This window comes from Oncorhynchus mykiss, chromosome 17, assembly GCF_057628025.1.
Source record: "Oncorhynchus mykiss isolate SJ-2025 chromosome 17, ASM5762802v1, whole genome shotgun sequence".
Taxonomy (NCBI): Eukaryota; Metazoa; Chordata; class Actinopteri; order Salmoniformes; family Salmonidae; genus Oncorhynchus; species Oncorhynchus mykiss.
Genome location: NC_143038.1, coordinates 15,752,520 through 15,896,698, shown reverse-complemented (window position 1 = coordinate 15,896,698; position 144,179 = coordinate 15,752,520). Strand labels below are relative to the sequence as shown.

The 144,179-nt window shown below is 42.5% G+C and overlaps 4 protein-coding genes across 14 annotated transcripts; 3 read left to right on the top strand and 1 right to left on the bottom strand.

Annotated features, from left to right (window-relative positions):
- Positions 1-5,214: 5,214 nt before the first annotated feature.
- Positions 5,215-22,758, top strand: tpcn3 (two pore segment channel 3). Its single transcript, XM_021568259.3, has 19 exons — positions 5,215-5,764; positions 6,625-6,707; positions 7,011-7,125; positions 7,594-7,722; positions 8,925-9,041; positions 9,196-9,314; positions 12,898-12,999; positions 14,421-14,547; positions 14,803-15,007; positions 15,310-15,454; positions 16,982-17,167; positions 17,675-17,739; positions 18,909-18,996; positions 19,239-19,308; positions 20,015-20,234; positions 20,579-20,669; positions 20,956-21,069; positions 21,482-21,594; positions 21,987-22,758. The coding sequence occupies exons 1-19, from the start codon at positions 5,642-5,644 to the stop codon at positions 22,124-22,126; spliced, it is 2,352 nt and encodes a 783-aa protein (XP_021423934.3). The 5' UTR covers positions 5,215-5,641; the 3' UTR covers positions 22,127-22,758.
- A 17,484-nt stretch (positions 22,759-40,242) lies between these two features.
- On the top strand, positions 40,243-87,163 carry ttbk1a (tau tubulin kinase 1a). Of its 4 annotated transcripts, none has more exons than XM_090204912.1 (16): positions 40,273-40,455; positions 45,401-45,559; positions 46,244-46,391; positions 48,910-48,983; positions 51,345-51,485; positions 52,087-52,191; positions 58,392-58,457; positions 59,158-59,250; positions 59,738-59,863; positions 60,274-60,428; positions 62,589-62,799; positions 63,210-63,391; positions 63,746-64,080; positions 64,862-65,025; positions 83,855-85,344; positions 85,670-87,163. In XM_090204912.1, exons 2-16 carry the CDS (start codon positions 45,452-45,454, stop codon positions 86,100-86,102), a joined length of 3,831 nt encoding a protein of 1,276 aa, XP_090061038.1. In that variant the 5' UTR covers positions 40,273-40,455; positions 45,401-45,451; the 3' UTR covers positions 86,103-87,163. The 4 variants fall into 4 exon arrangements, with proteins under 4 accessions (XP_090061041.1, XP_090061038.1, XP_090061040.1 ...); XM_090204914.1 differs by lacking the exon at positions 40,273-40,455 and adding an exon at positions 41,089-41,727; XM_090204915.1 differs by lacking the exons at positions 83,855-85,344; positions 85,670-87,163 and adding an exon at positions 73,473-75,351 and having other exon boundaries at positions 40,243-40,455.
- A 4,947-nt stretch (positions 87,164-92,110) lies between these two features.
- On the top strand, positions 92,111-107,280 carry slc22a7a (solute carrier family 22 member 7a). Its single transcript, XM_021568252.3, has 10 exons — positions 92,111-92,595; positions 96,422-96,525; positions 97,057-97,211; positions 97,760-97,928; positions 99,714-99,837; positions 101,847-101,956; positions 102,455-102,669; positions 104,439-104,547; positions 104,836-105,042; positions 105,253-107,280. Exons 1-10 carry the CDS (start codon positions 92,221-92,223, stop codon positions 105,326-105,328), a joined length of 1,644 nt encoding a protein of 547 aa, XP_021423927.2. The 5' UTR covers positions 92,111-92,220; the 3' UTR covers positions 105,329-107,280.
- A 13,406-nt stretch (positions 107,281-120,686) lies between these two features.
- LOC110493778 (uncharacterized) lies at positions 120,687-141,617 on the bottom strand. 8 transcript variants are annotated; one of them, XM_090204900.1, is made up of 16 exons: positions 141,475-141,617; positions 141,055-141,141; positions 136,925-137,247; positions 136,102-136,206; positions 135,846-135,961; positions 129,324-129,603; positions 128,282-128,563; positions 127,353-127,430; positions 124,014-124,237; positions 123,870-123,928; positions 123,560-123,774; positions 123,145-123,401; positions 122,540-122,674; positions 122,288-122,435; positions 122,044-122,070; positions 120,687-121,805 (listed from the first exon to the last, which is right to left on the bottom strand). In XM_090204900.1, coding segments are annotated over exons 2-16 (2,562 nt in total). In that variant the 5' UTR covers positions 141,057-141,141; positions 141,475-141,617; the 3' UTR covers positions 120,687-121,494. The 8 variants fall into 8 exon arrangements, with proteins under 8 accessions (XP_090061026.1, XP_090061028.1, XP_090061027.1 ...); XM_090204902.1 differs by having other exon boundaries at positions 128,282-128,560; XM_090204901.1 differs by having other exon boundaries at positions 141,055-141,138; positions 141,475-141,598.
- Positions 141,618-144,179: the final 2,562 nt, after the last annotated feature.

The window sequence follows — 144,179 nt, the reverse complement described above, 5'->3', positions numbered from 1 at the left end:
GTCCTAGTCGGTGTCCTGTGTGAATTTAAGTGTGCTCTCTCTAATTCTCTCTCTCTCTTTCTTTCTCTCTCTCGGAGGACCTGAGCCCTAGGACCATGCCTCAGGACTACCTGACATGATGACTCCTTGCTGTCCCCAGTCCACCTGGCCGTGCTGCTGCTCCAGTTTCAACTGTTCTGCCTTATTATTATTGGACCATGCTGGTCATTTATGAACATTTGAACATCTTGGCCATGTTCTGTTATAATCTCCACCCGGCACAGCCAGAAGAGGACTGGCCACCCCACATAACCTAGAGAGGAACCAGGCTTCGGCCTCTCTAGGGAGTTTTTCCTAGCCACCGTGCTTCTACACCTGCATTGCTTGCTGTTTGGGGTTTTAGGCTGGGTTTCTGTACAGCACTTTGAGATATCAGCTGATGTACGAAGGGCTATATAAATAAATTTGATTTAGTGGGCATTGCAAAAGGCTCTTTTGTAGCTCTAGACTCGCCTGATCTCCCCCACACAACTCACTCTAGCTATAACATATTTAAAATAACCTTCCAAGTTGTTGACCATATGAAGAGAGTACAGCATTAGATAAATAGGCTTGTTCAGGCTGTTGTTTACAGGCTTGTTGTGTAGGTGCAAGTTAAGACTAAACTTGCCAGTTCCTTTGTCATGTATCAACCACAGGAGTTTGGTGACACCTTCATTCGGGAGAACACGCTCTAGGTAATGACTGGAGTGGAATAAGTGGATGCTTTCCAGGTGTTTGATGCCATTCTATTTGCTCCATTCTGGCCATTATTATGGGCCGTCCTCCCCTCACAAGCCTCCTGTGGTATCAACCTGGCAATATGCTAAACCTATTGTGCAGAATGCTAGGGAATCGGACCATGTCTAGGTCTCCCTTTTCATTTGTTGTTTAGGCATTTTAACGTTTTTTTGTTTGTTTTTAAATTGTAGTTTGCAGATAGTCTAGTTTTGTGAGAGACGATAAACAATAACCATACAGACAGTGACTCTAACATTCCAACTATGGAGACAAACAATGACTTTTTGATGACTCAATACAACATTATATGCCGATGCACTCGTTCAACAAATTAAAAATTAGATTTGCTTTAAGTTATATTCAAAAGGGCTGATATGTTGCTTCAATCACAATTCCTACATTAAAGGGAATATGTTTAAGGAAAGAGTGTAAGCTAATTGGGCAACTATATAGTGATTTGAAGTTCATTCTCTTAGCCCACTGGGCACACCAGGTAATTTCAACATGGTAATGTGGGTAATATTTGGTGGAGACGTTGATCAATGAGTTTAACCTTTATTCACCCACTCTAAAAGACAGCCAGAAGATTGTTGAATTCCCAATGTGTTTCACTAGGCTTTCAACCATATAAAAGCACAACCAAATTCCAATGGAAAAACGGTCTGATTTTTGGTTTAGTTGTCATCTAAAATGTGTTATCACTGCACTTTCAACCATTGTGCTTTAAAAGTTCAAATGGGAATACAATGTCAGATATTTTGTATTTATACAACTTACATTTTATCACTGTGCTTCCTTCATCTATATAATAGTACAACCAAATGACCTGGATTGCAGTTGAGATTATATTAAAAGTACATAGTCCAAGTGAGCAATGTTGTTCGGGATTCTGCACAGATTATTACAGCAATTGTGAAGATCTCCACAGACCTGTGACATTTGCATGCTATCTTGAGCATGCAAACTTTCTATGATTACATTAGAAAACATTTATAATTTTCTTACCTCATGATGCCATCTATTTTGTGAAGTGCACCAGTCCCTCCTGTAGTAAAGCATGCCCACAACATGAGGCTGCCGCCCTCGTGCTTCACGGTTGGGATGGTGTTCTTCGGGTTGCAAGCATCCCCCTTTTTTATCCAAACATAATGGTCATTATGGCCAAACAGTTCTATTTGTTTCATCAGACCAGAAGACATTTCTCCAAAAAGTACGATCTTTGTCTCTATGTGCAGTTGCAAACCGTAGTCTGGCGTTTTTATGGCGGTTTTGGAGCAGTGGCTTCTTCCTTGCTGAGCGGCCTTTCAGGTTGTCGATATAGGACTCGTTTCCTCCAGCATTTTCACAAGGTCCTTTGATGTTGTTTTGGAATTGATTTGCACCTTTCTCACCATCTCGAGGAGATAGAACACGTCTCCTTCCTGAGCGGTATGACAGCTGTGTGGTCCCATGGTGTTTATACTTGAACACCATTGTTTGTACAGATGAACGTGGTACCTTCAGGCATTTGGAAATTGCTCCAAAGACTGAACCAGACTTGTGGAGGTCTACAAAAAAAATTCTGAGGTCTTAGCTTATTTCTTTTGATTTTTCCATGATGTCAAGCAAAGAGCCACTGAGTTTGAAGGTAGGCCTTGAAATACATCCACAGGTACACCTCCAATTGACTGAAATTACATGAATTAGTCTATCAGAAGCTTCTAAAGCCATGACATCAATTTCTGCATTTTTCCAAGCTGTTTAAAGGCACAGTTAACTTCTGACACACTGGAATTATAAGTGAAATAATCTCTAAACAATTGTTGAAAAAATTCTGTGTCATGCACAAAGTAGATGTCCTAAACAACAAACAATAGTTTTGGCAAGTCAACAAGAAATTTGTGAAGTGGTTGAAAAACGAGTTTTAATGACTCCAACCTAAGTGTATGTAAACTTCCAACTTCAACTGTAGCGAACAGTACGCTTTAACTTGAAATTACTTGCTGACAAAATTAGAAACTTTTAATATATGAATGTAGCTAGCTAGTCTATTTTACCCGTATACATGGATCGACACTTCTCCCTCTGTCACAGATGCAATCCTGAGACTTGTGTTTTATACAATAGCCTTGTGTGTTCTCTTCGACTCCCTCTGCAGATTTTCAATCAAACGCCAGAATTTACGCCATTTCCTTAGCTATCATACTTGTTAGGGTTGCGTCAATTCGAATCTGGTATCAGGATAAATATGACATTGAGTCACCGATTATGTATTTTTTATTAGCTAAGCAATAAGTGGTAAATGCAATTTTCGTATATACGGGCTCTCAGTCACACCTCGCAGGGCAAACAGAGAACTGACTTGTTCCTGACAAAGATATTATAATATTCTCTGACAGAGGTAGTTCCTGCTTCCGAGCCGGCCTGTCACAGAGTATAGACTGGGCGTGGTTTAGACTCACCCAGCCTTTCGTTGATTGTTGGTGCACGAGCTGGTACCAGCCCCCGGGCACTCCAGCGGTCAGTCGTTGTAGTTATGTAGAATATACAGTTATCAGGCACCTGGCTCCTGTTATCTAACAAAATACTGTTTGTTCTCGCAACACTACGTTCTGAATGTGCCTCCCCCAACTCATTGCACAGTTCCTGTCATGTTATTCTGTATTTTTCCATCATGAGAAAGGCCCATGGTCCTGAAACTGTTAACAATGTCTCAAGTCAGCTATGTTGCATAACACATTCATCCACACAAGCCAACAGGAAATAATATTCCATCACATATGGTAAGGGCTATAGTGTATAACACAGAACCTCACATATTCTAATTCCACGGGGCATTCCAATGATTTCAAAACTCGGTCCTCCAGAAAGTGGAGATAACACTTTTGCAGTTCTACTAGGTGAGATCTTTAAAAAAAACACCATTAGAAAGGATTACCTATACATACTGACCAGCTCATGTTATAGACAGAAGCGTGCTACATGGCAGACCAATCCGAACTCAACTCTCGGGTTGTCCGGCCCGTTCATTATCTCAGCCAATCATGGCTAGTGGAAAGATTCCTGACATTTTCTGTGGCTAAACAGACTAGGCTCATAATTTAACAATTGTAGACCATCTGTAAATACAAATTTTTAAGTTTTTAATAAGGCACATGAAAGATCACATGTTCTAGAAGGATTTTTTGTCGTGACAGGTGACATACACATAGTTTCCTGAAATTAGTCACATTTGGTTCAGACCAAAAATATTGGGAATGTCGAAATCAAGCTGGCAACACTGCACCTGGGGGTGATACTTTCACAAAAGTAGTGAACTGGGCCTTTAATAGTCCTGTATTAGCAGTCCGATATGTGCCAGTGTGGGCAAAAAAATCCCATATTTAGCAAATATTCAGACACCTCTATCGACAAATTGTTTAAAAAGCGACTAGCGACAAATCTAGCGACTTTTTCTGGTGTTATTGGAGACTCTGACGTGAAAGCACATATCGTTCTTACTCTTCTCAACGAGCAGCGAGTGTTGCCGTGGGCCCCATCCCAAAGCACTCACAGGTGGCCCAGTCCTCACGCAGCAGTCCCTCCCAGCTTTGCAGTCAGAACAGGAGATGTTCACCCCTCCACGTCCAGACTGCAAATGAATCGCACATACGGGAAGCCGCCGCTGGCTGATCCCGCCCTGGCTTACATAAAAACATATTTTTAATAAATAACCTGAATTAGGGCCAGACTAGTTACCATAATTTTCTCACATTGGTATTTTTTTTTTTACATTGTCTCTTTTTGGTCCCTTTAGATTGTTAATGTAGATTGTATAAAAACAAACGTAAAAAATGTTATGGTTAAAAATGTGTTTTACTGTGATTTGTTGTAGGCTCCTAAGTGGACCATAAGGTTAAAAACCTAACCAAATTAAGAAAACGACAAAAAAAAAAAAACGAAGTAACTCTGCCAGAGTGTCTCTTTTGCCGGTCCCAAGAATCTACAGAAGTTAATTTGTAGTTCTAAACATATTTAGGGTGTTTTTTACTCACTTTTTGTCTCTCCCAAGACGTTATTCCTCTCTCTACAGCATCCATCACAATTACATGCACATGGCCAATTATGCAAATTAGGCAATTATGTAATTTAGTGACTTATAGGACAGCCAATAGCTACTTTCCTTACTGAGGAGTTGGCAACAATGCCCAGGTGCTTCTGCAGCTATGACTAACATACACCGTTCAAAGGCACTTAAATTATTTGTCTTGTCAATTCACCCTTTGAATGGCACACATCCACACGCCAGTACCTCAAGGCTTAAAAATCCTTATTTAACCTCTCTCCTCCCCGTCATCTTCACTAATTGAAGTGGATTTAACAGGTGCCATCAATAAGGGATCATAGCTTTCACCTGGATTCATCTGGTCAGTCTGTCATAGAAAGAGCAGGTGTTCCTAATGTTTTGTACACTGTGTATAGCATCATGTTTTCTCTAATACGAGTGCTGTACGAACCTTAAGTTCTCACATCACAAGAGTTCTCACATTCTGGCAACTCTACTTATGCCATAACGTTTCCTTCCAGCGCGTTCGTCTCTCCTCCGCTATTTCCGCTAAACTTGTCACATGACAGATAAAAAATCCTGGCATAAGCGTTCACTTCACAATCTTTCTGTTATCATTCAAAAAAGACAGTAGACTATTCCATCCTCCGATTACGACTGGAGGTTAAAATGTTAACATGCCTTCAATTCGACAAGAATGTGTGATATTTGAGGAACGTGCAAGAAAACAGGACTTATAACCATTTTGGTGGGGACGACTTCCAACTCAATCACGGGATATCCTGCTAACTTAACGGGAGCGAATAGTTTATCTAGGCCTACGAAAGAGGAGAAAAGTACATTTTCAAGGGAAATGTAATGCTAAAAACAATGTCTGAACCAGATAAAAAGGAAATCACTCCAGAAGAGGCGCCGGAAAATGGAAAGGGGATAAGAAACAGTGGAAATACATCTGAAACTGGGAACAGAAAAACAAAGGGTGTAAGTGATATTTTGTAGGATATTGCTGACGTATCACCTATCCGTGCTCCGTTACATTTCCAAGTCGATACATTATATTGTATTTTCTTTCTGTCATTGTCTCATCACATGACCTCATACTTAAGTTGTTTGCGTTCGTGCAGAGTACGGTATGTGCATAGTTTTATAAAGTTGCTCTGGGCTACTGTAGGCTGTATTTAAAAAAATAAATAAAAATAAAAAAATCATGATAATAATGCATGAAATAGTCATGCACCAACTTTAGGCTCTCTTACTGGCGTGGCAATAATGCGTTTTGTCACAGCCAACACACCACGCGTGTTTTCCTTTAACGTTTGTATTATACATGTCATCAACATGTTTGTTTGCCTATATTGGGCGGAGCCTTTTCCCCTTGAAATTAGAATTTTGGTTCATTACACACTAACGTTACTTAATTATCTTCAGTTGATTGTGTTGCCTTGACACTTATCAGCCTATGTACATAATACATAGTCAATGTCCCTATTTGCTCTAATGCTTTACTGATATCAAGGATCCCATGGATTCATATGATCATATATTGTACCAATTGCATGACTTGACCAGTTGGGATCACACACTTCATTTTTCATCCAGCGCCTCTATTTTTCAAGCGTCTTCGAGTGGTCGTGCTGATTTGGAATCACAGTTTAACTTTTTTACATGGACAGGTGGGTGCTGATCCTAGATCAGCATTCCTACCTTGAGACACTTTATACATATAATAAACCTATAGACACTACTGTGTTGTATTATCTAGATATGGCTATGATATACCAAAGGTTTTATTTGCGTAGAGTATTCACCGGCTGCTTTTATTGTCTGTGGGGGCTTTCCAGGATTTTGACCTTGCAGCAGTGTACGTGTCAGACGCCCAGTATAACAGGAACATCTTTTTTGACACAACACCTCAAGCTATAAGGTAGGTAGAGATGGTTATGTTTAAGGATGTTAGGTTATAGTTGCCAGAGCATTCAACTGGTTGAATATATCGAAATAGACAGAGCATGTATTAGAATAAATACAAATAGATAGAATCTTGTCACTTGTAGCTTAAGGATAGCATTAGCGGTAGTCCTGCTATCATAGGCCATATTTGTGTGTGTGTGTGTGTGTGAGGAACAGACGAAAAAAAGAAGACAACCCTCTCTCTGACTATCTATGTTTCAAGATATTAGATAATTCCGTTGAAATATGGATTCTGGTTGTTGCTTTTCTTCCACAGATTGTACCTGCTCTATAACCATTGGGGGTTCCAGATCCTTGTGTATGCCTTCATCCTAGTGGACCTGGCTTTGGCCATCTTTGAAGACCCAGCAGTTGTCCCTCTGCCAATATGGGTAGATATCCACAATGATATTCCTCTCAACTTGGTGTAATTCTCAGTCTTTTAAAATGCCAATGTTTTGGGCCAGAGATAATGAAACATTCCAAGCAGTATGCAGGAATTATTGTCTCTTGAAATCGTTACTAATAACCCTGTTTCTTTAGGCTTGTTGTATTGCTCTTTTCATGTTTTAAATATATCCACAGTTGTATTATGTGTAGCACTGTGTGTGACCTCTGTTTTGTGATGAGAGTACCAGGGTCGTGTTTATTAGGCCTAGGGCACATTGCAGAAATGTTCTGAAACTGAAATGTTCTCATTGGACAAGGTCACGTAGCCCCTCCTGTTTCAAAGCATTTTTTCCCTTGTTTGCACCAAATGAACACCCGGTCAAACTGGGTTGAATTGCTAACAATTGGTTGTACATATGCAATCTTTTACTGAATTGATAGCAGGCACACATTGTTTTTGTCTCCCTCAGGTTACCTCAGTGATCGAGCTTGTCTGTCTGGCAGCCTTCACTGCTCGGCTCGTGCACTACGCCAAAGTCATTCCCCGGGAAAGGTTTTGGAAAGACCCCAAGAACATCTGCATCTTTGCCATCATTTTGGTAGGCGCAACTCAAATAATGGAATTATTTTTAGGTGCAGGAATAAAGCACAGGGGAACAGCAATATTCCGCAGACCTCCTATTTCTTATCTGTATTATTTTTCAGCCCAGTCCTGGTGTACTCAAGTTTAGAGTGCGTATTACCCTCATGTTCTTTAGTGGAATACAATATAGTACAATACAACTTTATTTGTCCAACTACTACATTGGAAATGCCTTGTCTGCTCTGCTCTCTCCTACCTCTCCTCACAAGACATGAACACTAGGGTCATTGTGATCCAGTGCTTTTGATTCAGTGTGCATATCTCTGTGTAGGTACAGGTACCTGGAATAATACATTTTAATTTATTAGAATTATTTTTATCCGGCGACAGCTTATACATATTCTGTATATATGAACAATACTGGAATCAAACCCAAAAGCAAGGTATTGCTAACATTTATTAGTCTCGGTCGTTGAAAGAAATCGCTTACTACTTTGGCCAAGGAGGAGTTGGGAAACCTACCCAGTGACTGTCAGTGTAGCAGCATTTGAAGGAACTGTATGACAAGTTGAGAATGTGCTGAGAAGGGCTTTGCACATTGTTGTGAAACAACCTTTAGCCTGAAGTTTCCCTGTGTCAGGGATTCTCAACTCCTAGTTACTTCCTAGTGTTAACGCTATGACTCAGTTTGATTCAGAATAAACAAATGACTCATTTTGAATGCAATGTTGGACACCGCTAACTCCTGTATTGACCATGTATGCAAACATGTATTGATAGAGATAGATATAGGTGGTAAAACATATTTCAATGTAAATTGCATGACTGGGGTGGTGTTGACTCTTGATTGAGCAGTGTGTGGAAAAGTGGAGCCCAATTTTGGAATTGGTCTAGCTTCAAGCCGTCATGCTGCTTGAAGCTAGACCCAATTCCAACTTCCAACGCTGGGCTCCAATTTAGGAAGTTTGAGAATTGCTCTGAAATAATCCAAAATGCTGAATTGCAAATCAACCACTAGCCATTACACTCACCCGCTTCAGGATTGGTTAGATGGAAACAATATGGCTACAATACAATTGCCACACTAAATCTATACAATTTACTTTGGTCTCCAGGAGTCATTAGAAGTAGATTTGGAATTTAGCATACAACTTTGAATAACTACTCCCATTACAATGAAAGAAACGGGGTAATACTTGACATTATTCTCCTCCTCAGCTCTCTCTTGTTGACATGATCATTTATGGGGCGTTGAAAGCCAGTGGTTTCTACGCTGTCCGCTGGTCGCGGGTACTGAGGCCCCTCCTACTGGTCAATATCACTGAGGGAAGACAGGTAAAGTCTGTCTCTCTGTCACACACATCATCTTCCCCCTGATTCAGAGGGGTTGGGTTAAATGCGGAAGACACATTTCGGTTTAATGCATTCAGTTGTACAACTGACTAGGTATACCCTTTCTGTCACTCACATTCTCTCTTCCTTCCTCTAGCTCCGGAGAGCGTTCCGAAGCATCCGGAACGCACTGCCTCAGATCCTCTATGTCTTCCTGCTCTTCATGTTCAGTGTGCTCATGTTCTCACTCATGGCCCTCAAACTCTTTGGAAAAAGGTAAGTCAGGATCAGGAATTGTAGTCAAATGGGCATGTCTGCCAGCATTGTAAAATCTCGGACAGGGGTGACCATTTTGTCTGCAGAGGCCTGGTCTGAATGCAGGCCTTTATTCCAGCCAAGCATTAACCCTGGGATGCATAGTAAACATGGCGCCCCAAGAATGCATATGCCGGGTCAAAATGACCCGATATTGTAATATCTGTGTTTGATACACATGGGTCTAAAATATGATACATTTTGTGGAACATAATTGTTTTGAGTGATCATTTGGGTCTTTTTATTATTTTAGATGTTTTTAACTGCTCTTCAACAGTTTGATACACATTCCAATGATAACATATTATGAAATTCCATAACGGCTATTGAAAATATGAACATATTGTTCTTACAATCGTTCTTACAATCAAAGTTTCACATTCAACCTTTTAATGTGAAGAACAAAATAAAACCACCTTAAGCACGTTTTGTAATATTTCAAAACATTTATTTGAAAATTCAAAGTTCATCAATATTAATGACAACACTAACAGTTGTGAATTTAGAAAACATTGAACACTAAAAGGAACAAAGTTTGCGTGTGTGATGCTTTCTTATGCTGTCTTAGTCCATGCATTTGTTACAAACAACAAGCATGTGACTATGCTCTTTGCAGACAGGTGTGTTGCACTGAGAACACCAGCAGCTGACTTTTCTATCCTTTGCGCTTGGGCAGAGCTGGCACCTCTTCTGGACCTGGCTGCTCTGAGTGGTGGTGGCCTGGCTCTCTTTCATCACCCCACAGCTTTCCATTTCCTCAGATCATCTGTGGAGATGGGAGAACCTTCCAGAAGGACAACCATCTCTGCAGCATTCCACCAATCAGGCATTTTATGGTAGTGGCCAGACGGAAGCCACTCCTCAGTAAAAGGCACATGACAGCCCGCTTGGAGTTTGCCAAATTGGCACCTAAACAAGATTCTCTGGTCTGATGAAACCAATATTGGACGGAATGCCAAGCGTCGCGTCTGGAGGAAAACTGCTCATCCACTGTGACGCAATTGCTGGGGATGAACCTTCCTCTACAGTTTGCTAGGAAAAGGTCCCCACATACCGGAAGGCTGCCAGGTGGTCCGTTGCCTCTCTGACCACTCTGGTCCTCTTGTCATCAAGCCTCCGGTAGCGACGGATATCCTCATATCTTCCGACCGACATGGTGGCCTTATACATTGGATTCGGCAGTGGATCCAAAAATAGCTCCTTTGTTGAGACATCCCACCTGTTCTCCATGCCGGAAAGGAGGGTTAAACCAATAAAGGCCTTTAGTTCTTCTTTGTCGACTTCTCTCCACTCTGTCCCTTTTGCTGTCGCTCTTCTCCGTCCTTCTAAATTTGTACACTTTAGGACCTCCAATGATGTTGTCACTAATAAACAACTCCCAGGCATACTTTGGTGACACAACTGTTGACCCCGGCACAGGCCCTGGGCAGCTCCTCAGGATGTTATGCCTTTAGTGTGTGTGGAGAGAGAGGGGGGGGGGGGGGGTTCACTCCAGTAAGACCCCTTTTTACTCACTCTCCTCAGAGGAGTCCTGCCCATCTGTAGAATCTTCTAGGACAGCTGGACTACCGGGTGCATCCACAATTCCAATTTTGCCCACAGGCACATAGTCTTTGACATCTGAATTGGATACCTCTGATTCTGAGCCAGAGGCACAAATGGCTTCCTCATCCAGCATCTGTAAAACCATTTTGATTGTACAGTTGAAGTCAGAAGTCTACATGCACTTAGGTTGGAGTCATTAACTCATTTTTCAACCACTTCACAAATGTGTTGTTAACAAACTATAGTTTTGGCAAGTTGGTTAGGACATCTACTTTTTCCAACATTTGTTTACAGACAGATTATTTCACTTATAATTCACTGTATCACAATTTCAGTGGGTCAGAAGTTTACATACACTAAGTTTATTGTGTCTTTAAACAGTTTGGAAAATTCCAGAAAATTATGTCATGGCTTTAGAAGCTTCTAGTAGGCTAATTGACATCATTTGAGTCAATTGGAGGTGAACCTGTGGATGCATTTCAAGGCCTACCTTCAAACTCCGTGCCTCTTTGCTTGTCATCATGGGAAAATCAAAAGAAATAAGCCAAGACCTCAAAAATTGTAGACCTCCACAAGTCTTGTTCGTCCTTGGGAGCAATTTCCAAACGCCTGACGGTACCACATTCATCTGTACAAACAATAGTACGCAAGTATAAACACCGTGCGACCACACAGCTGTCATACCGCTCAGAAAGGAGACACGTTCTGTCTCCTAGAGATGATCGTGCTTTGGTGCGAAAAGTGCAAATCAATCCCAGAACAACAGCAAAGGACCTTGTGAAGATGCTGGAGGAAACGGGTACAAAAGTATCTATATCCACAGTAAAACGAGTCCTATATCGACATAACCTGAAAGGCCGCTCAGCAAGGAAGAAGCCACTGCTCCAAGACCGCCATTAAAAAAGCCTGACTACAGTTTGCAACTGCACATGGTGACAAAGATCGTACTTTTTTGAGAAATGTCCTCTGGTCTGATGAAACAAAAATAGAACTGTTTGGCCATAATGACCATCGTTATCTTTGGAGGAAAAAGGGGCAGGATTGCAAGTCGAAGAACACCATCCCAACCGTGAAGCACGGGGATGGCAGCATCATGTTGTGGGGGTGCTTTGCTGCAGGAGAGACTTGTGAACTTCACAAAATAGATGGCATCATGAGGTGGGAAAATTATGTGCATATATTGACGCAACATCTTTAGACATCAGTCAGGATTAAAGCTTGGTCGCAAATAAGTCTTCTGATTGAATGTCAGGAATTGTGAAAAACTGAGTTTAAATGTATTTTGCTAAGGTGTATGTAAACTTCCGACTTCAACTGTATGTCTGTCAACTTTCTTATGATCCTCCTTATGAAACTGTTTTTACTCAATGAGTTAAAAAGGAGAAATGAAAACAGTGATTAATGAACATTAAACACAAGATATTTAATAAATGTTATTAATTACTTAGTTTTTATTGTTGTAACAAATAAAAGTCAGTTTGACGAGTGCAATGCAGTGGATTCCATAGGAAATGCATACGGATCATATTTGACCCACATATGGGGTTGGGAAGCAAAAACTCCTTACTTAAAAAAATAAGAAACTAAAAAACAGAGCTAGGGTTAACAAGTTTGATTCAACTCCTATTCTATCAAGCCTTTTATTAGTTGAATCAGGCGGCTGGCAAGCAAAGAAGTACTACCAAATGCGTAGCATTTCATAAAGTTGCACTGAAAACTACCGTAGTTTCCTCTAGAGAGCAGGTCTAGAATCAGCTTTTATATCCCAATTCCCAAACCTAATCTTAACCATTAGAATGAAAAGCAGTGCTCTGAGGGGCTATGTCATCCTACACCGTCCTTGTGTGGTTAGTAGAGGACATCCATCCATACTTCCAGTTTGCAAAGAGGGAGGGGGCTAGGATCAAGTTGCCCTTAGACACTCATCCAAAGTAATTTAAAGTTGTTTTTGTTGTTGGACATAATGCAAACCACATTTGTGCTGCTGCTTCCTCCATAGGGGCCTTAAAACAATAGAGGGACGCCCCTATTTCACCAACTATCTGGAGATTGTCTTTGATCTCTATGTCCTAGTCACGACTGCCAACAGTCCGGATATCATGTGAGTACCCAGGGTACATTATTCAACCTTATTCCTTATGAGTTTTATTATGAATTTATTTTTGTTATGAAGTCTAGTAAGATTTGAATTCTTCTTTTTAAAGCTAGAATCTTTAATTGAAAAAATAACAAAGCTGGCACCCCACCTCTGTTTTGGTAAAATGCTTAGAGGTGAGCTTGGAGAAATGTAACCACTGCCAAATTCATAGACAGAGCTAAACAATGTAAACAATCTTATATTTTGGATTCTGATGGAGTATGACAGTTGGACTGAACTCATCAGGCATTTATCAGTTATTCTTTAAGAATCAATGGGTATTTATCATTAATTTATAAGTCAGAAAATGAATGTAGCATTTAAAGATTCTAGCTTTAACTATATGACTTTTGATTTGTAGTGCAACTTTAAGTGCAAAGTTGCCTTTTGGCATGCCCCTTTCTATATACACAGTGTATTAGGTACACCCATATAGTACTGGGTCGGATCCCACTTTGCCTCCAGAACAGACTGAATTCTTCGAGGCATGTAAATGTTGTTCAAGGGACCTAACGTGTACCAGGAAAACATTACCCCACCACCAGCCCATACCTTTGAAACCAAGCAGGATTGAGCCATGGACCCATGCTGCCTAGGACAAATCTTGACTCTGCCACCAACATGATGCAACAAGAACCTTGATTCGTTGGACCAGCCAATGTTTTTCCACTCAATTGTCCAGTGTTGTCGATCGCGTGCTCACTGGAGCCGCTTATTTTTGCTTTTAGTTGATAGGAATGGAACCTCGTGTTGTCTTCTGCTGCAATAGCCCATCCGTGTCAAAGACTGACGAGTTGTGCGTTCTCGAGATGCCGTTCTGCATACCACTGTTGTACTGCTCCGTTATTTACCTGTTGGTGGCTGGATGCACCATTCTCGGTAAACCTTAGACACTGTCGCTCGTGAAAAGCCCAGGAGGACGGACATTTCTGAGATACTGGAATCGTCGCAGATAGAACTGACGATTATACCACGTTCAAAGTCGCTCAAGTCACTCGTTCTGCCATTCTAATGTTCAATTGAACAGTAACTGAATGTCTCTGCCTATCTGCCTGCTTGATATAGCAAGCCACGGCCATGTGACTCCTTGATATAGCAAGCCACGGCCATGTGACTCCCTGTCTGTAGGAGCAAACCATTTCCGTGAAAGGGTGATGTACCTAATAAACCTACAACAATTTTGCTGGGAGTAGATTATACTTGCAATGATGGTGATACGAGTTGGGTTTTGCCTACTGAAGTTGAATACACTGGTTGTTAGTCGCTCTGGAGAGGAGCGTCTGCAAAATACCTAAACTAAAATAGCACAAGTAATTTAATTGTTTAATCTTTAATATATAGACACGTGGACAAATCTTTATTTTTGTCTTTATTTCCCTACGTAGGATGCCAGCGTACAACTTCAGCGTTTACTTTGCCGTGTTCTTCATCACCTATATCCTTATCAACACCTACATCTTCATGTCAGTGTTCCTGGCGGTCGTGTACAACAACTACAAAAAGTACCTGAAGGTAGAGTGGGCGGACAAGACAATGATATAAGCTATTTCTTTTCAAATGTAAGTAGCCTTGGCTTGTGTGAGATGGCATGGCTTGTGTGAGATGGCATGGCTCCTGCTCCTATCTCCTGGCTCTGTAGATTAAGGCAGCTTGGTGTCTTACCTAACCTTACCTAACCTCAACCATTTGTGGGGAAAATGCTAAACTGAGACAAGATCAGTGTCTACAGGCGACTTCATCCTACTCCTATCCTATGTACCCAATCAGGAAGAAGTACGGAAGCTCGTCAGGGCCAAGAGGCACAAGATGGTGCGTGCCTTCGGTGTGCTGCAGGAGAGGAAGGGAGAGGAGGAGCCTGTGGTAAGCCAGGCCTGTTGGAACCAGCTTGTGCGGTTGGTCCAGCCGGACATCAGCAACGCCCACAGGGAGCTGCTGTGGAGCGTCTCCGACGACAACAACAAAGGCTGCATAGGTGAGTGGTTGGAGTCTACTTCACACAGAGACCCACACAAAGCTGTGTTACATGCTGAGTAAATTGCAGATGGACCTGGATAGGTGTTTAATATATCAGCTAACATCCACATCATATGATGTAGCCATTTGAAGCCTGAATTCCCAGTCACTGACATGGTACACAACCATTGGTTCATGCAATGCAATGCCTGCAATGTAGTTACCCTGGAACGTGACCGTAGTGTTACCCAAGATGACCAATGCAGCACCTGCTTTGAGCTGAAGCCTTAATTAATTTAATCCTTTCATCCACCTGTGCAGGGAAAGTGGCATTTGTTCAGCTTGCGGACCTCCTGAACATCCAGGTGATCATGATGAAGTCACGGCCCCACCCCCTCAAGACATGGCTCCCCTCTCTCTATCTCTCCTCCCCCAGTCGTCTCGTCTGCCGCATGGTCCAGCACAAGTGAGTGCAGCCAATGAGTGTAGATGTTACTCAGCAGACGTACAGGGAAGAGGTTTGGGGGAGCGTGTGAAAGTATCTGAAAGTAGACAGTGCCTTCGGAAAGTATTGAGACCCCTTGACCTTTTCCACATTTTGTTAGGTTACAGCCTTACTCTAAAATGTATTCAATTGTTTTGTTTTCTTCAATCTACACATAACACCCCATAATGACAAGGCAAAGACAGGTTTTTAGAAATGTTTGCTAATTTATTAAATGTAAATAACATATCATATTTTACATAAGAATTCTGACCCTTTACTCAGTACTTTGTTGAAGCACCTTTGGCAGCAATTACAATCTTGAGTCTTCTTGGGTATGCCACTACAAGCATGGCACACCTGTATTTGGGGAGTTTCTCCCATTCTTCTCATGCTCTGTCAGGTTAGATGGGGAGCATAGCTGCACAGCTATTTTCAGGTCTCTCCAGAGATGTCCTGAGTTCATCAAGGATCTCACTACTTTGCTCTGTTAATCTTTGCTTCGATCCTGACTAGTCTCCCAGTCCCTGCCACTGAAAAACACCCCCACAGCATGATGCTGCCACCACCCTGCTTCACCGTAGGGATGATGCCAGGTTTCCTCCAGACGCATTCAGACCAAAGAGTTGAATTTTGGTTTCATCCGACCAGAGAATCTTGTTTCTCATGCTCTGAGAGTCTTTAGGTGCCTTTTGGAAAACTCCAAGCAGGCTGTCATGTGCTTTTTACGGAGGAGTGGCTTCCTTCTGGCCACTACCATAAAGGCCTGATAGGTGGCGTGCTGCAGATGGTTGTCCTTCTGGAAGGTTCTCCCATCTCCACAGAGGAACTCGAGAGCTCTGTCAGCGTGACCATCGGGTTCTTGGTCACTTACCTGACGAAGGCCCTTCTCCCCCGATTGCTCAGTTTGGCTGGGTGGCCAGCTCTAGGAAGTGTCTTGGTGGTATATAACTTCTTCCATTTTAAGAATGATGGAGGCCACTGTGTTTTTGAGGACCTTCAGTGCAGCAAACATTTTTGGGGCCCCTTCCCCAGATCTGTGCCTCGACACAATCCTGTCTCGGAGCTCTACGGACAATTTCCTTTGACTGTCAACTGTGGGACCTTTTATATAGACACAAGTGTGCTTTTCCAAATCTTGTCCAATCAATTAAATTTATCACAGGTGGACCAATCAAGTTGTAGGAACATCTCAAGGATGATGAATGGAAACAGGATGCACCTGAGCTCAATTTCGAGTCTCATAGCAAAGGGTCTGAATACTTACGTAAATAAGGTATTTCTGTTTTTAATAAATGTGCAAACATTTCTAAAAACCTATTTTTTTTTGCTTTGTCATTATGGGATATTGTGTGTAGATTGAGGATTTTTATGTATTTAATCCGTTAGAATACGGCTGTAACGTAACAAAATGGGAAAGTATTCAGACCCTTTGACATTCCACAAGGCACTGTATATCTTTGTTTCTTTCTGTGTGTGTGTGTGTGTGTGTGTGTGTGAGATATCCAGGGCATTCATGTACACCTATGACCTGATCATCCTGGTTAACGCTGTGTTCATCGGCCTGGATGAGGAGGACCCGTTGATAGCCAACGTAGAGTGGGCTTTCCTGGTTCTCTATCTCCTAGAGATCCTCCTCAAACTGTACAGCTTCGAGCCGCGCGCCTTCTTCTCCAGACACCAGTTCTGGAATTGGTGAGAAGCCCAAGCATTTTTGTCCGGTTACGCGGGCAGCGATTTAAGCCTAGTCCTGGACTAAAAAGCATGCTTACTGAAGAATCCCATTGAGCTTGCTTTTTAATCCAGGACAAAACTCAATCTTAACCTGGGAAACCAACCCCTTGTGTTGCCAGTAGTAGTATACATAGTATAATTTGTTGTTTTTCCTTCAAATACTTTGAGCATTTTGAGGGTCTGCACTTTTTTGACTTCCATTGTGTCAGGCAAGCTCAATCAAGAACGGCTGAAGTTGAAAGAAAAAAACCCAGTACTATTTCAACCCAGGTCTGCTCAATAGTAGAAGTTTTATGTTCCCCTTACGCCATGTAGATGCAGCGTCCCTAATTCTGTGACCAAGGCTTGCGTACTGAAGTGGTACTAGCTGATTAGGTATATGATGATTGAACTGCAATGAAAGGAGACCGTTTCTGCTTCGGTTTAAGTACTTCTGTAGTAACATCTTCCTCACCTCTATGCACACAGGTTTGACACCATCATTGTCATCACTGCCTTGATTGCTATGATCATCAATTCAGCACTGAAATTATGTAAGTAAAACCTAAATCTGTGTTAGGGAAGGGAAAAGGGATACCTAGTCAGGTCTTTGACATTTAACCCAAACCCTCTGAATCAGGGGAGGGGGGGGGGGGGGCTGCCTTAATTAACATCCATGTCATCGACGCCCAGTGCAGCAGTGTACTACTACATATTTTAAAGTTTGAAGATTCAAAACCAAAATGGGCCATGTTCCTGGACACAGACTAAACGTAGTCCTGGATTAGAATTCCATTCGATTCTCCATTTAGCATGCTTTTTATTCCAGGATTAGGCATAATCTGTGTCCGGGGAAACTGGCCCAATATGTCTTTAAATCTAGCACATTGTGTTATCGATGACTTCCACTCTTTACTCACAAACAGTACATTTATTATTTCTTTGTTATTTTCTTTATTAAGGGCTCAGCAGCAGTGTGCCTACATTTCCGATTGTAGACCACTATGGCATTTGAGAACTTTTACTGTTATTGTTTATATTAAGGCAAACACAATATCCAACTTAATTGTCAATTTTTGTCTGCGGTTTGCTGTTCCTCATGAGCCACCCTCTGATGGCGGCTCATTGTTAATGCTGGCTGCTGTTGACATTGAGCTAACATTGAGGTTTTACGTTATTTCAACGCTGTGCTGCCCCTGGGGAGCAGGAGTGGAAGGTCACCTATAGTAAGCCTCTCGTTTGTTTGTTGGAGTCATCCTATTGTTTCTGTTGCCCATAGCTCTTTGACCTTTTTCATGTATTATTTTAAACCTATTGAATGAGGGGTCATCGTTATGTTTCATTTTTGAAAATGAGCAAAAGTACAATGAAAGATAAAATGGTACTTTATTCATGTTTTTTTTATTTTATTGATGACTTCTGATAGACTCATCAATTAAATGATTGAAAAATCAGTATAGTATATAATGACATTGGTAGAGGGTGGCATACATTGGCGATGGATGAGGTTTTTCCTACTTTGAGGAGCTTGTTGAAAAGCGCTATAAATCAAACTGCTGCTTCCTATGTTGACTTGGGATGCTGTTTATTTTCTTTGTCTTTTCTTTATGCTGTCGATGGTGCCCTCTACTAACTTGCAGCGTAGAACACATGCATGTAAAAGAATTTAGCCCTCCGAGTCTGCCTGGCGTTCATGTTGTGATGCTCATGTGTTTTGTCCCAGCTGGAGGCTACACCAGCCGTCAGATCCTGGACATTGTGTTCATCCTGCGCATCCTGAGGCTCATACGAGTGGTGGACAACATCAAAAGGTTAGGAGGTCAAGGACTTCCATTTCCTGTATGAGCAGTGTGTGTTGTGTGTATGCTTCAAACTTAAGATGTGAAACATTATCAAACCGTTTCCCTTTACTACCAGAGCTAGTATCTGCAGTAGCTACTGTGACAAAATTATTTTGCAGAAAGAACTATAGAAGTCAGATATGGTTGATTTTGATATTCTCATTCATAGTCTTGGACGTGGAACTCTTCTTGATGTTCTTTTTCCCCCTCAGGTTCCGTGCCATCATCAACACCCTCATCAAGATTGGACCAACGATACTCACCTTCGGACAGCTCATTGTCGTAAGTTGTTAGTGTGCAGTTAAGTTAAATTACACCAATAAGTTATTGTGTTTATTAATGATATTTATGGACTCTAAGTGTGACTCTATTCCTGCATATTGAGCTTAAAGTGCCAATCAGGAGTTGAAACGATACCAAAGTGTACTCCCCTCCACTGTTTCACTAAAAGGCTGAGGGATGGGGCTGGAGAAATGTAACCACTCTCAAATTCATAGACAAAGCTATGGATGCAAGGACTGACCATCCATGAAATTGTAATTATAGTTGTAACCATGTTTTGAGCCTATATGGTGTTTTACATTTACTTTGTTTACAAACATTGGAGTAAAATAAGCTTGTATTTTGGGTTCAGTTGAACTAAGCTCATGAGATTGACGCTTGTAAGGGATATCCAATGATTTCATAGGTCAAGATGAATCAAATTCCCAATCTATCAGCTATGTATATCCAGCTATATGCCTCAACCCTAAATGAATGGAAAAGATAAGGACTACAATTGTGGCGCTTATCTCTTCTGTTCATTTTGGATTAGGCCACACAGCTGGATCTACAAATTAGATGGTCTTGGTCATTGACTCATATTTAAATGACACTGTATTATGATGGCTGAAAACATCAGACAATTGATTGGAGTGAAATATCCCTCTATGTAATCCTGTGTTGCAACTGATTGATTGACTGCATAGTTGTTCCATATATTTTTCAGGTGGTCTATTACATATTCGCCATGGTGGGAATGGAGCTGTTCAAAGGGAAAATACGCTTTTTCGAGGCCAACTCCACTGATCCGGATAAGGCATTCTGTGGAAACGCTCTGCTCAAAAACTCAGTGTTCGCCAAGCACAACTACTGCAAGAACAATTTTAACAACATTGTTTCCTCTTTTATCCTGTTACTGGAACTCACCGTGGTCAACCAGTGGCATGATATCCTTTTCAAAGCTTGGGAAAATACAGATATTAAGCTAAAACCAATACTTTTTATGTACTCGTGTGAAAATGTTGCTCCAAGATATAAATCTTGAATTTAAATGTACAGTAAGCAGTGGTCACTGATTAAAACTTTACAGTAGGTTAGTGTGTAGAGGGTTAAAAATGAGATGAAATTGCACTATAACCTATCCTTTTTCTTTAGTAAACAGTCTTCATAGCTTATTTTAGGATCCAGACAACTGGGTAATTTCTCAGTGTTTCTCAAAGTTGCCAGGCTAACTTGACCACTCAGTGAAGTATTGTTACTATTTTATTATTTTCTTTAATGTTGGTCCCACTGCTGTCCAGTGGTTTCACCGCGGTCACTCACATCTCAGCCAGGATGTTCTTTGTCCTCTTCCACATTGTAGTTGTCATCATCATTATCAAGTAAGAACAAGTCTCCTTTGAAATACTGAGAACCAAACAGACTTCTTAATGATACTCTATTGCTGAATTACAAATCCCCCCCAGGCAATACTGTAGATCTAAAAGGATTAGACAAGTTTAAGTAATATGGTAATAACTTCGCTTTGTCTTTTGATTGGCTTGGAGGAATGTCCGCCATATTGCTTATACCCATGTAATAGTTTCAGATCTGCAGGAGTGCCTATGACTTGGTATTTGATAACTCACTCTTTGAGAATTGAGTATCGCATGCTTTTTTTCCCCTCAGTATTTTCATTGCTTTCGTCCTGGAAGCCTTCTTCGTGGAGTACACCGTAGACCAAAGTAACTTACAATCTTCTCTGGAAAAGAAAATTGAGGAACTGGAATTGGGCGTCAAACAGTACGTGCCTGATAGTTTTGCAATTAAATAATTATAATTTTTTATGCCATGAGGTGGGCTCGATTTCATATTGAGTTAGAGGGGTGAAAGTGTAGCATGCATCATTTTCTGTAGCCATGAGTCATGTTCCAAGCTAAACCACATACAGTATTCATGATGCACTGCCTTAAAATAAAGGGTTTGCTAATTGCTTATTGGCCAGTAGGTGTGGCAGACTGGGGGATGTTCAGTGAGGTGAAATATTCAGTGTTCCAGATATAAATGTGATGAATTGATACGATTTCCTATTCAACATGACAATCATAGCTGCTCAGTCTATGCAAAACATTTCAGAACGTTCTGTAACGATGTATCCTCCTGAACAGCCATGTTTATCTTGATTTTTATTGTGCTTTCTCTTTGTGCCAATCAGAGAGAAACTGGATGGAAACTTGGTGGATGCCATGGAAACGAATGACAATGATATGGGCAACTCTGAGTCGACCAAGGAAAAACCTGCACTCATGTTCAAGATCGCCTGTAAAAGTAAGCTTTGAGGAGAATTCATTGCATTACTGTCTGAATCACCTGTATGGTGGTATGATACATTTTATACCTTGGAAATCTATTAACGTGTATGAAAATATATGCATATGGCAATTCATGCACTTTCAAATATTATGGCTGCTTATAATGTGTTGTGTATTCTGGATGTACTGAATTCACAATCATAGAATCACATTGAATCATCCTAGTTACACAGTATGTGATGAATTATGATTTACTACCCTGTAAAAGGTTATCAAAAACCATTTTTTTCAATAGGAAAATGTAAATCTGTGTTTTTGTTAGACAAGTTCAGGTAGTAGTCTACCTGAATAGGACTTTCCCTTTTAACCATCTGTACTGACCTCAGCTTTCTGCCTGCTTCCTCCCAGGATACAAAACCGTGGATGGTTTGTTACAGAGGATGTTTGAGGCGGACCTAGACCCAGAGGATTTTGCGGATGACGAAGATTTCGATCCCAATAACCCATCAAATCTGAACTTCCCAAATCCAAACTTTGATTCTGTATAGCCGTGGTCAGAAAGGGAATAAATACTCTAAATTAGCTTTCTGTTTTTGTACTGGAATGCCTTATATTATGTATCATCATCATCAAAAATATATATTTTATGAAATATTTCTAGGTTTATGTAAAACAAAATACACTTTAAACGGGTAACATTCCTCAATGTGATATTTAGCTAGGTATATTCTTTCATTTACTTATTTTTGTACATCTCTTGACAACACAATCCACATTCATCAAAAATGAGATTGTATTCTTGTTTGAGTATAGATTATCAAATGCTGTTTGATTTATCTCTATCATGAAGGGAAAACTGAAATGATATAAAATGGAATGTCTACTGAGGTCATTTGCTGCAGCATAAAAGGTTGTTTCTATTGGGAAATCTGACTCAAATACAGACTTTACTCATTTATTTTTACTTTATTTATATATATATGCACAGTTTCCCGGATACAGATCAGGCCTTCTACTGGACTTAAAAGCATGTTCAATACACAATCTCAATTGTTTAATCTGTGTCCAGGGAACCAGCCCTTGATGTTCAGTCACATCCAACCAACCTTCAATACAACCATTACTCTGTAGGCCTATGTACATCATTATTTCTCTATTAATAAAGCATACCAGCAAAGGGCTTTCTTGTGATGTATTATGTGCAGCCAAACTAACATTTCATGTAACCAAGCATTAATTTACCAGAGACTGGTTTGCTCTGACATCAGTACAGCCACTTTCTTCACTTTTTCAAGTAAGGTTTGGCCGTTTGGTGCATAGCCTACCCTACCGTACACCGTGCAGAGATTATTGCGATTGGAAACGGTTGGATAACTACAGTGCCTTCAGAAAGTATGCACACCCCTTAGCTTGTTCTACTTTTGTTGTGTTTACAGGCAATAAAAAGTCACTGGCCTACACACAATGCATTATGGGGTATTTTTACATTCATAAATGAAAAGCTGAAGTGTCTTGAGTCAAGTATTCAACCCCTTCGTAATTGCAAGCCTATTCAAGTTCAGGAGTAAAAATGTATTTAACATGTCACAAGTTGCATGGACTCCGTGTGCCGAGGTTTTCCAATGCCTCACAAAGAAGGGCACCTATTGGTAGCTGGGTAAACAAAATCTGACTGAATATCCCTTTGAGCATGGTGAAGTTATTAATTACACTGGCTGGTGTATCAATACACTCAGTTACTACAAAGATAGACGTCCTTCCTAACTCAGTTGCCGGAGAGGAAGGAAACCGCCAACAGTTAGAGTTTATTGGCTGTGATAGTAAACTGAATGGATCAACAACATTGTAGTTACTCCACAACACTAACCAAATTGGCAGAGTGAAAAGGAAGCCTGTACAGAAAATATTCCAAAACATGCATTTTGTTTGCAACAAGGCACTAAAGTAATACTGCAAAAAATGTGTCTAAGCAATTAACTTTTTGTCTTGCATATAAAGTATTATGTTTGAGGATAATCCAATACAACACATTACTGAGTAGCGCACTCCATATTTTCAAGCATAGTGGCGACTGCGTCATGTTATGGTTATGCTTGTAATCGTTAAGGACAGTTTTTTTCTTTTTTAGGATGAAACAGAATGGAGCTAAGCACAGGCAAAATCCTAGAGGAAAAAATGGTTCAGTCTGCTTTCCACCAGACAGTAGGAGATTAATTCACCTTTCAGCAGGACAATAACCTAAAACACAAGGCTAAATCTACCCTGGAGTTGCTTACCAAGAAGACCGTGTATGTTCCTGAGTGGCATATTTACAGTTTTCACTTAAATCTTCTTGAAAATCTATGGCAAGACCTGAAAATGGTTGTCTAGCAATGATCAACAATCAATTTGAAAGAGCTTGAAATATTTTGAAAAGAATAATGGGCAAGTGTTGTACATTACAAGTGTTGAAAGTTCTTCGAGACTTACCCAGAAAGACTCACAGCTGTAACCTGCTGAAAGCAGGGGGTTGAACACTTATCTAATCAAGCTCTATTAGAGTTTAATTATTCATAAATGTTTTTAATTTTTTTATTTTATGTTCTTACACTTTGATATTAGAGAGTATTTTGTGTAGGTCTTTTACAAAAACTATACAATACAATATACCATTTTAATCCCACTTTGTACCACAACAATGTGGAAAAATTCAAGGGGTGTGAATACTTTCTGGAGGCACTGAATGTGTGCACACTGTGCAATGTGAGTTGCCCATCCTTTATTAAAGCATATTGCTTATTATCAATGGTTCATGAGTTTAGCACATATGTTAGTATTTATCATAACACAAAATATAAGAATGTATTACTCCATTGTCGAGCTCGGACCCAACTTTGCTATTTTGTGATTCTTTTAGAGTTTAATTTTACTTTATTTTCACGAAAATGTATCCACTATCATTTCTTACAACTGACAATAATTTTTGAACATCAGATCAGCAGTTACTTACCCCAATTGCGGCTTCAACTTCGACTTTGACTCATCTGCCCTGGGCTCTTTCTGTAACTCCAACCCAATTTTCAGGGTATGCAAGCAGAAACGCTGGTGTTACGGAGGCAGGAGACGGGGAGGCCTGGCAAGATTAAAGCAAAGGGGAAGCCATTCACCTCTTCCCTCCATTCTATTTTCTACCAACCGGACTCTCATAACGGCAAAATCCTCTGCTTTTCTGAAACATGGCTTTCAGACAAGATATTCTTAAAGGCTATTCTCCATTAACAGGAGAGTAGAGTCAGGGAATCGAGAGGGGGAGGTGTTTCCCTTCTTATCTACAACAAATGGTTTGCTGACTCGAGCACAGTGGTAGTCTCGACCCATTGTTCACTCACCTTGGAATACCTGATGGTGAAATGCCTTATAATTCCCAAGGGAGTTTTCAGCTGTTATCGTGACATGTATACATTCCACCTCAAGACAAGAAATGTAACACGCTGGCACTTTAACGAACTATACGAGGTCATAAACAAGCAGGAAAACGTACATCCGGAGACTGCAATTTTACTTCCGCATCATTAAGACATGTGATACCCAACTTCCATCAACACGTCCATCAACACGTTGCATACCACCCCAACAGATCCATAGACTACACAATCCCGATTGCACTCCACACTGACCTCACCCACCTAGATAAAAGGAATACCTATGTTAGAATGCTGTTCATTGCCTACAGCTCAGTGTTCAACACCACTGTCCCGTCCTAGCTTAGGACCCTGGGACTGAACACCTCCATCTGCCTAGTACATCACTGAGGCTGAGCTCCCTGCCATCCATACAGCTTCTATCTCAAGGCCATCAGACTGTTAAACAGCCACCACTAACATTGAGTGGCTGCTGCCAACATACTGATTCAACTCCAGCCACTGTAATAATGGAAAAAATGATGTAAAATATGTATCACTAGCCACTTTAAACAATGCCACTTAATATGTTTACATACCCTACATTACTCATCTCATATGTATATACTGTACTCTATACTATCTACTGCATCTTGCCATCTTTATGTAATACATGTTGTCATGACGTTGGCCTGGAGGGTAGGTTTGTGACAGTCATAAATAACTCTCCTTTTTCCTCTCTCTACCCTACTGAGGTTACATTTGCAAAACCCTTGGTTAACATAGAGATTCTGGGAACATCAGTAGGTGGGGGGGAAATTAGCTATATTCTGGTAATCCGAACAATTGAACATATGCGGTGGTATGTCAGTTCGGTTGTCATCTGAGACATTCTCATCAATGATAAGATGACAAACTCTACAGTGGAAAGTCTACACATCAGAGTTATCGGATTCACATGGAATTGTTGTTCAATTTAAATGTTTGAATATGAAATTATTTGTGATGGGATGAAATGTGATTTTAGCTTCTAAAATGTGAGATGTGGGTTTTCATAAGATAGGGCTGCTCACTCAGTGGCCCGCCCACGTGAAGAGACAGAGGTTGTAAACTATGAAACACACCCCTTTTCTCCCTTCCTATATAATGCCTTGACGACAATAGAACTTCCTGTTCCGAGGATGTGAGGTCAAAGGTCCGATGTCAGAATGGTTCAGATGATAACTACAGAACGAAGCCAACATCAGCGTGAGCTTTGGTTGCGAATGGTATGAACTTTGAACTCTTATTCACTACAGAAGTGATACCTCCTAGCTGTTGAGTTAGCAACAGCAGCTGCAAACGCAGGTTAGGAAGGAACAGACAGAGTATCCCGGCTACCAAACAACAACGTTACTACAACGTACCCTATTGACCACCAGAGACATTCTTCAAAGGACTCGGTTTGGCAACACGGCCTTCCTTCTACCACCAACCTACTGAAGCGCAGCTCAGAGTAAATATTTATTGCATTTTCCTTTTCCAAATGGGCAGTAATTTAGAATGCATAAGTTACTGTATTTATGATAGCCCAGCTTCTTCCCTTTGTTCCTCAGTCTTCCCACTCCTTCACTCAACCCAGCCCCTTTTCTTTTGTGTAACAAGCTGTCATATCTGTTCCGCCCGCTAGGGACGTTTTCCTTTATGACGCAATTTGTAATCAAGTTATGATTAATTGTGTGTATGTGTAATTCTGTGTGATTAGTTAGGTACTTAGAAAATAAATAATTAAACCCAATTTTGTATTGCTGATTCATCTTGTAAAAATAAAAATAAAGATAAAAGAATTTACAACTTTCAGATGAGACTGAATTAGGACGATTGATATTGACTGCTATTGATGTAAAATATTACTAGGTCTTTAAGAGTTTATTCGGAAGATAACAGCTCTATAAATATTATTTCATGGTGCCCGACTCTCTAGTTAATTACATTTACATGATTAGCTCAATCAGGTGATATTAATTACGGATAAATTATTTTACAGAATAGCATGTCATATCAATTAATCCGGCATAGCCAAAGACACGACAATGTGTCACTTTAAACAATGCCACTTTTATATGTTTACATACCCTACATTACTCATCTCATATGTATATACTGTACTCGATACCATCTACTGCATCTTGCCTATGCCGTTCTGTACCATCACTCATTCATATATTTGTATGTACATATTCTTCATCCCTTTACATTTGTGTGTATAAGGTAGTTGTTGTGAAATTGTTAGGTTAGATTACTCGTGGTTATTACTGCATTGTCGGAACTAGAAGCACAAGCATTTCGCTACACTCGCATTGACATCTGCTAACCATGTGTATGTGACAAATAAAATTATATTTGATACGACAGTTTAGGCCTATTGAGTTGGTTGACAGGAAGGTTATCCTTCAACTGACCCTCTGTCAAGGAGAAAGAAAGGTACTCGGACACCTGACTGGCATTGACAATGGCCTCCACATGCTGCACAGCACCCTGCATCAGGCCTGGTCAGTGCAAGGCCACCTGGGTCAGCTCAGGACTCGACACAGCCTACTAAGATGAACCTGGACAACCAACCTTCCTCAGGATCATCTTGATTGCAGAGGGGTTTTGGGGGTCCGCACACAGAATGGAATCCCAGAGGACTTTGGCAGTTCCAGCATGGTGAGCAACTTTGACTTTGGAGCCAAGAAATAGAGTTGTTGATCAGGTTGTTCTCACCTGAGACCAGAGACTTTACCTGTAAGCCACTGTCACTATGGAGACTGAGGTTCTCCTCTGAGTTGTAAACTAAAGTAACCATGGTACCTAGATCCAGGAAAATTGATTGTCCCTCAAAAGAGACTAGAGGCTACCTGAAAAGTAGGGACCTATTTTGATTTTAAAGCTACTTGAATTTACACTATTTCTAAATAAAAAGGTGTGTTGACGTGTTGTTTGATTGAACTATTTTAATGCAGTAAAAGTGTGCTGATTGGTTAAAATTGCTAGCCCTTTTTGTATTGCAGTTATCGGACCGCTGTATGTGGTCATATTGCTATGATTTAACTGTCTTAATAGTGCCCTTGCAAAATATGTGGGAAAATGTTGTGATTGCCAAATTGAAAAATCCTGGAGGGACTGCATTAATACTCTGGGATTGGGAAGGTACTTTTCCTTCACTGTTTTTTTTAAATTAAGAACCTTTTTTTATATCTTGTCCAAAGAACCACGAGGTTATATATAGCACCCAAGATAACCTTTTTTGTAAGAGTGTAAGGTAATTTAGTCAAACTTGTGAGGCTCTCCATCCACTTCAGTTGCTCACAATCGCTCATAATAGGTCAACATATTTGCTGCTACTTTTCTCAATCCCATAAACTGTTTTCCATGAGACTAACTAGGAATCAAAAACGTTTGTTGTTATGCTAGCTTGTTCTGATTGTGAGTACAAATGGGTTTCTACTTAGGTTTGTTTGGTTGATTTTCATTAAATAAACTTCACTCTGAATTGTGTGCTTGTCTTTATTGCGAAGAATGTTCCCATGTTTTTTATAGAATTTTTTGTTGTTGTTGAATTTTTACCCCTTTTTCTCCCCAATTTCGTGGTGTCCAATTGTTGTAGTAGCTACTATCTTGTCTCATCGCTACAACTCCCGTACGGGCTCGGGAGAGACGAAGGTTGAAAGTCATGCGTCCTCCGATACACAACCCAACCTAGCCGCACTGCTTCTTAACACAGCGCGCATCCAACCCGGAAGCCAGCCGCACCAATGTGTTGGAGGAAACACTGTGCACCTGGCAACCTTGGTTAGCGTGCACTGCGCCCGGCCCGCCACAGGAGTCGCTGGTGCGCGATGAGACAAGGACATCCCTACCGACCAAGCCCTCCCTAACCCGGACGACGCTAGGCCAATTGTGCGTTGCCCCATGGACCTCCCGGTCGCGGCCGGTTACGACAGAGCCTGGGCGCGAACCCAGAGTCTCTGATGGCACAGCTGGCGCTGCATGTTCCCATGTTGACAAACTGGATCACTTTGTTCTCTTCGTCCAATGCAGTGGTACCTCACAAATAACTACACTGCATCTATGTGGAAACAGACACCAATTATTTTTTACAGCCCTGATACTACGAACATACATGGTAACTAAAGGTAAAGTACATAGAAACAACAGGAGAGATGACTTGAAGGTATTTTTGGGGGTATTTATATGGTAATAAATGATAAATTACCATGTATGTTCATTGGTGATTCTTAGGTATTACTTTAAAAGAGACTGCTGTGACTACGTATTTATATAAGTTATAAGTTGGTTCTTACTTGTACTTACTTTTGGGACTAAAATGTTTAACTATATAAATACCTTTTGTGACTATATGTTCCTTGGTGTTTCTTTTATATTAAATTGAAGTAGTGGCGTGACTAGGTATAGTTATTAACTGGTACTTAGTTGTACCTACCTTCTTACTTACTTGTACATATCTATATAATTACATGTTGTGACTTTGTATTTAATAATTAATGTAATACTAACTTCCTTGGTTCCTATTAAGTTTGTTTAAGACTAAATTGACACTGTGTAAAATGAAGGGTTACCAAAGTAGTTGATGTGGTTACTAAAACAGCTGTAACTCTAGATACATAGAAGTTATTTCTGTTCTGATTTCAGATTTAAATAACAGCGAAGTAGACTAACATTTCATATGCTTTATGTTGTTTTCTTGGGAAAGTGGACAAAACGGAAGTTGTTTCAGAAAGTTGAGAAGAAATGTAGTTGATGTGCTTACTAAAACAGCTGTACCTCATATATGAATACTAGAGAAATACAGGAAGATTTCATAGGCTCTAGTTTTTGTCTAACTTGTTGGAAAAGTGGTAATATATATATATATATAGAGAGAGAGAGAGAGAGAGAGAGAGAGAGAGAGAGAGAGAGAGAGAGAGAGAGAGAGAGAGAGAGAGAGAGAGAGAGAGAGAGAGAGAGAGAGAGAGAGAGAGAGAGAGAGAGAGAGAGAGAGAGAGAGAGAGAGAGAGAGAGAGAGAGAGAGAGAGAGAGAGAGAGATGTCGTGGCTACAAAAACAGCATTTTATGACGGCAATGTTGAGTACTCCTTTCTGATTGGCTACAATGGCACTCTAGAGTGGGCATTATTAACACCAGATATGCAGGACAGTTGGAAAATACCTCTTTGAAGTCGTTCCAGCAGTAAATGCCTTTTTACCGTTCCAAATCACTACACATTTATGAATGAAAACTATTTATGAATGAAAATATGTGACCTAGTAACAAGACCCAACATTCTATTCACTACTGACAGTGATACAAAGTTGCTACTTTATTACTATTATTAGCCTACACGATTGAGACAAAATAATTTTCCCATTTTTACTTTTGACCTTTTTGGCAAGCCTGGTAGCTATACTATCCATGACTGGTGGGAAGATAAAAATCCCATTATCAACTGAAAAGAAATCGCACAGCTGGCAGACACAGGGAAATTGCGGATGTGAAGCTAGCCAACATAGAAGTGGTACGTCACAAAAAAATATACCTTCAAAACTACAGAATGGGTTGTTAAAACATTGGATTGCTAAAGGAAAACAAGAAACATTAAGATTGCGAAAAATATGAGCCAGAAGAATTAAACATCCTCCGTGACTTCTACACTTCTTTCCACACAACAATGGGGCCGGAGTACTCAGTTGCTAGTTTGGTTGCAATAAGAGTAGGAGTACATAGCGTTAGTTGGTACATGAGCTAGACAAGAGGTGCATTTGGTACACTAAAGAGACAATGGGGTACGCTCCATTGGCAACATGCTAGCTAGATATAGCCAAGAGGCCGGGTTGTCAACCCGCTACACAGCAGTAAAGCTATTATCAAATACCGGTCTGGAGTCCAGACAGATAATAAGTATCACCAGGCACAGGTGCAAGAGTAGTCTGATAAATTACTGGGGCCCTTCAGTGTCAGCAATAAAGCGGTGGAGTCACTAGCCTCCTCTCCTCCGAGGTAGAAAGCCCACAAAACCCCACCGAAAGCAGTAGCAACAATGCAAAATGATGGAAATGGTGTCAGGCCCCATCGTCACAAGAGAGTGAGTCGTTCGATTTACCCGGCGACTTGCTATGCTGCCACTTCACCATTAATAGCAGTGTCCGACTTTATTTAAATAAGTAGCTGGAAAGACAGCTCACTCCAGAGAACCTAGCAAGCTGATTAATCCCTTACGTCACAACAATTAATTTAATTATTTGAATGTTTTTTAAACTTGTGTCTTGGTGTTTATTACATTTTTGCAAATATGTTTTATATTGATTACATTTATTTTGGAAGTGCATTGGAAACAATGCAATAACTTAAAATAAAAAATAAACCAGCACACTGCTTTTATTATACTGATACATTTAAATATATAGCTACGCCTACAAACCATAATTGCCGCTAGTGCTGTCAAATTGTCCCACATCTGCAATCAAGGGATAAACTACTATGACGAGGGAAGAACGTAAGCAAGCCTGCATAGCAATCAACAAAAATAACGAATGACTGGTGTGCCTCCATAGACAGAACAAAAAGAAAGAAGGACTAGGTTGTGTCTCTAGAAACTTAACCGATGGAAATAATGACCAGGTTTGGTGGGAGGATGATAAATTATGAATTTACTTTAAAAAATTCAAACATAAATAAAACGTAATTTCTATTGGTAAATGTGTGCTTTAGAATTGTTTTCGTTGGCAACCGTGGTATAACCGGCATTAATGATTCTGCTCTGTACATTATTTTGGAGCGTCATCGTGTATCCCTTACGTATGGTTTGATTGGTAGAATATATTTATGTTCCGATTTCAGATTAAAATAGAAGAGAAATAGACTAAGATTTCATATGCTGTATGTTTTTTTCCAAGTTCTTGGGAAAGTAGTAAAATAACGGCAGTTGCTTCAAAAAGATGAAAAGTAGTTGATTACTAAAACAGCTGTTCATCTTGATTGATATAAGTTATTTCTGTTCTGATTTCAGATTTGAATACCCGAGAAGTAGACACATATATCATATCCTTTAAGTGTTTGTCTAAGCTGTTGAGAAAGTAGTAAAAGTAGGTAATATGTGTTAAAAGTTACATTGTTTACAATGAATAGCATATTGGAAGTCATGGGCATTTTTAACAATGGGACCTTTAAAATTCTGAAGAAATCCCATCGAAGTAGACGGAGAAGGACCTAAAGAAGAACAAGTTGTATACAAGCACACTATTCCATACTGGTCTGCACTTTTCAGAGTTTGAATAGTGTTTCTAACTTAAACCTTGTATGAAAAATAGCGATTTAAAGTGGGACTAATAAGTCAGAAACAAGTTGCTCAATATTTAGTCTGACTGCTGAGCAAGTAACACTAATTAACTTAATAGGTCCTCAAAAAACCTGACAAATAAAAACCTGACAATTATGTCAAATCCACCACAAAAACATATGCAGTAACAATTGAATGAATTCCATTATACATTCTTAACATTCCTTCTGAAGATAAATTATTTAAAACATTTCTTGCATTCATTATTTATTAACTAAATGAGATAAACGAATAAATAGCTACTCAAAGTACCTATCACATGCTATTATCTTTTATTGGCAGTAAGAGACGCTGTTTGGCAACACAAAAATGGCTCACTGCCAGCAAGAATCTAAAATAAGCATGACATTGCTGACTTAAAATGAAAAGATAAACGGACAAGCACTAATGAATCACTGATATACAGTGGCAAGAAAAAGTATGTAAACCCTTTGGAATTACCTGTATTTTTGCATAAATTGGTAATCAAATTTTAGATGAAGATCAGATCAGTCACAACAAAAGACAAACATAGTGTGCTTAAACTAATAACACACACACATTATTGTATTTTTCTTGTCTATATTGAATACATCATTTAAACATTCACAGTGTAGGCTAGAATGTAGGCTAATGACTTCTCCAAAAGCTAATACGAGTCAGAGGTCAGCTAACCTGGAGTCCAATCAATGAGACGAGATTGGAGATGTTGGTTAGAGCTGCCTTGCTCTATAAAAAAACACTCACACAACACAGTGGTGCGTCAACCTAAGTAAGATAATAAACAAATCTCCATCAATATCCATCAATTTAAGCTAGAGATATCTGTTTTTTTTTGTGTTTGGATGCGTCTCAATCCAATGCATCCGCTGATTTGGCACTTCTGCATCTGCGGTGAAAGGTGGCAGAGCTATAGCGGTGTTTGTCAGACCATGGGTCTTCTCACGAAAACGTCTGTAGAGTCCGAACAGTTTGACCTACAAACTATTATGACCACTCTATGGAAAGGGGAGACGCAGTATGTATTTGTTCTCCATTTTGCTCTACGACCCTCACAAGTGTCAAGGGACCCATCTGAAGTTGGTACAGTTGATGTGCCAACTTCTGTTTGTAGCGTCCAAATCATTTGGCCTACAAACTATTGTGACCCCACTGTGGAGATAAGATACCTAGCTCAGAGTATTTTACTGAGAAATGCATACCTGACATGTACACAAAAGTGAGGAATGGGGAGAAAGAATTCCTTGCAAATGAGGAAGAGCTGAAATAAAATATCCCAGAAATGTCCCATATGCACAAAAAGCTTATTTCTCTCAAATGTTGTGCACAAATTTCTTTACATCCCTGTTAGAAAGAATTTCTCCTTTGCCAAGATAATCCATCCACCTGACAGGTGTGACATATCAAGAAGCTGATTAAACAGCATGATCATTACACAGGTGCACCTTGTGATGGGGACAATAAAGGCCACTCTAAAATGTGGAGTTTTGTCACACAACACAATGCCACTGATGTCTCAAGTTCTGGGGGAGCATGAAATTGGCATGCTGACTGCCGGGAATGTCCATCAGAGTTGTTGCTATAGAATTGAATGTTAATTTCTCCACCATAAGCCTCCTCCAATGTCGTTTTAGATTTGGCAGTACATCCAACCAGCTTCACAACCGAAGACCACATATATGGCGTTGTGTGGGTGAGCGGTTTTCTGATGTCAACATTGTCAACAGAGTGCCCCATGGTGGCAGTGGGGTTATGGTATGGGCAGGCATAAGCTACGGACAATGAACACAATTGCATTTTATCGATGGCAATTTGAATGTACAGAGATACCGTGACGAGATCCTGAAGCCCATTGTCATGCCATTCATCCGCCGCCATCACCTCATGTTTCAGCATGATAATGACTTGTACACAATTCCTGGAAGCTGAAAATTCCCCAGTTCTTCCATGGCCTGCATACTCACCAGACATTTTACCCATTGAGTATGTTTGGGATGCTCTGGATTGACATGTAAGGCAGAGTGTTCCAGTTCCCGCCAATATCCAGCAACTTCACACAGCCATTGAAGAGGAGTGGGACAACATTCCACAGGCCACAATCAACAGACTGATCAACTCAAAGGCGATGTGTCGCGCTGCATGAGGCAAATGTTGGCCACATCAGATACTGACTGGTTTTCTGATCCACGCCACCTTTTTTTAAGGTATCTGTGACCAACAGATGCATAGCTGTATTCCCAGTCATGTGAAATCCATAGATTTGGGCCTAATGAATTTATTTAAATTGACTGATTTCCTTATATGAACTGTAACTCAGTAAAATCTTTGAAATTGTTCCATGTTGCATTTATATTTTTGTTCAGAGTATGTGCGTATCTCAATTAATTGGACCTAGTAGCCCAGTAAATAGTGTATTTCAAGTTGCAATTGCATAGGCAGTGCAGTTTATAATATGTAGTTGAATTTAACAGGTGAACAGTTGATCTTTTACATTGAAGTAGGCCTATATATGCTACTGTAAGTACTGTAAAAGACAATGTTTCAGAATTCGTGGGCAGTTCATTATATTTAGGTTGGGAGAAAAGTTTAATGCAAAACACTTTTGAATTCAAACGTTCTGCTGACAGGTCTACAAGAATTTGCCATCGTTTACTCATCAGAAACTGACACAGTCCTTTCCCAGATACAGCATAAATTACTGCAAAATATTAAAACATTCTGCTAACACAGTAAATAGACCAGTAGCTTGTGTCAAATATTTGATAATATGGGCAGGTTGCAGTATTGCTGTGCTATAGGAGCGCAACATGTTTGCCTATTTAATCTCAGAGCCAATACCAAGTCAGGATATAGAAACCCACTAATGTATTACTAAACTAAATATTGATGTAAGGGCGTTCGTCTGTAGGAGGAAGAGAAGCGGACCAAAGCGCAGCGTGGTGGTTATTCATGTTTTAATAAATCGCTACACATGAACAAACTAACAAAAACAAGAAATGTGAAAACGCAAAACAGTCCTATCCTGTGACACCAAACACAGTGACAGGAACAATCACCCACAAACACACAGTGAAACCCAGGCTACCTAAGTATGATTCTCAATCAGAGACAACTAACGACACCTGCCTCTGATTGAGAACCATACTAGGCCGAAAACATAGAAATGCCCCAAAACATAGAAAAACAAACATAGACTGCCCACCCAACTCACGCCCTGACCATACTAAATAAATACAAAACAACAGAACTAGAGGTCAGAACGTGACAGTACCCCCCCCCAAAGGTGCGGACTCCGGCCGCAAAACCTTGACCTATAGGGGAGGGTCTGGGTGGGCGTCTGTCCGCGGTGGCGGCTCTGGCGCGGGACGCGGACCCCACTTCACCATTGTCTTAGTCCGCCTTATTGTCCGCCTCCCTGGCTTACTCACCATGGCCACCCCTCTCAATGACCCCACTGGACAGAGGGGCTGCTCGGGACAGAGGGGCAGCTCGGGACAGAGGTGAAGCAGCTGCTTGGGACAGAGGGACAACTGCTCGGGACAGAGGGGCAGCTGCTCGGGACAGAGGGGCCATAGCAGCTCGGGACAGAGGGGCGATAGCAGCTCGGGACAGAGGGGCGATAGCAGTTCGGGACAGAGGGGCGATAGCAGCTCGGGACAGAGGGGCGATAGCAGCTCGGGACAGAGGGGCGGCAGCTGCTCGGGACAGAGGGGCAGCTGCTCGGGACAGAGGGGCAGCTGCTCGGGACAGAGGGGCAGCTGCTCGGGACAGAGGGGCAGCTGCTCGGGACAGAGGGGCAGCTGCTCGGGACAGAGGGGCGGCAGAAGCTTGGGACAGAGGGGCGACAGCTGCTCTGGACAGAGGGGCAGCTGCTCGGGCGGCCCCTGGCTGACTGACGGCACTGGCGGCCCCTGGCTTACTGGCGGCCCCTGGCTGACTGGCGGCACTGGCGGCCCCTGGCTTACTGGCGGCACTGGCGGCCCCTGGCTGACTGGCGGCACTGGCGGCCCCTGGCTGACTGGCGGCACTGGCGGCCCCTGGCTGACTGGCGGCACTGGCGGCCCCTGGCTGACTGGCGGCACTGGCGGCCCCTGGCTGACTGGCGGCACTGGCGGCCCCTGGCTGACTGGCGGCACTGGCGGCCCCTGGCTGACGGGCGGCACTGGCGGCTCCTGGCAGACGGGCGGCGCTGGGCAGACGGGCGGCGCTGGCGGCGCTGGGCAGACGGGCGGCGCTGGCGGCGCTGGGCAGACGGACGGCGCTGGCGCCGCTGGGCAGACGGGCCGCGCTGGCGCCGCTGGGCAGACGGGCGGCGTTGGCGGCGCTGGGCAGACGGGAAGCTCAGCTGGCGCTGGGCAGACGGGAAGCTCAGCTGGCGCTGGGCAGACGGGAAGCTCAGCTGGCGCTGGGCAGACGGGAAGCTCCGGCAACGCTGGAGAAGAGGAAGGCCCTGGTAGCGCCGGAGAGGCGGGAGGCTCCGGCAGAGGCGCCGGACAGGCGGGAGGCTCCGGCAGAGGCGCCGGACAGGCGGGAGGCTCCGGCAGCGGCGCCGGACAGGCGGGAGGCTCCGGCAGCGGCGCCGGACAGGCGGGAGGCTCCGGCAGCGGCGCCGGACAGGCGGGAGGCTCCGGCAGCGGCGCCGGACAGGCGGGAGGCTCCGGCAGAGGCGCCGGACAGGCGGGAGGCTCCGGCAGCGGCGCCGGACAGGCGGGAGGCTCCGGCAGAGGCGCCGGACAGGCGGGAGGCTCCGGCAGCGGCGCCGGACAGGCGGGAGGCTCCGGCAGAGGCGCCGGACAGGCGGGAGGCTCCGGCAGAGGCGCCGGACAGGTGGGAGGCTCCGGCAGCGCTGGAGAGGAGGAAGCCCCTGTAAGGATGGGCCGGAGAGACAGCCTGGTACGGGGGGCTGCCACCGGAGGGCTGGTGCGTGGAGGTGGTGACGGATAGACCGGACCGTGAAGGCGTACTGGAGATCTTGAGAGCAGGGCTGGCACCAACCGCCCTGGCTGGATCCTCACCCTAGCCCGGCAGATGTGGGGAGCTGGGATGTAGCGCACCGGGCTAAGCACGCGTACTGGGGACACCGTGCGCACAACTGCATAACACGGTGCCTGACCAGCACCACGCCCGCCACAGTTAGCACTGCTAGGAGCACTGTAGTGCTGAGATGGCACAGGACGTGCAAGGCTAGGGAGATGCACAGGAGGCCTGGTGCGTGAGGCTGGCACAGTCTTCACCAGACCCCTCGCACGCACCTCAGGATGAGTATGGAGAGCTGACCCCGGTGCCATTAAATCCCTGACACGCTCCGTCGGGCGAATGTCGTGCCTCATGCACCAAACCAGCAAGTCCCTCATATCACTCTCCTCCAATTTCCCCATTAACTCCTTCACAGTCTCTGCTTCGCTCACCTCCAACACCAGCTCTGGTTCTGAGCTCCTCCTTGGCTCCTCACGATAAACGGGGGGAGTTGGCTCAGGTCTGACTCCTGACTCTGCCACACTCCCCCTGTGCCCCCCCCCAAGAAATTTTTGGGGGTGACTCTCGGGCTTCCATCCGCTCTGCCGTGCTAGTTCCTCATAATGCCGCCTCTCTGCTTTTGCTGCCTCCAGCTCGGCCTTGGGGCGGCAATATTCTCCTGGCTCTGCCCAGGGTCCTTTCCCGTCTAGAATCTCCTCCCAAGTCCATCTCTCCAAGTAGTGCAGCCTCTCCCACTGCTGATTTTGCTGCTGCTGCTGCTCCTGCTGCTGCTTTTGCTGCTGCTGCTGTTGCTCCTGCTGCACCAGTCGCTTCTCCTGCTGCTGCTGTTGCTGCTGCCTCTGTTTACCACGCCGCTTGGTCCTTGGTAGGTGGGTGATTCTGTAAGGGCGTTCGTCTGTAGGAGGAAGAGAAGCGGACCAAAGCGCAGCGTGGTGGTTATTCATGTTTTAATAAATCGCTACACATGAACAAACTAACAAAAACAAGAAATGTGAAAACGCAAAACAGTCCTATCCTGTGACACCAAACACAGTGACAGGAACAATCACCCACAAACACACAGTGAAACCCAGGCTACCTAAGTATGATTCTCAATCAGAGACAACTAACGACACCTGCCTCTGATTGAGAACCATACTAGGCCGAAAACATAGAAATGCCCCAAAACATAGAAAAACAAACATAGACTGCCCACCCAACTCACGCCCTGACCATACTAAATAAATACAAAACAACAGAACTAGAGGTCAGAACGTGACAATTGAAAAACTCTTTGTATTTTGCATAGAAGTGTGGGCTGTAGCAGTTAACCAACTTTTAAATTATTTTCGAATATCCTTATATTGCAGAATGCGTGGGCAGGCACGTGCTACAGTATAGGCAGCATGCATGTTTAGTAACTGCAAAATATCAAAACATTCTGCCCACACCATTCTGCCCAAAATTGCCATTGCTCTCTCTTTCAGAATCTGTCTTGACCTAATTCCAAATAGTTCCAAATTATACAGTAAATGAAGGTAATTATTGTCACCATAAAAGGTGAATGGAGGGCGTTACCAGGCAGAGCTTTAATGTTCGTTTACACGCTCACAGTTTTACGACAGGTCTGATTTATAACTGGAAACATGCGTATGTATTGCATGTGCCAACTTTATAGATCTCTATATTTTTGTATGTGCGCAGACTTTTCAGAAATGGCACAAGCAGAAATTCAGTGTGAAATGTACGCAAAGGTTATAAATCAGGCCCCTGGTCAAGGACAACGCAGCTAACTTGATTGTTGCTGTAGTTGAGGCCCAGATTATCCTACATTTAGATGACCCCAAATCCGGCCTCCCACAATGCCCTGAGTAACATCAATAATGCCCAGAGATTTCTGGCAAGAGTGAGGAAGGTGGTTTGTTTTTTCCATCGCAACTCAACAGCAACTAAAATCCATCGGGAGAAGCAGAAGCTATTTGCCTTGCCATCCCACAAGATGATCTAGATGTGACCACCTGCTGGAACAGCTCCTAGGATATGCTTGAACGTTTCCTGAAGCAACAACCTGTTTTTTTTTTGCCACACTCATGTCAAGAGAGCTCAGAAAGGGGGATGACGTGAACACTCTTACTGAGAAGGACTTAAGCAATACAGAAGACACCATGAATGTGATGGCACCTCTCAAAGTTGCAACTATAATAATGTGTGAAAAGGAGACCCCAGCCATCTCAATGATAGCCCCTCTTCAAGCTAAACTGAAAAAAACACTTCACAGCATTTCATGAGGACACCCTGTTAAATCACTGAGATGAAGAAGGCCTTTCTGGAAGACAGGTATTTATTATTATTATTATTATTATTATTGGATCATCTTGATATTTTCCTATATGTTTGCTTTGACAATGTAAGTGCTTGATCTGTCCATACTAATAAAGCCTATTGAATTGTCAGGTACACACACACCTCCATTCTTGCACTTTGCACATTAACATTAAGTCTCCAAATAGTGAGAACCTGAAGCCCTGAACAGCTTTCCTTTTCCATTTGCTTGACATAAACTGCACTCACAAGCACTGAAAGCAAGAGTGTGCAGCCTACAAAAGGCTCTACAGCAGCACAGCCTATGTGCAGGTTGGTTGAGAGGTACCTTGGACAGCCCTGTCACTTGTTAATACTACTGTAATACTATTTTAGGCTGTTGTATACTCAGTGAAGCCTATACTGAAATATCTGTGGGAGAAAGGTCCTCCTCAAAATTACTTTGAGAACTCCCAAAATTATATAGATAGGGCTATTTATAAAAATATACAAATGAAAACAATCCACCTAAAACGTTTTGCTCAAAATAATTTTCATCCGTCATCCTCCCTAACTTTTAAGTCACCATGTTTATTTTTTCAAAACATAATTATAAACCTAATTGTACGTCCAGGTCTCAAATGTTATTCTCCGCTCCAGTAGGTGGCGGTATGTGCTGTGTAACCTATACACAACGCTCTGAGGAAAGCACAGAGGACGAGCGTTGTGGTTGCTAAATGATGCTGATGCTGGGATCGCGAATGTAAGCAGGGATGAGGATGCTGCCGTAGTAATGGTGGTACGTGGGGCGAACATCCTGAAATGGTTTTGACCGTTGAGGCGAAACAATGTGCCTCTTCAAAGTCTTTGAGGTTTTCATGTCATCACGGCTGAAGAAAATTAGGTAAGAAGAAAAGCTTTACTTATCCTATTGCTATTTCCATTCCCCAGTTTTGAAGGGTTACGTAGATATCGCTGTATGTTTGTACACGGAAGGCCCAGGTGGCTGATTTAAGGAATTATAGTTGTCTTAATGAATATAAATGTGGAATTTGGATTTTAATTGCAGTAGAATGTACTAATGGCCGTGGAATGTATTTAAAATATAGCAATACATTTTGATCCTCCCAATTCCATTAATGCCAATCGGCTATTATAGACCTATATCTATTATTGTGCGTATTTTAGTATGATAGGGTTCAGGGCTGGCCTTTCCCAGTGATTGGTTCACGTTGGGAATTGTAGTCCCGTGTTTTTGCTCTCATTTATGCTAAATTGCATTCGGTATTATTTTTCCTAATGATAGGTCTACCTTTATCAAACAATTCCATTTAAATATGCAATGTTATTGTACGATTAGAAAGGCTGCCGTCCAACTGCCAACTCTCTGTCCATTACACTGGAGGAGAAGAAACGGACTGTTATTGGGGTAGAATATTTGTTAGGTGGGACAAGCTTTGTGAGTTCTTGCATAATCTTTATGGGGTCTCGTGCGCCCCCTGTCGCCATAAAGGCGGTAGTAATAGGTGGGTCTCTTGTCAAGCATGAGTCTACGCTGCAGTGCGGACAAAAACTGTGGAGTGGGATGGACCGAGAGCCGTGGCGTTGGAGAGCATATAACCGTATTTTAAACCGAGACATCAATTATTAAGACAAAGCATTGTATCGGACTAGTTTTTCGGAATTGGACTCACTGCTTACCTGGATTTTAGTCGTCGACAATGTATTTTTATTGTGCATTCATGCAAAGACTACACCTGTCCAAAGCAGTTGGGAATCATAGGAATCCGCTTGCGTGACACATTTTTGTCGAAGAAATAGGATATTATTCTAGTTCAGAAAAAATGCAAGTATATTTTTAGTGTTAGGCCAATACACAATTGAAGAAAATCAAATGTTTGATTGAATTTATTGGAGGTTTCGCTTGGGATGATTGCCTGCTAAATGCATAGGAGTACGGTTCATTTTAGCGTCGGATATCGGAGTAGATGTTTATATGGACCTTTCAAAAGTTCTCGCAATGGATTTGGTCATACATGGGAAAATTATGCTACTATTGAGTGTATAGCTGTAGCAGTAAGGCTATTGTTTGTCAGAGGAAGTCTTCTCCCACCTTAAAATCCCAAATGAAGATTCCAAAAAGACGGAAAAGACTAACGTGCCGTCTCTGCGCCAGGTAATATTCTTCATGACATCTCCGTTTGGCTAATAACTTTCACCTAATGTAGATATCAGTAGGCCTACCGGGCATGAATGGGAATTGCAGGGTATATGTGACTTTTGCCATTGTGGCTGTTCTTGAGCCATAAGGGGTGCCCTAAATTGACAGAAATGTTGTCCAGAAATTGAACAAAAAGTTATGTTTAATTATTGTGTGATAGGGCTATAGCTATTTATTTGACCATATTTAAACCGTCAGTTAGGCATGTATACTACTTAACCTGGCCCTTTGTTGGTATTGGTTATTGACTAACTCAAACTCTCTCTTTGCCTGTTATTTGTTGAACAGTCAGTTGCCTTAGTAGCAGATAGGTCTACAGAGTCACACACCCCCAGTGTAACGTTAATTTACTTATAGCCCATCTAGAAGTATCAATTCAACTCAATAGAAACATAATACTATTACAGTTTGTGTTTAAGAGTAAGGCTAAATATTTGTCTAATTGTTAGGCTACTAAAAATGACTTTAGGATGAGATGTCAAATTTGTGTAATTGTTCCAACTCTTTACTTGCCAGTGTTTACATGGAATAATAAAGGTTCAACTGTGGCTTGGATCAGGACCCATTTTCAACATTTATACTGTCAAATATAGATCTGGGACCTGTGAAGTAATTCATAGATTGTAATCATTTTTTAAAATGTTTTTCTTTTCATTTTCAACTGTCCATTGCTATGTACAGTATGTCTCGTCGTTCTAGTCTTATATGGATGTTATGCTAAGTTATTGCATTGTATTGTTTGTGTGTATTGTTGTCTATCATAGTATTATTTGTCATCACTGTCTACTCATTCCAATTACAACTGGCATTCTCGTAAATATTATTTTTTATGAATAAATATCTCTAAACATCATTGCTTTGGTTGTGGAGGCAGTCGTAACAAACATCTTTGTATTTGTATATTTTTTTTGGCTTGTAGGCTAACAAAGGAGGGTTTTGGCATCGACTAAATTGGCCACGTTCAGGATTTTTTTCTCAGACGTAAGGTTTTTGAAGAGGTTGTAAATATGGTGAGAGGTTCATGTGTTCTTCAAAGTTCCCTTGGAAATGTGGCTGCACTTTTACCCACCAGTTTGAACACAAAATGGCTGTCGCGGCTTCCTTCGCGGATTTCAAGGAAATTTCATGATTTCGCTTCATAGTTCTGGGAAACTTGAATGCAAAAACCCTTGGCTTTTCGCAAAGTAGATCCCCTCACACTATTGATAGTGTAGGACAGCAAATACACATTTAGTTGTGTGTTAGAATTGATAGGAGTCTATCAAGTCTCTCACTATTCTCACTGCTGCACTGCCCTTATGTTTTGCTATCACAGCCCAGTGAAAATGAGACTATGATGATGCTAATATGATTTTCATTTTCCAAGATTATTATTGGACTACACCCAAAGGGGGGGAACAGGCTTGCAGTGTTTCCCTACATTAGCAGAATCTGTCATAACACCTGGCAAGATGGCCATAATATTATAATAGTTAGACAGAGCATTATATATTATCTTAAACCACACAACCTGAAGCCTACTTGATATGATCTTATAGGGTGGCATCATGATGAGCAGTCACTATAACTGCTGATCAGCAAATGATCTTCATTAATCAATTATTAGTCACTCAAATTACAAAATGACATTCATATCCTTACCCTTTAAGCAGTCTCGGGACAAGGACACCAATATAATTTGTAAATTGGGTGAACTATCCCTTTAATGATTTAAGGTTAAAGTAATATTTATTCCAATTCCATGGCTGTAGTGTGTGGAAGTTCATTTGGAGGTTGTGTAGAGGACGCTAAGTGAGGAAATGCTCCCTGAACACCTTTCCGCCCCGTTCTAGAACTCTGAATGCTTGCTGGTTGAATTCAGTACTCCTGCCTGGTCCTACCTTCACTTGAACTACTTACAATATTGCCTGCTCTTGTGGGTTTTAGAGCAAGTCTGATGAGAGCGACAGGGGCGCTTTTAGCATGGTGCAATGTTTATGGGACATTCAGATAGAAAATGTTACGTAGAACGAACATGCACCTCTGACATGAAGAATAAGGAGTCGCGTAAGCGCTATTCATGACATTTCTATCTGCAAGGTTCCACAACATTTGCCTACTGAACATGACCCAGGTCTTGCTACATTTGCTGTGTTACTGGCCTGTAATCTTGCTGTGCTATGAGAGTGCTTGAAATAACCACCAGTTATCGGCACGTTGACGTTCAATGACACAGCATCCATTCACACACTTCCCGCCGTAGCAATGCAAATGTTGGGAACCGACCCAGGTGCATTGACAAACCTTGCTTTAAAGCCATAAGCACTGGCAATACCACCTTCGTAGGCTCACACGCTCTGTCTAAACCTATTGTATGTGTTCCAGTGCATTTTGTCACTCTTTTCCACAGCTGACTAATCTGCTAGATAATGCACACAGTCTCTCAACTGGCCTCAACCTAGGCATGACTAAGTACACCTCCCCCAAATGGAGCTGAGCTGTGCATGCATAACTAAATGGTTCATGGCCCTGCATGCAGAATAGCATGGTTTTGGTACTAACCTACTTACATTCATTACTCTTATCCAGATGTTGTTTACCCAGAATAATCATAAGCATCTAGAAAATACAATTTGATAGATATCAGTTCGAACCCAATACGTATACTGTCTGTAATAGTTTAGCGGTCTAACAGCGACTGACCAGATATTACAATGTAAAAACAGATTTCATGGTCAGGCTGTATAATGAAGTTTTGCTGAAGTCTTTTTAGCCACCAAATCTGGTTGTTATCTGGTGACGCCTTGATCTCGTCATGAAGAGGACGTCTTTACCTGATTGTAACAGAGACCAGTTGGTTGTAAATTAGGTATATGACGTCTTATTAACCCCAAAAATGAGTTTACAACCAGAAAATTTGAGGCCAAATAATATTTCCATTACTATTAATCTCATAGATATATTGTCAATTTGTTGTTGTACAGCAGTGTTCATGACTGAGAAGGGTTGTGATCCCACTTTATATAGTAGGTCACTAAAACCATTTATCACATACGAATTACATATATTGTAGGTACACTATTGGCATACATTGTTACATAATCAAGCTTTTGTACAAAACTCTTAACTCAGCGCTCAAGCAGAGTGTGATCTACTGTGCTTCAAGTGCCAAAAGTCATTTGAAATTTGATTTGGCTACACCCTAAAGAAAGTGCATCTCCTTATTGGGCCTGATGTTATTCAGATATGAAGGACATTTCGTATCCATGGACAGAAATAGTCGCTGTAGTTGATGTACCTCCAACATGCAGTATACCTAAGGCCTTATTTTCAATTGTTCACTTGAGGCAAGAAATGCAGAGTATATACTGTCTGTCCCCCTTGTTCTTTCAAGACAATCTAGATGTCCAACTACAACCGTCAATACCAGCAAGCTTTCTGTGTGACCAGGGTATTTGCACGGACAACTGCAAATACCATTTTGTTTTCTCCTCCACTTTGGCCCGAGCTAACAAAACGAATGGCTTTGTAAGACAACCCTGACTTATGCCTTTTGCTTTGAGTGCGCTGTGTGATGCCTGCTCTTGGGTATTGTGTTAAAAGAAAGGGAATAAGACTGACTTATGTCCTATTGAATATCCTTTTCCAGATAAATGGCTCATTTAAATTGGGAGCTGCTCGCGTTCTGTCGGGCTGGCAGATGCAGTGCCTAGTGCCAGCCCTCCAGGACCACGCCAACATGAATGGGGCTGGGGAGACGGCGGACATACTGCCGCCTAACTGCATGGTCAAGGACCGATGGAAAGTGGTAAGTACGCTACATAGTAGATCTAGTCGTGGTTTTGTCTTCGTGTATAGTCTCTCTATATCAGTGTTTCCCTAAGGGGCTAAGTACAAGGTTACCTTCACACACACAGATTTGACTCCCCATTACTAAGGTTCTACGTGTCTCACCAGAATTAAAGGGATAGTCTACTCGAACATCTGTGTTTTCATACCTTGAAGTTGAGGAGATAAATCCAAAATCAGTTTGTCAGATTTTTTCACACCTTTAAAGCAAGCAAATTACAGAATTCTGCAGGCCTCCATCCAGCCTGAATGGGAAAGATTGTAACTAACTAATACACAGCCGTATCTATTCCCTGTCGTTCCTATTCATTTGGGACCACAAGATTGTCCAATGATTTAAACTCTACTTCTGGAGCTACAGAACTGAATGTAAAATTGGTCCCAGATCAGTTTGTGCTGTCTTGCCAACACATTTTGGTCGTTGTCATGCCTGACAATGACCATAGGAGACAGCACAAACAGTTCTAGGATCAGGCTAACATACTCTTCCATCAAAACTGGTGTTCCTCATGCAAAAGGGTTTGTCAAGTTGAACTTCAATTTCATTAGCACAGTACAGTTATTTCATTGATTTAAAGCCAGCATTTGAACAGCGCAAGAAGAACGTTATTTAATACACCTTTTATCCTCGACACCTTTCTAGCTGAAGAAAATCGGAGGAGGAGGTTTTGGGGAGATCTACGAAGCTCTCGACCTATTGACGCGGGAGAACGTGGCGTTGAAGGTGGAGTCGGCCCAGCAGCCCAAACAGGTCCTGAAGATGGAGGTGGCAGTCCTGAAGAAACTGCAGGGTAAGGGCCCACTGCGGCGGCCATTTTGGACCTTTTCTGCTAGTTTTTATAACAATGAGCCTGGCAGTGCCACTGCGGCAGCCATTTTGTGTTCACCATTCTGCTTAGTCAATGAGTATGAAGGTGTCTGTGCTGCTCAGCCATTCTTCATTGACTTGTCATTCTCTCAGTAAATGGCATTCTTTGTTGATGTCTCTTGACTCGAACCCAGATCCCACCTCTGACACCATGTGTCAACATACTTTGTGTTGTAGTCATGACAGACAAATATATAAAGTTTCAGTCAGCTACAGTGCATAGTGAAGTAAGAACATTTGTCTTTCCAGTGTAAGATAAATGTGTTACATCAATAATGCTTAAGACTGCACTTATGATTGGTTATACAATTTGCTATGTCATACTCATGACAGTCTAGTAAAAAGCGTAACCATCTCTCCTCATGGCAGCACAACATAGGTTTCAGGACAGTAGAACCAGGTAAAGTGTTAGTGCTTTGGGTTTCCTTTGAGACATCCTGTCAGAGAGTGACACAAAAGGAATTTCCTCTCATATTGTCACGACCACCCTTAAGCGTCCTACAGAGTTAAAAGCTGCAGAGCCATGCAGTCTACAGTGACAGACGTCTGCAACTCCATAAAGAGCCAATTACATTAGTTTAGTAAATATGTAATGATGGGCTGCCAGACTCTTGTGACTAGGTGGCTGTGGACTTTGAATAGAGCTTTTGTCCAAGTGACTAGGGAGAGGAACAATGTCTCTGTCTGCCCTGCATTAAGCTAGTTTAATGGAGCCTTCCCTTCCGCCTGTCCTTATTTAGTGGGTCACCGATGCACTATTTAAGCTTATCGGTTTCGCTGCTTGCATTATGGCCCTTGAATCTTTTGCTCGAGGTTCAAGCAAATGTGGAAACAGATGTGTCTCTCGCTTACCACACCCATAGTAGCTTCACGGAAGAGTGGCTAAGAATAGCCTAGACCTAATGAAATCAATAGGTAACCTAGTAAACTTCTCCACAGCATTGCTCATGTTGTTATTGATTAAGGGGCCTTTGATCTCCTTGAAGTTCAGTGTAGGTAAAATGTCTACAAGGCCATTATGTAGTAGTAGCTGTAGTGAAGAATACTCCACTCATGATAAAAAGGCCCTTAAAAATGTGCCTGAAAAATAAGCAATATAGTGCTGCTTGTTTTTGGTTAATACGTACATCGGTAGGAAGTAGAGAGGTCCCAACAATCAGATATCTTACAATTATGCCCTTAAATCCAAACATGCATCCTAACAGTACTTTATATATGCTTGATTGCATGGTCCCGACAGTATATCCAAAACAGTGAACAAATTAGAGCAAATCTTTTGACTTAGACTCTGCCTTTAATTAGGGCCATAACGGGCCCTATATCTTTTTTTTAATGTATATTAACTGTTGTGACTCACAGCATGTTTTTGCATGCTGGGTGGGGCAGCAGTATTGTGTTAAACGTGATGGTGATCACGTGGCACATAGAATGAAAGCAAGCCTCCTCCTGGAGTATGCACGTCAATGTGCCAGGGTGACAAGTGATTCACTTTGGCTACGAGTCATCGTCACAATATGAGGGGAAAAAGTAACCTCGAAAGCTGTCACACGTCAGTCACAGTCTGTGACTGTCGCCCAAAGCGACACATGATTGGTTTGCAACATGTACTATGTCTTTGAAGAAGCTAATGTTAGTGTGTGTGTGTGTGTGTGTGTGTGTGTGTGTGTGTGTGTGTGTGTGTGTGTGTGTGTGTGTGTGTGTGTGTGTGCGTGCGTGCGTGCGTGTGTGTATATATATGTTGGTATTTCTATGTACATATTAAAGGAAGACTCTGCAATGTGACATCATCAAAGCGGGGCGAAACAACAAACAAATTCAAGTCAGCTTAGACTGCTACTGTTGGCACTTCCCAGCATTCCCATATCATGAGGTGCCAATACTGTTGTTGTTGTAAGCAGGACTGTAAGCAGGACGACACCCTTTGGCGTATGATGTGGTCATATTATAGACTATACCTTTTAAGGAATATCAAACAACCAAAACAATGAGATCAAATGAAGTTCCCTCAGAAAGTCTAAGACTCCTAAATGCTCGGTACTAACTGAGTCACATTAACAGGGTGCTCCATCAAAAGATTAATGGTGCATGATGAATAACAATGATTTATGCCCAACTGATCATCCTTAAATGGGATTAACTGTGAAGAAAAGGAAGACCAGGAAACATGGGCTCCCCTGCGTATTCATTTGTCCTGTTTTACCTGGAAAGAAAAGATGACTTTATCCTTTCTTCAGCCGTTGAGTGTCAACATGAGTGGTTCTGCTGTATTTGCATTGATTGATATGGGAATTTAAAATGGATCTTACCTAGGCCCTGTCACCACTCTCATCTCCCCGGTGTAACCAATGAAAACTAATCCAATCATCATGTTGAAGTGAAATGGAATATTTTGGCATCTGCATCTTTGAACTACGATTCTTAAAATATGCCTTTTTGTTTAGGTAAAAACCATGTGTGCAAATTTATTGGCTGTGGGAGAAATGACAAATTCAACTACGTGGTCATGCAACTTCAGGTAAGAAGCTGACATTTGCTTTTTTTAAAGATTGACCACCATCCCCAAAAAGCATTCTGTGAGAATCTGACCACAATTCAACAAAAACACGTTTTCTAAAGAAGTGCAATTTATAAAGCCTGCATAAGGCATTGTGAAATGTGAAGTCTTTGCAAATAGGCCATATTAACTGAATAAATGACTCCTAAGCAGCGGCTGGTTAGAGGCTGACAAAGCACATACTGATGATGGACAATACATGCAAATGTCATATGTGACATGATCCAACATAGCATTATCAGCCTTCTATAATATGAAAGTATCTTATGGAGAGTCTATAGCTGTGTCTTAATCCAATCCATTATCGATTGAGACACAGCCTATAAAGCTGTTCTGCCATGTTACTTGGGTGTAAAAATCCATCATGACCAAACTTTTGGTACTGTATGACTTATTGACAAGGCTGCAATCAGCTTCCAATACGAAAAAAACTATGTGCTGTACAGAATTGACTTGATATGCTGATATGCTGTGATGACTTAGCCAAGCCAATGCCCAGGTTCGAAGGAATTCATTTAGGAATTATCACATTTTATGTAAGTTAAATTGAATCTCATGGTCGTACTCATAAGGCATGAAATAGAAGAAAACATACTGAAACATTTTGAAACATATTGAAACATATTAAAACATACTGAAACATACTGAAACATTTTGAAACATTTTGAAACACTGAAACATTGAAACATACTGAAACATTTTGAAACATATTGAAACATATTAAAACATACTGAAACATACTGAAACATTTTGAAACATACTGAAACATATTGAAACATACTGAAACATACTGAAACAGGGACTGACTAACTAGTCCAATACGAAACGTTCATTTTTGTTTTCCGTTGCAAAATGGTTTAAAACATTACATGCCTTAATCAGGTGTGACAGTAAGCTGGTACGGTCAGGTACTGCGTCCCTGCAAAATGAAACTTGAGCCTATCACAATTAACAGAAAATGCCCCAAAAATATAAACTATTACACCATTATTTAACATTACCGCGTCAGCCACATGAAAATTGACTTGAAACCGGGTGGTACACACTCCAAATTGTGTTGTGGTTCGATTTATGTTTTGCCAAGGCAGGAGATGAGTGGCCGAGACAGAGGCGCGCGCGGACAACAGTGGACAAATTAGTTTAGGCTACAAAGTGTAGGCCTAATGACAATCGCAGAATGTCACTACAATACATGTACAGTAGGTGTTTTGTAACTGATGTCTCTTTGCATTCATCAAATTGCGAGTGCACAGTGCAGTGTTGGGGTTTGGATCCTGAAATGATTTTGTCAGTGGACCAACGTAGCCTACAGGAACGCCTTTGTTAAGTGATTGTTTGACAATCAGATGAAAACATCATGACCGGTTGTGTTTATGCCGCATTAAAAGCGAGAGGCGGTGTGTCCATAAGGCTAGGGGGAAGCTTTCCATAAATGTAATTAAATTGCCAAAGTGATATAGCCTAATTAGCTTACTCCCCTCTATACAGAAATAAATTAAATCATTCAAAATAGGCTACTACACCAGAAAGCATGATTTGGCCACAGATGACCATTTTGCTTCTTAAATAAAAAAAGCTGTGGATTGTTTTCAATTGCATAGCCTACAGAAGGAAGGGCCCGCAATTTGGGCAGCTCGCGCGGTCAAATAGATGATCGTTGCGTTGGGACTATCAGTGAAAAGCAGAGAGACCCAGCCAAGCATATTGCAATGTTTAAAAAAATGTTTTAAACCTAGGCCTACTCAACGCCACTGCACTCTGCAATGAACAGTCTTTTCTGCGAACAGCGATTGAGTTGTATTATTAGCCTAAATTATGACTATCCAATCAAATCATCACATTAGGGATAGTTGGCTGTCTTACGTAAGTCTGCAAATGCGAGGATGCATGGAATGCTTTATTATAAAGGTGCATGTTTATGGTGAAAATTAGCTTCCCCAAACTTGAAACCCAAACACTATGTTAATAGGTATTGCATGTTAAGTGATATGACGAATCTTTACTAGGCCTCGGTTACTAGGCCCACAGACATCATATAAGAAATGAATAAGGATTCTGTATGGAATTCTATGATTACACCTAGGCGATTTGGTGTCCCGTACCGATAAGAAATTGTGTTCTTTTGCACAAAATCTGTTTGTTTACATATGGTTGGTTTTCTGGAGTAGGGTGAAGTTGCCTTTAAATGCTGATTTTGGGTCAGATTTGTATTTTCCCCACCAAAGGTTAAGTTTAGGATTGGGGGGAGGGAAGCTGATCCTAGATCTGTACCTAGAGGTAACTTCACCCCAGAGCGTTGTTTTGTTTTGGGGGGTGGAGCAGGGACGCAATTTGGCGGACCTGAGGAGGAGCCAGCCTCGGGGGACTTTCACCATGAGTACCACGCTCCGCCTGGGGAAACAGATCCTGGAGTCTATAGAGGCCATCCACTCTGTTGGCTTCCTGCATCGAGATATCAAACCGGTACGTAACATACAGATGCAGACTTGTTTTTGTTGCACGTGTCATGGCACAGCATGCCACAGCTTTATTCAGGGTTATCAGTGCTAATTCTAAAGTAATGCTTAACAATGCTTAAATGCAAATGTGTCATTTTTGCATTCTAATTGACCATTTAACCATTGTATTTTAGAGTTGGCACTGATAACCTTCCATAATGCTGTGGCATGCTGTGCTGTGACGCATGGAAAAAAGACTGCATCTGTATTGTCCATCAAAATGGAAATGTCTCTTTGCCATCGGTTCATTTCAATCGCAATCGCAGACACCACATACACACACACACGCAGCATTGGGTGAGCAGCAGAACAGCACCCCTGGAGCAGGGTAGTGATTAAGTGCTTTGCTCAAGGGCACAACGGCAATCTGTGGCTTCTTAGATGGTCCTATAGCCGATGTTTCATCAAACAATATCCCCCCCTTAAGAGCAAGCACCCCCCTCCCGGCTAGCTGTAATGGCACAGTGATGGTTCCTTGGTGTTGCTACAGTAGCCCCAGACTCTTACTGACTGAGCCACACGACCATATCTGTAATGCACTGAATAATCATGTATTTTCTCTGCAGTCAAACTTCGCCATGGGAAGGCTGCCTTCGACCTTGAGGAAGTGTTACATGTTGGACTTCGGCCTCGCGCGGCAGTACACCAATACCACTGGAGAAGTCCGCCCTGTAAGTCTCCTCTTTTGTTCCTTTGCTTTGGTTTGTCCTACGAAAATGTTAGTTTTACATTTGAATCATTTAGCAGACGCTCTTATCCTTGCTCAAGGGCACATCGACAGTGCCTTTGCCGGCTTGGGGATTCGAACCAGCAACCTTTACTGGCCCAACGCTCTAACCACTAGGCTACCTGCCGCCCAGTTCAATGTTATTGTGATGTTATTAGAATAATGTCCAGCTCGTGGGTAAATTCCAGGTCATCTTTATTGCAATGGTGAGGCTGCACAGATTAGCAGGTCTGAGATTCCAACATCTGGGCCTATCATTTATAAACCATCTCAGAGTAGGAGTGCAGATCTGTCCATGTATTTATGATCTAAAAGGCAAACGTGATTCTAACTTAGCATCCTACTCTGAGACTCATTATGAAATGGTGCGTGCCGTCGAACCTACAAATCGCAACGCTCGAAAGTGGCCAACAACTTGACTTTTAGCCAATCCTAATTTTGGGGGGCATTTTCTTTGTACATCCACGGACGAGGCAGTCACACTTCATATACAATGTAGGCTATGGGATGGTAGTTAGCTAAGTGCACAGATGCAATGCACACAACACTAATTACTTCCTCCAAGCTAGCTAACCACTGTAGCTAGTGCTGACATTATAATTAAATCCCAATGGATTAGGTAGTGTCTGTAAAACAGCTGCCAGTGTTAGCTGCTGAGTTAGTGCAGTGTCCTTAGCTATCTAGCTAAATTATGTGAACACAAAAGAGATTGACTGCCGATGCTGTCGGCAGGCAAAAGTTTGACAATCCTACCGGTGTGTCTGAACTTTAAGATCCTCTTAGCTCCTAGCTCTGGGTCGTACTCATCAGGCAGCAAACAGAAGAAAACAGACTGAAACAGGGAAGGATTACCTGGATTTGTCCAATAACAAACACACATTTTCAGTTTGTGTTACAAAACATTTTAAAAGTTTTCCGTTGGGTCTGTGCCATAATGAACAAGAACCTTGTCTAGGTTGTGGGTCACAATGCAGAATTTTGAGGATCACTGGACTATATTATCATCGTTGGTACTGTTTTGTTTACGTTCAGACCCTGGGTTTGGTGCATTGCAGTACAGTTCATGCACAAGTGAGCTCATACATTGTACAATATCTGAATCCTTGTTTTACTGCTCCTTGTTTACATGGGTAGCTGTCCAATATGCCTGGCGTTGTTAAACGCTTAGGGCCAGTTTGCCGGACCCAGATTAAAGCTATTACCGGACTAAAATATATGCTCAATGGAGAATCGCCATTGAAAGTGCTTTGATATCCAGGAATAGGTTTAATCTGGGTCTGGGAAACCTGTCGGTAATGTACAAAATCAAACAGATGACAGTTAAAATGCATTATCCAGTGACTGCTTATGACATTGGTTATGTTGTGTTAGCTAATGATAGTACAGTGACATCTTAAAAATGGATGGATCATATTGGTTATGTTTGTGCCCAGTCCATGGTTTGGATAATATATAATATATACTGTAAGATATGCCACTAAGCAGACACTTTACATTTTTTTTGTATGAGATTTCCTACAGGCTTTGGTCATTTTTATCAGCCTTTTAAAATGTCACAGAAATCCCTTTTTATTTACAATATCATAGTCTTATTTAAGAATTTGGGTGTCAAGTGAAAGCCTCTCCATCATTTTCAAATTGAGTTGAAATATTCGGCCCATTTGTCATTCACATCATACACAGTAATCCCTGGCTTTTGCAGTTAGTTTACATGCTAATCAAAGTCTCAGGGGATATGCGACCGGAACTAAGCCGAAGATGGACTAACCTCCCCTTTCTCCGACCGGGCACACACACAATCTCTCTCTCTCTCTCTCTCTCTCTCTCTCTCTCTCATGCGCTCACACACACAAACACACCTTCATCCCAGAGAGAGGTATCCAAAGTGCTTTCTCTCAGTCTGTGGTGTCTTGTCTTATTTTAGCTCACTCCAAGTATGAGTCGTCCACTCTTACAGTAACTCTCCCCCTTTGCTCCTCCGTCCCATTCATCCTCTCCCATCCCCTCTTATTGACTGCATTTTGAATCTCTCCTCTTCTTCCCTCCTTTGATCTTCCCTCTTCTTCTCTTCTATCCTGTAATTTCCTCCTCTCCCAACTTTTCCCTGTCTCCTTTTATCTCTTTTAATCTCTTCTAGCACTTTCACCTCCTCTCCTTTTTTCTCCCTCTAATCAATTGCTTATGCATTCATCCTCCCCTCCACTGGACCCTTCTTCCCCTTTATGTCTCTTTTTTTTCCTCCCCTCCCTTCTTTCCTCTTCTCCTCTCCCCTCCTTTTCACTAGACTCTCTCAGGTAACTTCTATCTTCTCCCCTTCCCACTCTTGCCCCTTCTACATTTCCTTCTACATTTCTACATTGCTTTCCTACTCTCATCTCTTTGACTCAGTCACTATCTGCTCTCCTCTATTTCTCTCCCCCTCCCTCATATCTCTGGCTCTACCACTCTGTGTCCTCATGCATCCCCCCCCCCCCCTCTCTGTGTTTGGAGCTCTGTGAGTGCAGCAGCGTGAGATGAATATTTTATTTGCATGCATGCGTCAGTGGGCGATGCCCCGCGGCATCGCTCCCCCCTTTACCCCCATCCCCCGCTCCCCTTCTCCTTTTCCCCTTCTCTTGCTCTCTGATTTTTTTCTTCTTCTAGCCAGTACAGCTGAGTCAGCTTCAGCTCATTGATTTTTGATGAATGCAAGTCTCTCTCTCTCTCTCCCGTTTGCCTCTCCCTCTTTCTGTCTACCTCTCACCCTCCCTGTTTGTCTCTCCATCTTGCTTTATTTAACACCCCCTGCTTCCATGTCTGTCTCTCGTTCTTTACCCCTGCTTCCCTCCCTCCTTCTCATTCCATCTCCCTTCATCTGCCTCTTCCCCCAGTCCCTGACAAATAGCAGTGTATGCCTCTCTCCTACCCTGAGGCAGCCAGATCTCCAGGGAAGGAAGTGTCAGGGGCCTCTCCAGTCCAAATGACCTTCACCTTGCCACTATGTCAGCCCCTTACCCATAAAGCATATTTGTTAGCACATAGCCGTTAGCCCCCAACCAGAAGCCACAAAGCACATTTGTTAGCATGTAGCCATTAGCCCCCAGACAGTAGCCACAAAGCATATTTGTTAGCACATAGCCGTCAGCCCCCAGCCATTTGCCACAAAGCATATTTGTTAGCATGTAGCCTTTAGCATCCAGTGCTTGTGCAGTGAATGACCTACCAGCTGCTACATACTGTTGGGTTCTCTCCTCAATGAAGAGAGATCTTCCCTCACTTTCCTTCCCTGATAACTGAATAAATCATTGTGGGTAATAAATAGCGGAGCGTCATGCGTTTCTCAGAAATCTTGTTTTCCATGACTGCCGCTGAGAAGTGGAAAAGAATGATTTAATGTTGAGATTTTGGCAAGCTAATTCATTTCCCATAACATGTCTCTGTCCTTTATGCAGTAGCGGGTTTAGGGGCGTGTTAAATGTTGATGGGTTTTGTAAACTCACGGGGCGTTTTCATATTCACACATTGACATATAAATATATCAGGTGCTGCTGGACAAAAATGCTTTCAGAGTTAGCTTTATCTTGAGGCATCCGTCAAACTACAAATGACTCTACATATCAGCTGCCAAAATGTATTGTTTTAACACATTTTTATTCTATTGAAGCTGGTTTACTATCTTGAGTATATAATGCTGCAGGATTTAGGTCCCCTTTTTCAGGAAGTTTTATGTGTAAACAGATTAAGTCTATTTCTAGACTGAAAACGCATTCACTATTAAAAAGTGCTTCTCAGTTCAAGACTAGGCCTAATCGGTGTCTGGGAAACCGGCCCTACATGTATTACGTCTATCATGTTTTGTGTGTTGTAACTTGTAATAATCTGTTATTACGGACTATATAACACCACTATATAGGTATAATTAAGGCTGTTTCATGCACGTTATTGCCTCTTGGATAGGATAACACTCAATCCACTTGCATACCTACAGTAGGTGATTAAATGGGATGCAGTGTTTTGAAACCTGAAAACAGCCCGTTGAAAAAAGTAAGGTCCCCACTCACCAGCAGTTCCCAAAAATCAAAGTGAAACGCTTTCTGAATGTGCGATGTTGTGAGCCAGAATGTGATTGTTACAGGAAGTTGATGCACATGTACATACATTTTTTTAATATTTCAGCCAGAATTGTGGCCATTGGTGGTCAGCGAGGACATTACTTATAGTGTATATATATAGTTCTGTCTCTATTACATAAAAGCCCATAGAAAATGTTTGACCAGTTGCTGCCATTACCGTGTGTAATTTGGACCTCATGTTTTCCTATGTGATGTGTGCCTATTTATTTGACATTTCCTTACATTTATTCATTCATTTTGTTTCAGTGCTTGCCTTTGTTTTGTGTTTTACAGTTCCTTTTGGACATTTGATTTTGAAGTGCATGCTCCAACCTGTTTCTCCATCAGATCCTTGCTCCGCCATGGCTGTCACGCGCATGGTGACGTGAGTGTGGTCACCAAGCTTTCTGTTCTCCTCAGAGCAGAGGGGTCACACTAAGGACACCCACTTTCGACCTTTCTGTTATACTCATGTTAATGGTTACTGTTTCTATTGCTAGGACCCCGTTATTGCTGCTGGCAACTATTTTATATCGCAACATCTATAAATGGATCTATCTACATAGCAATGATTTTAGAGCCACATTCGGATGTAAGACTTTTGTACAATATTACTCGCTGTCTCTAACTTAAACTCTCTCTAACTTACACTTAGAGGTTCTGTTTCTTTTAGGTTTTAGCTATGTGTCAGAGTAGGGCCCTGGTTCTGATGCATACGCAGTCGACAAGGAATAGAAACTTGAAAGCAACAGAAGATCTAAGCGTAAGTTAGTGCAATGTGGACGTTTCTCAAGGTCACAAGGTAGAGGCTCAGAATTCCCCTTAAGGTTCTTACACACAGCGAACTGCGCACTCTAATTCAGTCTGAAGCAGCTTCTCCTTGTCGCCGAAAGAAGCATTTAGTTAATTGCTGGTTTAGGACAGAGTGAATCGGCAGACAGACAGCCTTCTCTCTGATAATAACCAGCTGAGAGCACAGTTGGTGTCAATGTTGACAATAACGGGGCATCCCTCGCTGTCAAATCTAAACATAGGATGCGTCCCAAATAGTGACATTCTGGATACAGCCCCACTGTCTACCTCCGAGGGCTCAGTACTCAGTGTTCGATAAATGACCGTGGGACTCGACAGTGAGCGTTCAGTTTGCTCCCCCCGGAGCGAAGGTCACGGCACCAGCAAACTACGAGGGTAATGTGAGAACGAACAGCATGTGCCGCACCACTGATACTGCCATCCCAAGCCAAACTCACAAGAGATTGAGTTACTAAAATAAGCTCGAGAGGCGCAATTCTATTTTGAAGTTTTCAGATTGTCAGTTCAGGAGATGAATCGACATTTTAGGAAAACGTTTGAAAGAATAAAGGAGTTATTGAATGATTTAAATAGAAGTTAATTGAATATTGTTTATTGATATTGACTGGGTTAAAATGACATTTAGCTCCACTACAGTATAATACCATAATGGTTTAACACAAGTCGCTTACTGAGCCGAACACACGCAGACATGAATTCATGAGCTTTTAGTGGGATTAGTGTACAGATGCCTGGTGTGACCCCTCACTTATGTTTCTGGCTACTTTATTATTTCGTTTTTATTTTATTTATACAATTTAGATTCACTGTGTTTACAGTAAGCATCCATAGCTCCTCTACGGCACTAAATGGCGGCAACAAAAGCCTGTATGTCAGATCGAATTTGCAAGGTCAAATTTAGCATGTTTAATGACGTGCTTTTGGCTCTTAAGATGACTTGTATTGCATGTATCCTCTATGTAGCTGTTGTGTCCTGGTTATTTGGCGCTAACAGATGCGTGATGAATGCTAGTGTAAATGTTAATTGTTACTATTTACTTCCCATTTAAGTTAAAAAAAAAAATGTTTTAGTGTTTATTAGATCGGAATAGTTCGTTTTTAAAACCAATTTTGGAGAGTGAGCAGTAGGGAGAAACCTAGAAGGAGGATGTGCTAGAAATGTTATTTTTCCAAGACGTTGAAGTATGTGCATCTTGATATTGGTCCGTCACTAATACTGTTCCCTTTTGTTTCCTTTCAGCCGAGAACTGTCGCAGGTTTTCGAGGAACTGTTCGATATGCCTCAGTCAACGCACATAAAAACAAAGTAAACAACAATGTTTATGTTGTCGAAATGATATGCTGGAAAATGTATTCTGCCAAATTTGCTCTTTGAAATAAACGTGTTTATTGTGTTGTTGTACTATAAAATGGTGGCAGGCAACCATAGAATAAGGAATTACAATACATACCCCCTCTAGTAATTTAATAGGATCTCTATGGGGGCAACTTTAGGTTTGGCACTATTAATGTAATGCCCGGGGTGTAGTGGAGGAAGAAGTCAGGCGCAGGAAACAGAGAGTTCAGGGTAGCGATACTTTTAATTCACCACACAGGTGAAACCGACGCCAACCCGAACAAATGCCCCAAAACACGGTGAACTAAACAGTCCAGAAAATACACACATCCACGGACAACCGTGACTTACAGTCGTGCACAAAATGTACACAGAGAATAATCCCGAACACCTAGTAGGTGGGCGGGCTGGATAATAAAGCCCCACCAATAAACCTAATTAAACACAGGTGTAACTAATAAACAGACAAGGGGGGGGGGGGGGGGGGGGGGGGGGGGTCAGTGGCAGCTAGTAGGCCGGTGACGACGACCGCCGAGCGCCACCCGAACAGGAAGGGGAGCCACCTTCGGTAGGAGTCGTGACAATTAAGGGTATACTGTACTAATTAAAACGATTTAGCGTGGAAGAAGATATCATTCGTAATCTCTACTTTCATTTTTTCTCCCCCCAGGAAATGGGACGCCATGATGACCTATGGTCTTTATTTTACATGTTGGTGGAATTTGCAGTTGGACAGCTACCATGGCGGAAAATCAAGGACAAGGTAGAGTCCCTTCGCTCGTCCACGACAGTATTTCTAGCGAATCGTTACAGTCAAATAATCAAATATGCAAGATGAACAAAACGCAAGCCTTTTTGGATCTTCTTTTTCTTTCAACACAATGTTAGTAACAATTAAACATTTCATTTAATCGGTCTTTCTAGGTATTTCATTTGTAATACGAGTAGTGCCTCGAAATCGGATAGAATTAAATGCATGTGGCATATCATTTGGTACGCCTCTCGATTCATTGTATGAAATTGTGCAAACTCCAAATATCCCAGTGTGTGTTGGCTCTGTCGAAGTGGCATATAGGATGATCTAATTTGCCCCTACACCCGTGATCATTTTCATCCCATCAGCTTTCGGACACTTGTGCATATGGCGCAATGGGCAAATGGAGGGGGACTGGTTTGGTTTCAGCCACTGAATGACAAGCAAATAAATAAAGTAAAACAAATCTGTTTTTTTTTTCTTCTGTTTTGCGCAGGAGCAAGTTGGGCAGATTAAAGAGCGATATGACCATAGGATGCTGCTGAAACACATGCCTTCAGAGTTTCATATCTTCCTCGACCATGTATTGGGCCTTGACTACTACACCAAGCCGGATTATCAGGTACCATCACATTATAGAGAACAAGGAAAGTACTTTGAAAGTGTTTTGAAATACTCCCACAAACGTCTCTTTTTTTTTCTCTTTTTTTTGACTGGCCACTAGTTGCGGGGACTTTTTTGTATGTTCACACAAACTGATATGTTGACTTCATCAATGCTTCCTAGTACTCCCTGTGCTATTTCCATTAACAAAATTGCATCTAAAATTATAACTTATTTCTTATTTATTACTGCACTACTTTGACCAGAGAGGTACACTACAGTGTAAAGGAAATAGGGACACCATTTGGACACCATTTGGAGTTGTTTTCTATTGGCCGACTGCTGGTCTGGTCAAGGGAATAGGATGTATTTGAAAGATTAGGGTGCCATTTGGGATGCAACCAAAGTCACATTTATTTTATTTCCCAGCTGTTGATGTCGGTGTTTGAGAACAGCATGAAGGAGCGCATCATCATGGAAAATGAGCCGTTTGATTGGGAGAAAGGAGGGACAGACTCCACACAGTCAACAACCGCCTCCACCCAACCACAACACAACACACGGCCCACCGTCGCCATTGTGGGGTAAGGACCCTGATATATTTACCATTAGGATTAAAAGGATATACCATATTTACATGATCATTCACTGCAGGGCGACTTTCTGCTTGCATTTTCCTCAACACCAGAACCACTGGGCCTCAAGAGAACCCCCTTCAAGCTAATGAGCAGTGACTCTGACTGCAACACTCTGACAGTGTAATTAATCCATTTCATATATGATATCGCAAAAATGAATAAGGTAAAATTGGAATAATATTTATTTAATGGTGGCATGGGCTCCTGCTGAGTGAGCATCCTTCTGGCTTTTTTTGCGCTTAGGCCTCGGAGGTGTAGGTTCATGCCGAGGCTCAGAATCTGAAGAATAATCCGAGATTTTTCCTCCCACCATCGGAGTCATTTTCATTCAGATCTAGTAGCAGTGCTAACGCAGCATGTGCATCCATTCGTCCTTATCTTCTTGCCATTGTATATTACGCACACTCTCACTGTGTACTCCAAGTAGGTCAGAGTGGACTGATAAAACTGCTTGGGTTTGGTGAACAGATATAGAGCATATACTTTACCATTTTCAGATTATAATTAGAATATACCATTACAATAGAATTTACCGCCCAGTTCTTCATTCACAATTGGTAATTACATAATTATGCACCGTTCACTTCCCTTCGCTCATCAACTCACCCATTCTCCCCCTTTCTCCCGCATCAAACTTTACTTAATATATTTAATCTGCTGGTATAAGTGTGAAATTCATTTCGGTATTGTTTCGGTTCAATTTTGAGACAATTATCTGGGTGATTATCAACTGGGCACGGCACCTTCCATTGTCGGGAGAAGGGGGGGCAACAGTGGAAAACCATTCAAAAAATGAGATGCCTTCCTAAAACTGGTTATAACTCCAGTTCTGTTTGTGATGACATGAATGAGCAGTCAAAATTACTGCTTTAGTGATTCTAGTGTTAACAGGGACAGTGTCCATTCAGCAACATTTCAGTGTTCACATCAATGTAAATGTGCCAGCTGAAATGCCCTCCCTTAAGGCGTGCCCACGTGGGAAGAGCCAATAGAGGCCATCTTGGCAGATTCACATTTTGTAGTTTTGGATTTTTGTAAGCAGAAAGTTTCCCCATTGTGTACGATGATGTCATATTTCTGCGTCGTCCTTTAATCCTAAGAATATTTTTCACCAGTTATCTGTATTTGACACTTGACATTTACAGGATCAATACACAAGGCAATGGTACAAAATATTAGATCCTGAATGTTCCACAACGTGATACAGTCACAGTGCTCTATTTTTAATCTGTCTTTTATACATCTTTCATGGGAGCTATTGTTTGACTCACTCACCCAAATATATCCTTTTGATGTTCTCTCTCTCTCTCTCTCTGATGACTGTTTTGTTTGAAGCTCTTTACTGTTCAGCCCACCTAGACAACACACGCACACACATTCAGACACACACACACTACACACATTCAGACACACACACACACACACACACACACACACACACTACACACAGCTGCATGACTTCCCTGCGAACACGACATCCTTATCTCTGGAGACATCATTAGTCTTTTGGTCGTCATCACACACTGAGACACTATCCTAAATGGCACCCTATTCCCTATGTAGTGCCCTTTGACCAGGGCCCATAGACCTCTGGTCAAAAGTAGTGTACTAAGTAGGGAATAGGGTGCCATTTGGCATAGTCTCAATGTGAACAGAGAGAGATGACAGGTTGTGTCCATCAGTATTGCTGTCACACCTCGAGGCTACTGCCACACTGCTCATCCAAACCCTTTGAAATGCATAATATTGAATTCTAAACTAGGCTGTAAGGCATTTAATATTCCAGTTTACAATTAATGTTTCACTGAATAAATAGATATGTAAATAGATGTTTACTGAACTTTGAGGGTTGCCTGTACAAAGTGCATCAATTAAGTGCATGCTTAATTCAGGAAATAAAAAAACACTTTGAAATAGAGTAGGGCAGGAACAAAAACCTGCCCAACCAGTGGACATATTCACATATAGGTGTTATATACATGTGTTTATTATATACATTCAAATACATTAGTACATACATTGTATACATCATTGGGCCACTACTGCTCTTAATCAACTGATTAAACCTGAACCCATCCCCCCACTCCCACCCATCTCCTCCTCCAGAGCCCTCAACACCCCGGTGCCCGTAGACCTCCAGAGGGAGAACACGGAGAACGTGCTCCAGGACGAGCACCTCAGCGACCAAGAGAACGCCCCTCCGGCCCTGCCCCCCGGTGGGAGCCGCCAGGGGGGCGGTGGCCAGACAACCGCTAAGGGCGAGGGATGGGAGGACACCGACTTCAACCGCAACAAACTCAGGATCAGCCTGGGCAAGGTGAGTAAGGGGGAGGAATGAGGGGAAGGAGACCACAACATTTTACTGTATGGCCTGGTCTCACCACAATGGCCCGTAGATGGTAGGATGGCAATCATGTAGATGTTTTAGGATAGCTTATACTGTTTGTTGATACAGTATTTATAGCATTTTTGATTCATGAAAAATATGGGATGGATTGATGGTTGGCTGGGTAGAGGATGATAGACGGACAGAGAGATGCACAGGCAGAGATGGACATCCAGACAGAAAATGTGTACACCAGACAGATGAAGGCCTACCCTTTAAACTCCTAGCAGTGGTAATAGACACATTTTAGAATTAATTACTGTTTAGCATACATCATCGTGGCCTCCTGTCTCTCCTTTCCCCTCCCGTCTCTTCCTCTCCTCTCCCCTCTGTGTCTGCAGGGGGCACAGGAGGGGGATGAACCCAGCAGAGGGGCCTGTCCCATGTCTCCGTGCCGGGCAGGAGGGGCCCCCGAGTCCCCCAGTGGCCAGGTGCGCTCGCTCCGGTACCGCCGCATCAACAGCCCCGAGTCAGACCGCATGTCGGCCGCTGATGGGAGGGGCGTTGACGGATACGGCCAAAGGTGACCACAACAAACCAGCTCTAGTATTAGTTCCAAACCTGTACTAGCTTATAGTATAGTAGTATTTAAGTAATGTAGTTAACCAGGAAGTACATTGTACTAAAATAAATGTAGTATTGTACCTAGCTACATTAAAGTCTCTTAGGTGTTCCAGGAAAGTCCTTTGGGTTAGAGTCTGTGAAACTGCTATAAGCCTATCTATTATAGCCCTCCACTTTAATACTTAATTCAATACTTAATGTGTGGGTTTTGTGTGTGTGCATTTGTTTGTGTGTGCTTGTGTGTCTATGTGCCCTTGTACGTCCTCGTGCTTGTACCTGTGTGAATGTATTTGTACACATCTGTGTGCCACAGTATCAGGTCCCGCATGGATATCCTGGGATCACCCTCGCGCCACGTGTACTCGTCCCAGCCGGCCATGATGCTGTCTGTGGACTGCGGCCTGCAGCGCGGGAGGCACGGCGAGGGCTCAGTGGCGTCCGTGGACCAGGAAGCCCACAGTAATGCCTTTATCAGATCGGTGCCACTGGCAGAGGAAGAAGACTTTGATAGCAAGGAGTGGGTGATCATCGACAAGGAGACAGAGCTGAGGGACTTCCAGCCCACCACGTCGGGCACCACCGATGAGGAGCCTGAGGAGCTGAGGCCCCTGGAGGAGGGAGAGGAGAGGAGGAGGCTGCGGGGAGGAGGTGGGCCTGGAGGTTTTATGTACATTCAATGATGTGCAATTTCAGTCAGTTCAATTCTGTTCCATTCTATTCGGTTCTGTTGTATTCAGTTCTATTCTGTACAAGTTGTGCTGTGTTGACGATGATGCTCATCTCTCCTCTCATGTTCAAATATTGTTTGACGTTTTACTTAATCCGGAAAACACTTTTCCCACTACTGAGCCGAACCAAACCATTTGTACTGAGCTGACCTGGTTATGCATCTTCCACAAGCAGAACCATGCTGAAAAGGACAATGTCAAAATGAAATATTCAGGCCTCTTGGGTGGCGCAGTGGTTAAGGGCGCTGTACTGCAGCGCCAGCTGTGCCATCAGTGTCCCTGGGTTCGCGCCCAGGCTCTGTCGTAACCGGCCGTGACCGGGAGGTCCGTGGGGCGACGCACGATTGGCCTAGCATTGTCCGGGTTAGGGAGGGATTGGTCGGTAGGGATCTCCTTGTCTCATCGCGCACCAGCGACTCCTGTGGCGGGCCGGGTTGCCGGGTGCACGGTGTAGCCTCCGACACATTGGTGCGGCTGGCTTCCGGGTTGGATGCGCGCTGTGTTAAGAAGCAGTACGGCTGGTTGGGTTGTGTATCGGAGGACGCATGACATTCAACCTTCGTCTCTCCCAAGCCCATACGGGAGTTGTAGCGATGAGACTTGGGGGGTAAAAAAATAAATAAATAAAATAATTAAATATTCAACCCATCACAGTTTGGTTCGGGTTGGCATGTATATTCCTAACCAATCCTTTGTTTTAGGGGCGGAGATGGTGGTGCGACCCAAGACGACCCTCACGACCAACAGCAGCCGGGGCATGCTCACGCTCACTGAGGAGGAAGCCTCCAGACGAAGTGGGGGAAGCCCCGCCATGTCGCCCTGTCATTCACTCCCGTCAGGCCGTCCTATTGGACCGCAAAGACCGGTAAGAGACCGGGCTGACCTATCGGTGGAGGGAGGCTTCTCTCTTTGCATGTTCATGGGAGTCGGCTCAGAGCTGGGTCGCCTGCTGTACAATGCGATTGATCTTCAGATGATATGGATGAGACCCACCTAAGCGGTGGGTGTTGTTGTTGATCTATCCAGATTATGTAAAGATGAGCTCTTCGGTGCCCCCTCTGGTCGGGATGTCAATTAACATGCAGTGCTAAGCCTAGGGTTGCAAAATTCCGTTAACTTTGCCAAAATGACCTGTTTTTCCAGAAATCTCAGTTGGAAGATTCCTTCTAATTTCAGTGATCATTCTAGAAAAACAGAGAATTTTGCAACCCTAGAATTTTGCACGCCAGTGGGAACTGAATACCTTGGCAGGGGGGGGGGGACCATTATTCCCACAGCCATTTTAGTGTCATTCACACTGTCATTGGTGTGACATATCCTGCCAGTGTAAAGAGAGAAAAAGTGCATTTTTCCGTGTCAGTAGGCACAAATTGTTTGGTTTTAGCCATTGTTTTTGTAATGCTAAGGAATGAATGGGAGACGTGGCTTTGCTAACTGCATATTCCAGCATCAGATCAGATGTAGCCTTACATATTAGAATTATTGAACAGTTTATGCTTTTTGGGTGAGATGGTGGCATGAGTAGGGTTATTTTGACAGTGCCCCCCCCCCCCCCCCCAATGTATTTCTACAATATTTCCTCAATAGTTTTCTCAATGAGTCCACAAGAGCATTTTCTCATAGTGCAGTTCCGGCAAATGCCAGATAGGCTGGTCCATACCACGGGCAGATTCCTGTTCCCAGTACATCCCTGTATTCGGGATGATATTTGTCAGGGTTGCACTGCACTTGATGCCCTCGTTATGACACACTGACTGGTGAAACAAGATATACGCATACATGATGACACTTTGTCATTCTGATGAGAATAATGTAGCAAACATCCAGGTAGCTGGGTCATATTCAGTATGGCACAACCGAGCAAAATGTTTTTGTAACAGAAAAAAAATATTTGGACATGTTCAGGTGGTGCAACCTAGTTTCAAAACGTTTTCTTCACACTGAACATGTTCTTGACGTCAGTGTTAGAAAGTCCTGACATGAAAACCTTTTGGTTGAAAATGTTAAATGAAAAGGTTTAAACCGTGGGTCTTCCCATCGCTGCCACCAAATGTGTTTAAGCTGACCGTTACCTCATACATAAAAAGATGCACGAAAGAAAATATGGGGAATGTTCCAGTCTTTTAGCTGAATGAATTATAGAGGAAATTCAGCAAATTCTTGGAGAACAGTTGAAGTTGACAAAATGTTTCCTCATTGTTAAAACCAATGTGTCTCAGCCTGTAGCTTCCATTAGTGTTTCAGTTCTTTATGGGTCTTTTCAGTGAGAATGTCATTCTCCATTTAAAAACATGCAATCATACTATTTTGCCCAAAAGTGATGTACACTACCGTTCAAAAGTTTGGGGTCACTTAGAAATGTCCTTGTTTTTTAAAGAAAAACAACAACAAAAAGTCAATTAAAATAACATCAAATTGTTCAGAAATACAGTGTAGACATTGTTATTGTTGTAAATGACTATTGTAACTCGAAACGGCAGATTTATTTTTAATGGAATATCTACATAGGCGTACAGAGGCCCATTATCAGCAACCATCACTCCTGTGTTCCAATGGCACGTTGTGTTAGCTATTCCAAGTTTATCATCTTAAAAGGCTAATTAATGATTAGAAAACCCTTTTGCAATTATGTTAGTTAGCACAGCTGAAAACTGTTGTGGAAAATACTGTGGTAAATATTTTCTTCTTCTTGAACTGCACTGTTGGTTAAGGGCTTGTAAATAAGCATTTCACGGTAAAGTCTACACTTGTTGTATTCGGCGCATGTGACAAATAAAGTCTGATTTGTTCTGGTTAAAGAAGCAATAAAACTGGCCTTCTTTAGACTAGTTGAGTATCTGGAGCATCAGCATTTGTGGGTTCGATTACAGGCTCAAAATGGCCAGAAATAAATAACTTTCTTCTGAAACTCGTCAGTCTATTCTTGTTCTGAGAAATGAAGGCTATTCCATGCAAAAAATTGCCCAGAAACTGAAGATCTCATACAACGCTGTGTACTACTCCCTTCACAGAATAGCTCAAACTGGCTCTAACCAGAATAGAAAGAGGAGTGGGAGGATCCGGTGCACAACTGAGCAATAGGACAAGTGCATTAGAGTGTCTAGTTTGAGAAACAGACGCCTCACAAGTCCTCAACTGGCAGCTTCATTAAATAGTACCCAAAAAACACTGGTCTCAACGTCAACATTGAAGAGGCGACTCCAGGATGCTGAACTTCTAGGTAGAGTTGCAAAAAAAAAGCCATATCTCAGACTGGCCAATAAAAAGAAAAGATGGGCAAAAGAACACAGACACTGGAAAGAGGAAGATTGGAAAAAAGTGTTTTGGACAGACGAAGTTTGAGGTGTTCGGATTACAAAGAAGAAGATTCTTGAGACGCAGACAAAGTGAAAAGATGCTGGAGGAGTGCTTGACGCCATCTGTCAAGCATGGTGGAGGCAATGTGATGGTCTGGGGGTGCTTTGATGGTGGTAAAGTGGGAGGTTTGTACAGGGTAAAAGGGATCTTGAAGAAGGAAGGCTGTCACTTAATTTTGCAACGCAATGCCATATCCTGTGGACTGCGTTTAATTGGAGCTAATTTCCTCCTACAACAGGACAATGACCCGAAGCACAGCTCCAAACTATGCAATAACTATTTAGAGAAGAAGCAGTCAGCTGGCATTCTGTCTATAATGGAGTGGCCAGCACAGTCACTGGATCTCAAACCTATTGAGCTGTTGTGGAAGCAGCTTGACCGTAGGAAGTGCCCATCAAGCCAATCCAACTTGTGGGAGGTGCTTCAGGAAGCATGGGGTGGAATATCTTCAGATTACCTCAACAAATGTACAACTAAAATGCCAAAGGTCTGCAAGGCAGTCATTTCCTGAAATGGAGGAAGGATTCTTTGACGAAAGCAAAGTTTGAAGGACACCATTATTTCAAATAAAAGTCATTATTTATAACCTTGTCAACATCTTGACTATATTTCCTATTCATTTTGCAACTCATTTCATGTATGTTTTCATGGAAAACAAGGAAATGTTAGTTACACTTTCAACTCTTGAAAAACAGTTTTCTACACAAATATGTGTCAAGAAACAGGCATTTAAGTATGAACCAAATACACATCCATGAGCATTTCATAGAGATTCATAAATGCTTTAAGCGTTTGAAAAAAATCACTGGTTGGCATATGTGTCAAACGTCCGGCCCAGAGCCCAGATCCGGCCTGAGAGAAGGTCCAATCCAGCCCGCGGGTGGTTTGAGTTTTTAAAAAACAATATAAATATATAATTTTTTTTTGGGGGGGGGGGCACAAACTCGATATACTTTAAAATGACAAAAACAAAATGTTAAATAGTGTAGAAATTAAAATGGACCTACGTACATAAGTGTTCTTGACTGTGTCCAGCTCGCTAATAATCATCGAATTGAAAGCTAGACAATCAGGGAGCATCAAAAAGTCACAAAATGATGGATAGAGAACTGTTTTGAGTTTGACATTCCTGGTTGAATGAAGATCATGATGAGTTGATTATTGGAAACAGGTGTGCTAGTGTTGGGTTGGGGGAAAAGCCTGCACATCCAGTAGCTCCCTAGAGTTGGAGAACTCTGATTTACATAAACTGTGCATGCTGATAAGAAAACATTACGTGTGAATGTATATTCAATGATTATGAACGTGTCATACATTGCTTAGTATGTGCTACTGTGTATGTCTAATGGGAGGCCCATACACATAGTGTAAGTACAGTAACACTGTTTATTTATTTTTTATTCCCCTGCGCCAAACACTAGAGGGTGCCACAACACATCCCTGTGCTCAAAACATCCTAACTCAGAGCAGAGCATGTACACTCTATATAAAAAAGTATGTGGACACCCCTTCCGATTAGTGGATTCGGCTATATCAGCCACACCCGTTACTGACAGGTGTATAAAATCGAACACACAGCCATGCAATCTCCATAGACTAACATTGGTAGTAGAACGGCCTTACTATAGGATGCCACCTTTCCAGCAAGTCAGTTCGTCAAATTTCTGCCCTGCTAGAGCTGCCTCGGTCAACTAAGTGTTGTTATTGTGAAGAGGAAACGTCTAGGATCAACAACGGCTCAGCTGTGCAATGGTAGGCCACACAAGCTCACAGAATGGGACCAGCGATTGCTGAAGTGTGTAAAAAATGATCTGTCCTCGGTTGCAACACTCACTACCGAGATCCAAACTGCCTCTGGAAGCAACATCAGCACAACAACTGTTCGTCAGGAGCTTCATGAAATGGGTTGCCATGGCTAAGCAGCCACACACATACCCATGTGCAATGCTAAGTGTCGGCTGGAGTGGTGGGAAGCTCGCCGCCATTGGACTCTGGAGCAGTGGAAACGCGTTCTCTGGAGTGACAAATCACGCTTCGCCATCTGGCAGTCCGACGGCTGAATCTGGGTTTGCTGGATGCCAGGAGCATGCTACCTGCCATAATGCATAGTGCCAAATGTAAAGGTTGGTGGAGGAGGAATAATGGCCTGGGGCTGTTTTTCATGGTTCGGGTTAGGCCCCTTTGTTCCAGTGAAGGGACATCTTAACGCTAAAGCATACAATTACTTTCTAGACGATTCTGTGCTTCTAACTTTGTGGCAACAGTTGGGGGAAGGCCCTTTCCTGTTTCAGAAGGACAATGCCCCCATGCGCAAAGCAATGTCCATGCAGAAATGGTTTGTTGAGATCGGTGTGGAAGAACTTGACTGGCCTGCAGAGCCCTGACCTCAACACCATCGAACACCTTTGGGATGAATTGGAACGAGCCAGGCCTAATCGTCCAACATCAGTGCCCGACATCACTAATGATCTTGTGGCTGAATGGAAGCAAGTCCCTGCAGCAATATTCTAGCATCTAGTGGAAAGCCTTCCCAGAAGAGTGGAGGCTGTTACAGTAGCAAAGGGGGGACCAAATCCATATTAATGCCCATGATTTTGGAATGAGATGTTCGACGAACAGGTCTCCACATACATTTGGTCAAGTAGTGTATTTATCTACGAGGTTAGGGTGAGAAATAACTCCCAGATCATTTGAAAGGTTTGAACGGAAAATGTGATACAGCTCCATATGAATGAAACAATGGCGCTCACTGTTAAAGGACAACAGTCAAAAAAAGGACATGGCTAACAAGAATGTCAGTCAGTAGTCACTGAGATGTGGTTTTAAATCCAGTTAGTTCAGATTGATTAATTAAAACAATAGTGTAGTTGGGTCGTTCCACAAAATGAGTCCCTTTTGTGTTCCTTTGATATTTCAAGTAGATATTGTGCACCAATCTAGAATTTGAATAACCTATTATATTAAAAAGTACCCATCCCCTAGGGCCGTTTGACCCACCCAAGTGTCAATCTAATTAACATAATACAATACCCCCCCCCCCCCCCCCCCAATTTGTTCTTAACTGACTTGCCTAGTTAAATATATCTTTCTTAAAAGGTCCAATGCAGCCATTTTCATCTCAATATAAAATCATTTCTGGGTAAAAATGAAGTACCTTACTGTGATTGTTTTCAATTAAAGTGGCTAAAAAGAAACCAAAATAGCTCCTTAGCTAAATGAAATTTTTCAAGCAAGAATTTTGCTAGGACTGTCTATAAGTGGTTTGAGAGAGGGACCTAATTTAAAGGAGCCTAATTTAACCTGAAAACTAGCTCTTATTGGCAGAGTGTAGAGCAAACTCTCTTTGTTATTGGACTATTAACTTGTGACATCACCAGGTGGTACCAGTCGGTCCAAAAACCCCACCCAATTGCCCCTCCCTGTTGCACACAACAAGCTTCCCTGTTATTTTATTTGGCAGTTAATATGCACTTACTATAGACCTCTTTTTTATTAAGTTGAACATGTGTTTGTCATGGCAGACTGTTAAAATGAGGTGAAATAAAATGTTCACCAAATTACACTACCCAAAAGGGACTCATTTCATGGAACGACTCATTGTCTCAATTGGGGCGGCAGGGTAGCTAGTGGTTAGAGAGTTAACTGAAAGGTTGCAAGTTCAAATCCCCCAGCTGACAAGGTACAAATCTGTCGTCATTGAAAATAAGAATTTGCTCTTAACTGACTTGCCTAGTTAAATAAAGGTTCAAAACAAATTGAGTGGAATTTAAATGGAGTTTAAATTCACAGTGGAAGAATTTATTTTCAAATATTTTAGTTTAATTTTGGCGATACTTAATTTTGGAGCAAATCCTTGTTCTTTGAAATCCGAAATCAAAGTTATTTTTATTATTTTTATTGAACAAAATACACACTATTTTGTGTTCAAATCCAAAACTTCACACAACAGCCTTAATTAAAGTCACCTTTATCTGGTTTTATGGTTGAAGCGAAGTCAGATAGTCAGATTGCAACCAGATGAAGGCATCTTTATCATGACGACATCAACAACTCTGGGAAAAATGTTGAAAATGTTGTTGAACCAACATCAGATTACAATCTCTTCAATTTTAAATAAAAATACTTAAACTAGCTAAGAAAACCTGATTTCATAGCTTTCCTGCAATTCTACACATTTTGCCATGGGGCAGACAGACATTTGCAGTTTTATAACACATTTCATGCGATTCTGTACATTTTGCCATGAGACTGAGAGAGGGGGGCTGGAGGTCGGGGGTCCCAGGCCCTGCATGCCTGTTCAGTAATCTGGCCCTGGGAAAGGCACCATAATTTGGTTATTATCTGGTCAGATGATTTCAATTATTTAAAGACGTAAAAAATATGTCTAAAAACATTTATAATCAGAAGACAACCTGACATCGACCAGTTTTTCCCACTGGCTTAGATTACAATAATATTGTTGACCTTTTTGCTGTGCCTAAAAACCTTTTGAACAAGAAATCTTACAGATGGTTTTATTAATACGCATTACCCAGCATCCATGTACCACTAGGGTCCGTTAGCACTGCATCAATTAGAAACCAGTCCTGAATGACTCTTGTGTTATGCAGGTCTGCGTACCATTTTATCAACTTGACACTTTAAGTCCATTTAACCTTTTGTAAGTTTGTGTGTTTTTTTCTGACTGTTACGGTATGTCCATGAAATATGTTAAAGAACATGTTTTGCTCAGGAGTTTGGTAAGAATAAATACCTGCATACAACAAGGGGCATTCAAAACCACAAGCCCAGTTCACCCATTCCCTGTGTCCGTTGTATTTCCTTGTCATGGTTTACTGTAAAAGAAAACACAAATGTTGATTTACTTACCTCACCAATAACGTTTTGCCAGCCTTATTTGTGATTTCACCGCAAGTGCCTAGTACGGCAGGCCTCGCTATCGCAAACATGATCAAGGACCCTCGTTTTATTTGCCCTGTGACCTCTTCCTCGACATAACCGATGTATTTGCGCCACCTATCAATTAAAAGTACAGTATGTCAAGTTGCACTCACCCAGAGGAGAAAAAGGCGAGGGTGCCATGGGAACAACAAGCGAAGAAATAAAGTGGTGTTTTGGGGTAAGCACAGTTTAGGATAGTCCTTACTTCTGTTGTTTTTTTCTTACTTCGTTTCTGTTCCGAACTCCTCCTTTTTTTGTTGAGCCATATTTATCCCCTTTTTCTTCGTCCTGTGTTTGTGTTTCGTGTGCTTGATGAGACCATCTATATTTTGTGTTATTCATTTAGCATTTTCCAATGGTGATTTTTCGAGTAACGTCTTTTAGCAAAATTGAGTGTAAATTTGATGGTGTCCAGGCATTTTCCCAGGTTCAATGTGTTGTCATACTAGAGGAACGTGCAGTACTTGTGTGTTTTTAACGGCATTGTTGGGGAATGTGTCCACTGTGCCTTGATTATGAGAGAGACGGAAACCTACTCTCATTTGCTTCCAATCTGGCAACCCACTTAAGAGTTTTGTAGAATACTGTCTTCTATCCTTTTAACATACTGTAATGCCTATGCTGTAATGGCAACCCTAGCTACAACCATAGTCTTCCTCTCCTTGTTTCTCTCTGGACTACATCAGAGAACCCTTACAGCATGCACACAGGGAAGGAGAGATGTATGACAAGCTATGTTTCAATACTCTATATGGATCCCTTTCCTTGTCTCCTTCTTTTATCAGCTGACCTGAAAGGTACTGGATAGTTGAGAGTCCAAGCCTATAACTCTAAACTATCTAATCTTTTTAGATCGCTGGTGAGGAAGGGTAAGAAGACAAGGAAATGAAGCTGTTTCAGGAGTGTTGGGACGTGGCCTGATACTAGTCTATAGTCTGTTAGCATGACCTGGTTGTTCCTCCCCCTTCCATCCTAATGCCCCTCCTTCTGTTTTCTGATTGGTCTCTTCTGCAGCTGGAGGATGACAGGCACCACCCGAGGCCCAATCAGCTGCGGAGGCTGGCCTCCTACGTCTTCTCATCCTCCACACTGGAGACGGAGCAGTACCCGCACCCCGGAGGGTCCTTCATCCAGCGGAGCCGCTCGGCCGAGAGCAGCCCCGCCCACATGAACGCTTCCACCCACCGGCGCCATGCTCCCCTGCAGAGCCCGGGCAGCCCGCGGAGCAGGCACTCGGTCCTGAACGTGTCGCGCACGCAAATCCAGCAATTGCTTGCCAAACTCATGAACAAGAACGCGAGCTGAGGGAAGGGCACTCTGCATGCCAAAATGCATTAACGTATACTCGTACACACCCATTGTGTACATACAGAGGGACATACTCATGTACACACACGCAGTTTGTAACCCAAAGAGCCATATTTTGGCGGGTTGGTTAGAACACAAACACATGCACGCTTGCACACACATACACACATTGTCTTTCAGACACACGCAAACTGAACTAAAACACAAACAACTCACTTTAATGTAACTAACTTTAAAAAGGTGAATATGAAGAGAAGAAAAGTGCTGACTGCAAAATATTTTTCACGCAATAAACTCTTAAAAGTCTGCTCCTTGCAAAGTCAGTTGCACATGCCACAAAAATGTACACCATTTCTGTAAAAAGTGGTGGAAGTGTAAACTTGAGGTTGCTTCATCCTTTAATGGTGCTGTGAGGAGGAGGAGTCACAAGACTGGGACTGTTAAGAGGCTGTTCAACTTCATTGCATTCTTCTTTTTCCATTCATGCTGAAGGCTTGCGGGATTGTCGTCGAATGCAGGTCATGTCGGCGATGCGTACCTAAAGGAATACAGTAACGCTTTCGGTAACACTTTACTTAAAGGGGCAATCTGTAGTTCAATCAATAACAAGGCGGTCACCCCACCACTGTTTTGGTAAACAGCTGAGGGATGGGGATGAAGAACTATTCTCGAATTCATAGACAGAGCTATAGATGTAAGGAATGAAGATCCATGATATCAAACGTACAGTTTTAGCCATGTTTTGATGCTGTTTAACAATTACATTGTTTACAATCAATGGAGTAAACAAAGCATATATTTTGGCTTCTGATGGGGTACGACAGTTGAACCAAGCTCATGAGGCATTTCTAAGTTATATTCTTTAAGAATCAATAGGTATGTATTAAAATGGATGTACCAATCGCAGATTGTCCGTGCAGGTATAATGCCTTATGATGACGTTATAATGCAATGTAAGTCATTATAAAGGCTCATACATGCTTATAACAAGTAATAAAGCTTTACACCTGCAAGCTACAAGTTGTGTTACCACACTTTCCTTAAATAATATTTCCTCATAAGACCTATGTGCACTGTCATGATAATGACATATAGATGTCATAAGCAGTTACGGCCTCTAGTGATAGCTGACTTTAAGCAGTCGTAACCAACTGACTTAGGTACATGCTAGGCCAGCTACTTTATCAACGGTGTCATAACAATGTAGAGTCATAAGTTATCCTTGTTTATCCCAAGGCGCCAGTTATGTCATGCTCCTGACACTTATGAGGGTCTTGTGACAAAGCATTCGAGTTCAATTATTCCCCAGAGACGGCATGAGATGCTAGGGTGCTACTATCCAATGATCTGCAGTCGTCACACTGATCTTGTGTAGCTTGGTCCCAGATCTGTTTGTGCCGTCTTGCAAACACTTATGGTCATTGTCAAATCAAACTTTATTTGTCACATGCGCCGAGTGTAGACCTTACCGTGAAATGCGTACTTACCAGCCCTTAACCAACAGTGCAGCTCAAGAGGAGTTAAGAAAATATTTACCAAATCAACTAAAGTAAAAAATATTATAAAAAGTAACACAATAACAAAACAATAATGAGGCTATTACAGGGGATACCGGTACTGAGTCAGTGTGCGGGGCTACAGGTTAGAGGTCATTTTTACATGTAGGTAGGGGTGAAGTGACTATGCATAGACAACAAACAGCGAGCAGCAGCAATGTACAAAACAGAGGGGGGGGGGGGGGGGGGTCAATGTAACAGTCCGGTGGTCATTTGATTAATTGTTCAGCAGTCTTAAGGCTTGGGGGTAGAAGCTGTTAAGGATCCTTTTGCTCCAAGACTTGGCGGTCCGGTATCGTTTTCTGTGCGTTAGCAGAGAAAACAGTCTATGACTTGGGTGACTGGAGTGTCTTGTCAATTTTATGGGCTTTCCTCTGACACCGCCTATTATATAGGTCCTGGATTGCAGGAAGCTTGGCCCCAGTGATGTACAGAGCAATACGCACCACCCTCTGCAGCGCCTTACGGTCAGATGCTGAGCAGCTGCCACACCAAGCAGTGATGCAACTGGTCAGGATGCTCTCGATGGTGCATCAGAATAACTTTTTGAGGATCTGGGGACCCATGCCAAATCTTTTCAGTCTCCTGAGGGGGAAAAGGTTTTGTCATGCCCTCTTCATGACTGTCTTGGTGTGTTTGGACCATGATAGTTCGTTGGTGATGTGGACACCAAGGAACTTGGAACTCTCGACCCGCTCCACTACAGCCCCATTGATGTTAATGGGGGCCTGTTCGGCCCGCCTTTTCCTGTATTCCACGATCAGCTCCTTGTCTTGCTCACATTGAGGAAGAGGTTGTTGTCCTGGCACCACACTGCCAGTTCTCTGACCTCCTCCCTATAGCCTGTCTCATCGTTGTCGGTGATCAGGCCTACCACTGTTGTGTTGTCAGCAAACTTAATGATGGTGTTTGGAGTCGTGTTTGGCCACACAGTCGTGGGTGAGCAGGGAGTACAGGAGAGGACTAAGTACACACCACTGAGGGGCCCCAGTGTTGAGGATCAGCGTGGCAGACGTGTTGTTTCCTACCCTTACCACCTGGCGGCGGCCCGTCAAAGTGCAGGATCCAGTTGCAGAGGGAGGTGTTTCGTCCCAGGGTCCTTAGCTTGGTGATGAGCTTCGTAGGCACTATGGTGTTGAACGCTGAGCTGTAGTCAATGGATAGCATTCTCACCTAGGTGTTCCTTTTGTCCAGGTGGGAAAGGGCAGTGGGGAGTGTGATTGAGATTGTGTCATCTGTGGATCTGTTGGGCTCAAGATGGAAGTGGTCAGATGATTTGGATGCTACCCTAGAGGACTGTTTTGCTAGCACAGACTGGAATATGTTCCGGATTGAGGAGTATACCACCTCAGTCATCGGTTTAATCAATAAGTGCATCAACAAAATGCTTGAGCAATGGATTAGGCAGGCCTCTGAAGGGTGAGGATATGAAGTGTGGGGTTTTGCAATGGGAAAACTCCTGTTCTCTAATATTCTGTGTCATGATTTATGACAAGCGTTATCATGGTTGACTTCAATGTACTGTACAGATGTACGATCTTAATTTGATCACTCTTTTGTTGCTGAGAATTTAAAATTGTGTCTGAGTTTTTAAAAAGGCTTTGAAATTTCAGACTTGAATTCTCTAACAAAAAATGTATCAACCCCTACAAAAATGTCCATTCATTATAATGCACATAATAATTTCCATGTCCTGTTGCTGCAGGATTATATTCATGCTATAGCAAACTGACTAAAAGGAAGATCCTACATCTGTACTGTATTTCCATTATGGCTACTATGACTACAATGGCATTTCGAACTATAGAAATTATAGGCAGCATCAGTTGTCCCATACATATAACTTTAGTGTTATTCTATATGGTTCTCTTTGGCTTGGGGTATTGAAAATGTAATAACACTTGCTGTACCAGACATGTTATAACATGTCATGGCAGTTTATGACAACTTACTGTAGCCACAGTAACATGATTTGATGGGTATGATGCAGGAAATGGTGAAAACTACTTTCATATAACTGTTCTTAATTCAGTTATGTGACATAGCATTTAATGATGTGCTACACTACATGACAAAGTATGTGGACACCTGCTCGTCGAACATCTCATTCCAAAATCATGTGCATTAATATGTAGTTGGTCCCCCCCTTTGCTGCTACAACAGCCTCCACTAGATATTGGAACATTGCTGCGGGGACTTGCTTCTATTCAGCCACAAGAGCATTAGTGAGGTCAGGCACTGATGTTGGGCAATTAGGCCTGGCTCATCGGCATTCCAATTCATCCCAAAGGTGATGGGTTTGAGGTCAGGGCTCTGTGCAGGCCAGTCAAGTTCTTCCAGACTGAAGAACTGACTGATCTCGACAAACCATTTCTGTAAAGACCTCGCTTTGTGCACGGCATTGTCATGCACGGGCATTCCCCAAACTGTTGCCACAAAGTTGGAAGCACAAATTGTCTAGAATGTCATTGTATGCTGTAGCATTAAGATGTCTCTTCACTGGAACTAAGGGGCTTAGCCCGAACCATGAAAAGCCCCAGGAGGAATAATATTCCTCCTCCACCAAACATTACAATTGGCACTATGCATATGGACAGGTAGCATTCTCCTGGACAAACCCAGATTTATCTGTCAGGCTGCCAGATGGTGAAGTGTGATTCCTCACTCCAGAGAACGTGTTTCCACTGCTCCAGAGTCCAATGGCGGTGAGCTGTACACCACTCCAACCGACGCTTGGCATTGTGCATGGTGATCTTAGGCTTGTGTGTGGCTGCTCGGCCATGGAAACCCATTTCATTAAGCTCCCAACGAACTTTTCTTGTACTGACGTTGCTTCCAGCTTCAGCTCACCCTAGTAGTTATTTCACAATTGTCTGAAGTTCGTTTGGTCATGAAATCGTGAAATCACATCACTGTCTGGAATCGGTAGCAAAGCTGCTATGTGTGGATGTTGACGGAGGAAAACTTGCACGTTTTAAGTTCTACCCAGAGAGACTGGATTTTCTGCTTGATATAGAAGTTGCCTCTAACCACAGATCTAGAATAAGATCACCCAACCCTGAATCCTATCCTTAACAATAAGCAGGGTAGACCCTGGACCAGTGGTTAGGGTGTACTATGCAAACAGCTGTGTTTTATGAATTGAAATCTGGTTCCAAAGTATTTCAGGCACTTACAGTTTAAGCTCCATAGAATGACATCTCTGCCATTGCATTGGCTCAGCACTTAAACTCTATCATTGTTATAGATAGATAATGCCAGGGTTTGGATTGCACTGGGGGGGCTTTGCGTTATCTATCTTCCTGCAGAATAGCATAAACCATTAATTCAAGTAGCCAAAGTTAGCCAAAAATGTCATTGGAATTCTGTGGGTTTTGGTGTGTATTTTTGCAGTGAAGTGAGCTACATACTGTATCAGGATCGACTGTTGTATGTGACAGTATGTTTGTGTAGATAAGTCATCAACATAGCACTTTCTCCATTGTTGTCCTTTGAGTACTGTACCTCACTATTGCACTTTATTAAGGATTTAACAGGAGAACTTGGTTACTGTTGGGCCCAGGTAGAACATATTGATGCAAAAGATGAGAAACGCAATAAATAAGGGTGCTTAGGGGGAAAAAATGTTACGCCATTTTGAAGAAAAAAGTTGAGGAAAGGACGAGGATTGGTTATTTCCACACTCATTTTATGCCACTCTCTCTCCATCCCCAACCAATGAGGTTTCAGACACATAAGTGGGTAGCATTTCTGATGTAAAGGGCATGCACTGTTGATGTAGCCAAGTGCAATGTACAGTATAGAAATGAATTGTATAGAATTGCACCTCAGCTTAGAAATACTTGACCCGTGACATCACAGGCTTCACGCTGCACTGTAAGCTGATTTTTGTTACACGCCAATGTTTTTTGGATGTCTTTTCAACATTTTAATGAACATTTTATGCTGTTATTTTACTGATATCTTGTAATAACCATGTATCTCTTGGCTTTGTGTTCCCTGTTTTGCTGAAACCATTGTGAAGAGGAACGATACTACTGTATTTCTGAAATGGCATAACCACATACAGCCTTCTTATTTGGTCTTCTCAATGAGTAGGATCTTATGTTTTCTTTTATGATTGCTTTTGTGAATGCGCTAAAGGGCTACGCTTACAGAAATATGCACCATTTTTACTTTTGCCAAGCTTTGCATTTAAGATGTTTGCATTTACTTAACAGCACTAAGAAGCAAACAAGCATCCCTCTCTGAATGTCGCCTCTGTCTCTGATTTAGAAAAGATAACTGTTCCGTCAGTTCATTTCTCACTGCTTGGTTAAACGATTTTCAGCAAATCATGCTTGTCGTTTTGTGTATAGCATCATGTAACGAGCAGTACTCAGTGAATGTACTGAGAGTGCTAGCTGCTAACTCCAAACTTCTTTTTGCACACATGCAAATTGTTCCTTGACATTATTGTCAATGATATTAAAAAAATATTGTTTTTGTACTTTTTTGTCCGTTCTCGGCAAACCAAATCTCGCCATAATACTCTCAATCAAAACAGGATGTCGAATGTTGTCACTGAACTCTGAAAATAACGCAGGCAATTTTGAAATGTACTTGCAGAGAAATTGGATTGTGAAAGACTGTTTTCATACTTCTAACATTATTTGCATGATATATAATAATATCAAACCTCTGTAAATGTAAATGTATAGAACGGTCATTCTATGAAATGAATGCCTTTTGCGTCCCTTTAGTATTTTAAGTAGAAATTGTACACCAATGGGCCTCCCGAGTGGCGCAGTGGCCTAAGGCACTGCATCGCTGTGCTTTAGGCGTCACTACAGACCCGGGTTCGATCCCAGGCTGTGTCACAGCCGTCCGTGACCGGGAGACAGATGAGGCGGCCTACAATTGGCCCAGCGTCGTCCGGGTTAGGGGAGGGTTTGGCCGGCCGTGATTTCCTTGTCCCATCGCGCTCTAGTGACTCCTTGTGGCGGGCCGGATACCTGTAAGCTGACCTCGGTTGCCAGCTGGACTCTGTTTCCTCCCACACATTGCTGCGGAAGGCTTCCGGGTTAAGCGAGCAGTGTGTCAAGAAGCAGTGCGGCTTGGCAGGGTCGTGTTTCGGAGGATGCATGGCTCTTGAGTCCGTAGTGGAATTGCAGCGATGGGACAAGACTGTAACTACCAATTGGGGGTAAAAGTACAAAATAAAATAATAATAATAATTGTGCACCAATATTGAATACTAAAAGCCTGTTATATTCAATGAAGTACCATTTAATATAGCTAACATGGACAATTCAATAAATCTGTTTTTATAATATGAATAAAGACTTGCTAAAGTGCCAGAATTTTGAAAGATCCCATCTCAAGTTTTTCAGAGTTTTGGAAGATTTTAACCAACTTAACCCCAAAAATTCCAAAGTCTTCATCATTGTAATGCTATAGTTACGTTGTTGCTTTGACAAAGTCATTTCTGAAAGATTATTATATATTTCATGTGATTAGTGATTAATTTATATCTGTCCCTCATTTTAAGGTCAACCCTGTTAACCAAACTCTCGTTTTGATATGGTGAAACTATTAATTCTTAATTCTAGAAGTCAAATCATAGTGTGAAAGCAGGTGAGCTGATTCTGCTCATTTTGGCAATTCTCTGGTGTTTTGTGTTAGAAACCTGAGGGTGTCGAGCAAAACACCTTTTATAAAATAGGTGAAATCAAAAGTTTTGTTTGACCAAGGTATACTACTCAAAGGGCACCCAATTGGTGGAACAACCCAGTGATTTTTTCGGTGAGTTCTGTATAATACCACAGGTAAAGGGATAGTCCCAGTCGGTATTAGATAGAATATACCGTCCTCACTCACCTGTGGGGAAACCACCTGTGGCTACCCTATTGGCTCACAGCAAAAACGTGACCTTTTTCAAACGCACTTTTCTTGTTTCTTGTTTTAGTCAATTACAAAACTACATTTAAGAAAAGTACAATATGTCTACAGATGACTTTTCAACATTGCCTGCGTTTCCACTGCTTAGAAAAAAACGTTATATTGTAGGTCTTTCCTCATGACCCTTTTCATGACGGTGTTAGGAGCCACGTGAGTGAGTGCTAGCTAGCTATCAACCGCAACATTAAGATAGCCAAGACCAACAACACAAACCAATGGACTATACAGCTACAAGTAGTGAGTGGAGTTACAAACAGACTATATTTAACAAGTTAACTGTCTTACCTGTGAGGGGAAATGTTTTCCATACACACAGCTATGTGTAGCATACTTGGACACTGGCACCCCACATTTCATACTTGGACACTGGCACCCCACATTTCCCATGCCAAATAGCTCTTCTCGCAGGCTTTTCCCTACGTGGGAGCATTGCGAACCATAGATCTGGATTTTACCTGGTTACATTGAACAACACAGCAGCTTTTCGGCATGTTTTGTTATTTCTGTATAACAAAAAAATCAACAATGAAGTTGGCTCTTTTACAATGGGGGTCAATTGGAAAGAATGTTTGTTTCCCCCAATTTGTGGGTGTGCAATTCCTTATTATGTGAATATTGACTCTGAGTATACTCACGGGTCAAAAATGTATTTCAAGGTGCAGCGAAGAGGGACTAGCATTTTCACAAAACTATATACTTCGCACCTTCTTATTTTAATTTCTCAGATAAGTTAAACATATTCAGTTTACATCACTGATACATGAGCATATCTTCCATATGTTCTGCATATCCTGTCCTATAGTCTGAAAAATGACTTGTTCCGCAAGGCTGGGTGTCCAACCTATTGTAAATGGATAGCATTATAAATTGAGAAATCTGCTGCGAAATCCACAGGACATGGGCAAAGTGTCTTGTGAAATATTGTAAACTGTTTATTGTGGCAGAAATCCCTTTTAGCCATGGATTAAGAGTGATTGAAAATGCCATAGATGTGATACTTGTTTAACATATGACAACATTACACAAAGCCACTGCATTGTAAAGTACACTGTATGCTCAGAAAGCCCCTTAACCCTCAGCCTTTCAAGCTGAGTTAATTTAAAAGCATGATGTGGTCTTGTATACAATTATTATCTTGAATTGCAGAGTTATATTTGTCAACGATAGCCTAGAATTTGAAAGTGTTTTCAGTCTATAAGTCTTAAGTGTTTAATGACTTGAATATTTTATGCATCTCCTTAAGGAAAATTGGCTGAAAATGAAGATGTACTGTAAAACGTAAATGAAATGCAGTCTCAAATAGCCGCCTGTACCTTTTAATAGCCGGGCAACGGCACACATTTCAACAAAAAAACACCTGTTTCAAATGAACGTTGGGTGTGTAAATGATAACACATTAGTGCAGGAAATGAATAAATGGAATAAAATGCGCCTGTTGTGTTCAGGGATGTAGGCTAGAGCTCTGCTACCCGACCTGAGCCCGATGGGCCTTGACATTATACATTGGGTTAGTGCTGGGTAGGGCCTGTTTTTTCATCAATAACTACGGTACGGGTAGGCCGCGGGTATCACTAAATTGATCATTAACATTTTGAAGCTGAGCTATTTGTCTCTGCTCTGCTGCACAGTACCTATCATGGTGTCAGAAGTGCTTCAACCTCGTCAAATATAAGACAAGAACATTGTTCAGTGTGCAGGAGAGATTTTTGTCAAATCGTTGTAAATGAGTGAGCATTCATCTTCATATTTGGAAACAGAGGGCTCACGAGAAAGTAGAAGGTACTGTATGATATAATTGTGAAAGAAATAAGTAGTAGTCAGTATAACTGCAGTATTTGTCAAGCGTGATCCGTGAGTGTCTTTTAGATGTACGATATACTGTATATACATGTGTACGCATTTTTTGTATCACAATACAATTGTACAGTCTGCTTGTAATATTTACAGGTAAAAAGCATGTATTTTAAACTTTTTGTAAATCAACAAAACGTATATATATATATATATACACACATACATACATACATACATACATACAACTCAATAAATGTTCAATTCCCAGTGGGCAAAACTGGATCAAATGATGTATTTTTAACTTTAAAACAGATTGAAAATATGTACTTTTAACCAGTTTACCTACTGAGTTCTCAGTTAATCTGTAGTAGCATGCAAGATAGTTGGTTTTAGTGTGTATATACTACAGTACTGTATGTCAAATCTTTATGAAGGGAAACACTTGAAAATCACAAGATATTGGAGTGTCTCTCTAAAAGGGAATACTCTTCAATGCATTTTTGTGCCTTTTCTATCAATGTATGTAATCTAGACAATCTTTAAAAGCCTGTGTATAACCCAAAAAACATAAAATCGTTTGGGGAAACAATTTTGTCCCTCGTTTCGTTCTTTATGAAGTTATCTTAGATATGTTCACATTACATAATCTTGGGTGTTTTCCCAGTTTTGTCCTCATTTACATCATGTGACGTGAGGCATATCTTCCAAAATACTTATTGTTTTATATTTTTTGACAATATTTCCAGCATGCCTCTTGTTCCAAGTGCAAAAGTAATTATTTAATTGCATCTTTTGTAGGTGATCATGTCTCCGACTGAGCACAATGGCCTATCTCAGCCTTGTCCAGACTTCAGGACCAAGGGCCAGCTGGACGAGAAGGAGCATTTCCACATCCTTCCCCAGCTCCAGGTCAAGCGGGCCGACTTCCTCACCGTCATGCTGACCGGCACCCTTCCTCAGCGGCGAACCTTCACAGCAGCTCTGCCGGCAGAGAACGAGGTCCAGGAGCCCCAGGGCCCGCGAGACGATGACGTGACCAAGAGTGAGTCGAACAGCGAGGCCAGCCAAAAAAGCACAGAGCGGAGCCAGGATGGGGCCCCTAATACCCTCATGGCTGAGGATGGTCCCAGGGCCCCCCGGGAATCCGCCACAGATGCTGACCCTGACTTGGAAGACGGCTCCAAGACCCTGATTCTGTTCTCGCCGGGGGATACCCGGAAGTCTCCATCCACTGGGGGAGAACACGCCCTGCTGGAGGTTGACTTCGGGACGCCGTCTTCCTCTACCCCTAGGAACGATATGCCTCTGGTGGGTGCGGGCAGCCAGCCAGAGCTCTCCTTCACACTGAGGTCAGACTTGAGGCCATCCACCCCAATCGCCCCCGCGTCTCCCCCCTTCACCAAAGTCGAGCGCACCTTTGTCCACATCGCCGAGACTTCCCACTCTAACGTCATGTCTTCCAGATGTCAGACCGCAAAGGAGAGCAGCGACCGCTGCAACCTCTCGGCCGTTACCCAGGAGACCTCACCATGGGAAGGAGACTCCCATGATCAGACTGTACATGTTGAACAGGGTGAGGAATCCCAGCGTCTTTCCAGAGAGCCCCAAGCCCATTCTATCCAAGACGTGACCCTGGAGAAGGGTGTCACTCGCACCAAACCAGACGACCGCCCACCGCTGGTTTTTGTTAAGTCCTTGGAGCCTGTCCCAGAAGCCATGTCGCCCATTCTGGAACACAAAACTCTCTCTGCAGATCCCAACAACGGGGCATTGTCTACCGAAGGTGTTGCCGAGTCCAACGCTGGATTACCGTTTACCGCACTCAGGCAGAGGATCAAAAGCCGCATCCCGGTTCTACTGTCTGAAGAGGACACAGGCTCAGAGCGTTCAGCCTCACTCTCAGCCCGAGCGCGACTACGGAGGAGAGCCCGGCAACTGGACCTGGCACGCCTGGTGGTGCAGAAGCAGCAGGGCCGCTGGATGAGGCTACCTTCGGGGACATCCTCCTCGTTGTCCTCTGGCGATGGGAGGGCCTCCGAGACGCTCTCCACCACCGGCTCGGAGGAAGACACCCACGCCTCTGATGAGTCTCTGGCCAGGAGGAGCTCATGTCTGAAGGCCAGGGCTGGGGCTGGGGGGGACCAGAGCCATACGGAGTGGCGCAGCAGAATCCCCAGGCCCGTCACCCCCATCAAGAGGCCCTCGGGGCGGCTGGTGGCCGCCGTGGCCTCCCCTCTCGCGTTGCCAGGATCGGGCATTTGTAGAGATGCATCCACCTTTGGTAATGGGTAAGTAGTCTTCACAACATCATGTTTGCAAACATAACATTATAACATTGTATGGCTCATTGGTTACCACAGTAAATGAAAAGATCCTTGATTGTTTTACTATAATTTATGAAAACACTTCTTTACAGTGCCAAATATCAAGAGTTAGCCATTGCCAAAGACGGTCTGATTTCTGTCGTTTATGACCTAAACTTAATTTGATTGGTTGAACGGTGCCATGTTCTTTAAAGTTTTGTTATGATTTTTGTAAAAACACTTAAATGATGACTCATCAAAGCTTTCCGGGGGGAAGAATTAACTCTTATTCCACTTATTCTCATTTCAGGCTCCAAGTTCAGAAAATAGGACTGAGCACTCTCCCGACCCAGAGGCGGTCTAAACCTCTGCAGGCTGGCTCCTCCTCTTCCTCCTCCTGTCCGAGGCCATGTCCTGTCCCCGCCCAGCCCTGCGGCAGCCCCCGCATGCCCCTGCGCTGCGTTTTCATGACCCGACGCAGCCTAAGCACCTCCCACTGCAGGACAGACAGCCCCTCCCCCCAACGTGTCCGTCCAACCAGACAGCCCCTCTCTGTACGGCCCACAACTGCCCCTCCGCTCCGGCCCAGGGCTAATACTACTACCACCACCATGAAACAGGCCAACTCACAGGTCCGCTTTACCCAGGCGTTCACCGCTATGCCTGCCAGAATCCGAGCCAAATCCACAGGTCCTGCCAAAGCAAAACAAAGTAGAGAGGACAAGATGGCTACCTCGAGATAGTAAACAGATTCACTGGGATGAAACGCGCACGCTTCTCTGTTGTCCTCAGAGAGACTCAATGCCTCAAAAAGCTCCAGGCCGACCCCAAAGTAAGACTGACGCGGTTTCCCATCTTTTTTAATCTTTCAATTACCTTCTTTGATTAAAATCATGTACCTCTACTAACTAGACCATGAAAACAACATTTGTTCCGTATTAGCACAGAACGATCTTCATGAGCTTCCAGTCAAGGAACTTTTAGTCAATGTCACCGAGGAGCGATGCTACCATGCTGCTCTGTGTACGCTGTTCACTGGTGCATTGTATACATTTTCCTTTTGTTTCTGAGGTTGAACATTTCTTTAGGTTTGTGGATTTTGCATCCTATATGCAAGAAATGTATTTGAACAAAGTCGGTCGTCATGACCCCTTTGCAAGTCAAGTTGCAATCTTTCTCAACACACAAACGTCTCACACCGATATACTAAGTTATCATCAACAATATCCTGCTCACTTTACATTGCATGGTATAGATATCACAAACACTTTTGATAAGTTGAATAATGTTAAGGAAATGTACGAAAGTCTCAATCTTCCAATGGTCTGACGCGATAACCAATTCTGATAGAATGCGAAGGCCAAAATCATTCCCAACTCTGGTCAGATGTGTTAAAAGAGGAAGGTTGGATTATGGGGTAAATTATTGCCGATATTAAGCGAATGCAGAAGTAATATTGCTGGCCTCCTTGTTAGCGTGTGACAATGGGCATTTGATTATATTTACATTCCGAAGACGTGTATATAAATGATCATTTCTTGAAAAATACATCTTTATTTTTTATCTTGTGAAAACAACCTGTATATTTTGCCTTTCCTCTGCTGTTGAACAACGTTGGCAAATATGCCTGTTTTTTTACGCATGAGGAAAAATAAGGTTAACTTTGAACGATAGATACCTGCCTTTTAATGTTCTGACAATGAAATTAATGGTGGATCATTGGAACCCATGTTTTGTGTTTGTATTGGGTAAATGAAACCTACAATTGCAGGGCACTGAGCTAAAGTAAAATCATGGTCATGTGGATTGACTCTCTCCTGTTTCCTTTCTACACTGTTTGTCAGATACAACCATCGCCCCTAGAAAGGACTGCTTCTTGTTCTCCTGCTTCTTGTCCTCCCAGGTGAGGGCAATAAAGTACCAGGTTGAAACAAGAAGCAGAAGTGTTTCGGGCCCTCTAGTACTGGAACTGAACCGTCCTGGGCAACTGAATAGGTCTGAAAGTTTGACTTATCAGGGTGAATTGACTCTGACACATTTTTGAAGTGTTTTCACAAATTTAGGCCATTTTATTTTCAAGAGGTAAAGTTACAGTACAGACGTGTACAAAAATGTTTCGCACAGACACACACACACACTTCTCCTCACAATGGTAAGTCCAGTCTCTCCCTAGTTTAGGGTCAGGCAGCTTTTCTAATTGTCTGTCTACAATCGTTAAGGCCAGGGTTGAAAATGTTTATTTTTTTCCATATAAGAATATTCCTGAGCAAGTACATAACTCACATTTGAATACTATTAATGCTATTAAATTCATATTTGATCCATCCCAACAGGAAGCAATAGATTACATAAATAATGCAAGTTATGCGCATAGGACTATGTTTCATTGCAGTGTAGTACTGTGCTGAGTCTAATGGTCTCTTGGAATTGCCCTTTAAATGCTGTTATACATGCACTGACAGCTGAGCCGATGAGTCCTGAGAGATATCCAGTAGAAGGGAGGCCTCCCTTTCCCTTTCTCCCCGCCCCCACTTGTTCAATGCAAGCACGTGAGATGGCATATGGTCTCTCCCTCCCTACCACGAGGCTGTGAGATGTCTCCCTGAGGTTGACGTATTGTAAAAAGTTCAATAAAAATAGTATTAAATCCAAAATGAATATGAGGTAAGGCGTGGTGGAATAGTGAGTATGTTTACATCCACAGTATGACAAATCAAAATGAATATGAGGTAAGGCGTGGTGGAATAGTGAGTATGTTTACATCCACAGTATGACATTAGGCCGAGTAAGATGTTTACATGTCTATCGTAACCAGCGTGAGGTCATAATCGAATTAAGCATACGCGTATTAAAACACCTGGATTTATGTTGCAATCTTTCAAATGATTAGGACATGTAAACACCTTAATCGGCGTTCCAGCGGTATATTTGATCTGCACATGTGCTAGCACCAGCAGTGCGAGCCTCCCTCTAGCGTGAGTGAAGTGAGCTTGGAAAAACTGAAAGTATGCATCTTAGAAATAGTTTTCACATACAAAAGGTATGTGAAATCAGAATCAAACGGATTTCCCAAAAATAACATGGTTATTTTGATTGCCGATTTTTCGACAGTCATCAAAGTCCCATCAAGTAGCCTGATTTAAGATGGTTCCATGTAAACAGGATTATTAGCGAAATCCTTGATCTTGCAAAGCATGTAAACGTATTAATCAAACTATTAGTGCATGTAGTGAGTGTATGTAAACGTACCAAGTGAGAGCAGAGAGAGAGGTCATGTGATGATTTACGTCAATGAAAATCTAAATACCGGAATACAGGACTCGAATGAATGAACTTGGGAAATATTGTTGGCTCGGTTAGCTAATAAGCCAAAGATACTGGAGAGTTGGCAGTGTTGTATCATGTTGACCAGAGGGTATCCTATAAAGCAAGCTAGATCTACTCAGGGTTTTCTAAAGCTTCACATTCAGTTAGCTTCACATTCCAACCCAGCCTTTCCATACTACAACTGGATATTGCTCGTTCGCCTGCCGCTATTTCTATCAGACTTGTAACTGCGCGTGCATGTAGCACATGGCTAGTCGAGCGCAGAACTCTAAACTGAGACAATGCTGAATCATTAATCCATCCGCGAGTCAGTGAAACATTTTAATTTGTGCCGAAATCAAAATGAAAGAAAAGTTACTTGTCAAGCAAATAATGCGTTGACCAGTTATCCCGAGATGAACTCAGCGTTGACCAAAGTTACTTCGCTAACTCCTCAAATCACCCACGCTTGCTAAATAAATACTGTAGGAAGGTGGCTTTGTGTGTTGTGCCCGGCCCACGATTTCCGTGAATCTGATTGGTCAAGACATGCAAAGACCCCGCAGCAGCACTCCCAGTTGACAAATCATGAGGCAAATCGGTTAAAAAACAGCATTTTGCCCCTCTTTTTAATGCTTTGCGTCAATATATTTTATTAAACAAAATAAAAAAGTGGTGTGGCAAATGTCGCCTTGCACATTTTCCTGCAGCCCTGACTGAGCTTGGAGACAACAAAGAATGATAAAGATCAAGGAGAGTGAATAGTGAGATCGTAACAAGATTTTACGTTAAAGTTTAAAAAGAAGCAGTCTATATGAGTTTGTCTTACTGTACGATGGCTTCCTCCATCCCTCACACTTTCTAGAAATGCTTGTGGTTATAGACAAATCTGAAAAAACATAGTTGCTGGTCTAATAAAGTACATGAAAAGAACAGAAAGGCCTGCACACTGAATATGCACCTAAATATACCACCTTAAAATACAATGTTTTGATCCAGGTGATCTTCATCAGTTCAAACAAAATACAAGTGCACATATACATTATCATATATTATAAACCCGGTTGGTTTGAGCCCTGAATGCTGGTTGGCTGGCAGCCATGTTATATCAGACTGTATACCACGGGTATGACAAAACATTTATTTTTACTGCCCTAATCACGTTGGTAATCAGTTTATAATAGCAATAAGGCACTTCAGATTCACATTTGTGGTATATGGCCAATATGCCACGGCTATAGGCTGTATCCAGGCACTCCAGGCACATGTTGCGTCATGCTTAAGAACCGCCCTTAGCCATGGTATATTCACCATGTACCACACCCTCCGTGCCTTATTGCTTAAATAAACAATATATTCACAGTTCACAATCCACATGATCATTACACCCATCTCAAATTTTGTGCACATATTTGCTTACAACCCTGCTAGTGAGCATGTCTCCTTCGCCAAGATAATCATCCAAATCAAATCAAATGTATTTATATAGCCCTTTGTACATCAGCTGATATCTCAAAGTGCTGTACAGAAACCCATCCTAAAACCCCAAACAGCAAGCAATGCAGGTGTAGAAGCACGGTGGCTAGGAAAAACTCCCTAGAAAGGCCAAAACCTAGGAAGAAACCTAGAGAGGAACCAGGCTATGTGGGGTGGCCAGTCCTCTTCTGGCTGTGCCGGGTGGAGATTATAACAGAACATGGCCAAGGTGTTCATAAATGACCAGCATGGTCCAATAATAATAAGGCAGAACAGTTGAAACTGGAGCAGCAGCACGGCCAGGTGGACTGGGGACAGCAAGGAGTCATCATGTCAGGTAGTCCTGAGGCATGGTCCTAGGGCTCAGGTCCTCCGAGAGAGAGAAAGAACGAGAGAGAGAAAGAAAGAGAGAATTAGAGAGAGCACACTTAAATTCACACAGAACACCGAATAATCAATCCACCTGACAGGTGTGGCATATCAAGAAGCTGATTAAACAGAAAAACCCTTACACAGGTGCACCTTATGCTGGGGACAATTAAAGGCCACTCTGAAATGTTAAGTTGTGTTACAATGCCACAGATGTCTCAAGTTTTGAAGGAGCGTGCAATTGATATGCTGACTGCAGGATTGTCCACCAGAACTGTTGCCAGAGAATTGAATGTACATTTCTCTACCATAAGCTGCTTCCAAAGTCATTTTAGAGAATGTGTGTAACCATGCAAGCGTAGGACCTCCACATCCGGCTTCTTCACCTGCGGGATCATCTGAGACCAGCCACCCAGACAGCTGATGAAGCTGAGGAGTATTTTTGTCTGTAATAAAACTCATTCTGATTGGCTGGGCCTGGCTCCCGTGGATGGGCGCCCCTGCCCAGTCATGTGAAATCCATAGATTAGCGCCTAATGAATTTATTTCAATTGACTGATTTCCTTATATGAACTGTAACTCAGTAAAATCATTGAAATTGCTGCATGTTGCATTTATATCTTTGTTCAGTATAAAATCACATTTTCTAAATCATAGATGGAAGCCAACATAGAGTGGGGAGAACAAGTATTTGATACACTGCCGATTTTGCTGGTTTTCCTACTTACAAAGCATGAAGAAGTTTTACTGCTAACCTACAAAGCATTACATGGGCTTGCTCCTACCTATCTCTCTGATTTGGTCCTGCCGTACATACCTACATGTACACTACGGTCACAAGACGCAGGCCTCCTAATTGTCCCTAGAATTTGGAGGAGTGGGCCAAAATCCCTGCTGCAGTGTGTGCAAACCTGGTCTAGAACTACAGGAAACATATGATCTCTGTAATTGCAAACAAAGGTTTCTGTACAAAATATTAAGTTCTGCTTTTCTGATGTATCAAATACTTATGTCATGCAATACAATGCAAATTAATTACTTAAAAATCATACAATGTGATTTTCTGGATTTTTGTTTCAGATTCTTTCTCTTACAGTTGAAGTGTAACTATGCTAAAAAAATTACAGACCTCTACATGCTTTGTAAGTAGGAAAACCTGCAAAATTGGCAGTGTATCAAATACTTGTTCTCCCCACTGTATGCTCAAGAGTTCGACAGGGATCATCTTCATTATTAGTTCTATCTGGTCATTAGTTTACATCTTATACAACCAGCACTATTACGATGGATTTCAGGAAGGAGCTCTTGCCAGAGCTAATGTATTAGATAAGCTTTTTCGCTGTTGGTCAGGTGAGAAGTTCTGGTGAAGAGGATCCCTGTGAGTACTATTTCACGCATACCATTTTTCACAAAGGAGTGTTTGTGTGTCTCACAGTTCAACAGGCGTACGACAGAAGCTAGCTCTCTGAAATACTACAATGAGTAGTGTACTATATTGGGATTATCCAAAGACAGTGTGGGAATCAGAAGCAAGGCCTATGGTATGCCTCAATTTGCACACTTACACAGAATAAGACCCTCCCTCCCTCTGTTGGGTACTCCACATTGAGAGACTCCTATTCTTGGGGGAGAGAAGACAGAGAGGGAAGAAGGAAAAAGGAGGTCTGTGTTGTCTGACTTTACACACACGCACACTCATACGCTCTCGGGATGAGGTTCGAGGAGGTGCTGGACGAAGTGGGTGGCTTCTCCAAGTTTCAGTTCCTGGTGCTCCACTTGCTCTGCTTGCCCAGGGTCATCCTCCCCCTTCACTTTCTCCTACACAACTTCATCTCAGGTGTGCCTCCGCACCATTGCGCCCTCGGGATCCCTGGAGATGGATCCGAAACCCTGGCCGACCCCATGACATTGGCCCTCAGGGTCCCTCGTGAAGCCGACGGCACCTTCAGCTCCTGCAGGGCCTTTTCCACTCTGGTGACCCTTGACCTTGGCCACTCCAACTACACCAATGTGTCCATGTCGGTGCCTTGCCAGGACGGCTGGGTGTACGACCGCTCCCAGTTCACATCCACCACTGCCACCCAGGTAATGTCATTATTAACAGGGCGGCAGGGTAGCCTAGTGGTTAGAGTGTTGGACTAGTAATCGAAAGGTTGCATGATTGAATCCCCGAGCTGACAAGGTAAAAATCTGTCGTTCTGCCCCCGTTCTACCTAGTTAAATAAAGGTTAATTTTTTTTTTTAAATGAACACTGTTGTCCACAATGGTGGTCTAGCAGTCTAAGCTCCTACCTCCAGAACACTTGTACTGGTGGGTTTGATGCCTTATGTAGATGTAATGTCATGTTAATGTGCTTATAGATGTCTAATGTATGCTTCGTGAACATGCAGTTCATGTTAATTGTTACTGTTTGTGGTTTCGGTCAATCAGAAAAAAAAGATCAATCTGTAAAACTTCCCCAATATCATTTGTTTCCATGACTACAGTAACTCCAACTGAATATTTGATAGAATGGTGGTTAGCTTGTGTAGCTATAAATAGCACTGTCATTGTAATTTTTTATACATGCATATTTTACCAAGAGATGACCAATCAGATTCATAACCACAGCACATGTAACAAAGTGTACAGTATGCCAGCAGCATGCCATCCTGCATCCCACTGCTGGCTTGTTTCTGAAGCTACACGGGGTTGATCCTGGTCAGTCCCTGGATGGGAGACCAGATGCTGCTGGAAGTTGTGTTGGAAGCCCCGTAAGGAGGCACCCTTTCCACTGGTCTAAAACAATATCCCAATTCCTCAGGGAAATGGTAGGGTGCCGTCTTTCGGCTGGGATGTTAAACAGGTGTCCTGACTCTCTGTGGTCACTAAAAGAGTCCATGGCACTTATCGTAAGAGTAGGGATGTTAACCCTGGTGTCCTGGCTAAATTCCCAATCTGGCTCTCATACCATCATGGTCACCTAATCATCCCCAGCTTACAATTGTCTCATTCAACCACTGTAACTATTCCTCAGCTCGTTGCTGTAAATGAGAATGTGTTCACAGTCAATTTACCTGGTAGAATAAAACAATTTGTATCCATTCCATTGGTTTTCATTTGTTAGGGCTTTACCCATCTTCGATGAATTGTATGACGATGTGGTGGTTTGTGGTAATGAGGTATTTGTGATGTTACAATAGATGGTTTGTACATAGGTTATAGGTGTTCCATTAACTCTCAACAATTATTCAACTAACTATCCACTAACCTTCCCCGGGCGCTGATGACGTGGATGTCGATTAAGGCAGCGCCCCACACCTCTCTGATTCAGAGGGGTTGGGTTAAATGCGGAAGACACATTTCAGTTGAACGCATTCAGTTGTACAACTGACTTGGTATCCCCCTTTAGCCTAATCGTAAATTGTAGCCCCAACCAAAGCCTTCACGTGAGCAAGCTGTTGCATATCAACAGAGATTCAGTTGATGAGTTGATAGGGTGATAGATTGAGCATCAACAGATCTGTTGTTGACTATCCAAATAACGTGTGACCTATGACTTTGTCACACTCCCAGTCATCATGTGCTCCATCATACTGTGCAGCTGGGAATTACCAAAAATACGTCTTTAGTAAATCTGTTCTTCTGCCATCCGTAATATGCTACAGTTGAAGTCAGCAGTTTACACTCGTTTTTCAACCACTCCACAAATGTCTTGTTAACAAAGTATAGTTTTTGCAAGTCGGTTAGGTCATCTACTTTGTGCATGACATAAGTCATTTTTCCAACAATTGTTTACAGACAGATTATTTCACTTATAATTCACTTTATCCTAATTCTAGTGGGTCAGAAGTTTACATACACTAAGTTGACTGTGCCTTGAAACAGCTTGGAAAATTCCAGAAAATTATGTCATGGCTTAAGACGCTTCTGATAGACTAATTGACATCATTTGAGTCAATTGGAGGTGTACCTGTGGATGTATTTCAAGGCCTACCTTCAAACTCAGTGCCTCTTTGCTTGAGATCATGGGAAAATCTAAAGAAATCAGCCAAGACCTCAGAAAATAACTGTAGACCTCCACAAGTCTGGTTCATCCTTGGGAGCAATTTCCAAACGCCCGAAGGTACCACGCGCTTCTGTATAAACAATAGTAAGTGTGTATTAACACCATGGGACCACGCAGCCTTCATACCGGTCAGGAAGGAGACGCGTTCTGTCTCCTAGAGATGAACATACTTCGGTGCGAAAAGTGCAGCAATGAACAACAGCAAAGGACCTTGTGAAGATGCTGGAGGAAACAGGTACAAAAGTATCTATATCCACAGTAAAATGAGTACTATGTCAACATAACCTGAAAGGCCGCTCAGCAAGGAGAAGCCACTGCTCCAAAACCACCATAAAAAAGTCAGACTGTGGTTTGCAACTGCACATAGGGGCAAAGATCGATTTTTTGGGAGAAATCTTACTTTTTGTAGAAATGTCCTCTGGTCTGATAAAACAAAAATAGAACTGTTTGGCAGTAATGACCATTGTTATGATTGGAGGAAAAAGGGGGAGGTTTGCAAGCTGAAGAACACCATCCCAACTGTGAAGCACAGGGGTGGCAGCATCATGGTGTGGGGGTGCTTTGCTGCTGGAGGGACTGGTGCACTTCACAAAATAGATGGCATCATGAGGAGAGAAAATTATGTGGATATATTGAAGCAACAGCTCAAGACATCAGTCAGGAAATTAAAGCTTGGTCGCAAATGGGTCTTCCAAATGCACAATGACCCCAAGCATACTTCCAAAGTTGTGGCAAAATGGCTTAAGGAGAACAAAGTCAAGGTATTGGAGTGGCCATCACAAAGCCCTGACCTCAATCCTATAGAAAATTTGTGGGCAGAACTGAAAAAGCGTGTGCGAGCAAGGAGGCCTACAAACCTGACTCAGTTACAGCAGCTCTGTCAGGAGGAATGGGCCAAAATTTACCAAACTTATTGTGGGAAGTTTGTGGCAGGCTACCCGAAATGTTTGACCCAAGTTAAACAATTTAAAGGCACTGCTACCAAATACTAATTGAGTGTATGTAAACTTCTGACCCACTGGGAATGTGATGAAAGAAATAAAATCTGAAATAAATCATTTTCTCTACTATTATTCTGACATTTCACATTCTTAAAATAAAGTGGTGATCCTAACTGACCTAAAACAGGGAATTTTTACTTGGATTAAATGTCAGGAATTGTGAAAAACTGAGTTTAAATGTATTTGGCTACGACTTTAACTGTATGTATTCAGGGTGTTTTCTTCGGGCTTCAGCTCATAAGCCTATGCGATTGCATAAGCTCTAATATTCGTATGGGTGTTTTGAATGAATCATCATCTTAGAAAGAGCTGTCCATTTTGTTGTGTTAGGCTTTGAAACAACATCCACAATGACCATGTTTTACACTCAGTTTCAACCTGCTGTTGAACTTCTTTCTTTAAATTGATCATCACAGTGAGGTGAGTTTTGAAAGCATGATACTGTTTTGCTGATAAGTGTTTGATGTGATTTTCTATTTCATTTGCATTGATGTCAGAGTGGTTAGAGGGACAATAGAGCACTGAGTACCAGGCCATTAGGACACGATGGTCATTAGTGAGCTGGGTACTACCAAAGCATGTCCAGAGTGCATAAGAGGAGATTACCGGGACTCAACTGCCACGTGGAATTTTATGCGGTCATGACTCATGACTGCCAGTGTGGCGGTAGTATGGTCACACTGCAGCCCAAGTCTTTACCCTACATGGTTGACCCAAACCAAACTGTGCTGGCTTGGATCATTTCTTTTCACATTGTAGTGTGAAAGGCCTTGTATGCTGTTCTATCACACCTTGGGATGCTTGTGGAACTGGGGGTTAATTCTGATTTATGAACCTGTTTATTATTTTTTTGTTTCACAGTGGGATTTGGTGTGTGACAGTAAGAAATTAAACCAGGCCGTTGCTACTTTCTTTTTCATTGGAGTCACAATCGGTGCAGTTATATTTGGATACCTCTCAGATAAGTATGTTATGTATCCTATTAGAATCTAATTATTTTATGGTAATAACTGTGACAAGTATTTATCAATACTAATGTTCCCAAATTCAACATTTACAGTACATGCATGTTACCACTTGACCACAGCAGCCTGCATACAATCATAATTTACAAAACATAGGCTTGACCATGTTTCAAAATTGTGTTATCTTTTCTCAACAGGAAACAAGAAAATTGGCCTTGCTTTCTTAACAGAAGTAGACAGTCGTACAGATAGAAGTAGACAGTCGTACATTAGCTGCAAGACTAATGGTCACAATAAAAGAGAATGTCCTTACTTACTAAGATGCTACAAATGACAAAATGTGCGATACCATCAGAATCGATGACCAAGTTAGTCAGGTTAACATTTGGATTAAGTTCGGGGTTAGGGCTAGTGGTTAAAATCATTTTTTGGGGAGAGAGAGCTCTGTACTTCTGTATTTTGTGGCAGACATTCAGACAGTGAAGACTGCTGAAGGAACTCTGACTCTTTCCCCTTTCTCTCCTGCTGCAGATTTGGTCGGAAGCCCATGATCCTATTGTCCTTCGTGGCCAGTGCCGTGTTCGGAACCATGTCCGCCTTCTCTGTCTCTTACGTCATGTTTGCGGTGACCAGGACCCTCTGTGGAGTCGCACTGACGGGAATGACCATTACCACTCTTGCCCTGAGTACTATCATGATCTTTAACCCCCACTGGGGCTTCCTATAACATGATATGTGTTGATTAAAGGGGCAATCTGCAGTTCAAACAACAACAATGCAGCCTCAAATGAATAGACAGAGCTATGGATGCAAGGACTGAACATCCACTGGGAAATGTAACCCCTCTCAAATTTATAGACAAAGCTATGGATGCTAGGACTTAAAATCCAATGGAAAATGTAACTCCTCTCAAATGTATAGACAGCACTCCAGATGCAAGGACTTACAGTCCATGACATCCGCATGATATTTTTAAACAAAGCTATACATGGTTTATTTACATTCTTGTTTGAGAACAATAAAGGTATAAGACGTTATATTTTGGGTTATGATAGTGAAAGACCCGTTTGAGGCTTCATCGAGAATTTAAATGGCCATTGAACAGACTCCCAGATCCCAGACAGTTGTTTTAAAGCAATGGACCCAAATTCAGTCGTAAAGGACTACCCTGACAATACATAAATGCTATTTACTGTTACACGGAGGTAAGTTGCAGTTGTGTTTTTCCCTCCAGGTATAGAGTGGACGGACATTAAGCATCGCACCTTCACAGGGACCATTATCAGTCTGGGCTGGAGTGTGGGCAATATGCTCCTGGCCCTCCTGGCATACTTCATACGAGACTGGAGATACCTCATGCTGGTGGTGACGTCCCCCTGCATCGCTGCCATCATCTCCTGGTGGTAAGATGGGGCTAGAAAAACTCCAGGTTGGGGGCAATGCCATTTCAATTCAGTCAATTCAGGAAGTGAACTTGCATTTCAGTGTACTTCCTGAATTGAAGTGGAATGAAGTCCAACCCTGTAAAGGACAGTATAATTCTGACAAATGCGGGAAGGAAATGAATTGAGTAATTTGTCCATCTTTACACTTGAAATGTCACAAAATCTCATTAAACAGACTATTTAAAGAAAGAAAGGACAGTATCTTACAGAATTGTGCTGTGATACTATAGAAGTGGTTTTGGAGCAAGACCTGAATAGATAGCCCATAGTCAATAACATCATAGCCATGACATACAGTGCATTTGGAAACTATTCTTCCCCCTTTCCCTGTTCCACACTTTGTTACATTACAGCCTTATTAAAAAATGTATCATTTTTTTCTCATCAATCTACACACAATACCCCATAATGACAAAGCGAGCACAGATTTGTAGACATTTTTGCAAATGTATTACAAACAAGAAACTGAAATATGCTTATACAATTTGGGAGTCCACCTGTGGTAAATTCAATTGATTGGACATTATTTGGAAAGACACACACCTGTCTATATAAGATCCCACAGTTGACAGTGCATGTCATAGCAAAAACCAAGCCATGAGGTCAAAGGAATTGTCCGTAGAGCTCTGAGACAGGATTGTGTCGAGGCACAGATCTGGGGAAGGTTACAAAAAATGTATGCAGGGTTGAAGGTCCCCAAGAACACAGTGGCCTCCATCATTCTTAAATGGAAGAAGTTTGGAACCACCAAGACTCTTCCTAGAGCTGGCTGCCCGGCCAAACAGAGCAATCGGGGGAGAAGAGCCTTGGTCAGGGAGGTGACCAAGAACCCGATAGACACTCTGACAGAGCTCCAGAGTTCCTCTGTGGAGATGAGAGAACTTTCCAGAAGGACAATCATCTCTGCAACACTCCACTAATCAGGCCTTCAATGTAGAGTGGCCAGACGTAAAAGGCACATGACAGCCAGCTTGTAATTTGCAAGGAACCTAAAGGACTCTCAGACCATCATAAACAAAATTGTCTGGTCTAATGAAACCAAGATTGAACTATTTGTCACGTCTGGAGGAAACCTGGCACCATCCCTATGGTGATGCATGGTGGTGACAGCATCATGCTGTGGGGATATTTTTCAGCGGCAGGGACTAGGAGACCAGTCAGGTTGAGGGAAAGATGACTGGCGCAAAGAGATCCTCGACGAAAACCTGCTCCAGAGTGCTCAGGACCTTAGACTGGGGCGAAGGTTCACCTTCCAACAGGACAACAACCCTAAGCACACAGCCAAGACAACGCAGGAGTGGCGTCGGGTCAAGTATCTGAATGTCCTTGAGTAAAGGGTCTGAATACTTATGTAAATGTGATATGTCAGTTTTAGTTTTTATATATTTGCTCAAATTTAACATAATACAGAATGACATAATACAGAACATCAATAGACACGAACAGCTCAAGGACAGAACTACATACATTAGAAAGTTGCCAATGGAAAAGAAGATGCACATATGATGTGTTCCCACCTGTTAGCGTTATGCAGTACATCTAATGTAGAGTTACCAATGAAACAAAATGAATAACAGTACAGTGATTGATGAAGGATTAAAGTGTATTATTATTATTAAAGTTGATTAATGAATCAATGTGCTTATGGTTTGAATCTCCGATTTTGTGTCCAAGATATTATCCTGTTACAGCAGTGGATAATGACAAATAATAATGTCCAGGATTTTTTACTTCTTCATTTAGGTGGATACCAGAGTCTGCCAGATGGCTACTGGCCAATGGCAAAGTGAAGGAGGCAAAGAAGTATTTGGTGCAGTGTGCCATAATGAATGGGAAGTATGGTTACGCTGCAAAACTAGACACTGAGGTGAGTCAACCAACCCAGGTGCACACTGGGGACTCTTTCTTCTCAGTGTAATAGTGTTCTGCTATCAGGGTAGGGGTCCATTTCAATTCCAATCAATTCTGAATTCCAATTCCACATTTTTCTAATTGAAAAGCATTGACGGGAATTGGATTTGTGATTGGAATTTCAGTACACTTCCTGAATTGCCTGGAATGTAATTTGACCCCAGCCATGGGTGCTATCAAAAAATAAATGTACATTGCCTTCAGAAACTATTCACACCCCTTGACTTTTTCTACATTTTTTTGTGTTACAGCCTGAATGAAAAAAATATGAATATTAAAATATCATAATTCTTGAGTCAATAACTAGGCTGTTCAACCCTTTTGTTATGGTAATCCTAAACAAGTTCAGGAGTAAAAATGTGCTTAACAAGTCACATAATAAGTTGCATGGACTCACTCTGTTTGCAATAAGTGTTTAACATGATTTTTGAATGACTACCTCATCTCTGTACCCCACACATACAATTATTTGTAAGGTCCCTCAGTCTAGCAGTGAAACACAGATTCAACCACAAAGACCAGGGAGGTTTTCCAATGCCTGACAAACAGGGGCACCTATTGTAGATGTGTAAAAAAAAAAAAAACTTAAACAGACATTAAATATCTCCTTGAGCATGGTGAAGTTAAAAATTACAATTTGGATGGTGTATCAATACACCCAGTCACTACAAAGATACAGGTGTCCTTCCTCCTGAGAGGAAGGAAACCACTAAGGGATTTCAATATGAGGCCAATGGTGACTTTAAAACAGTCACAGAGTTTAATGGCTGTGATAGGAGAAAACTGAGGATGGATCAACAACATTGTAGTGAAAAGAAGGAAGCCTGTACAGAATAAAAAATATTCAAAAACATGCATCTTGTTTGCAACAAGGCACTAAAGTAATGCTAGAAAAAATCTGGCAAAGTAATTAACTTTTTGTCCTGAAAGTGTCATGTTTGGGGCAAATCCAATACAACACATTACTGACTACCACTCTCCATATGATCAAGCATAGTGGTGGCTGCATCATCTTATTGGTATGCTTGTAATTGTTAAGGACTGGGGAGTTTTTCAGGATAAAAACAGAATAGAGCTAAGCACAGACACAATCCTAGAGGAAAACCTGGTTCAATGTGTTTTCCACCAGACACTGGGAGATGAATTCACCTTTCAGCAGGACAATAACCGAAAGGCCAAATCTCACTGGAGTTGCTTACCAAGAAGACAGTGAATGTTTCTGAGTGGCCGAGTTAGTTTTTACTTATATCTAATATACAATATATGGCAAGACCTGAAAATGGTTGTCTAGCAGTGATCAGCAAACAACTTGACAAAGCTTGAATAAGAAAAAATAATAATAAAAAATGTCAATCCACAATCCAGGTGTGGAAAGCTCTTAGAGACTTACCTAGGAAGACTCACAGCTGTAATCACTGCCAAAGGTGCTTCTACAAAGTATTGACTCCGGGGTATGCAAATTAGATATTTCTGTATTTCATTTTCAATACATTTTCTAAAATGTATAAAAACATATTTTCACTTTGTCATTATGGAGCATTGTGTGTAGATGGGTGAGAAAAAAATATAAATGTAATCCATTTTAAAATCATGCTGTTACACAACAAAATGTGGAATAAGTATGAATACTTTCTGAAGACACAGGAAATACATAATTGAATGAAATGTAAACGAAACACCATCATTTTGTCATGTCTTAAAATACATGTGTTTGAGAACAAATGGATAAATCCTGAAATTCATCTAACAGTTGAATGAAAAATTGTATTTTGTACAAAAGTTGTTTTACATTTTGTCCAATTTGTATTTTAAAATATGTTTTGCAAAGCTCTGCTTATTACCTATTGAGCATTGTAGAATAAAATGTCATCAACATTACAGACCAAAATTATTCTACTGATGACTAATAAAATATATCTGAACATTAACGTCTGAACTTTATATTCTAATTTGTTCTTATCTTAGACTTTGAGGAAGGTAACTGTTTCTGAGGTTGCCAATAAGAACTATTCCTACTTGGATCTGGTCAAGACACCCAAGCTCAGGAAAATCACTATTTGCTCAGGAATATTCTGGTATGAGGAAAAAATGTTTCACCCTTGATCTTTTCGATGAGAGACAGACAATTAGAGAAGCTGCCTGTCCCTAAGCTAGGGAGAGTGGAGTATTTGGGAAGAAATGTGTGTGTGTGTGTTTGTCTCCAGTTTAGGCCTGAAAGGTCTATGATTCCACAACTCCACCCATAACTTTGATTGGAGATATATAGAGTCTGCCTGCCCCTAAGCTAGGGCGAGAGTGGACTTACTGCTGTGAAGAGAAATAGGTGTGTGTGTGTGTGTGTGTGTGTGTGTATAGTTTGTGTGCATGCATGTACATTTGTGTCCAGTTTAGGCCTGCAATCTCCATGATTCCACTTTCAACACGTTTTTATTCAAACATTCTGCCCCATAAAATGTTTCCCTTGCATACTTTCTTTCACTTACTCATATTTTAAGTTTCCCCAATTACTGATTATAATACATGTCGAGCACTCACTGCAAGTAATGTTTTTACCTATATTTACCTCCCAAAAGGTTTGCTGTGTCGTTCGCATACTATGGGATCAGCTTTAAGATTACAGGGTTTGGTCTGAACATGTACCTCACTCATTTTGTCTACGGCGCAATTGAAGTACCAGCCAAAGTGGGGGCCTACTTTGCCTTGGATCGCATTGGCCGAAGAAATGGCCAGGCGTGGTCTCTCATCATCACGGGAGCGCTGATAGCTCTCAATACTGCTATCCCCACAGGTAGGTTATTAAAAATACTCTATGCACACTCATCTTGGGTTTCAGGTCCTGTATTGAAGCGTTTCTGCCATATTAAAACAACTCACAAAATACTAAGTGGTGACATTGAATATCAATGCAACGGTTTAAAACTCAGTTGCTCTTCTACTTGATATATGCATATCACAGTTGCTCTTCTCTTATCCTGGGACTTTTATCCAGAGGCGTAATGCCCATAGGGAGCACTCATGGGCATCCACCATACTGATTGTTGTGGCATAGTAAGGCCCAATCGTAAGAACTTCTCCAAGGCCATTATGGAGGGAAAGCTCCAGAGAGGTCAGAGTGTAAAATGGTCAGCAGATAATGTAATGGCGTGTTGGTGGAGGGTCAAAAGAGATTGTCTGTCCACAAACAGCTCAGGGAAGGACATCCTCAAACTAGTGTCCAAGTTCAGGCAGAATAAACATATCTGTTCCAGAGCTTTATTAATGGACTACAACAAGAAAATGAGCAGTTGACCATCTTGACCAACTGAAGAGCTAATAGAATGTTACACGCACAGGCAGAAATGGTGGAAGTATGTGTTTTGGAGGATGCTCAACATTGCCATCATAAATGCATACATTGTATGAGGGAACCTGCAAAGGCCCCTTCCCATTAACTGCAGGTGTTGTTCCCTGAAGGCATTTAAAATGCCCCTTGTGCATTCACTTTGTGATGGCTATAGTGGTAGGGAAGGGGGGAGCCAACAGTGTGGCACAGAAGGGTGTGGGCCGAGTTGTTACTCATCATTTGAAAGCAGGTCACTCTCTGGTGAAGTTTAAAGGGCACAAGAGAGGGAGTGGTGTGCATCCGATGTGTAGAAACCTACTTTGGGTGTTCTACTTGTTCTGTGCTACTTTAAAGGATGGGGTCATGTTTTCCAGAAACTCCATGTCATGTTGTAGGCTAAATGCAAACACTAATGTGACAGTGTGAAATATGAATCATTTGTGCTACAAATCTTATTGGGAAATTGTGTAATTTTTCAAATTGTCTGTTTTCTTTCTTCTCTATCTAATACTTGTTGCATTCACTGAATTGTTGTCAAAGTAAGCTACTATTTCTACATTTTGTGTCAGGCCTGCTCTGTATAATTGTTGTTGAGAGAGGTTATCTACATTTTGCAAGTCTCTGAATAGTTGTTCCCCTAGTCAAATTTTTGATTATTTTTTAAAAACATTAACATGTAAATAATATTTATACATTTAACAGATTATACTTGGTACATTATGAGTGAGTGATTTTGTCAAATTTACTCAAATGTAATACTACAAGCCACCTAGCAATTTTGTAAAGTTGGTTTTAGCTAACCCAGATACACTATATACAAAAGTATGTGGACGTCCCTCATAACTAGCTATCAAGAAGTTATTTCAGGCTATCAATCAAGTCAAAGCCAATTGAAGCTTGATGTGGTCGGAGACTTCATATGGAGGGTGTGATGCAATTTGGGGACCTCCGGAGGTATGCTTAGGCCAAATCAAGCTCCATACCGCAGAGATGCAGAGAAGCATATTTAGTTTCTTTAAAAAAGAGGTGTGCTTATATATACATATTCTTGTACATAGAATTAAGCATAATGATTGTGGCTCTAGATTGCTGGAAAAATCTGTTTCATGTGTTTGAAAAATACAAAATTCTCCCAACTTACACCCCTCAGCCATCCTCACATACTTTGTGGCACCTCAGATTTGGGGATCACAACGCCCCTGTTCTTATCCTATCCTTCTTGTTTCTTCATCCAGAAAATACCCTGGTTCGCACTTGCATAGCTGTGGTGGGGAAGGGTTTCTCAGAAGTTGCTTTCACTACAGCTTTTCTCTACACAGCGGAGCTCTATCCCACCGTTCTCAGGTAAGTGGGACTGTGAAACTAGCGCCATAACTTACATGCATATGCACACTACTCCTATATCACCTTAAATTCTGTCTGATGGGTCATTCTCAAACCTTTGTCAGTCTTAGTCTTCTGCGTTTCCCAATTCTGCTTCACAGAGTCTACTTTGTCCACTATGGAGACATTTGTTTCCTCACATTTTAAGAGTTGACTGTGAAATTTAAGTAAGAAACTAGGAAACTTTTCTTAATGAGACCCCAGGATAGACTGTGGTAACACGACCTTTGCACTCTCGTCCTACTACAGACAGTGTGGTTTAGGTTACACCTCCTTCATCGGGCGTATGGGGGGCTCACTGGTCCCCATGGTCATGCTGCTGGAGGACTATTGGGTGTTCATGCCCCCACTTATCTTCGCCACCACCGCCATTGGCAGTGGCTGTGTGGTCTTCCTGCTGCCCGAGACCATGAATGTGTGTCTTCCGGAAAACATCCTCGACGTAGAGGAGGGAAGGTACTGTCAAACACACTCTGCACAATAAGCTCTCGTTTTCAGTCCGTAAATACAGACTGGGAAAAACAATTGAAAAGTGTGACAGATTCTGTTCAAACTCGCTAGATGATAGTTGGCAACCATTGCTGCTCAATTTATTAGCTACTGTAAAAATATTTCATGTTAATATGACGAATTCAGGTGCCTAATTGTTTTCCCTTTTTTTGGTAGGCATAAGCGCACATCTAGAAATGATGCCATGGTTGAGTTGAATGAAATAAACTCAATACCGGTAGCTTCAGCATGAGATACCTCCTAAGGCTGCTGCTGGTCATTCAAATCCAGTACCAAGTCCTGACCTGAAAGCTCCCCCAACCGCGGAATTGGGGAAATGATTTCCTACAATGGTCATATCCTAAAAACGTTAGAATGATGGATATTTTCCACTATATCATGTATCATGCATGTCACTATTGTATATGTCACTATTGTATTGTCTATATTAATTAGATGTGTAACTCATGTACAGTTGAAGTCGGAAGTTCACATACACCTTAGCCAAATACATTTAAACTGAGTTTTTCACAATTGCTGACATTTAATCCAAGTAAAAACTCCCTGTTTTAGGTCAAATAGGATCACCACTTTATTTTAAATAATAGTAGAGAGAATGATTTATTTCAGATTGTATTTCTTTCATCACATTCCCAGTGGGTCAGAAGTCTACATACAGTGGGGAGAACGAGTATTTGATACACTGCCGATTTTGCAGGTTTTCCTACTTGCAAAGCATGTAGAGGTCTGTAATTTTTATCATTAGGTACACTTCAACTGTGAGAGACGGAATCAAAAATCCAGAAAATCACATTGTATGATTTTTAAGTCATTCATTTGCATTTTATTGCATGACATAAGTATTTGATAAAAGGAGGTTTGTAGGCCTCCTTGCTCGCACACACTTTTTCAGTTCTGCCCACACATTTTCTAAAGAATTGAGGTCCAGGCTTTGTGATGACCACTCCAATACCTTGACTTTGTTGTCCTTAAGCCATTTTGCCACAACTTTGGAAGTATGCTTGGGGTCATTGTCCATTTAGAAGACCCATTTGCGACCAAGCTTTAACTGATGTCTTGAGATGTTGCTTCAATATATCCACATCATTTTCCTTTCTCATGAAGCCATCTATTTTGTGAAGTGCACCAGTCCCTCCTGCAGCAAAGCACCCCCACAACATGATGCTGCCACCCCCGTGCTTCATGGTTGGGATGGTGTTCTTCGGCTTGCAAGCCTCCCCCTTTTTCCTCCAAACATAACAATGGTCATTATGGCCAAACAGTTCTATTTTTGTTTCATCAGACCAGAGGACATATCTCCAAAAAGTACGATCTTTGTCCCCATATGCAGTTGCAAACCTTGGTCTGGCAGTTTTGGAGCATTGGCTTCTTCCTTGCTGAGCGACCTATCAGGTTATGTTGATATAGTACTCATTTTACTGTGGATATAGATACTTTTGTACCTGTTTCCTCCAGCATCTTCACAAGGTCCTTTGCTGTTGTTCTGGGATTGATTTGCACTTTTCGCACCAAAGTACGTTCATCTCTAGGAGACAGAATGCGTCTCCTTCCTGAGCGGTATGACGGCTGTGTGGTCCCATGGTGTTTATACTTGCGTACTATTGTTTGTACAGATAAACGTGTTACATTCAGGCATTTGGAAATTGCTCCCAAGGATGAACCAGACTTGTGGAGGTCTACAATTTTATCTTGAGGTTTTGGCTGATTTCTTTTGATTTTCCCATGATGCCAAGCAAAGGCCTTGAAATACATCCAGAAGTACACCTCCAATTAACTCAAATGATGTCAATTAGCCTATCAGAAGCTTCTTAAGCCATGACATAATTTTCTGGAATTTTCCAAGCTGTTTAAAGGCACAGTCAACTTAGTGTATGTAAACTTCTGACCCACTGGAATTGTGATACAGTGAATTATAAGTGAAATAATCTGTCTGTAAACAATTGTTGGAAAAATGACTCTCATGCACAAAGTAGATGTGCTAACCGACTTGCCAAAACTATAGTTTGTTAACAAGAAAATTGTGGAGTGGTTGAAAAACAAGTTTTAATGACTCCAGCCTAAGTGTATGTAAACTTCTGACTTCATCTGTATGTCATGCCTTTGTAACAAACCATTGTACTTGGTCATGATGTAATCCACATTTTTTTGACTCTGCATCAACAATATAATATTCTCAAATACTTATCTTTTTGTATTTCTTAGAGGTGCTAATGCATTTGTGGTTTCCAATCGCCAAATTACAATCATATTTAAATCGTTGTAGTTCTCTAGTCATACCGTTTGAATCCATAGGTGTAGGTGTGATTCTGGTCGCTAACTAAGGCAGTACGACCTTAAGAGCACAGGCAATGACATTCTCTGGCTCACTACTCCTCATGGGGCACATTTCCTTAAATATGGAATTCGCAGTAGGTGGAAACAGCGCCACGTCTGCCCCTCCACACCAGCGTTGTTATTGTTTTTGTTGCCAGCCATCGGAGACGTCGCGCAACATGTTACAGGACATATTGTGCTCATGTCCAAGGGGGAAAAAACGGTTTATTGTTTGCAGTAACTTCTTTGTTGTTATATTGCAATTAAAGGACATGGCTATTTCACCATTAACGATTTCAGCTGTAAAGCTGACGCCCATACTCTTCTATTGATGCGCGATTCATCTCACCGTGAAGTTCACACGTGAGAATTATTTAAGACACTCTTAAGAGGTAAGGTTTCAGACGTTTTCAAAAGGTGGGCAGGGATTCCGCTGTCCTGACTTTATTGGAAGCTTGTCCCACCATTGGGGTGCCAGCACAGAGAAGGGTTTTGACTGGGCTGAGTGGGAGCTGCCCTCCCGTAGGGGTAGGAGGGACAAGACACCAGAGGTGGTGGATTGGAATGCTCGGGTTGGGATGTAGGGTTTGACGATAGCCTGAAGGTGAAGTCCAGTTCCCCTTGCTGCTCCGTAGGCAAGCACCAGGTTCCTGAAGATGATGTGAGCTTCGACTGGAAGCCAGTGGAGTGTGTGGAGGAGCGGGGTGAAATGGATGAGCTTAGGAAGGTTGAATACCAGCCAGGCTGCAGCACTCTGGATAAGTTGCAGGGTTTTGATGGCACAAGCGGGGAGCCTAGCCAACAGAGAGTTGCAGTAGTCTAGATGGGAGATGACAAGTGCCTGGATTAGGAACTATGCCACTTCCTATGTGAGGAAAAGTCTTACTCTATGGATGTTGTAGAGCACGAACCTGCCAAGGTTCTTTGCACACTGGGAGGGTGACACCGTGGAGTTGTCAACCGTGATGGAGAAGTCTTAGAGTTGACAGGCCTTTCACAGAAGGAAAAGCAGCTCCGTTTTGTCGAGGTTGAGCTTGAGGTGGTGGGCTGACATTCAAGCCGAGATGTCTGCTAGGTCGCGTTATCAGAGCATGCGCAGACCATCTGGCAAGTGTCTTCAAGAACATGTGTATGTGAATAAATCACGTCAGAGAGTTAGATAAGATGCAAGCATAATCCTTTACTCCGGTATAACATAACATCCTTTACAGGCCATAACATCCTAATTAGACACTCATAATACACGTTTATCTATCCTAGATCGGTGACATTATGCTAATGTTCTTCTTTTTCATATAAAATTAGCTTGAGCACTTACCATTTTAATACCACAGTGAAAATATCTATTCCCAACACATTTTCTTGCTTTTTTTGTGTACTTTTTTTTAAATATAAAAAACAATGGGACCCATTATCCGCAACTACACCACTATCAGTTATGCCATATCTGCTAAACTTCTGCTTACAACAGTCGATGATGCAAGCCGCTGTTGTGTCAATCACGTTCTCTGAATAGTAGTGCACTATAATCAGAAAAGGAACGTTCTTTACTGTGAACAGATCCATCCCCACTTTAGACCAAGGACGTGCTGGTATGTAATGTGGCTGCAGCGTTTCCTTTTGCTGCTTAGGTAGATTAGCATTACATATGCTGCACACAGCCACAAAATGTTTCATGTTGGGTCAAAATACTGAGTCTCTGGATTTCCTGAGACTGGCTTTGACCCCTGAGTGCCCTACTTGGATACGAGAGAGAATCATCCGAGGTAAAGTTTCTGGCACTACCACCCTGTCCCCTTTGTAGACGACCACTTCCTGCATTGTGAGTTCGTCTCTGTATGTCCAGTAGTCCCTAAACAGGATGGTTGTACTCTTTCGTGTGTGCAGCCAGCCTCTTAGGATAAAAGACTGACGCTTTCCAGAAGTCTTGTCCTCTGCTGAATGAGCTTTGATAGCATCCCGTCTCTGCGGCGAGATATTTTGATCAGCAGCATGGTTCACATCTTCAAACTCAGCCTAGAGCACATAGTCTCATTTGTCCGATATTGTGGGTGACTAGTTGTTGATAATGCTGCCTTGGACAAGAAATCTGCAATGTGGAGCTCTATTCCTTTCTTGTATACTACCTGTAGTTGATAACGCTGAAGCTGCAGCGAGTAGCAGCAGTGTAAAAACAAAGGGAGGGGTGGTTCAATGTAAACAGATTGGGTGGAAATTGGATTAATAGCTCAGCAGTTTTATGGCTTGGGGTAGAAGCTGTTCAGCTGTCTTATGGCTTGGGGGCTGTTAAGGATACTTTTGGTCCTTGGCGCTCCGGACCACTTGTCGTGCGGTAGAGAGCACAGTTGGTTAGGAGCCCATAAAACAGCAGCAATCCCCTCCGGCGCCATCCTTTGTAGTCACTTCGGGGCAGACAGAATAGTTTTTCTAAAGATACAGTGAGGGGAAAAAGTATTTGATCCCGTGCTGATTTTGTACGTTTTCCCACTGACAAAGATATGATCAGTCTATAATTTTAATGGTAGGTTTATTTGAACAGTGAGAGACTGAATAACAGCAAAAAAATCCAGAAAAACGAATATGACAAAAATGTTATAAATTGATTTGCATTTTAATGAGGGAAATAAGTATTTGACCCCCTCACAATCAGAAACATTTCTGTCTCCCAATTGTCTTTTATACAGGTAACGAGCTGAGATTAGGAGCACACTCTTAAAGGGAGTGCTCCTAATCTCAGTTTGTTACCTGTATAAAAGACACCTGTCTACAGAAGCAATCCATCAATCAGATTCCAAACTCTCCACCATGGCCAAGACCAAAGAGCTCTCCAAGGATGTCAGGGACAAGATTGTAGACCTACACAAGGCTGGAAAGGGCTATAAGACCATCGCCAAGCAGCTTGGTGAGAAGGTGACAACAGTTGGTGCGATTATTCGCAAATGGAAGAAACACAAAATAACTGTCAATCTCCCTCTGCCTGGGGCTCCATGCAAGACCTCACCTCGTGGAGTTGCAATGATCATGAGATCATTGAAAACAATTGGTAACACACTACGCCGTGAAGGACTGAAAACCTGCAGCGCCCACAAGGTCCCCCTGCTCAAGAAAGCACATATACATGCCCGTCTGAAGTTTGCCAATTAACATCTGAATGATTCAGAGGACAACTGGGTGAAAGTGTTGTGGTCAGATGAGATCAAAATGGAGCTCTTTGGCATCAACTCAACTCTCCGTGTTTGGAGGAGGAGGAATGCTGCCTATGATCCCAAGAACACCATCCCCACCGTCAAACATGGAGGTGGAAACATTATGCTTTGGGGGTGTTTTTCTGCTAAGGGGACAGGACAACTTCACCGCATCAAAGGGACGATGGACGGGGCCATGTACCGTCAAATCAGGGGTGAGAACCTCCTTCCCTCAGCCAGGGCATTGAAAATGGGCCGTGGATGTGTATTACAGCATGACAATGACCCAAAACACACAGCCAAGGCAACAAAGGAGTGGCTCAAGAAGAAGCACATTAAGGTCATGGAGTGGCCTAGCCAGTCTCCAGACCTTAATCCCATAGAACATCTGTGGAGGGTGCGGAAGGTTCGAGTTACCAAATGTCAGCCTCGAAACCTTAATGACTTGGAGAAAATCTGCAAAGAGGACTGGGACAAAATCCCACCTGAGACGTGTGCAAACCTGGTGGACAACTACAAGAAACGTCTGACCTCTGTGATTGCCAACAAGGGTCTTGCCACCAAGTACTAAGTCATGTTTTGCAGATGGGTCAAATACTTATTTCCCTCATTAAAATGCAAATCAATTTAAAACATTTTTGACATGCGTTTTTCTGGATTTTTTTGTTGTTATTCTGTCTCTCACTGTTCAAATAAACCTACCATTAAAATTATAGACCGGTCATTTCTTTGTCAGCTGGCAAACATACAAAATCAGCAGGGGATCAAATACTTTTTTTCCCTCACTGTAACCTCATGCGGCTTGTGGTCAGTGTGCACTGTGATATAGTCCGTACCATGAAGGTCAAACCGGTCACAGGCGAACGCTATGGCTAGACACTCCTTTGCAATTTGGGCATAATGTTCTTGAAGCCAATGCAATGGGCTGACCCTTCTGCAGGAGCGCTGCCCCTAGGCTTTTGTCACTTGCATCACATTTTAGGGTCACTACCTCAGCATCATGTTGAGGAAGCCACACCCACAGAGCATCTTTATTGGTCAGCTGACACAACGGCTCACATACATCAGACAGATGAGGTAAGAATTTACAAAACCAGGCAGTCACTTCACTGCTTTTGCGTCTTTAGGTGGGAGCATTTGCTGTGCCGCCTCCACCTTCTTGGGGTCTGGCTTCAGGCCTTCAGCTGTCAAGAGATGTCCTATGTAGGAGCTTTGTCAGGTTGAGATCATGGTCCTGCACGGCTTCTTCCTTTGTGGCACCACAGCCGTATACCAGGATGTCATCAGCTATGACACTTATTCCTGCCAGTCCCTGAAGTGCGTCATGTTGCCTTCGCTGACATTCCTCTGCAGCTGGTTTCACTCCAAAAGGTAAACTTGTCCACCAGTATCTTCCATTTGGGAGTCTAAAATGTAGTGACCTAACTACTTTTCTTCATCTAAACGTTCCTGCCAGTGTAATGTTTTTGCTTCCATAACAGAAAGATTTTCACTTTTGCCAGGCTTGGCATTACCTCTTCTATTGTAGGCACTTGGTAATGTGCCCTACATAAGGCTTTGTTCAGAGCACTTGGATCAAGGAAGGCTCTTATTTTGCCCGTTTTTTCCAGCACAACCGCGTTGCTTATCTTTTTTGTAGGTTTTGGCGACCTTCGTAATGACACCCCGTTCCTCCAAGGAATCAACAGCCTTTAGTATCTTTTCTTTCAGTGGAATGGGGATTCGGCGGGGAAGCTGTTGAACTGGTCCGATACCCCACCGTCCAGGTGGGGTTCACCTGGCAGAGCCCCCATCCCTTCAAAAACGTCCTCAAACGGTTTCAGTATTGCCTCTGAGGTGTTCAAGTCAGATGGGACCTTTTGTGGTGCCTTTTAGTGGTGACATGATGAATGACATGCTGGAGGTTGAGCTGTAGCAGGTTGAGCTTTTTGCACGTTTCTGCTGAAAGGAGAGGCTTTTGAAAGGGTTCCACCACTTGGAATTTTATCACATACAGTATCATGATTTTCTTGTAGTTCATACTCCCCTACTGGTCTAATAACCGAGCCATCGTACAGCCTTAGTCTTGCTAGGTTGTGGCTTTGCATCTCCATACTGCAATACTTGCATGAAGTCTCTGTAGCTGAGTATATTAACAGTTGAGCCACTGTCTAGCTGGCATTTGCTAGTGCTGCTTGGATCATAAACACAGTTATCACATGTCAATGGGGCAAGCCTTAAGTTTGTGAACCATTTAGCTTTGCCGCTTTGAACAGAATTGACATCTGTCATTTATAACATGTCAGCTTCTTCATCATCACTAAATATATCATGTTCTGGATGATTGACAGGCTAACACTGTCTTGTCTGCACACAAAATTGTTTTTGTTTTTTCACAGAATTTGCATATAACCCCACATGCTAAGCATTTGGCTCTTGCGTGTGTTCTTCCAAAATACATGCACCCATCTTTAGTATTTTTTTCGCCTTGCATCACTGTCCGACAAATTTTCAATTCCATTTTTTGTCGACATGCTCTCTGTATTTGTTCTGAGTGGCATAATTGACAGATTCTAACTGTTCATGGACAGTGTTCATCTTTTTAATTGGATCTGAGTCTGTTTGCTTGCTCTGCATATACAGTGTATTCGGTGACCCCTTGACCTTTTCTACATTTTGTTACGTTACAGCCTTGTTCTAAAATTGATTAAATCAATAACAAAATCCTCAATCTACAAGCAAAACAGGGTTTTGAAATGTTTGCAAATGTATTAAAAATTAAAAACCAGAAATGACTTATTTACATAAGTATTCAGACCCTTAGTTATGAGACTCGAAATTGAGCTCAGGTGCATCATGTTTCCATTGATCATCGTTTAGATGTTTTTTCAACTTGATTCGAGTCCACCGGTGGTAAATTCAATTGATTGTCTATATAAGCCATAAGGAATTGTCCGTAGAGCTCAGAGACAGGATTGTGTCGAGGCACAGATCTAAAGAAGGGTATCAAGCATTTGTTTTGCAGCATTGAAGGTCCTCAAGAACACAGTGGCCTCCATAAACGCAAGAAGTTAAGAACCACCAACATTCTTCCTAGGGCTGTCCACCCGGCCAAACTGAGCAATCGGGGCAGAAAGGCCTTGGTCAGGGAGGTGACAGGTCCTGAGTTCCTCTGTGTAGATGGGAGAACCTTCCAGAAGGACAACCATCTCTGCAGCACTCCACCAATCAGGCCTTTATGGTAGAGTGGCCTGACAGAAGCCACTCCTCAGTAAAAAACACATGACAGCCCACTTGCAGTTTACCGAAAGGCACCTAAAGGACTCTCAGAGCATGAGAAACAAGACTCTCTGGTCTGATGAAACCAAGATTGGCCTGAATGACAAGAGACACATCTGGAGCAAACCTGGCACCATCCCTACGGTGAAGCATGGTTGTGGCAGTATCATGTATGGGGATGTTTTTCAGCAGCAGGGACTGGGAGACTAGTCAGGATCGAGGGAAAGATGAATGGAGCAAAGTACAAAGAGATCCTTGATGAAACCTTGCTCCAGAGCACTCAGGACCTCAGACTGGGGTGAAGGTTCACCTTCCAATAGGACAACGACCCTAAGCACACAGCCAAGACAATGCAGGAGTGGCAGGAGTGTCCTTGAGTGGCCCAGCCAGAGCCCGGGACTTGAACCTGATCTAACATCTCTGGAGAGGCCTGAAAATAGCTGTGCAGCAACGCGCCCCATCCAACCTGACAGAGCTTGAGAGGATCTGCAGAGAAGAATGGGAGAAACTCCCCAAATATAGGTGTGCCAAGCTTGTAGCGTCATACCCAAAAAGACTTGAGGCTGTAATCACTGCCAAAGGTGCTAGAACAAAGTACTGAGTAAAGGGTCTGAATACTTATGCAAATGTTATATTTCAGTTTTTTATTTTTAATAAATTTGCAAAAATGTCTAAAAACCTGTTTTTACTTTGTCATTATGGGGTATTGTGTGTAGATTGATGAGGGGACAAAAACTATTTAATCCATTTTAGAATAAGGCTGTAACGTAACAAAAGGTGGAAAAAGTCAAAGGGTCTGAATACTTTCCGAATGCACCCTATCTATTGCTTTAGTCAGCATGAGTTGCGGTTCGTGCAGCCTACTTGTTCTTACTCTGTTATCTTTACAGCCAATCACAAGTCTGTCTCTGATCATTTTGTCTCTCAACGACCCAAATTCACATGAATCAGACAATTGACCAGACGTCTCTGCTTGAGTTTGTTCATGTGTCAAAAATGTCATAAATCACATTACGACTGGGTTCAAAATGTATTTTTAAAACGTAAAATTTCTTAGAATTTTTCCTATCCTCTTCCCCCGCATTGCATGAGGCAAATGGTGGTCACACCAGATACAGATCGGCTTTCTGATCCACGCCCCCACTTTTTAAGGCATCTGTGACCAACAGATGCATATCTGGTTTACCAGTGTCGTGGAAATTTCCTGTATTACCAAATCATGAAAGCAAACCACACACAAGTCAGAGTATATTATAAAGTGCCATCTTTAATTATATATGAGCTTCACCATAGCCCTGTTTAACTCTCAGATCAATTCAGTGTCTATAAATGTATTATCTGAGAGTGCTTACAAAACAGTTCTTACTATCATTTATAGCCAAGACACACCCATCAAAACTCACATGACGAATAACAGATCTTAGGAACATTACACAAAGAACATTTTACCAGAAAAAGGAGTATCCTATAGCCAGACAGCATTAGCTATAAATTATCTTTCAGTTTGCCCTCTTAGACGAGGTTCTACTTCTCGTTCTTGGTACCACTTAGGACCAAAACATTACCTCATCCAATGGCATATATCAATTGTCAATTCTAGATATTCCCATTCAAAATCCAACCCCTTCTGGACAAGTTTATGGAGAGGAGTGACTGGCACACAGACATTGTGGAGCCAACTAACTGGTTCCCCATTAATCACACCATCCCTTCACATGGTTTAGGAATAGTTACAGACACATTCACAGATAAGACAAACCTGACATCTCCCCTCTCTGGGCCCCAAGTAACTTTTAGCAGACACTTTTATCCAATGTGGCTCACACTATACAGACTGAATACTGTACTTTTTGTATATGTCTCTGATCTTTGTCGGGGTTAAACCCATAACCTTGGCTTAGCTTGCTCTACACAGTTACCAAATGAGCCACACAGGATGATACACTGAAATTTACCTGGCAATAACCGCTTGCAGAGGTAGGAGGGGTATCTGAGCAGAGGTGGCCTGGGTCGTACAGCAGCTGCGAGACCAAAAGGAAAATGCAGAGAAGGTGATTGTGTACTGCAAGTAAGTAAAGCACATAGGAAACTATCTCATCAAAAAGGATGTTAGCATTTGCCAGGGTTAAGCCACAGTCTGTTAGTCTGGCTGACACCAAACTCATTCTTCCTAACTTCAGAGTCTGGAAAGGCTCCTTGATGCTGTAGGCATGATGCTCGATTATGTTGTTGTGATTTTTTATTGATTGGTTCTCCTCTGTCCAGTAGCGTAGCTTAATCATGACGGACCCAGGTTCCCCAAAAAATGACGGGCCCCTATCACCACTCATATTTCCCTTAAAATGAAAATTATTTTGTTGGTAAAGTGTGTTAATGTTAGTGTTAATATTACAAAGCATTGTAACAGCAGAGCAGAACCTAATCTAAGGGCACATTTGAAGCTGTTACCAGAGAAGCCACAATATAGCCAATACATTCAACACCATGAACGGCGGTCCGAAATTAACCCGTATAAATTGATCAGCACCACGGAAAGCACAAAGCGGTCAAAAAACACCCTATTTTCTCTGCAAATAATAGGCAATAGCCTACAGTGGGGCAAAAAAGTATTTAGTCAGCCACCAATTGTGCAAGTTCTCCCACTTAAAAAGATGAGAGAGGCCTGTAATTTTCATCATAGGTACACTTCAACTATGACAGACAAAATGAGAAAAAAAATCCAGAAAATCACATTGTAGGATTTTTAATGAATTTATTTGCAAATATGACCGATGTTTACTGACACCCCATGATTACTTACCAAGCATAATCAGCCTCAGTTAGTCCTGGCCGGAGACCCATTCGAGACCTGGCAATTCCAGCAGAGGGAGCCATCGCTGTGTGATGTAGACTCCCATCTGTTACCAGGCCTCAATGCGTCTCTCCCTGGTGGCTAACCTGGGGTACCCCACAAAAGCTTGAGAGGAATCAGACTACAAACTTACATGAAAATGTATCAAATGCAATACAAACACCTTTGTATGTATACACTACAGCATACACTACAGTAATTACAGATATTTACAGACATTTTTAATGACAGGACATGTCGACCGGGAATGTAAGGCTCCCTGTAAACATTGTGACCGAGTAGGAGACAACTACCGAAATTACTGAGTAGAGAAAGGGTGAGAGAAAGTTTAAAGAAGGATATCAGCAAGGGACAGGTTTATTAACAAGTCAAGAGTCATAAGAAGCGGTAACTCGTTTACGTGTGGGACCTAAATAGTCGGGGAAGTAGGGAAGTATGGGAAGTAGTCTGAGACTATGACAAGTAGCGATAGATATATTAATCAGTCGAGAGTCGCAAAAACAATAATTTGTGGCAGACCACAAAGGAAAGCCATGATAGAGGTCAAAAGTCAAACCACCCATTGAAATAAGTATGGCCTCATGGGAGGGCCATTTGGATAATGAATTTAATGAATAATGAATTTAAGGTCATTTGTAATACTGAGTTTAAGGTCATTTTGTGTAATTGTTCATTATGATGGAGTTTATAGTTGTTTGACATATTTGTAGTTTGAACCAAAGAGAAGAAAGAAATGGTATAGCCTTGGACTAATGGTAGACTTATGTTAAGTATTCAGGACATATTCTAAGCCAACAGGACAGGAATGTATGACATCTGTGGTGATCCAGGATCATTGAGAGGACAAGATAAACTTAATGAACTATGTAATAATCTTTGAGATCAATACTATAGACATGTTGATTTTTCTAAAGTCTGAGGACAAACAGGGCGACAGAGAGACTAAGTCAATACCTAGAAAGATTAAAGGCTGTGTTTAACTCTAAATAGTGGGTTAAAAGAATCCCCTGCAGTGGAGGGACCCAATGTCACTTATAGTCAACAATTAATAATTGCTTTCCTCAGTGGAATGCGTCCCGAGATAAGCCGTATCATTAAACAGAACTTAGTAGGGTGGGGGCGAGCCGAGCTAGGTGAGGTGAAGAGATATGCAGTTCACTATGAGCACCAAGACTCAGAAGAGGAAGGGGAATTGAGGCAGGACTAATTATGGGGAGCGGGGGAATAGACTCTAGTGAGGAGGAGGTTCAGGATTCTGTTGTAAACACTGATTGTGAAGTTTTCGAATTGGTTACTATTGATCTGGCATTACAAAAGGAACAGAAGTCCTATTTGACATCGACAAGAAATGGGGAAAAGATTTTGATTGTTCAGATTTCGGACATCAGCAGAGACACTGTATGCTCCATTGGTTATGAAACATGAGACGTTGGGAGGGCAGGCATGCACTCCAGTCCGGAACTCCAGGTTACGTCTACATAAATCTGTTGAATGTGGCTGTCACTCCCACAGAAAGCCAGAGGCCATAAAAAAGATTACCCCCCACCTTTGAGGACTTGGTAGAGGGGGAGTGTAATTAGAGAAAGAGATGCACAGTGCAATTCTCCAAGGTTTTGACAAAGAAAGCAGCCCCAGTAGAGATTTCAGTCAGTTGATTTTGAATCTATGAGAGGCTGTACTTTTGCCAGAAAAGTTAGCTATTTGTAAGTGTGAGGCTCATAATAAAGTAATGGATAGTAACAGAACTACTTAAGTCATTGTTTAGATATGTAGCAATATTGATACATGGGCAGAGCCACGTATCAACCGGAGGGATGGTAGGGATAATTAGACAACACTTTGTAGCATACGGAATAACTAACTCTTTAAAAAAAAATTGTTCATGTTGTGTTATATGTGTACAGAACAATCACCAGGTTAGACAGAAAGCAGGTTAGAGGAAGGATGGTAGAGCAGGTTAGGAAACACTGCAGGTTAGGAAAGACGTTGTGTCCTAGATGATAAGGACCTACTTACATTTTTAGTATAATAGATAAATATAGCAGATGGGTAGAAGCGTTCCCAACTTACTTGGCGGACACGATTATGGTAGTACAAATATTAGGTAGAGATACTATCCCTAGAGTTGGTTTACTAGGATCTCGGTCTTTAAATAATGGATGACATTTTAGCTAGTCAGGTAGAACAAATAGAATGCCAGAGTTAGGGACCAGAACAGGTAGACATAGAAGTTGAAGATATACTAGCAGAACACATGAGAAGACTGTTTGGTAACCAAACCCGTATGTCCAAGATTTTGTGCCCAACAGGTGAATTACAGGAGAAGGGGATTCACTCAATCCAACAAGGAGACTGGGTTGTGGATCCAGTCCCTGAGGAGAATAGACTGGAAGCAGCCCCATTGGGAAGGCCCATACCAGGTTCTGAACTTCTTGACGCTACCCATCCCTTAAGCGGGATAATTGTCATACGCTCCTGCATGCGGGATGGGGAGTCACTAGAGGTTTTAACGAAGATTTCCTATCCCGACCGTTTATCACTGTGGGTGATCCTAGAAGTGTGAGTATGGGGGGGTACCTAGCAGACCGACTAAGGGCAGGAGAGGGTTGCCGTTTATTGGGAAGAGTAGGGGCTCTGAGATGCATCATAGTCTCGGTAACCTTTCTGATACATCCAAATCCTAATTATAGGACGCCATTGTCATTGATAAGAAGTAAAAGATAAACTATATAATACACTGATGAGTGCCTTACAGAATAAGGAGTCAAAGAAGATCCCGATGCAGGATTTAAGGTAAACATTAAACAATTCCCTAGGAAAGCAAATCACTTTACAGGGATTGGGTTGGCCAGATTGAAGTACTCGACCAACCCACCTCGGTTCACTTTAACTCCTGATGAGTACCAGTGTTATAGATACAAGAAAGGCACCGAGAACTTAGATGATTTTAATGGCTGAAAGGTAATCGTTAATGTGACTGACTTAGGTTTGGAAGTACAGGAGAAAATTCTTAACCTCACAGCACCTATAACTGATGTAGGGTGAGCTCGTACCAGCAAAGGATGCATACGACAGAAACTACCAAAGAGGGTGGTTAGGAACTTGCATCCTGCGGTTATTGGTCCAACCAGTTGGAGTTAGTCATCAGAGGCCAGTTATTGGAGGCTAAGTAGGCACAAGAAGAGTTTTGACCAGGATGGGAGTCTAGATGGATGCTACTGGCATCCTCAGGGAAGTTCCAGATGAAGCAAATAGGTGAAGGCTTAACAACTACATTATTTTGGTGGTTGACAATAAATCAAAATGTGGATTGGATGAATGACATCTATTATATTCAACAGAAATACGTGAATGATACTGGGGATGCAGTAAAGGGGTTATCTGATCAATTATCTGTCACCTCCCTCATGACCTGGTAAAATAGACTGACTTTCAATATGTTAATTGGCAGAAAAGGGGGGGGTATGTAGAATGATAGGGGTTCATTGCTGTACGTTTATTTTTTAAATAACACAGCTCTAGACGGATCAGTGACCAAGGCCTTGGCTGGTTTAACCACATTAGCTCACGAATTAGCAGAGAACTCAGGGAATTAAACTCAGTATGTTTGGAAAATGGAAAAATGTTATAATCACTGTGCTGTGGGCAACTTTCACCTGTATGAGTGTTTTGGTTCTGTGTGGGTGTTGTTTGATTCTGTGTATGAGAGGTTTGATCACTAGGTCTCTGGAGAGGTCAATGATGCAACAGATGGTAAGATACGGAACGATTCCAAGCTCCGACCAGTGGGATGACGAATACAGACTTCCAGGCCTAGGAGATTGCTCTGTTTCTTTTAATTACGAGGAGCCAATGTTAGATGAGACTGTTTTCAATGTTTAGTTGGAGGCTGTTCCTTTCATGAAAATGTTGATGAAAATCCTAAACCGGAAGAGTTATAATTGGATATAGGCGTAGAACAGTCACTGATGAGGAATCGAATGTAAATACATGTATTGGTTTGGTTTATTCTTGTATAACATTTGTTTCCATATAGTGTTTGATATATTTTTGTGAATTATTTAGTCATTAAAAGGTGGACTGATAAAATAATTTATAAGGTTTAAGATAAATTATTAAATAATTCTACCCAGAAACTTAACCATTAGGGTTTAGAGGTTATGTTGCAGGGACAAGGAGTAATTAAAAATAATAAACCTATGTCCAACTAGGTTGGACTGGGGAATAGAAGAATGTATGTATGTGCCGAAAGAAAACAAAGGGATTCCTTAACCTATGTTTGAACCGACCCGGCTAGAACTCTGGGGAGATAGGACAGGGAGTACCACTCCAGGTTTCTCTTATCTGGGGGGGACTGGAACTGTCAGCTGGGTAGTGATAAACTGGTGAGAATTGAGGAGAAGAAGATAGTATCCTAATGTTAGTGTGCATGTGTGTGCGTAGCTAAAGAAGAATGTTATAAAAGGAACATCTTTGTATATGCACAGTAGAGGTCTCGTGAATAAACTTGGATTTGACTAATTGTGAGCTGGGAATTCTGTCTGTTTCGTTTAAACCAGAACTTTACACACTCTGGGTTGCAGACCGAGTAGGATAATTGACATTTATGTAATTTCATAACAAAATTCTATATCACCTCCCTATTTCAGTCCACTTGGTGTCTAGTGAATTCAACCTGGTGAAAGTGCTGTCATATCCTGGGTGGGGTTAACACTTTACACACCAACCACCTCTGATCAGGATGGCTCCTCATTAAATACACTCTGATCTTCTTGTGTCTATCACCACCTCTCAGGATGTCGGCTCTTCCAGGTCTTCAACCAGGCAGTGGTCTGCTTCTCTCAGGGCTTGGTAGAAGTGTTCCTGGGCGCGGGCCCCCTTTCTGATCACCATGTCCAGCAGAGCTTGGTTCTGCAGGGTCTTGGTGGTTAAGCTGAGCACCTCCTCCCTCTCCTCGTCATTCAGAACCCCCTGGTCCGGTTGCTGGAGACGCAGGAGTATGGGTCGCAAGACTCCCAGACGAATCTCTAGCGCCATTCTGTGTTTTGTAATGAAGGCTCGACCAGGGGGGATAGAAGGAGTTGCAGGTGGAGGGGCCAAAACTGGGAAATTAAAAATACATATTTAAAATTGAGTCTTGACATCCAAAATAAAAAATTTAAATCGCTAAAAGTAATAATAATAATAGACAACTCAGGACCATTAGGATAGCTACAATGGTGCATCTTAAATAGATTTTAATTGGATTTATTTGATTTAGATTTTTCCATAATTATTGCTTAAATTGTGAGATAGCCTCATCACGAATGGCAAAGTAGAAGTTGTGATGAGTAAAGTTACCTGTAGAGGTGAATTCTGTTGGTGAGGCTGTGGATGAGAAACACATTTTTGTTGCTATCTGATGAAAGACTGCATCTATTTCAATAAGTCATCATGATAATATAAATACACTATCATAAATAACATTGTTTTACAAATAAATAAAACATATTGATCAAAATAAATGACAACAGCAAAATGACCAATGGTTCTAGTACTTCTTGCACATGTGGATTGCGCACTTTGACCTTTCACTTTCAGTTACCTGGAAGCCAGACAAGTCCATCCCATACAAATTCATCACTGCCATTTTCGTTCAGAAAAATATTTGCTTCCTTAACAATCGATTGCATGAACAGCTGAAATGTTGGAATGTAGTTTTCATAGGACTGGAAATCAACAAATGATGCTTTCTGTAAAAGAAGAGTTAGTTATGTCAATCAAATTATTACATTTGAATACACAAGGTAATAAAATAATTGGCAAGCAACATTTTCTAGCTCATCTCAGATATCACCGTTGGTTTTATTCGATGGTTATCTGTAAGATCGGTGGAGAGGGTGTATTCTTGCTTCGGGGTGAGTTGGCAGTGAGAAGTTGTTTCAAGGTAGATTTCTCTATCCCCATTGCTGCTTCTCCTTTCCTCCAGTACCTTGAGAAGACAGATAAGGAATGGACAGATAAATTGTGCTTCAATTGAGTCAAGAAGAAATACTCTGAGGATGTATCTCACACATTAAACACATAATAATGCTTCACTCATATTCATTATGGGTTTGTAATGCTTGGTTTTGTATGGTAAACCTTATCTACGTCAATCAACAAATGGATTTTATAAAGCCCTTTTTTACATCAGCAGTTACCCACCAAAAAACTAAGAGCAAGAAGTTCAGAGGCAGAAGTACAGTGGCTCGGAAAAACTCCCTAGAAGGCAGTAAAATAGGAAGAAACCTTGAGAGGAACCAGGCTCTGAGGGGTGGCCAGTCCTCTTCTGGCTATACTGGGTAGATACATTACTCAAAGCATGTCTGCCTTTTTGTGACACAGTGATAATGTTCTGCATTATTCAGTGTGTATTGAATTGAATTCCAGCAAAAGTATAGGGTTTTATGATATGCCTACCTCCTTGAGTACAACATTACTGGGAAGCAACAAAACCTTCAGGATGGACCTCTTGTCAACATCTGGGAGTTGGTAGAATAACAAGACAAGGGTATCGATAGGGGAGATGGGCCTGCCTTCTTCACTGACGATGCCATACTTAGAGAATCCAGTGACATTTATTATGACATGTGTGTTTGTTAGCTCAAGGTCATCGATAAATTCCACTTTTTTGTCATCAGTCACATGGGCTACAGACAGGAACTCACATCCACCCTCTAGGAAAAAAATATATTTATAGAATTTCATGACATGCTGAGATTTTTATGACAATCAAAACAATGTTGATGCAGATGATAGGTAAATGAAAAGCATATGCTCCTTCAGAATCAAATCAGTCGTAAAGTATTAGGACATTTATCAAATCACCACTCACGATCATAGAGCTCACAGTGTGGGAGGTGTAGTTGACCGACAGAACCTTGGAGACATGTAAACTTAAACAGGGGCCCTGCAGGCCTCTTGCCTCTCTGGGCTAGAAGCCTCCTGTTCCAAGGGACTGTCCAATAGAGCACCTCTCCCTCCCCCTCCATCTCAAATACTAGTCCTGTTATACTGCACTGGAACAGACCTGCATGGGGGCACTGGAACCTGTAGGGCAGAACAACACAAATGAAGAATGGTAATTTTGTGCTTTCCCTGAATTGTATCAATAAAAAAGGCAATATAAAGTTAAACAACATTACCAGTATGTTCCCTTGTTCACACATGTTTTAGGTTCAAATTGATAAGGAGTCGCAGGCTTCTAAAATGTAAAAACAATAGTTATTGAACCAATAGTTTGTTGAAATAGATCTAACAATGGTATTTCGTTCAGGTGAGGCTCTTACAGAGAGAGAGTCAACAGCTTTGGTATCCGATGCTTCTCTATCCGAGGCACTAGAAGGACTGCCAACAAGTTGGACGTGTTCCTCCTCAAGGTCACTCTCAGAGCAAGAGCAAGATATGGTAGAACTGGCAGGTGTAAGAATGCCCGGTGAGACATACCATGTCGTCTCACTTTTTTTTAAAGATGAGGATTTTTCTCTGGAGCCCCGGTATGAGCAGAAAGGCACTAGAAAGAGGGAGTGTGTGTGTCAGTCACAAACAAATATTTGTCAACTCAATGGGACTGTTCTCTATGTTACCATCTGCCAGACAGTATCGGACCATCAGGTCTCGGAACAAAAGGTTCCGAGACAGCTTCTACTTCCTGGCCATAAGACTGCTGAACAGCTACCCCTAGCTGTCTACCTACACAGACCTGTATTCACCTGCACCCCTAAGGTCGATGTCCGAGCCCCATCGGAAATCTAATTAGCATGATACAAAAATCCCCATAAAAATCCATCAGTTTAAGCTAGAGATATGTTTTTTTTGCATTGGATGCGTTGCAATCCACTCAATCTGCCTATGTAACACTTCCACATCTGCGGTGGAAGGTGACAGAGCTAGATGTTTGTGTTTGTCAGACCATGAGACATCCAGAAAGTATTTTCACGAATTAGTCTGTAGCGTCCGAAAATAAACTACACTGTACAAAAATATAAACGCAACATGTAAAGTGTTGGTCCCATGTTTCATGAGTTGAAATAAAAGATTCCAGAAATGTTCCATATGCACAAAAATATAATTTCTCTAAAATGTTGCGCACAAATTTGTTAACATCCCTGTTAGTGAGCGTTTCTCCTTTGCCAAGATAATCCATCCACCTGACAGTTGTGGTATATCAATATGCTGATTAAACAGCATGATCATTACACAGTCGCACCTTGTGCTAGGGACAATAAAAGGCCACTCTAAAATGTGCAGTTTTGTCACACACCACAATGCCACAGATGTCTCAAGTTTTGAGGGAGCGTGCAGTTGGCATGCTGACTGCAGGAATGTCTACCAGAGCTGTTGCCAGAAAATTTAACATTAATTTCACTACCATACGCGTCCGAAACTAAACTACACTGAACAAAAATATAAACGCAGCATGTAAAGTGCTGGTCCCATGCTTTCGAGAATTTGGCCAACTGGCCTCACAACCACAGACCATGTGTATGGTGTCATGTGAGCAAGTGAGCGGTTTGCTGATGTCAATGTTGTGAACAGAGTGCCCCATGGTGGCGGTGGGGGTCATGGTAAGGGCAGGCATAAATTAAGGACAACGAAAACAATTGCATTTTATCAATGTCAATTTGAATACACAGAAATACCATGACAAGATATTGAGGCCCATTGTGAGGTAATTTTTGAAAAGGTATCTGTGATCAACAGATGCATATCTGTATTCCCAGTCATGTGAAATAGATTAGACCAAATACATTTATTAAAATGTACTGATTTTCTCATATGAACTGTACAGTACTGTAACTCAGTAAAATAATTGAAATTGTTTTATGTTGCGTTTATATTTTTGTTCAGTATTTTATGAAAGATGAGACTCTCACGAACACAATGGTGTTCTCCGTTTTGCTCTATGACCCCCACAAGCATCTTGGGACTCGTCTGAAGTCGGTACAGCCGATCTGCCAACTTCTGTCTGTAGCATCCGAACAGTTTGGGCTACACACTAACATGACCCCTCTGTGTAAAGGTGAGACTATCACAAACAAGCACATGTTGTTTTGCTCTAGGACGCCCACAGGCCTCAAGACTCATCTGAAGGTCCCCCTGTACCAGTCAAAATAATTTATGGAAGTATATATATAGAGACTGTTTATTGACCAAAAATAGGGCTTAGTCCCATGAGCTAAAATAAAAGATTCTAGAAATGTTCCATATGTACAAAAAATATATAATTTCTCTCATGGGGAAAAAAGACATGTGATCCGGAGGCCACTTTCCTGCTGGGTAGGCTACACGGGACAGGTGATATTCTGCCCAATCTCTGCATGCCATGGGCTCTCCGACTCTGTTCCTGCTGCTACCCAGTGCTTAATTTGGGAAACCAAGTGAAATCTGTCGACAACATCGATAGTAACATGTTATTCCAACAAAACATATTTAATTTCACTTTTGACACCCCTCTCTGCGCGCTCGAGAAAGAAATGAAGGAGAGAGGGGTGGAGATGGAAACGCACGATGGAAACGCACTTTATTCTGTAGCTAAAGGTAATGTGTCAGCATATTAATTATGAAAATATAAAAAATGCCCTGTTACTAAGCTATTCAAAATCAAATACAAATTCATTATAATTGTAGGCTAACTCGGCATTTGTTTCATTTTGGAGTATAGGCTAGAGTATAGGCTAGTATTGCCATGCGTAAATGCAACCGGATATGTATTGTTTTTTTCAAGCTTGAGCATATGCAATTAATCATCATCATTATGCTAGACTTTTTACTGCAGTCATGACTCATGATTCAGCCCTACGCACAACTCGTCGATCCTTGTCACTAATGGGCTAATGCAGCAGACAGCCACACCGGGTTCCACTCCTATCAGCTAAACACAAGAAGATCACCAACACTTGACAATTGAGGAGTGGAAAAACATTGCCTGGTTTGACTAATCCCGGTTCCTGTTGTGTCATGCTGATGGCAGTCAGGATTTGGATGGTGATGGTGATGTACTGTTTTCCCCACACTAATTGAGCAACGAACAATTCCGAATTCAGGCTGTTCTTGAGGCAAAAGAGGGTCTAACCCAGTACTAGATGAGTGTACTTAACTGTCGAGTGAGTGGATTTCCCACATTACTAATTTGTTCATATTTAGACTTTGTAATCTGACTTCATAGTTTACTTTGATTATTTTGATGTCGATATTTGTACTGCACTGTTGAGGAGAGATCACAAGTAAGCATTTCACTTTATCGTTTACACATGTTGTATCCTGAGCACAATAAACTTTGATTTGATGTCAGAAATACAGACCTTAAACAAAAAATCCACCCAAAACCACTCAAACCATACATAACACTAATATGTGAGAACAATATTTTTTGTGAAATTTTTTTCATTATAATAAGGCTGGTAACAACATTTAAAGTTGTTGTGGAAATCTGTTGCAGCTCAAGTCGACAACAAAACCCACATTGCAATGCTCTCTCTATGGGCTGGCTGGTTAGCTAGTTAGCTCGCTAGTTAACGTAGCAACACACAATAATACCAAAGTCAATATCAGCATGTGAAGTAGCTAGTTAGCTGTAAAATCGCCTAAACAAACTGCACTATCAATTTAGGAGTCAACAATCTCACCATGTTCATCCTGCAGATCGGTGTGCCTCAAAGAGTTGAGTCTGTAATTCGCAACTTTACCATGCAATGCACCCTGGGCTGAAAAGGCAGACAAATAGGAGAAATGTGTTAGACCCTCTGTTAAATTACATATTTCTTGAGGTAGGAATATTACAAAAATATTATCAATGGCTCATTCGAGAGAAGACAACCTCCCACATTATGACTTCGGCCAGTATTATAATCTGACATGTATGATGGATGTTTTCGCGATCTAAAAGTCGTATTCCTATTCACTTCCAGTGTAGTGAGAGTGGCTTTATCACAGTGCTACGTCACACCAATTTAATTTCTGCCTGCTTGAATGGCAATAGCTCAGATACACATGAAAACATGACCTTTCCCAAGGAATTGATTGACAATTGCTCAGAGATGCACAAAGACATTCAATATGTGTGAATCTTTACTTTAAATATTAACTGCTTTCACCTCCGTTTTCCTCCTCCTCATTAAGCAATGCCACTGAAAATACCAAATTTGTGTCTTGAACGCGTGCTTTGATGTGGGTGTTTCTTATGTGTTGTCTTGCCAGTAACACAGTTACAGTCATTAACCCATCAAGATAACATAGAAATACTCTAACCAGCTCTGCTAGGACGAGTAAAATATTCAGAGTGAGGTGTTCTCTCATTTGTGTCTGGAAGTAGCTATCAACCTAGCCAACTTTAGCCAGTTAGCTTCAGTGCTTGACTGCTATTGTGAGATCACTCTTCAACCGTGTAAGGGTTCTCGTCCTCCTCTTCTGAGGAGGAGTAGCGAGAAGGATCGGAGGACCAATGCGCAGCGTGGTAAGTGTCCATAATGTTTTTTATCAAAGACAATAGAACACTCGAACAAAACAACAAACGATGACGTGAAAATACAAAACCGAAAACAGTACCGTCTCCTACCTGACTTCGCCATACTCCCTGTGTGCCCCCGTCCAATACATTTTGGGGGCTGCCTCTCGGGATTCCAGCCGCGCTGCCGTGCTGCCTCATACCGCCGCCTCTCCGCTTTCGCTACCTCCAGCTCTGGCTCGGGGCGGCGATATTCCCCAGCCTGAGCCCAGGGTCCTTTGCCGTCCAATATCTCCTCCCAAGTCCAGTTCTCCAGGTATCGCTGCCTCTCGTCACCACGCTGCTTGGTCCTTTGGTGGTGGGTGTTTCTGTAAGGGTTCTCGTCCTCCTCTTCTGAGGAGAAGTAGCGAGAAGGATCGGAGGACCAATGCGCAGCGTGGTAAGTGTCCATAATGTTTTTTATCAAAGACAATAGAACACTCGAACAAAACAACAAACGATGACGTGAATATACAAAACCGAAAACAGTACCGTGTGGACCAAACACTCACACAAAAAACAAACACCCACAACCCAAAAGTGAAACCCAGGCAACCTAAGTATGATTCTCAATCAGGGACAACAATTGACAGCTGCCTCTGATTGAGAACAATACTAGGCCGAACTCAAAAACCAACATAGAAAAACAAACATAGACTGCCCACCCAACTCACGCTCTGACCATACTAAAACAAAGATATAACAGAACTAAGGTCAGAACGTGACAAACTGGAGCATCCGTGTGCACTCGGAGTGCTCCGAGAGATCATTTACGAGTGAACACCCTGTGTTAGTGGGTATTGCTTGAAATCAAAACCCAACCTTCAAAAATTCCAAGGAAAGCAGAGATGTTACAAGTACCCCTCATATCAGTCGTTCTTGTTTTAGAAAATACTAGCTTTATGTCCAAAGTTATTGTTTTAACACTTTTTAGTCCATTTTGGGACTGTAATTAATGTACAGTATATGACTACTACTGATGCCACATAGGCCGTTTTCCTGATGCCACATATACCTTCTCCTTCAGTCTCGGCTGAGATTCAGAGAGTAACTGTGGCTATAAAACAAGGACATGCATTTGTAATGAATATATTTGTCAGTCATGCTGTGTTACCTCCTCTATGAGATCTCTCTAAGACTTCAGCAAGATCATTCCGGTACAGCAACCTCAGGACCACCACTGTGATCTCCACAGCTTTCTCAGGGCCATAGGTCTGCATGATCTGATCCACTGTGTCCTGCCAGTCAGAGTTCTTCAGCTGGCTCTCTGGAATGGGAGGAAGTTTGTCCAAAACATCCTCAGTCAGATGCCACTGAAACCTCTTCAGCTTGACTCTGCTCAGCTTCTCTAGAGTTTCCAGTAGAAGATTTGGGACAGACAGCATTGTGGGTCCCTATAGGGAAAACAACACAAGGGTAAATCCATTTGAATTCAGTCACTTTTGACAGCATCCCTTTTGATTTGAAAGAAACCTTCCATACACATTTGCCCATTGTAGAAGTTCTCAGAAAGTGAAACTTTTTGGACCTGAATGCCAAAACATTCAGGAGATAAAGGTGCATATTTTGCATACCGCATCATGAGACATCATGTCGTCATCACTGGAAAAGATAAAACGGTTGTGGATAATATCATTTAAAAGCTTACAAACAGGGTTGTCAAACTATCTTATAATTTCTTGCAAAAATGTTTTATTGTTGTAAATATGTACATATTTGAACCTTAAACGTCAATTATACCAAAATGGGGAGGCAGGTAGTCTGGGGGTAGAAGCTATTGGCTAGGGTGATTTTCAGAAAGTTTTTCTTTAATATCTGTGTTTTTGAACGTACATTGATTGTTTGATTAATTTTATGCTACACAAAGATAAATATCGTACATTTTTCTAAATTAATTAAATCTGTCAGTAGTTGCACCTGTTACTGAGATAGTTGTTCCATTGTCATAAATAATCACATTATAAAGGCTAATTAGGCTGGTGGAACCGTTCATAGATGGTTCAAGGAAGAACTCTCCAAAGATAAAAGGGTTCTCGGTGGAACCCTTCATAGAGGGTTCTAGGAAGAACCTTTAGATTATAAAATGGTTATTGGTAGTACCCTTCTATGCAGAACCCTCTATAAAAACAGTTCTACCCAGCACCAAAAAGGGTTCCCCTATGGGGAAGAGTGTACTCTCATGTCTGAGTGATGGAAGAGGGGAGAACAGGCCATGGCTCGGGTGGCTGAGGTCCTTGATGATCTTCTTGGCCTTCCCTTGACACCTGGTGTTGTGTGTGCTGCCACTACGCGACATTCAGCTGAGTGTACCACCCTCTGTAGTGCCTTACGGTCAGAGGCGGTGGAATTGCCGTAGCAGGCTGTGATGCAGGCCAACAGTATGATCTGGATGGTGCTGCTGTAAAACACTGTGAGGGTCCTCGAGGACAGGCCAAATTTCTTCAGCCTCCTGAGGGTAAACAGTCGCTGTCTTGCCTTCTTCACCATGGTGTCGGTGTGATTTGACTATTTCAGTTCCTCAGAGATGTTGTACGCCGTTTTTGACCGTCTCCACGGCGGTCATGGATGGGGGCTTGCCCAACCTGGTTCCTCCTGAAGTCCACAATCAGCTCCTTTGTTTTTCTGACATTGAGGGAGAGGTTGTTCACCTGGCACCTGGTCAGAGTAACGACCTCCTCTCTGTAGGCCGTCCCATCGTTGTTGGTAATCAGGCCTACTACTTTCGTGTCGTCAGCGAACTTGGTGATGGAGTTGGAACTGTGCGAGGCCACACATTCGTGGGTACACAGGGAGTACAGGACGGGACTGAGGACGGAACCTTGTGGGGCCCCCGCGTCGAGGATCAGTGTGGAGGAGATAATGTTGCCCACCTTCACTAGCTGGGGGCGGCCTGTCAGGAAGTTGTGAGGGCATTTTGAAGTTAAACCATACTAATGCTTGTGTACTAAAATATCCTTCTTTAAGCCTCGGCATTGGGCTTTAAATTAATAAAGAAACTAACTCATATAAGATTGTGTGTGTGCACATTAATAGAGTTCTGTTCTAACTGTTCTCTGTGTGTAGAATGACCCCATGATGTCTGGCCACTCAGCCAAGACTGACAGAAACTAACTGGTTCCTCTTAGCTTAACTGGAGACAGAGAAAAGTGTTATATTCTGCACACCAGTGATAGAGCTGTTGTTATGTTTGGAGCCTGTTTCTGGGCGAAAGTTCATGTTTTGTGTATGTGTGTGTTTGACCAGTACGAACATACATCATCTGGGCCGACAGTCAAAGGCGCGTGCTTGCCCAACTTGGGAGAACCGTTGAGCTACTGTTAGAGGAAGTATGTCTGTAGTGACTTCCTGTCATTCTGGCCCCTATTGTCCTCACTCAGTTGGGACAGACTGAGTCAATCTTTTCACCCAGTTGTCTCCCCTCACACACACACGCATGCATAGGGTCACGGGTTTTGCAGATCCTTGCATGGGGTAGCTCGACTATGTAACGGTGTTCTTGATGAGAAGGAGAGTCGGACCAAAATGCGGCGTGTAGATTGCGATCCATGTTTATTGTGACTATAGCAACACGAATCTAAATACAAACACTACAAAATAATAAACGTAATGAAAACCGAAACAGCCTAAACTGGTGCAAACTAACACTAAGGACAATCAACCACACATTGAAACCCAGGCTACCTAAATATGGTTCCCAATCAGAGACAATGACGAACACCTGCCTCTGATTGAGAACCATATCAGGCCGAACATAGAACTGGACAAACTAGACATGTAACATAGAATGCCCACTCAGATCACACCCCGACCAACCAAAACATAGAAATATACAAAGTAAACTATGGTCAGGGTTTGACAGTACCCCCCCCCCCCCCCAATGTGCGGACTCCGGCCGCAAAACCTGAACCTATAGGGGAGGGTCTGGGTGGGCATCTGTCCGCGGTGGCGGCTCTGGCGCTGGACGTGGACCCCACTCCATAATAGTCTTGGTCCACCTCCTTAGCGTCCCTAGATAGGTGACCCTCCTTAAAGACCGCTCGGGACAGAGGGGCAGCTCGGGACAGAGGTAGCTCGGGACTGATGGGTAGCTCAGCACTGAGAGGAAGCTCAGCACTGAGAGGAAGCTCAGCACTGAGAGGAAGCCCAGGCAGGTAGTTGGATCTAGCAGATCCTGGTCGACTGGAGAATCTGGAAGAGTCTGGTCGACTGGCAGATCTGGAAGAGTCTGGTCGACTGGCAGATCTGGAAGAGTCTGGTCGACTGGCAGAACTGGAAGAGTCTGGTCGACTGGCAGAACTGGAAGAGTCTGGTCGACTGGCAGATCTGGAAGAGTCTGGTCGACTGGCAGATCTGGAAGAGTCTGGTCGACTGGCAGATCTGGAAGAGTCTGGTCGACTGGCAGATCTGGAAGAGTCTGGTTGACTGGCAGCTCTGGCTGCTCCATGCTGACTGGCTGCCCCATGCTGACTGGCAGCTCTGGCTGCTCCATGCTGACTGGCTGCTCCATGCTGACTGACAGCTCTGGCTGCTCCATGCTGACTGGCAGCTCTGGCTGCTCCATGCTGACTGGCTGCTCCATGCTGACTGGCTGCTCTGGCTGCTCCATGCTGACTGGCGGCCCTGGCTGCTCCATGCTGACTGGCGGCCCTGGCTGCTCCATGCTGACTGGCGGCCCTGGCTGCTCCATGCTGACTGGCGGCCCTGGCTGCTCCATGCTGACTGGCGGCTCTGGCTGCTCCATGCTAACTGGCAGCTCTGGCGGCTCCTTGCAGACTGGCAGCTCTGGCGGCTCCTTGCAGACTGGCAGCTTTGGCGGCATCCTGCAGACTGGCAGCTCTGGCGGCTCCTTGCAGACTGGCAGCTCCTTGCAGACTGGCAGCTCCTTGCAGACTGGCAGCTCTATGCAGACTGGCAGCTCCTTGCAGACTGGCAGCTCCTTGCAGACTGGCAGCTCCTTGCAGACTGGCAGCTCCTTGCAGACTGGCAGCTCCTTGCAGACTGGCAGTTCCGAACAGGCGGGAGACTCCGGCAGCGCTGTAGAGGCGGAAAGCTCTGACAGCGCTGTAGAGGCGGGAGACTCCGACAGCGCTGAAGAGGAGGAAGGCTCTGGCAGCGCTGGACAGGCGAGGCGCACTGTAGGCCTGATGCGTGGTGCTGGCACTGGTGGTACTGGGCCAAGGACACGCACAGGAAGCCTGGTGCGGGGAGCTGCTACCGGAGGGCTGGGGTGTGGAGGTGGTACTGGAAAAACCGGACCGTGCAGGCGCACTGGAGCTCTTGAGCACCGAGCCTGCCCAACCTTACCTGGTTGAATGCTCACGGTCGCCCTGCCAGTGCGGCGAGGTGGAATAGCCCGCACTGGGCTATGCAGGCGAACCGGAGACACCGAGCGCAAGGCTGGTGCCATGTAAGCCGGCCCAAGGAGACGCACTGGGGACCAGCTGCGTAGAGCCGGCTTCATGGCATTAGGCTCGACGCTCAATCTAGCCCGGCCGACACGTGGAGCTGGAATATACCGCACCGGGCTATGCACCCGCACTGGAGACACCGTGCGCACCACAGCATAACATGGTGCCTGCCCGGTCTCTCTAGCCCCCCGGTAAGCACAGGGAGTTTGCGCAGGTCTCCTACCTGGCGTAGCCATACTCCCTGTTAGCCCCCCCCCCCAAGAAATTTTTGGGGCTGCCTCTCGGGCTTCCTTCCGCGCCGCCGTGCCTGCTTCGCCAACTCCATTCTCTGATAACCTTCCGCGCACTGCTCCATCGAATCCCAGGCGGGCTCCGGCACTCTCCCTGGGTCGGCCGCCCACCTGTCGATCTCCTCCCAAGTCGTATACTCCATACTGTACTCCTCTTTGGGCTGCTCCTGTTGTTTCCTCTCCCGCTGCACCTTTGGGCGGCTACACTCCCCTGGTTTAGCCCAGGGTCCTCTCCCGTCGAGGATTTCCTCCCATGTCCAGAAATCCTTATTGCGCATCTCCTCGCGCTGCTCCTGCCTGTTGACACGCTGCTTGGTCCTTTTGTGGTGGGTGATTCTGTAACGGTGTTCTTGATGAGAAGGAGAGTCGGACCAAAATGCGGCGTGTAGATTGCGATCCATGTTTATTGTGACTATAGCAACACGAATCTAAATACAAACACTACAAAATAATAAACGTAATGAAAACCAAAACAGCCTAAACTGGTGCAAACTAACACTAAGGACAATCACCCACAACCACACAGTGAAACCCAGGCTACCTAAATATGGTTCCCAATCAGAGACAATGACGAACACCTGCCTCTGATTGAGAACCATATCAGGCCGAACATAGAACTGGACAAACTAGACATGTAACATAGAATGCCCACTCAGATCACACCCTGACCAACCAAAACATAGAAATATACAAAGTAAACTATGGTCAGGGTGTGACAGACTATACAAATGCTCCTGCATTCTTTGAACGAGAGGCTCTCACTCCATTTCACATGTGTGGTTGGGGCGACCACCCACACATGTGAAATAAAATAAAAGTAATAAAAGTAATACCTTAATTGATTGTTGACTTTGCCTCTCCTCGTTATTAGTTAAAGGTAGGATTTCCACCAGAAAGTCCAGGCCCAGTTGCATATGGAGTTCAGTCCCAGTACTGTGAGCTTTATGGGGAGTTTAGAGGGCACTATGGTATTGAAGGCCGAGCTGTAGTCGATGAACAGCATCCTCACATATACATTCCTCCTGTCCAGGTGGGCGAGGGCAGTGTGCAGAGCAATGGCGATTGCGTCGTCGATGGATCTGTCGGGTGGTAGGCGAATTGGAGAGGGTTGAACGTGTCAGGGAGGGAGAAGGTGATATAGTCTTTGACTAGCCTCTCGGAGCAGTTATTATAACGATGGATGTGAGTGCTACGAGTTAGTAGTCATTCAGTTCAGTTCCTTTTCTTGGGAACTGAGATCATGGTGGACATCTTGAAACATGGGGATAATGGCCTGAGCTAGAGAGAGATTGAAAATCTCCAAAAACACAACAGCTAGCTGGTCTGCACATGCTCTGAGGGAGCGGCTAGGGATGCTATCTGGGCCGGAAGCCTTGCGAGAGTTAACACGGTTGAATGACTTACATATGCCACTCCATGGAGACCATAAACAAACAGCTCCTGTTGTCCACAGGGGCTCTCCTCGGCAACTCAGGGTTGTTTTGCTCGAAGTGTGAGAAAAAGGTGTTTAGCTCATCCAGTAGGGTGGCGTTGGTGTCCACGACGTGGCTGGATTTATTTTTTTAATCCGTGATTGTTAGAAGCCGCTGCCACATACGCCTAATATCCTACCCGCTGAATTGATCCTCCACTTTTGTCTTGCCATCTTGATCGATCTGCGTAGGTCATATTTGTACTGTTTAACCATACAATTGTCCCCAGACACTTTACCGTGTTTATAAGCAGCATCTCTCGCCTTAAGTTTCCCGGAAAGGCTGAATGTTTTGGCATTCAGGTCCACTTCCTCCATGGGCAAATATGTATGGAAAGTTTGGTTTAAATCCATAGGTAAGCACCAAATGGTGACACCGTTCATAGGGAATGGTCCATGAACACACAAAATATTGTTTTAATCTTTGCTCACAATGACAAACCCTTAGAAATAGCCACTAGTCTTACCTCTTGCTTTCTCTTCTTCAGACTGCCAGTCAGAATCTTCGGTCTGTACCTTCTCCTCCTCTTCCTCGCTGACCCCACCTCTAAGAGATCCAAGCCTCTCACCAGATAGGTTCCACCTGGACACAGAAAAGAGTCACAAACTGTTCCCCTACATCCCCACCCCATGCTGTTGTTTACTATTCATTTAAAAAATAATGCAGTACATTAGCTATGATAGAGTGGTTGATATCAGGCTATATGTTCAATGTCCACTCACGCTCCAAAGTCCCTTCTGCTCTCTGACTGGGACTTCTCAAGATGCTGGACTGCCCAACAGAGGAAGCAGAGTGAGGCCGTGTAGAGGCAGAAGCATGGATGCTCCCTTATATATATATAGAGAGAGAGAGGGACACATTAGAAATAATTAACAAAAAAACAGAGCAAACTAGAATGCTATTTGGCCCTAAACAGAGAGTACACAGTGACAGAATACCTGACCACTGTGACTGACCTAAACTTAAGGAAAGCTTTGACTATGTACAAACTCAATGAGCATATCCTTGCTATTGAGAAAGGCCACTGTAGGCAGACCTGGCTCTCAAGAGAAGATAGGCTATATGCACACTGCCCACAAAATTAGGTGGCAACTGAGATGCACTTCCTAACCTCCTGCCAAATGTATGACCATATTAGAGACATATATTTCCCTCAGATTACACAGATCCCCAGAGAATTAGAAAACAAAGCCAATTTTGATAAACTCCCATTTCTACTGGGTAAAATACCACAGTGTGCCATTCCAGCAGCAAGATTTGTGACCTGTTGTTGCCACAAGAAAAGGGCAACCAGTGAAGAACAATCACCATTGTAAATACAACCCATATTTATGTTTATTTATTTTCCCCTTTGTACTTTATATATTTGCACATTGTTACTACACTGCATATAGACATAATCTGACATTTGAAATGTCTTTATTCTTTGGGAACTTGTGAGTGTAATCTTTACTGTTCATTTGTATTGTTTATTTCACTTATGTTTATTATCTACTTCACTTACTTTGGCATTGTTAACATAGATCTTTTGTTTTGCTGTGTTACCTCTGTGATCTCTCTCTAACTTTTCAATGAGATCTTTCCGGTTCATCCTTCTCAGGATGCCCACTGTGATCTTCACAGCATTCTCAGGGCTGTATTTCTGGGGGGTTAACACTGTCTTCCGCCAGCCAGCCCTCTCCAGTTGGCTCTCTGGGACAGGAGGCAAGCCAGGCAGCTGGTCACCAGTCAGGTACAACTGAAATCTCCTCAACTCCTCTGTGCTTAGCTCCTCCAGAGTGGGCAGCAGCTGATTTGGAAGACCCAAATAGCTTCTCTCTTTCAGCTCCTCAGCCCTCAACACAGACTGCTCATAAAGTATTGTCAACCTGGACACAAGAAACAAGCACACATTGACCATGTTTATATGCAGTCTAAAAACATCTAATAAAATAAATAAGAGCTCACCCTTGTTTTAACACCTCAATCTAAATAAAGAAACCTGTTCTGAATTAAATTAGCTCGTTCTGATTGAGAATTCCTTCTGAAAAGAGGTGGATTATACCTTTTGATAAACCGGCCAATGGGAGAATATTAGCACTTCTCTTTTGAATGATGTTGTTCAAGCAGAATACATTGCAGTCTTATGTGCATGTGTCATATACTATTCTTGTTCAATATTTATAATAGAATCCACGCAGAACCAAAGTTTTAACAGTAAAATGATGCCATTGAAATGGCAGATAAACACTATGAAGTGCAACAAAAACATCAGGTATAACTATTTGATAATGTCCTTGTTTTGTTGCCAATGGATTTCAAATGATCAAACAAGTTGGACAATATAAAATAAGAGTTTTTCTGAAGGACAGAACGATGCTGAAATGCAACATGGCACACTATTGTCTATTTCGGAACACATGCCACTCAAAAACGAACATAAATATATTATAGCAAATAGACACATGCATATAAACCGCTAATCCAGAACATAGATTACACCTGAACTCTTTATTCAGAAAAACTTGTTGTGGTCACTTTTTATAGCTACTGTTTACAGGCCTCCTGGGCCATGTACAGCGTTCCTCACTGAGTTCCCTGAATTCCTATTGGACCTTGTAGTTATAGCAGATAATATTCAAATTTTTGGTGATTTTAATGTTCACATGGAAAAGTCCACAGACCCACTCCAAAAGGCTTTCGGAGCCATCGTCGACTCAGTGGGTTTTGTCCAACATGTCTCTGGACCTACTCACTGTCACAGTCATACACTGGACTGAGTTTTGTCCCATGGAATAAATGTTGTGGATCTTAATGTTTTTCCTCATAATCCTGGACTATCGTAACACCATTTTATTATGATTGCAATTGCAACAAATAATCTGCTCAGACCCCAACCAAGGAGCATCAAAAGTCGTGCTATAAATTCTCAGACAACACAAAGATTCCTTGATGCCCTTCTAGACTCCCTCTGCCTACCCAAGGACGTCAGAAGACAAAAATCAGTTAACCACCTAACTGAGGAACTCAATTTAACCTTGCGCAATACCCTAGAAGCAGTTGCACCCCTAAAAAATAAAAACATTTGTCATAAGAAACTAGCTCCCTGGTATACAGAAAATACCCGACCTCTGAAGCAAGCTTCCAGAAAATTGGAACGGAAATGGCGCCACACCAAACTGGAAGTCTTCTGACTAGCTTGGAAAGACAGTACCGTGCAGTATCGAAGAGCACTTACTGCTGCTCGATCATCCTATTTTTCCAACTTAATTGAGGAAAATAAGAACAATCCAAAATGTATTTTTGATACTGTTGCAAAGCTAACTAAAAAGCAGCATTCCCCAAGTGAGGATGGCTTTCACTTCAGCAGTAATAAATTCATGAACTTCTTTGAGGAAAAGATCATGATCATTAGAAAGCAAATTACGGACTCCTCTTTAAATCTGCATATTCCTCCAAAACTCAGTTGTCCTGAGTCTGCACAACTCTGCCAGGACCTAGGATCAAGGGAGACACTCAAGTGTTTTAGTACTATATCTCTTGACACAATGATGAAAATAATCATGGCCTCTAAACCTTCAAGCTGCATACTGGACCCTATTCCAACTAAAGTACTGAAAGAGCTGCTTCCTGTGCTTGGCCATCCTATGTTGAACATAATAAACGGCTCTCTATCCACTGGATGTGTACCAAACTCACTAAAAGTGGCAGTAATAAAGCCTCTCTTGAAAAAGCCAAACCTTGACCCAGAAAATATAAAAAACTATCGGCCTATATCGAATCTTCCATTCCTCTCAAAAATGTTAGAAAAAGCTGTTGCACAGCAACTCACTGCCTTACTGAAGACAAACAATGTTACGAAACTCTTCAGTCTGGTTTTAGACCACATCATTGCACTGAGACTGCACTTGTGAAGGTGGTAAATAACCTTTTAATGGAGTCAGACCGAGGCTCTGCATCTGTCCTCGTGCTCCTAGACCTTAGTGCTGCTTTTGATACCATCAATCACCACATTCTTTTGGAGAGATCGGACATTTTCCTATTGAGATCGGGCTTTTTCCTATAGAGCTCTATTTTTATGGAATGGTCTGCCTACCCATGTGAGAGACACAGACTCGGTCTCAACCTTTAAGTCTTTAATGAAGACTCATCTCTTCAGTGGGTCATATGATTGAGTGTAGTCTGGCCCAGGAGTGTGAAGGTGAACGGAAAGGCTCTGGAGCAACGAACCGCCCTTGCTGTCTCTGCCTGGCCGGTTCCCCTCTCTCCACTCGGATTCTCTGCCTCTAATCCTATTACAGGGGCTCTGGCTTACTGGTGCTCTTTTATGCCATCCCTAGGATGGGTGCATCACTTGAGTGGGTTGAGTCACTGACGTGATCTTCCTGTCTGGGTTGGCACCCACCTTGGGTTGTGCCGTGGCGGAGATCTTTGTGGGCTATAATCGGCCTTGTCTCAGGATGGTAAATTGGTGGTTGAACATATCCCTCTAGTGGTGTGGGGGCTGTGCTTTGGCAAAGTGGGTTGGGTTATATCCTTCCTGTTTGGCCCTGTCCGGGGGTGTCATCGGATGGGGCCACAGTGTCTCCTGACCCCTCCTGTCTCAGCCTCCAATATTTATGCTGCAGTAGTTTATGTATCGGGTGACTTGGGTCAGTTTGTTATATCTGGAGTACTTCTCCTGTCTTATCCGGTGTCCTGTGTGAATTTACGTATGCTCTCTCTAATTCCCTCTTTCTCTCTCTCTGAGGACCTGAGCCCTAGGACCATGCCTCAGGACTACCTGGCATGATGACTCCTTGCTGTCCCCAGTCCACCTGGCCGTGCTGCTGCTCCAGTTTCAACTGTTCTGCCTGCTATGGAACCCTGACCTGTTCACTGGACGTGCTACCTGTCCCAGACCTGCTGTTTTCAACTCTCTAGAGACAGCAGGAGCGGGAGAGATACTCTGAATGATCAGCTATGAAAAGCCAACTGACATTTACTCCTGAGGTGCTGACTTGCTGCATCCTCGACAACTACTGTGATTATTATTATTGACCACGCTGGTCATTTATGAATTTTTGAACATCTTGATTCGGGAGAGATACTCTGAATGATCAGCTATGAAAAGCCAACTGACATTTACTCCTGAGGTGCTGACTTGCTGCATCCTCGACAACTACTGTGATTATTATTATTGACCACGCTGGTCATTTATGAATTTTTGAACATCTTGGCTATGTTCTGTTATAATCTCCACCCGGCACAGCCCTAACAGCAGGGGCAGCAGGGTAGCCTAGTGGTTAGAGCATTGGACTAGTAACCGGAAGGTTGCAAGTTCAAATCCCCAAGCATAAATCTGTCGTTCTACCCCTGAACAGACAGTTAACCCGTCATTGAAAATAAGAATTTGTTCTTAAATGACTTGCCTAGTTAAATAAAGGTTTTCCTAGCCACAATGCTTCTACACATGCGTTGCTTGCTGTTTTAGGCTGGGTTTCTGTACAGCACTTTGTCAGCTTTGTCACTTTATCAGCTGATGTAAGAAGGGCTATATAAATACATTTGATTTGATTTGGTCACTGTTCCCGTTCCACCACCACATGCTGTATTTACTTCAATGTTCCACATGAATTTCACTCAATTAATGAAAACGATGCAATAAAAGAGGTATGGTAGAGTTGTTTATATCAGGCTCATTAATCTCCACTCACATTCTAGCGGAGTCACGGGGGAGTTTATCAGGTGGCTCTTCAATCTCTGCCTTTGCCTGGCTCCCAGAAGCAGCAGCCCGGTAACTGCTTTATGAGATGAAATCAAGTAGGAAGTAAGTTGCTATGTTTGGTCTCTTAATGTTATGTGATTAAAATCAGAAAGGTTTACTATCTACAATGTAGATTTTAACCCAGACATTCTATGTAGGCATATCAGCAACATAATCACATGTAGTTGCATTGTTTCATCCATTAAATAAATTATATTTCTTAATCAAGTCTATCTCCCACTTCCTTGTTGATGTCAATGGAATATGAAAATATAACGTAGCCTACTTTTCTGTAAACAAAGTTTTACATGGACATTTACCTAATATTTGTGAAATTTCCCTATAAATTTCCCTATAAACAATTTCTTACCATGGATGGATCCATTTTAAACACAAAAAGTGCCAGCAGCACAGGAAAATATGAAAGAAGAGTTTTACAGATTCTGAATTTACTTTCGTTTTCAGCAGTCATCCCTTGTTCTATGCAGACTGTATGTTAGCGTGCTATGTACTGCGTGCTGCCCTCTTGTGTTCAAACTACACTGTACAAAAATATAAATGCAACATGTAAAGTGTTGGTCCCATGTTTCATGCTGAAATAAAATATCCCAGAAATGTTCCACATGCACAAAAATCCTAATTTCTCTCAAATGTTGTCCACCTGACAGGTGTGGCATATCAAGAAGATGACTAAACAGCATGCAGCATGATCATTATACAGGTGCACCTTCTGCTGGGGACAATAAAAGACCAGTCTAAAATGTGCAGTTTTGTCACAGAGTGTGCAATTGGCATGCTGACTGCAGGAATGTCCACCAGAGCTGTTGCCAAAGAAATTAATGTTAATTTAGAGAATTTAGCAGTACGTTCAACTGGCCTCACAACCGCAGACCACGTGTATGACGTATGTGTGGTCGAGCGGTTTGCTGATGTCAACGTTGTGAACAGAGTTTCCCCTGTGGAGGAGGTGGGGTTATGGTATGGGCAGGCATAAACTACTGAAAACAAACACAATTGCATTGTATCAATGTCAATTTGAATGCACAGAGATACCGTGAGGAGATCCTGAGGCCCATTGTCGTGCCATTCACCTCATATTTCAACACGATAATGCACAGACCCATTTCACAAGGATCTGTACACAATTCCTGGAAGCTGAACATGTCCTGCTTCTTCCATGGCCTGCCTACTCAATGTCACCCATTGAGCATGTTTGGAATCGTCTGGATGAACATGGTATACTACAGCGTGTTCCAGTTCCCGCTAATATCCAGCAACTTCACACAGCCATTGAAGAGGAGTGGGACAACATAAAACAGGCCACAATCAACAGCCTGATTTGTTGCACTGCATGAGGCAAATGGTGGTAACACCAGATACAGATTGGTTTTCTGATCCACGCCACAACTTAAAAAAAAAAAAAAGATATCTGTGACCAACAGATGCATATCACCACATTCTTATTAGCAGACTCAACAACCTTGGTTTCTCAAATAACTGCCTTGCCTGGTTCACCAACTACTTCTCAGAAAGAGTTCAGTGTGTCAAATCGGAGGGCCTGTTGTCCGGACCTCTGGCAGTCTCTATGGGGGTGCCACAGGGTTCAATTCTCGGGCCGACTCTTTTCTCTGTATACATCAATGATGTCGCTCTTGCTGCTGGTGATTCTCTGATCCACCTCTACGCAGATGACACCATTCTGTATACTTCTGGCCCTTCTTTGGACACTGTGTTAACTAACCTCCAGACAAGCTTTAATGGCATACAACTCTCCTTCTGTGGCCTCCAACTGCTCTTAAATGCAAGTAAAACTAAATGCATGCTCTTCAACCGATCGCTGCCTGCACCTGCCTGCCCATCCAGCATCATTACTCTAAGACGGTTCTGACTTAAAATATGTGGACAACTACAAATACCTAGGTGTCTGGTTAGACTGTAAACTCTCCTTCTAGACTCACATTAAGCATTTCCAATCCAAAATTAAATCTATAATCAGATTCCTATTTCGCAACAAAGCATCCTTCAGTCATGCTGCCAAACATACCCTCGTAAAACTGACTATCCTACCGATCCTTGACTTCGGTGATGTCATTTACATAATAGCCTCCAACACTCTACTCAGCAAATTGGATGCAGTCTATCGCAGTGCCATCCGTTTTGTCACGGAAGCCCCATATACTACCCACCCCTGTGACTTACAGTGGGGAGAACAAGTATTTGATACACTGCCGATTTTGCAGGTTTTCCTACTTACAAAGCATGTAGAGGTCTTTAATTTTTATCATAGGTACACTTCAACTGTGAGAGACGGAATCTAAAACAAAAATCCAGAAAATCACATTGTATGATTTTTAAGTAATTCCTTTGCATTGCCTATTTATTGCCTTACCTCCCTTTTCTTACCTCATTTGCACACACTGTATATAGACTTTTCTAATGTGTTATTGACTGTATGTTTGTTTATTCCATGTTTAACTCTGTGTTGTTGTTTGTGTCACACTGCTTTGCTTTATCTTGGCCAGGTCGCAGTTGTAAATGAGAACTTGTTCTCAACTAGTTTACCTGGTTAAATAAAGGTGAAATAAAATGTAAACAATTTAAAAAATTCAACTAACTATACACTAACCCTAGCCCTAATCTTAACCTTAACCCTAACCCTAACCCTAACAGATTGCCTGATCCTCCTAACCCTACCTCTAACCTTAACCCCAACCTTAACCCCAACCTAAACCCTAACATTAACCCTAACCTTAATCCTAACCTTAACCTCCATAACTCTCCCGGTAGAACTCTGGACCAGGTACTGACTCCTGACCTGGGCGAACAGCCCACACCTATCCTTATCCCTTTCCCGATTCTGGGTTTGTATCTCAATCCCCCCCATCCTATCCCTGTCCTCCACCCTCAGACCTTTCCCAGACTCCCTGTTCCTATACCCCCAACAGACACAGAACCCCAGATTATACCCATTATCAGCACCTTCTCAGACATACACAGACTTCTTCATTCCAGACTCAAAGTCGCTTTCACCCAAACACCAACGCACATTCCCCCCACTTCAGGAATTCAGACCCA

What these genes read in the sequence shown, in the direction of transcription:
- LOC110493778 (XM_090204900.1), bottom strand. An exon ending in CGATCTGCAGGATGAACATG is followed by an intron (nt 124,238 to 127,352) that starts GTGAGATTGTTG and finishes CCCTCTTTCTAG; the next exon opens with TGCCTTTCTGCTCATACCGG. An exon ending in ACACTGTGAGCTCTATGATC is followed by an intron (nt 123,402 to 123,559) that starts GTGAGTGGTGAT and finishes TTTTTTTCCTAG; the next exon opens with AGGGTGGATGTGAGTTCCTG.
- ttbk1a (XM_090204912.1), top strand. Translation starts at nt 45,452, where the DNA reads ATGCAGTGCCTAGTGCCAGCCCTCCAGGACCACGCCAACATGAATGGG. An exon ending in GGCGGAAAATCAAGGACAAG is followed by an intron (nt 59,251 to 59,737) that starts GTAGAGTCCCTT and finishes TGTTTTGCGCAG; the next exon opens with GAGCAAGTTGGGCAGATTAA. An exon ending in ACACCAAGCCGGATTATCAG is followed by an intron (nt 59,864 to 60,273) that starts GTACCATCACAT and finishes TTTATTTCCCAG; the next exon opens with CTGTTGATGTCGGTGTTTGA.
- slc22a7a (XM_021568252.3), top strand. Translation starts at nt 92,221, where the DNA reads ATGAGGTTCGAGGAGGTGCTGGACGAAGTGGGTGGCTTCTCCAAGTTT. An exon ending in CTGCAAAACTAGACACTGAG is followed by an intron (nt 99,838 to 101,846) that starts GTGAGTCAACCA and finishes TTCTTATCTTAG; the next exon opens with ACTTTGAGGAAGGTAACTGT. An exon ending in CAATACTGCTATCCCCACAG is followed by an intron (nt 102,670 to 104,438) that starts GTAGGTTATTAA and finishes TTCTTCATCCAG; the next exon opens with AAAATACCCTGGTTCGCACT.
- tpcn3 (XM_021568259.3), top strand. Translation starts at nt 5,642, where the DNA reads ATGCTAAAAACAATGTCTGAACCAGATAAAAAGGAAATCACTCCAGAA. An exon ending in GGAACAGAAAAACAAAGGGT is followed by an intron (nt 5,765 to 6,624) that starts GTAAGTGATATT and finishes GGGGCTTTCCAG; the next exon opens with GATTTTGACCTTGCAGCAGT. An exon ending in ACAACACCTCAAGCTATAAG is followed by an intron (nt 6,708 to 7,010) that starts GTAGGTAGAGAT and finishes TTTCTTCCACAG; the next exon opens with ATTGTACCTGCTCTATAACC.